The sequence below is a fragment of the Ovis canadensis genome, chromosome 12 (genome assembly GCF_042477335.2).
Source record: "Ovis canadensis isolate MfBH-ARS-UI-01 breed Bighorn chromosome 12, ARS-UI_OviCan_v2, whole genome shotgun sequence".
Classification (NCBI taxonomy): Eukaryota; Metazoa; Chordata; class Mammalia; order Artiodactyla; family Bovidae; genus Ovis; species Ovis canadensis.
This window is the reverse complement of record NC_091256.1, coordinates 13,358,969-13,501,404: the sequence shown is the minus strand read 5'-3', so window position 1 is coordinate 13,501,404 and position 142,436 is coordinate 13,358,969. Positions and strand designations below refer to the sequence as shown.

General features: G+C 50.3%; 2 protein-coding genes, 1 long non-coding RNA gene and 1 other non-coding gene across 4 annotated transcripts; 1 reads left to right on the top strand and 3 right to left on the bottom strand.

Moving 5' to 3' along the window:
• Window positions 1-45,582: 45,582 nt before the first annotated feature.
• On the bottom strand, window positions 45,583-48,982 carry LOC138415805 (uncharacterized). The gene is made up of 2 exons (XR_011247425.1): window positions 48,718-48,982; window positions 45,583-46,167 (listed from the first exon to the last, which is right to left on the bottom strand). It is a non-coding gene; the product is annotated as an uncharacterized lncRNA (long non-coding RNA).
• Window positions 48,983-57,876: 8,894 nt separating this feature from the next.
• LOC138416710 (small nucleolar RNA U13) lies at window positions 57,877-57,981 on the bottom strand. The gene has a single exon (XR_011247830.1). It is a non-coding gene; the product is annotated as a small nucleolar RNA U13 (small nucleolar RNA).
• A 16,453-nt stretch (window positions 57,982-74,434) lies between these two features.
• On the bottom strand, window positions 74,435-95,461 carry LOC138416276 (basic proline-rich protein-like). The gene is made up of 2 exons (XM_069545099.1): window positions 95,284-95,461; window positions 74,435-75,456 (listed from the first exon to the last, which is right to left on the bottom strand). The coding sequence occupies exons 1-2, from the start codon at window positions 95,459-95,461 to the stop codon at window positions 74,435-74,437; spliced, it is 1,200 nt and encodes a 399-aa protein (XP_069401200.1).
• LRRN2 (leucine rich repeat neuronal 2) lies at window positions 74,518-138,533 on the top strand. The gene is made up of 2 exons (XM_069545217.1): window positions 74,518-74,856; window positions 135,544-138,533. The coding sequence occupies exon 2, from the start codon at window positions 135,753-135,755 to the stop codon at window positions 137,889-137,891; it is 2,139 nt and encodes a 712-aa protein (XP_069401318.1). The 5' UTR covers window positions 74,518-74,856; window positions 135,544-135,752; the 3' UTR covers window positions 137,892-138,533.
• Window positions 138,534-142,436: the final 3,903 nt, after the last annotated feature.

Here is a 142,436-nt window from a genome sequence, read left to right as displayed (position 1 = left end):
ATTTGAACCAGTCTGTTATTCCATGGCCGGTTCTAACTGTTGCCTCTTGATCTGCATACAGATTTCTCAGGAGGCAGATAAGGTGGTCTGGTATTCCCATCTCTGGTAGTTTTTTGTGATCTACACAGTCAGAAACTTTGGCTTAGTCAATAAAGCGGAAATAGATGTTTTTCTGGTATTCTCTTGCTTTTTCTATGATCCAACAGATGTTGGCAATTTGATCTCTGGTTCCTCTGCCTCTTCTAAATCCAGCCTGAACATCTGCATGTTCACGCTTCACATACTGTTTGAAGCCTGGCTTGGAGAATTTTGAGTATTACTTTGCTAGCATGTGAGATGAGTGCAACTGTGCGGTAGTTTGAACATTCTTTGGCATTGCCTTTCTTTGGGATTGGAATGAAACTAAACTTTTCCAGCCCTGTGGCCACTGTTGAGTTTTCCAAATTTGCTGGCCTATTGAGTACAGCACTTCCACAGCATCGTCTTTTAGGATTTGAAATAGTTCTGTCCAGTTCAGTTCAGTCACTCAGTCGTGTCCGACTCTTTGTGACCCCATGAATCGCAGCACGCCAGGCCTCCCTGTCCATCACAAACTCCCGTAGTTCACTCAGACTCACGTCCATTGAGTCAGTGATGCCATCCAGCCATCTCATCCTCTGTCGCCCCCTTCTCCTCCTGCCCTCAATCCCTCCCAGCATCAGAGTCTTTTCCAATGAGTCAACTCTTCGCATGAGGTGGCCAAAGTACTGGAGCTTCAGCTTTAGCATCATTCCTTCCAAAGAACACCCAGGGCTGATCTCCTTCAGAATGGACTGGTTGGGTCTCCTTGCAGTCTAAGGGACTCTCAAGAGTCTTCTCCAACACCACAGTTCAAAAGCATCAATTCTTCAGCGCTCAGCCTTCTTCACAGTCCAACTCTCACATCCATACATGACTACTGGAAAAATCATAGCCTTGACTAGACGGACCTTAGTCGGCAAAGTAATGTCTCTGCTTTTGAATATGCTATCTAGGTTGGTCATAACTTTTCTTCCAAGGAGTAAGCGTCTTTTAATCTCCTGGCTGCAGTCACCATCTGCAGTGAGCTCAACTGGAATTCCATCACCTGCACTAGCTTTGTTCATAGTGATGCTTCCTAAGGCCCACTTGACTTTGCATTCTAAGATGTCTGGCTCTAAGTAAGTGATCACACCATCATGGTTATCTGGGTCATGAAGATGTTTTTTGTATAGTTCTTCTGTGTATTCTTGCCACCTCTTCTTAGTATCTTCTGCTTCTGTTAGGTCCAGACCATTTCTGTCCTTTATTGTGCCATCTTTGCATGAAATGTTCCCTTGGTATCTAATTTTCTTGAAGGGATTTCTAGTCTTTCCCATTCTGTTGTTTTCCTCTATTTCAGACCCAGTTATAACAGACCCAGTTATAGTGACAATCAAAACCCTTCCAGGCATTTCTCTTTTTTTAAAGGGTGAACAAGACCTCTTATCTTTTACTTATTTATTTGGCCATGATAGCCTACCATGAATGGTATAGGATTCGTGATTGCCAAAAAGGAAGATTTAGCCTCAGGACCAGGGCCCAGGCTTGATCACTCAAGAGCTTTCGTGTAGCAGTTTTATTAAAGTATAAAAAGGGACAGAGAAAGCTTCTGACATGGACACGGGCGGGGGGGGGGCGGGGGTGGAGTGCGCCCCACTGCTAGTCTTGTCAATGTCTCATATACTTTTACAAGACCCCACTCCCGCAACAGACATCTTAAATTAACAAGATTAGAACTAACAGCAGAAAGGTCTTCCCAGACCCACTCCCACAACATAAGAGGACATATCTTAAGATAACAAGATTAGTCTAGGTTCTTGCTAGGAAGGAGAAACATGTCCTCAAGCAAGATACATTGTCACGTTATAACCCATTTTCTCCTGTATATGTCACCTGGATATCACCTGATATCTCCTGTATATCACCCTTTTCTCCTCCTTGAGAGCCTCGGACCCCTTCTTCCTTGAGGCCCCTGGACTCCTTACCAACCTCCCTAGCAATTAGCTCAGCCACATCACAGGCTTGTGGGATCCTAGTTCCCCCACCAGGAACCAAACCTGCCCTGTCTGCTCTGGAAGCTCAGAGTCCCACCTGCTGGATCTCCAGGGAAGTCCCCTGCAGACATTTCTAAGCAGCCCTATGTGGGAGCAGCATCCTGACTCCCAGGTTGGGAACCTCTGAATGAAAGGAAAACCAGGAGAACGTAAAAGAGCTCACAATCTGAGAGAGATTTATGAGAGATCCCTGAAATCACCCTTGCTTTCCTCACAGCAGATTCTCCTCTGCTGCTGCTGCTGCTGCTAAGTCGCTTCAGTAGTGTCCGACAATGTGCGACCCCATAGATGGCAGCCCACCAGGCTCCCCCATCCCTGGGATTCTCCAGGCAAGAACACTAGAGTGGGTTGCCATTTCCTTCTCCAGTGCATGAAAGTGAAAAGTGAAAGTGAAGTCGCTCAGTCGTGTCCAACTCTTAGCGACCCTATGGACTGCAGCCCACCAGGCTCCTCTATCCATTGGTTTTTCCAGGCAAGAGTACTGGAGTAGGTCGCCATTGATTCTTCTTTAGCATCTTTGAAAAGACTCTCTAACTCATAAGTCTTTTTCTTGACTCTTCTCCCTAGACCATTCCAGTGCCCTTTTTATTCAGCCTCTAGCTAATTCCTCCCCTCTCCAGTGTGGATCACAATTTTCTGATTTCCATTTTCTCAAAGATTTTTTTTGCTACCACTCCCCATCTGAGGCCTCAGACCTTCCAGGTGTCCTGCTGGCTTGTTATTAGAGCCACCTCATTCCAATGTGTGTCTAAAGTCCACCTTTTCTCCACTTCAAAATAATAGACTGGAATTTTGACCATGGGTCTCAAAGGCTCTGCCAGATTAGGAGAACAGCCTTAGCGAAAGCTGGTCAAGAGGAAGCTTGGCCTGCTGGAGGGATTAGCAGACAGTCTGGCTATAGGCTACATGGTGGGAGAGAAGGTGGGAGGGGCAGGAAAGGGGCAAATGATAATCAGCTCACCTGGGTGGGAGGGGAGATCTGGGTCCCTGGGAACTGAAGGGAGGAACTGAGCTCAGAGCCAGAGTCAGATGAAAGTAGATGAGGGCACCTTCCTGCCTTCAATTCTGGGAGTCACTTGGTTAGAGTCGGATACCTGACATGACGGGAGGAGGTGCTCTTAGGGAAGGGGCCCCCAAGAACAGGCAAGGAGTAGGGCACAGCCATTGAACTCAAGCTGGTTGAGTCATTGGCCAGTGTGTCCATCAACAACCATCAAAACCTCTCACCTAAAAAGGTTCTCTCTCACAGAGCAGGTCAATAAATCATGCTGATTGCATTTACTGATGAATTCAATTAGGCCATTGGTTTGACTATCTCCTGATTACCATTTCCTCTTCATCATGATATGCATCCCTCTTTTTCCCCTACACGTTTTAACATTTCTGAAATAAGGATATGTCTTAAAATAGATGTGTAAAGTTTCTTTCTTTCTTTTTTCTTTTTTTGAAGTAGCTATTAAATCAATGGTGCATCTTATAATCAATGACAAATTAGAATCAAGGAAATAGGCTAATTACCAGAATTGATTTCTCATTTTGATGTAACATAGACAAGAGTATTTGCCAGGCACTAAGAAACACCTGTGCTTACTCGTGCATGCAAAACTGTTTGTGGACAGCCTCAGCAGACGTTACACATACACACACACACCACACACACACGTGAATGCTCACCACCCACCCCACCTTTGAGGTACTGATGGTTGTGGGTTTGATGCCATCAGACCCCCAGGGAGCCCAGGGAAATGCATAATGTGCAAAATCTCACCCTCTCTTAGAAACATCATGATGAAATTGCTTTTGGTCCACTCTGCTGCTGACCACGTTGCAACTGGTTAGTGAGAGGCAGAGGAGCTCTTCCCGCAGGAGACCAGGTCTGGCCAGTGAGATTCTGGCAGATAGATCTGATGGTTGCTGCTGACACAGAAGCATCCTGGGAGCTGAGGTTCTCCCCACTTGGCACACCAGCCCTGGTTCCCTCTGGGGTCTCAGCCCCTCCACAGTAGCCCCCACTGCTTAACTGTCCACTCTCACTTCCCAACCTGGCTTGGTTAACTTCCCCATCCCTCAATGTAGGAGAAAGAAGGGATGTGTTGAATGAGGTGACCAAGATTTTTCATGAGAAACAGAGGATGGTGGGTCACCATTAAACCCTATTGGCTAGGCCAAGGCAGTTGAGAATATAAACAAGTCGGCCTGATGAAGCAGCAGGGCCTCTGCTGGAGATTCCAAAAGCTTCCATCAGGAGAAGTCAATGAGCCGTGGTGGACCACGTGCTGGAAGAGATGGGAAACAGCTCACCAAATTTCTAAGTCTCTAGAAATTTCTAGCCCAAATGGGCTCCTGGGCATGTTCCCTGCCCCAAAGCCTGACCATGGAAGGAGATGTGGTCCCAGAGGAGGAGGGCCTCCTCTTGTCAATCTGAGGCTGCTCAGATTCTCAAGGAACCTAGGTTCAGGCTCTGCTGAAAACAGGGAAGTCCCTCCTGGCACCATTCCACAAGGGCCCTGCCCAGGACACCACTCCAGCCTAAATTTTGTGGCCTTGAAGATTCCTGACACAAAGCAGCTTGCCTCAACTGACTCCTTTCTGAGGGTGACTTTGTGCTACAGGGTGGGGTGGGGTGGGACAGGGTGGCGCGGGCCGGGGTGGTGTGGGATGCGGTGGTGTGGGACAGGGTGGCGTGGGATGGGGTGGAATGGGATGCAGATTTGATCATGATTTAGGCCTGCTTGCTTGGCTCCTTCCCTCCTGACCAGGGGCTGGGGAAGCTGACCGAACAAACCACACGCCACAGCTGCTGGCAGAGAAGTACTGGCCGCCCCGCTGAAGATCTGCCCACCCCCACTATGCTACATATGCACAGAAACCCCAAGGAGATTGACCAGCCAACGTCTCTGATTTCTAATTTCACTTAATGCTATTAAGAGGGCAATTTGGGCTATTTGCTGGAGAGGGCTGGCAAGGTTCCAGCATCCTTGGCTAATCCCATTAGTCTTCTCCTGTCTGCCACTTTTGACCAGGTCCCTCCCTCAAGCTCCTCCCAGACCTCAGACCTCTCTTCCCCTGCAGGAAGCTCATGGCACGCTGCCACTGGGGTGGCCTTGCTCAGGGCGAGTTTCACCAGAAACTGAAAGAGCGGAGGCAGTGACTAGGGCAGTGCCTCCAGGAGAGCCAGAGTCTCCGTCTGAGGAGCTCTAAGAGGTCACGGAAACTGCCCCCCTTTCTCTCGGTAGCAGGGATTAACAATCTTTAGGCGGCACACACAATGACATAGTTAACATTCTTATCCAAGTAGAGACCCTGTTTGATAACATCTCTGATGGATGGTTTCTGCTCTCTGGATAGCTTTGTTTTCTGAATTCATGAGAAATAAATAGGAAAAAGGAGTCTTAGTTGTAGACTCATGCGAATGTGAGATTACGTTCCAGTTCCATAGGCAACTGCCGTGTGATTTGGGGTACACAACACGCTGTGGACGGTGGGAGCCCTCAGTGATGGCTCCTATAGGTTCTGGGCACCCTGCTTTCTAGCAGAAGTTCCATGGTCATTAGTCTATATCCTGCTTAGACTCTTGTGATTTAGGAAAAATATAAATGAATCTTTCTTCATTTATGAAACAGAAAAAAATAATGCACTGGGGACTTCTTTTTCCCATTTCCTCCTGTTAAGTACATCAAAAATCCTTGGATATTATATTCAACACAAATGTAACAAGACTGAAAGGTGGAGAGTCAAAGGCAGACAGGCTTCAAGACCTGAGGAATTACAAGGCTCAGAGGTCTTCTTTTGGCTTCATATATCCCAGACTTAGAGCTGAAGGTGCCAGTGACCCAGAAAAACTAACAGGCACACCCAAAAAGAAAAATCTCCAGCAGAAACCCAGTTGAGTTAGAGGACCTGGGAAGGGGCAGCCTAGCAAGATAGAAAATGTTTAGACAATTACTGCTGTACTCTAACCAAACGCCACAGAAAAAAATGTCACCCTACCTCTACCCATGCCAGCAAAGTTTGAATGGAAAGCTTAGGTTTCTTTCCTTACTAGACTGCAATGAGGTGCCCCAACACACCTGTCAGGATGCTGTTAGAGAAGGCCAAGCAAGAAGCAGGGACTTTGATGACTGATAGCAAGATATCTCCCAAACACAGTGTCAATGGAGGTCACATGGAAAGCCTGGACTTACACCTCCACCTAGCAATAATGACGCTCCCCTCCCCTTATCCACTGGCATGGTGTCAGATCTAGAGCAAAGTCAGGAATTTTACCATCAGTAAGTGGTAACTAAATGTGCCACAGGAGATCAAGCTGGAATTCACATCCTTGACCAGAAGTCAATACATGACAACATCAAGATGACAAAGATATTATAATTACCTGATAAGTGAAATAGCATGATAAAATACTCAGCAAGCAATTATCAGCACACTTGAAGCAGTGGCAAAAAGTCTCAGCAGAGAAGTAGAAAAGAGAAAAGAGGATGAAGCAGAAAATTTCTGACTTAACAATACAATATTCAAGATAAAAACCTCGACAGATGGGCTCAACAGCAGAATGAAGGAGACATTTTTACAAACCAGTGAACTTGAAGATACAACAATAGATATTCAGTTCAGTTCAGATCAGTCGCTCAGTCGTGTCCGACTCTGTGACTCCATGGACTGCAGCACGCCAGGCCTCCCTGTCCATCACCAACTCCCAGAGTCCACCCAAACCCATGTCCATCGAGTCAGTGATGCCACCCAACCATCTCATCCTCTGTCGTCCCTTCTCCTCCTGCCTTCAATCTTTCCCAACATCAGGGCCTTTTCAAATGAGTCAGTTCTTTGTATTGTGTGGCCAAAGTATTGGCATTTCAGCTTCAGCATCAGTCCTTTCAATGAACACTCAGGGCTGATTTCCTTTAGGATTGACTAGTTGGATCTTCTTGCAGTCCAAGGGACTCTCAAGAGTCTTCTCCAACACCACAGTTCAAAAGCATCAATTCTTTGGCACTCAGCTTTCTTTATGGTCCAGTCTCACATCCACACATGATGACTGAAAAAGACATAGTCTTGACTAGACGGACCTTTGTTGGCAAAGTAATGTCTCTGCTTTTTAATATGCTGTCCAGGTTGGTCATAACTTTCCTGCCAAGGAGTAATTATCAAGTCTTAAATTGCTGAGGGGAAATAGGCAAAAAAAAAAAAAAAGAAAGAAAGAAAGAAAGAGTCTTAGGGATATGTGGGATTATAGCAAGGATTTAATATCCATGTGGTCAGAGTCCCAGGAGGAGGAGAGAAAAAGGGTGGGGATGAAAAGGTACTCAAAGAAATAATGGCTAGAAACTCCCCAAATGCTGAGTCGCTCTGCCATGCACCTGAAACTATCACCACATTTTAAATCAACTAGACTCCAATATAAAATAAAAAGTAAAAAAAAAAAATTCCCCTAATTTGATGAGACATAAATTTATAGATTGCTATGCTGCTGCTGCTAAATCACTTCAGTCGTGTTCAACTCTGTGCGACCCTATAGACGGCAGCCCACCAGGCTCCTCTGTCCGTGGGATATTCCAAGCAAGAATACTGGAGTGGGTTGCCATTTCTTTCTCCAATGCATGCATGCATGCATGCTAAGTCACTTCAGTCATGTCCGACTCTGTGCAATGCTATGGACAGCAGCCCACCAGGCTCCTCTGTCCACAGGATTCTCTAGGCAAGAATACTGGGTTGCCATTTCCTTCTGACACCACCTTCATGGCAGAAAGTGAAGAACTAAAGAGCCTCTTGATGAAAGTGAAAGAGGAGAGTGAAAAAGTTGGCTCAAAACTCAACATTCAGAAAACGAAGATCATGGCATCTGGTCCCATCACTTCCTGGCAAATAGATGGGGAAACAGTGGAAAGAGAGACAGACTTTATCTTTTCAGCCTCCAAAATCACTGCAGGTGGCAGCTGCAACCATGAAATTAAAAGACAGTTGCTCCTTGGAAGAAAAGTTATGACCAACCTGAACAGCATAGTAAAAAGCAGAGACATTACTTTGCCAACAAAGGTCCATCTAGTCAAAGCTAAGGTTTTTCTGTAGTCATGTATGGATGTGAAAGTTGGACTATAAAGAAAGCTGAGCACCAAAGAACTGATGCTTTTGAATTATGGTGATGGAGAAGACTCTTGAGAGTCCCTTGGAGATCCAACCAGTCCATCCTAAAGGAAATCAGTCCTGAATATTCATTGAAAGGACTGATGCTGGAACTGAAACTCCAATACTCTGGCCACCTGATGCGAAGAGCTGACTCATCTGAAAAGACCCTGATGCTGGGAAAGATTGAAGGTGGGAGGAGAAGGAGATAACAGAGGATTAGATGGCTGAATGGCATTACTGACTCAATGGACATGAGTTTGGGTAAGCTCCGGGAGTTGGTGATGGACAGGGAGGCCTGGCCTGCTACTGTCCATGGGGTCGCAAAGAGTTGGACTGATCTGAACTGAAATGTATAGATTCAAGAATCAAAGTGAACCTCAAACAAGATAAGTCAAAAGAAAATCATACCAAAATGCATCATATTTAAGCTTCTGAAATCTAAAGACAAGCAATTTTGATACAATTCAAGAAAAATGGCACTACCTAGAGGAAAAAATAATCTGAATGACAGCAATTTTTCATCAGAAGCTATGGAGGCCAGAGAGAAGTGGCAAAATATTTTTTTTAAGTACTAAAAGAATTGTGAACCTAGAATGCTATACCTTCTGAAAATATCCATCAAAAATGAAAAGAAGTTAAAACAACAAAGGAAAAGAAATTGTCCCTAGCCAATCTATCCTAAAAAAATGGCTGAAGGAACATTTTGAAACAGAAAGGAAATGATAAAGGAAGAAATCTTGGAATAGCAGAAAGGAAAAAGAATAATAGAAAGAGTACAAGTATGGGTAAATGTAATAAACTGTACTTCTTGAATTTTTAAATATTTGACAGCTGAAGGAAAAATTATGACATAGTCTAACGTGGTTCTAAATGTTCATAGAGGAAATACAGCAGAAAATTATGTTGCAAATAAGGAGGATAAAGGGACATGAAGAATATTCTTTCCTCTAACTACATTCAAACTGATAACATGATGACATCAGGAGATGATGAAAAGTCACTATATATAATGTAATGCCTAGACCAACCACTGTAAATGTTACTCAAAGGGATACACTTAAGAACACTACTGATAAATTAAAATGACACTCTAAAAAGTGGTTGAGTAGTCCACCTGAAGTAAAAAAGAAAATAGAGAAATGAATTACAGAGGGACCAAGCAGAAAACAAATGGCAGGCTCTAGCCCTAACATGTTAGTAGAGTCTAAATAGACTCTGAGAGTCCCTTGGACTGCAAGGAGATCCAACCAGCCCATTCTGAAGGAGATCAGCCCTGGGATTTCTTTGGAAGGAATGATGCTAAAGCTGAAACTCCAGTCCTCTGGCCACCTCATGCGAAGAGTTGACTCACTGGAAAAGACTCTGATGCTGGGAGGGATTGGGGGCAGGAGGAGAAGGGGACAACCGAGGATGAGATGGCTGGATGGCATCACGGACTCGATGGACGTGAGTCTGAGTGAACTCCGGGAGATGGTGATGGACAGGGAGGCCTGGCGTGCTGCGATTCATGGGGTCGCAAAGAGTCAGACACAACTGAGCAACTGAACTGAACTGAACTGAACTGATACCATTTAAAAGACAGTTTGCAGCATGGGTTAAAAAACATGACCAGCTATGTGCTGTCCATAAGAAACTCATTTCAACTATAACAGTATAGTCAGGTTGAAGGTAAAAAGACGGGAAACGATATATCAGGCAGAAATTACTCAAAAGAAAGCCAATGTGGCTATATTAATATCAAATAAATTACCAGAGAAAAAGAGGGATGTAATGTAATGATATGCAATGATAAAAAGGTTTGCTATCAAGATGACTAGCAAGTCTAAATGTGTACATACCAAAGAACACTACTGCGTAATATGCAAAGCAAGCCTGGTAAAGATAGAGTAGCCATAGCTGCCGTGGGAAATGTCAGTATTGCTCTCTCAACAACTGATAGAGCAAATAGACTGAAAAATCAGCAAGGGTGTAGATATGGGGGAAATTTTTCAACTATTAATTTATTAATTCAATTTTTTCACTAGCTATAGAGCTACTCAAATGATCTATTTCATATTGGGTCAGTCATGGTAGGTCCATTCAATTGAAGTTGTCAAATACATTTGTATGGAGTCATTTGTAGTATTTCCTTTTTATCCTTTTGATATCTGCAGAGTTTTCAGTGTTATTCCCTGCTTCATTCCTAATTCTGTATTGATAATTTATATCCTCTCTCTTTTTTTTCTTGCTAGGGGGTTTGCCAATTTTATTGATCTTTTCAAAGGAACCGGCTTGTTGATTTTCTCTACTGGTTTACTGTTTTCAATTTCAATAATTTCTACCGGTGTCTCTATTATTTTCTTCTTTCTGCTTGCTTTGTGTTTATTTGGTTCATTTTTCTAGGTTTATTGACTTGAGAATTCTTCTGCAGGTAGTTCAGAACCTATAAGGACCAGCAGAGAGGGGTCCCAACTCTCCACAAGATGTGACGGCAGTCACATTCTTACACCTCAGTAAGAATACAGCCAAAAGTTGTAGAATCATCTTCTTTTAAAAGGAAGTAATAATTTCCTTAAAAACATGACAGATTAATCTCACATACTTATCTGAACTTCTTTACAATATCTCACTAAAGTTAGAGTAAAATAAAGTCCATAAACCCTCAAGTTCAAACAGGATTAAGAGGCAAAGATAGAAAAGAAATGTTTTTTAAAACTTAGAACCTGAAATGTTGGTTTCAACTGACTTAGCAGATCAGGAAAATGGAACCCTAGGGAAGCTAATAAAAAGAAGCCAGTTGTTACCCCCCAAAGCTTTGTAAAGGTTTAGGAATTGGAGGCACCTGGTATCCCTGATGTGGGAGTTATCAGGTGGTGCTAAGATGAGATGATTGGCTGAAAATCTTTAAAAGAAGCATTTAGACTCCATAGATCCGATCTGGAACTATGCACCTGTCTCAGTCCCACTCTAACAAAAGAGTAGAGGCTTATTCTCTTAAGAGACTGAACTAGAGGGGCTTGGTACCTGGAAATGGGCTTCCCAGGTGGCTCAGTGGTAAAGAACCTGCTGGTCAACGCAGGAGACACAGGAGACGCAGGTCAACCCCTGGGTTGAGAAGATCCCCTGGAGGAGGAAATGGCAACCCAGTCCCGTATTCTTGCCTGGAAAACCCCAAGGACAGAAGAGCCTGACAGGCTACACTCCATGCAGCTGCAAAATGTCAGACATGACTGAGCAACTGAGCATGTACCTGGGAATACCAACACAAGAGTGAGTTAAAGGGGATTAAATCAGAGCCTATATCCTGAAATATGAGTGCCCTGCTACGCTCGTCTTCCTTTTCCGCTGTTGTCTCCCAGATCATTGGCAGCCTGTCCTATACCCGCCTCCCACCTCGAGGCAGGAGATTATAAAACTCTTGGAGGAAAAGAGGGAAGAATAAAGAAATAATAATTGTAATAATAATAATAATAATACTTGTTCCACTTCTCCTCAAAAGACAGTATCCTTGCTCGATCATTAGTGAAGCCCTCTAGTTGACAAGCCTAGCTGAACTTCTAGTCAGGTTTTAAGTCCTCACTCTTAAACTTGAAGGGGTAATCAGGTATCCCCAAACAGGAGGAAAACATCTAGACAAGTCTTCCCCAAAGGAAAACAGCAGGGAAGAAAGAATAATGAGGAAGCACGTAATGAAAAAAAGAGAAAACTTGAAAATGTTTAAGTATCTTTAGAGCTATCGGAGAATAAACAACACCCATGAAACAAAAACAGGATTCTACGAAAAGAACAGTCAGAGAGTAAGAAAAAGTTCTCAGAAATTGTATATTGTGTGATATACATGCGATATACACAATAGATTATATTGGGTTTATATAAATTACATATGAAATTCCAAAGGTCAAAACAGTTTGAAAAATTATGTGAAGTAAATCTCCCAGGAGTTGGAATAAAAAGACTAGGAGGTAAAAAAGAGAAGAGTGAAGAAAACTAAATGATTAATTTATGAATAGTAGGAGTTTGGGAAGGAGAGAGCAAAATAGGGGAGGAATTAACAAATAAATAATGTTTAAAAATAAACTTTCCCAGAACTAAAGGCGTATTTATTTCCAAGTCGACAGTTTCCATATTGATACATTTCCTAGTGAGAAGAATAAAAAAGACCTACACCAGAATATACTCTTGAGAAATTTCCAGATGCCAGAGATAAATAGAAGAATATATATGCTTTCAGAGAAAAAACAAAGCTAAACAACAAAGATTACGTAGAAAGTTTGAGTAAAGAATCCAAAAGAGAATGGATCAATGCCTTTGAAATTTTAAAGCAGGGATTGGCCAGCTATGGCCTGTGGACCAAATCTAGGTCACCAAAGCTAGCCTGCTTTTCTATGGCCCCTGAACTAAGAATGATATTTAAATTTTTAGGGTTTTAGAAAGAAAAGCAAAGAAGAATATGTAACAGAGACCAAGTGTGGCCCCTAAAAGCTAAATATTTACTATCTGCTTCTCTAGAGAAGTTCTATGAAACTTGTTCTAAAGAAATTTTTTTCAATCCAATTAAATAATTTAAAATGTTTAAGAATATATAAAACTCACTTCCCATCTTATTCTATGAGATAAGTATTGTTCTGATACCAAAACTAAAATCATCACAGGAATACTGCAGACCAATATCTGTTATGAACAGAAGTGGGAAAATACTCAGCAAAAATTAGCAAACAAAATTTGGCAACATAAAAAAGGATACGTGCACTGTGACCAAATGAAATTTGTCCCCGGAATGCAAGGCTGATTTAACCTACTAAAATTAATTAGTGCAATACATATTATGAATAAATTAAAGGATAAAAATCACATGATCATGTCACTAGACAATGATAAAAGCATTTGACAAATTAAACATTCTTTCAGGATATAAACACTTACCTTCTATGTATGGCTGAGTCCCTTCATTGTTCACCTGAAACTTATCAAAATATTGTTAATTGGCTATACCCCAATCAGTTCAGTTCAGTTCAGTCGCTCAGTCATGTCCGACTCTTTGCACCATGACCTGTAACACGCCAGGCCTCCCTGTCCATCACCAACTCCCGGAATCCACCCAAACCCATGTCCATTGAGTCCGTGATGCCATCCAACCATCTCATCCTCTGTTGTCCCCTTCTCCTGCCCTCAGTCTTTCCCAGCATCAGGGTCTTTTCCAATGAGTCGATACTTTGCATCAGGTGGCCAAAGTATTGGAGTTTCAGCTTCAACATCAGTCCTTCCGATTAACACCCAGGACTGATCTCCTATAGGATGGACTGGTTGGATCTCGTTGCAGTCCAAGGGACTCTCAAGAGTCTTCTCCAACACCACAGTTCAAAAGCATCAATTCTTTGGTGCTCAGCTTTTTACATAGTCCAACTCTCACATCCATATTTGACCACTGGAAAAACCATAGCCTTGACTAGACGGACCTTTGTTGGCAAAGTAATGTCTCTGCTTTTTAATATGCTGTCTAGGTTGGTCATAACTTTCCTTCTAAGGAGTAAGCATCTTTTAATTTCATGGCTGCAATCACCATCTGCAGTGATTTTGGAGCCCCCCAAAATAAAGTCTGACACTGTTTCCACTGTTTCCCCAGCTATTTGCCATGAAGTGATGGGACCGGATGCCATGATCTTCATTTTCTAAATGTTGAGCTTTAAGCCAACTTTTTCACTCTCCTCTTCCACTTTCATCGAGAGGCTCTTTAGCTCTTCTTCACTTTCTGCCACAAGGGTGGTGTCATCTGCATATCTGAGGTTATTGATATTTCTCCCGGCAATCTTAATTCCAGCTTGTGCTTCTTCCAGCCCAGCATTTCTCATGAAGTACTCTGCACAGAAGTTAAGTAAGTAGGGTGACAATATACAGCCTTGACGTACTCCTTTTCCTATTTGGAACCAGTCTGTTGTTCCATGTCCAGTTCTAACTGTTGCTTCCTGACCTGCATACAGGTTTCTCAAGAGGCAGGTTAGGAAGAAATAAAATGACTAGCAGATGACATCACACTGTTTATAAAAAATCCTAAGGAATCCACTAACAAGAAGTAGATACAATAAATGAAATCATCAATGTGCGAAGATGCAAAATCAATGTATTAAAAAGTTAATTACATTTCCAGACACTAACAGCGGACAATCTAAAAATTAATTAAGGCATTAAGGGAACAATCCCATTAATTATCACAGTAAAAATAAGAAAACGCCTAGGAATAAATTTAACAAAAGAAATGCACCGCTTGTATACCAAAAACTACAAGACATTTAAATGTAAGTTAAAGAGCCAAATAAACGGAAAAGGAAAATGTTTATAGATTGGAAGAGTTAATAGTGTGGTGATGGCAGCAGTCCCCAAATCGATCTACAGATTCAGTGCAATAACTATCAAAATTTTAGATTCTCTTTTGCAAAAATTAATAAGCTGGTTGTAAATTCATATGGAAATGCAAGAGATCCAGAAATTAAGACAATGTCGTAGTAGCATACGGAGAAGGCAATGGCACCCCATCCAGGACTCTTGCCTGGAGAATCCTGTGGATGGAGGATTCTGATGGGCTGCAGACCCTGCTAAGGGTCAGACACTACGGAGTGACTTCCCTTTCACTCTTCACTTTCATGCATTGGAGAAGGAAATGGCCACCCACTCCAGTGCTCTTGCCTGGAGAATCCCAGGGACGGAGGAGCCTGGCGGGCTGCCGTCTATGGGGTCGCACAGAGTCGGACACGACTGAAGCGACTTAGCAGCAGCACTAGCATAAGAATTGACACATAGATCAATAGAATAGAATTGAGAATCCAGTAACAAACCCTCACATATATAGCCAACTTATTTTCAACAAGGGTGTCAAGACAACTCAACAAGGGAAAGAAAAGCTTTCTTCAACAAATGATCAGAGGAAACTAGACATCCATATGCAAAAAACCGAAGTTGGGCACCCTGCTTCATACCGTGCGCAAAACTAACTCAACATGGATCCCAAGGCCAAATGTAAGAGCTACAGCTGTAAATCTCCTAGAAGAAAACACGGCAGTGAATTTTGTGGCCTCTGATCATGCAGTGGTTTCTTAGATGCAACACTGAAATGAATGACAAAAGGAAGAATAGACGGTTAGATTTCATCAAATGTAAACCCTTTGTATATCAAAGGACAGTAGCAAGAGAGTGAAAAGATAACCCACAGAGCAACGCATATTTGCAAGTCACATATATACAGGATATATAAAGAACTCTTCAGTTCAGTTCAGTTCAGCCGCTCAGTCGTGTCCGACTCTTTGTGACCCCATGAATCGCAGCACGCCAGGCCTCCCTGTCCATCACCAACTCCCGAAGTTCACTCAAACTCACGTCCATCGAGTCGGTGATGCCATCCAGCCATCTCGTCCTCAGTCGTCCCCTTCTCCTCTTGCCCCCAATCCCTCCCAGCATCAGAGTCTTTTCCAATGAGTCAGTTCTTCGCATGAGGTGGCCAAAGTACTGGAGTTTCAGCTTTAGCATCATTCCTTCCAAAGAAATCCCAGGGCTGATCTCCTATGTCAATAAAAACACAAATAAAATGTTTTAAAATTTCACAAAGGATTTGAACAGACATTTCTCCACAGAAGATATACCAGTAGTAAATAAAATACATGGAACGAAACTCAGCATCATTAGTAGAAAAATGTAAAGCCAATCATAATGAGATACCACTTCGAATGCACTTAGATGGCTAAAATAAAAAAGATAATTTAACAAGTATTGGTGAGGATATGGAGAAACTGGAACATTCATACGCTGCTGGAGGGAGTGTAAAATGGTTCAGTGACTTTGGAAAACTGTTTGACAGTTGCTCACAATGCTAAATATAGAGTCATCACAGAACCTAGCTTTTCACGCCTAGGTATATACCCAGAAATTAAATATGTCCACACACACGAAAAAACTTACACATTAATGTTCACAGTAGCGTTATTCAAAATAGCCAAAAATTGCTACATTTTTTAGCAACCTACAAGCAACTGATGAATGAACAATCAAAACATGGAGTAGTCACATACCAGAATTATTATGTAGCAATGAGAAAGAATGCAGTCCATGCCAAATATGGGTGCGTCTTGAAAAAGTAAGTTAAAGGAAAGCAGTTAGACACACAAGACCACATATTACACGGTGGAATGTCAAGAGCTAGCAAATTCATAAAGAAAACATAAATTAGTGGCTACCAGGGGTTGAGGCAGGAAGTTTAGGGAAGTGTGGTGAGCAGAAACAGCGAATGGTTGTTAATGTAGATAAAGTTTCTTTTGGGAGGTGTTAAAAATATTCTACCATCAAGTTGTGAGGTTTGTACAACTTTGAATATACTACAAATCATTGAACTGTACACTTTAAGTGGGTGAGTTTTATAGTATGTGAAATATATCTCAATAAAGCTGTAAAAAATACATAAAGACATTTTCAGATATGCAAGTCTTCAAAAATTAACCTCCCGCTTATCTTTCACAAGAAGCTACTTGCAGATGTATTCTGCCAAAAAGAGCAAACAAACTGAGAAAGAGGAAAATACGGAATTCAGAAAGCAAGAGGTTTAACACAAGAGAGGCAAAAAATATTCTCCTGTTAATGATGGAGGGATTCTCATGACGACAGCTGTGCAGCAACCTTAGACAACTGCAAGTCAGATATGACAGAAAGAAGAAGCGTAGGGGAGAGAAATCTTTGAGGGGGAAAAAAGAAAATAAAGAGACTATTAATAAGTTTGTACATATTAAAATAATTTTTATTGTTCAGTCAGATAATTTGAAAAGAATCTGTGATAAGTACATGGAAAACTGAGCAAGCAAGCAAACAGTGATTATTAATGCCAGCAAAATATAAAGTGGTCCAGAAAGTAAAATAGTATTATCATATTGTCCAGATAAGCAGTGAATTACATTTCCATAACCATTACATGTATGGATGTGAGAGTTGGACCATAAAGAAAGTTGAGCATCAAAGAACTGATGTTTTTGAGCTGTGGTGTTGGAAAAGACTGTTGAGAGTCCCTTGGACTGCAAGAAGATCCAACCAGTCCATCCTAAAGGAAATCAGTGCTGAATATTCATTGGAAGGACTGACGCTGAAGCTGAAGCTCCAATAATTTGGCCATCTGACGCGAAGAACTGACTCATTGGAAAAGACCCTGATGCTGGGAAAAATTGAAGGCAGGAGGAGAAGGGGATGACAGAGGATGAGATGGTTGGATGGCATCACCGGCTGGATAGACATGAGTTTGAGTAAACTCTGGGAGTTGGTGATGAACAGGGAGGCCTGGTGTGCTGCAATCCATGGGTTTGCAAAGAGTCGGACACGACTGAGCAGCTGAACTGAGCTGAACCATAACATCAACAACACTGAACACTGATTTCACCCATAAGGAGACAGTACTGTAATGGGAGGATGGGAGGAAGTGATTGTGTGAGTGGCCAGAGTGCAGGAGAGGTTGACAGGAGCCAAAAACCTAAAACTGAAATACCAAGCGATAGTCGTATAATCCTGCCATTTAGAAATAAGGGGCTGAAGGGAAACAGAAGAAATAGAGAAGAGAATTGAAAGCAGTCTTTCCTAGGAAGCAGGAATGCAAAAAAGTAGAGGGAAAGGGTTGCAGTTTTCTCATTGTAGGCTTCGTGGTACTATTTTTTTAAAAAAGGAAAACTGTACCAATACATTACTTTGACTTAAAAAGAAAAAAAAAAAGGATAAGTGGTTTTTAAAATAAGGAAGATAGTGGTACTGGAGTTTCCTCAAAGCAATCACCTTTTCCAGAGGAGCTGCTGGGCTGCAGCACTCCACCGGGCTCTTCCTTCTCTGAAGGGCCGCAGCCCACATCAGCTTCCCTCCTCAGTGACCGACAGCCCCTAACCAGCTGCTCCTTTTTACTTTTGTACAGTTCGCTCACGCTTCTCCCAGTCCTCCCACAGTCAGCCAGGTCCGTTCTCTGTCTCCCTCGACTTTCTGTTCTGCTTTGGCATACGGGCTATGAGCTCCCGCCAGCTTTACTCTAAACTCGTCAGTCTCAGCGATCAGTCTGCTCCAGCCTAATTCTTCCGGCTGCTCCGCTAGCCTTGGAGGTGCTCCGCCTGTGCAGCAGCAGCAGCGGTGAGCCTGGCCTCTCCCTGAGACCAGAGTGGGCAGCGCAAATCACAGTTGTCCGGGAGTGGGCTGGCAAGACGGGCACAAGGTCCCCTCCCGCAATCTGGATCAAGCCACAGACCACATGGACACTTCACTTATTCATTCTGAGCCCACTAAACTCATTGATTTCTCTCAAGGTATGATGCCAACTTTCCACCACATTCATGGATTTATGTAATTGATTTTTTTAGCCTACAGGGAGCATATTTATCTATATAACATTTTATCTTTTTAAAAAAATCTTGTTTCAACTCATTTGTGGAGTAGGAGGCAAGGATAAACACTGTATAAATGACCTACAATATAGACTCAAAGTAGAGTTTCTCAGGCATATGGCTGGCAGAATGGACACAGTCCCCTGAGACCCTGGCCATCCCAAAGAGAGGCATGCTAAGGCTGACCATGTCTTGGAGGGCCGTGTGTGTGTGTGTGTGTGTGTGTGTGTGTGTGTGTGTGTAAGCACATGTGCATGTGTGCACATGTGTGATCCAAGAGGGGGAACCTGGTGCCCCATTGACTTCCGCAGTGATGATGAAGGTGGGAGGGGATAGAGCCGGAGCTTCGCAACCTGGGTTACAACCTTGTTGGCAAGAGGAATAGCCTATCCCCAATGACTTGTGTGAGAAGGTCACCTTTCAGCATTGGTTCCGACCTGAGTTCCTGAAGCCCTACCGCAGAGCCTGCATTCTGCTAGGCTGCCAAGTAGTCTGGAGACTGCTATGAGTCTCCAGAGTCATCCAGCAGACAGTCTGGTTTGTCTCTCATCTGGTTTGTCTCTCAAGAGCCCATCTTGCTCTTTACATTTCTGAGCTTGCTGACTTTTCTATTATCTGTTCCTCTAAACTTTACGCTACGTAATCTTCATCCAAGCCACTGATTAAAATATTGAAGAAGTGAAAACCAGTGAAAAAGCCTTGTTGTTTACATCTTTGGCAGTAACAATCAACACTTTTTGGCTGCTGCTGCTGCTGAGTCGCTTCAGTCGTGTCCAACTCTGTGCAACCCCAGAGACGGCAGCCCATCGGGCTCCTCCGTCCCTGGGATTCTCCAGGCAAGAACACTGGAGTGGGTTGCCATTTCCTTCTCCGATGCATGCAAGTGAAAAGTGAAAGTGAAGTCGCTCAGTCGCGTCCGACTCTTCGTGACCCCATGGACTGCAGCCCACCAGGCCCCTCCGTCCATTGGATTTTCCAGGCAAGAGTACTGGAGCGGGGTGCCATTGCCTATTAAACCAAAAAGATCTCTATCTAATATACTATCATCCAACTTAATTCCTCTAGTTTGTCCACAAAGAATAGTTAGAGGAGCCTTTTGTCCAACTAGCTAAAATTAAGAAACCCCATGTTCGTCAGGCCCTGTCCACAACATGGACAGTAAGGACTGGCCTCAGAAACAGGAGGGAAGGGGTGCAGGAAGCCTTATCTGGCTCTATGGAGATGCACCTTTTAATTGCCCCAGTGGTTGCAGCAAGGGAGAGAAGAAAGCATAGCTGTGAGGAGACCCTGGATCATGAGCCTATTAAAGTAAGTGTAGTAATTAATGTGTTTATCAAATCTTTCCCTCTAGGAGAAGGAAATGGCAACCCAATCCAGTATTCTTGCCTGGAGAATCCCAGGGACAGAGGGGCCTAGTGGGCTGCCGTCTATGGGGTCGCACAGAGTCGGACACGACTGAAGCGACTTAGCAGCAGCAGCAGCAGGATTGGAAAAGAAAAACCCAGACAGCCTGAAAGACGTGGCACCTAAAAACAGAGAGCACTGGAAGTGGCAAGGGGACAGAGAGCGGGAGGAGAAGCGCCCCTCACCCCCTCCTTCCTCTCCATCGACCCGCTCGCCTGGCACCTGGTGTCCTCACATGTCCTGTGTTCGTTACCCTCAGGATTAGTCATCATGTCCCGTCCAACAGCGGAGCACAATACTTAACCCATACGAGTAAATCCCTTTGCCCGGGCTCAGCAGGAAAAGGACTGGGCCAGGGGTGGGGGTTGCTTTCAAGCCAGATCTCAAGGTGACGCCACACTCACCTTCACTTCCTTCTCCGTATACGTGGTCACGGTGCTGACTCCTATGGGAGAGCTGTTGGCACGTCTCTCCATCTGCTAGGCTGTCAGCAGCTTGGTTAATGTAGAGACTGTGCCCATCTCTGCATCCCCAGGGCCTGGCATGCGCCGGGCATACCCCACCCATCTGCACAGTGAAGGCTGCCCTAGGGGTCCTGCTAAGGGCTAGGGTGGCACCATTCCACTTGCTCCTCCCTTCTTCTCCCCCCAACCAGTCAGTAAGCTCTGTGTTTGGTGTAGAGTAGCTGCCCAACAAATATTTGGTGAATAAATGAAAGCAAAATATTTGCCTGCCTGCAAGGAATGTCTCAGGACAACGTTCACAGGGGACTCTGCCTGCCCTGCTCTAACCTGTCCTCACCCGACCGAGGCCAGTCAAAGAGCCCAGTGGGGCACTGCTGTGGGCTTCCCCTCGGGATGATGAGAGTCAACACGGCTCAGAAAGTTCCCTGCAGTCCAGGGAATGAAGAACTGCTTCCCCAAGGCTCGTCAGCAGCCTGCAGGGCAGAAGGCATCCTGTCTTCATCACACTCAGGAGCACTTCTGACATTTGGCTCATGCTGATGAAGCCCCTACTGGGAACCAAACCCTGGGGACAGAGCAGAACACACAGGTACAGTTTCTGCCTTCATGGAACTCGTATCCTCTCTCAGGGAGGCTGGCAGTGCAAACAAATGCATAAGCTGTCCTGATGGTGGGGGTAATAAAGATCACAAAGCGGGGGAAAGGGAGAGCGCTGGGCCTGGGTGCTGCTTTGCGTAGAGGTCAAGGAGGACCGGGAGGAAGGCACTATTCGATCTGGGGCCTGAATTCAGTGGTCCACCCCAGTAGAAGTCCACGTGTCTTCCCCCCGCACCTCCCCACTTTCTGCAGCAAGTCAAGCCCTCCCGCCTCAGGGCCTTTGCTCCCCCTGTTTCCACTGCCTGTGATTCTCCTTCACCTCTTCAAGTCTTTGCCTCAGTGTCACCTTCCCGGTGAGCCCTGGCTTGACTACCCAGTTTGAAAGGTCAGTGCCTTCCCTCTCCTCAGCCCCTTGAACGGAGCTCTGCGTTCGCCGTAACGCGTGTCACCTTCTAAGGTAGACTTTCTGCTGTTGCCCTTCTCCCCTCCCTAGCATGGAAGCCTGACCGGTGTGGGAGTTCTCTCGCTTCCGCTCACTCACCCAACCCAAGTGCCTGGAGAAATGCACAGAGCAAGTGCCCATAAGTGCTTCAAACACCCACTGTTCATTTGACGTGTCTGCCCTGCACCAGGCGCTGCCCTGGGGTGGCAAGAAGCCCCTCCGTGTTGGGAGAGGGGCCGTGGAATGCCACCCCTGCCTCCCTGTAAGCTGTACTGGGCCAACGCTGGGGGAAGGTGGTATGCTTGGCTTGGGAGCCCCTGGGCTCCCCTTCCAGGCCCCCTCAGCTCCAAAGAGCACAAGGCCAGGACATTTCTTAGATCAGCAAGCTGGAGGGGGCCTGCAGAGAGTGGGCATGGCCAGAGCCCTGGGGCCGAGTTGAGGAGGGCTGGGAGCCGGGGTGTGCCCGGTGTGCCAGGGTGGGTCAGGGTTGAGGTGAGAGGCACAGGGCCTCCTGGAGAAGCTGACGGAGGGGGAACCCCTGTCCCCATGTACTCCCGCAGGGACTCAGTAACGAGCCCCTGGACACCACCCCCACTTCCACTGTGCAAGGCTTCTGGCTCTGCCAGCGGGGTATCTGGGAGAATTAAGTGCCTGAATGCCTGATGACAGACGTGCGAGCAGAGCACAGGAGTGTGCGTGCGTGTACGAGTGAGTGATGGTGGGGAAGAGGCAGTGCCTTCTCTTGTCACAATTGCTTGTGACTGAATTTCAGATTTCCATCTTCAGAGCCGATGTCTGCCATGAACTCAGCCACCCCTCCTCACCCCACCCCTGCTATCACTGTTCCTGAGTTTCTGGCCAGGGCACTGACCTCTCTGCCTTCCCAAGCAGGGATGTTCAGATGCCTTTTCCTCAAACTCAGCACTGATGCCCGCTGTGCCAGGATGCCCTCCCTGCTGTGACCACTCCAGGCTGACAGGTTCCCCAGCCTCACAGTCTCTTAATGGCCAACAAGCGTTCCCTGGGGCTGCTCAGAGTTCAGTCCAGAGCAGTGAATTTCTTCCTTGCTTCCTCTACTTCTGAGCTATGAAATTATCTATTGAGCAAATCAATAATGCATCAGATTATCCCCATTTAGTCTAAATTAGATCTCCTCACCTCCGGCTAGACTTTGAAGTCTCGCTTCACCTGACTCCACTACCCAGCCAGCCACCCCACAGAGTCCAGCCAGCTTGTGGTGCTGGATCTCTTCTCCCCACCACGCAGTCCCCCCACCACAGTCCCCCGCTGCCCGAGAATAGCCCAGTCTGGTCCCCTGGCCAGAAGCCCATCCTCCCTCTTCATTGTAATCCAGCTTGCTTGTCAAGGTCTCGTCTTAAATTCTAGCCTTCACTGTGAGCCTTCCAGGGTTTCTGCTGCAGACTGAAGTATTTTACGATCAGAAGCACACAACTTTGCCTTGACTTACACTCCATCCATTTCACAGTTGCAAACTTAACACAAGGGCTGGACTCTAACAGACCCCGGACATCCATGCATCACACCCAGCACAGAACGCATAACAGATGCTGCTGAACAGCACCTCTTTGCTTCCACCCTCCTCTCCAGTGCACCCCCTCTCTCTTCACTGAAACTACCCGTAGCCCCAAGACCTCAGTCCCCCTTTCCCTTCAGTCCTTGGGGACTAGGCAGCCCCAGCTGTGCGGTCAGACTTTGGATTGTAGTGAATCAAGCTGGCTACAAGCCTACTGAAGAGATCAGATATGGAGCTAGAACGGATTACGGGCCAGTTGGTAGGGGAACCGCAGCACATCAGAGGAGAGATGGTGGGAGTCTGTCCAAGGAGCCACTGTCACCTAGTGGAGACAAGTGGACGGATTCAAGAAATCATCTGAGGCACTTCTGCATCTGCTCATCCTTCCAGATGCATCTCCCCCGACAAGCCATGGCAGAGACCGCGTAGTGCGCGGAATTCGGTTCTCCGTGTAGGCGATGAAACCGAGGAGAGGGGGGTGGCGTGGGTTGTCCAGGTTCACACAGCTGGTCCGGATGGCCTTGGGACTCACATCCAGACCCTCAGACATCCAGTCCTCATTCTGGTCTCATGTCCTGGAACTCACACTAGAGTTGCCTTGGGAAGACTGGGTGCTAAGCTCAAGAACCCTGACTCGGCTACCTGCCTGTGGCTATTTACACAGTTCCAACTGATTTGTGGTAACTGGCAATTATTTTTGCTGAAGTTTTTCAAGCTCTGTTTGTTTTTTACTCTCCGGCAGACAAGCTACAGGAAAGAGCAGCTTGAGAGAGAAGTGGGCGGAGAGAGCCTGTCTGGCCCTGGGACCTGGGATAGAAGTTCCGGGAGCCCAGAGGCCAGTCTCTGCCTGGCTCCCCTTGGCTCCCCTGCCCCTCCTCAGGCTCTCTCCACAGATGGGGGGCGGGCCTCCTGAGCCAGCTCTCTCTCCTCAGTGTCTCTCTGGACAAGTCTCTGCCAGGGGGCAAGAGAGTCGCCAGTGTTCCTCTCACTTTCTGCCATGCAACCATTTCCCATTGGCACTTTCTCAAGGTACTGACTGTTGGGGGAAGGGAGAAGCAAGGAACACTGCAAGGGTGGATTGTTCATTTTCTGAAGCATGACTCTGAGATGCTGCTTAGCTAGTTGGCGGATTCCACTCTGCTTGGGTAACCCCTTCCTCTTTCTAAGGTTGTCTGAGTGTTCAGTGTGTTTTCAATTTGGAGACTAGGGTCTAGTCCCTCTATGTCTACTTGGCCATAGTGCCCCAGGCTGTGTGTCCTGGGTCGCTGTGTGGGTGTGATGGGCAGGCCTCCTCCGCTCACTGAACCTGCTCCTGCCTCACTCCTCATTCTCCCCTGGGGTCCAAACCACGCCCCCCAGCTCCACTTCAAGCAACAGCCACCCTCTCCTCCCACGGAGCCAACTCTTTCCAGGCAGGCCTTTGGTAAGGTGGATTTTCTTTTGTTTTATCTTTTAGAGTGGAGACACAGGAAGCTGTCAGCTCCACCCAAAGTGATCAAAAGAGCCTAAATATTAGTATTCAAAGCATGGATGATCTTCCTGGAGTAGAATTTGGGTGAAGCTGGAAATTGCTCTCACTGTTTTGTGACATGCCTCTAGGCAGGAAAATAAAGACAATAATTTCTTAACCTGGCTGTCTTACCACACTACCATTTACCAGGTAATTCATAAGCACAATTTATGGGCCTCACTATTATTATCTCAAGGTAGTTATTATTAACTACATTTTACATGTGAAGAGATTTGGAGAGATTAATTTTTTTTTTCTCCCCGTACAAGAACACTCACCTATTAAGTGATGGAGTGGGGATTCAAAACCCAGGCTGGCCAAAGGCTGTTTCCACTACCCCAGCCCTGGCTGGGTAGAGCTGAGTTCTCTTCACCAAAGGCATTTGCATTATCAAAGCCCTGGAAAAGCCAAAAAAACAAATGCCCAAGTAAAGTCTTTAGGAGTAAATGTAGTGTAGTGGGGAGTTAGTTTCTGGAGACTGTTTCCAGAGCCTCTCCAATGTATACCAGACCAAACATAAATAGATACATGATTAAATAAGCATTTAATAAGATGCTAAAATGTTTAGAATTTAAATGTGCTGACGTCTGCCACTTACACTGAAATGTGTCAAGCATAAGAATGGACTGATGGATGGATAGATGGACAGATATGTGATAAAACAAATACACCAAAATGCTTGTTATCCCATCTAAGTGGTGGGAGTTCATCATGCAATTCTTTAAACTCTTACGGGTGTTTAAAATTTTATAATAATATATTTGAGGGAGAATAAATCATACAGCTGACTCACACCCACCTCTTGTCACAACACCTTGGCTTGAGGGAGCTTGGTCATTAGTGACTGAGCTCTTCCTACAAGAAGAGTCCTACTATACACTTGAGACTACAGAATAATGAATAGAAAGGTAGTGCCTGCTTTGTGAAAATTTAAGATACCTGGGAGAAAATAGGACAGTCATAAAATCAGCAGTTGGAACAATAGTAGCTCTTTATTTTTGCAAGGTTACAAATTGCTTGTGACTCTACACTGTCCCTAAGACCCCTTCTGATTGACTCTGATGCATAGGACTGCTCACTACAGGTAAACGGGCAGTAAGGGAAGATGACTCACGTTCTCCAGGGGATTACAGAGTGTCCCACAGCGGAAAACTCACCTGCAGGTCCTGAAGATGTATTCAAGAATACGAGTGGCTTCTTTGGGTGGCAGATTGGTTTAGTGGAAAGTTCAGCCAGTCCCAGCTCTGACCATTTACATCAACTTGAATGAGTCATGTTCTCTTAAAGCTTAATTTCCTCTTCTATTAGGGATGCTAAAATATTGCCTGCAGGTCAAATTCTGTCTGTGACTTGTTTTTATATGGCCTGGGAGTTAAGAATGATCTTTATATTTTTAAATGGCTAATAAAATCAAAAGAATAGTTTGTGACAGGTGGAAATTATATGAGATTCAGGTTTCACTGTGGTAAGTCGACGTTTATTGGAACAGAACTCCTCTTGGTTTCTGACACGTTGTCTACGGCCGCTTCCAACCTACAGGAACCAGGTCAGTTGCGGTAGATGCCGTATGGCTTACGCTGCCGAAGCTATTTACTCTCTACTCTCTGCAGAAAACGTCTGCTGATCTGGTGTGAAATGGGCCATCCGCTAACTTCACTTCTCCACCTGCCTCGCTTCACAGAACTGGTACAAGAACCAGCACAAGCTTTGGGCCAACCACAAGGTTCCATCAGATACACGGTGTTACAGCTGCTGGAACTCATTTTCCTCAATACCATCCTAACAAAGGGAGGAGAATCTGAGAGGAAGGTTATTTATTTATTCATTTTAACTGGAGGATGATTACTTTACAATTTTGTGATGGTTTTTGCCATACATCAGCCTGAGTCGGCCACAGGCATCCACGTGTCACCTCCATCTTGCACCCCCATCCCACCTCCCTACCCACCCTGTCCTTCCAGGTTGTTACAGAGCGCTGGCTTTGGGTTCCCCGTGTCAGACATCAAGCTTGCACTGCTCATCTATTTCACATATGGTAATGTATATGTTTCAATGCTATTCTCTCAAATCATCCCATCCTCTCCTTCTCCCACTGAGTCCAAAAGTCTGTTCTTTATGTCTGTGTCTCCTTTGCCGCCCTACACATAAGATCATCGGTACTAGCTTTCTAGATTCCACATACATGCATTAATATATGGTATTTGTCTGTCTCTTTCTGACTTACTTCACTCTGTATAATAGACTCTAAGGTCATATACCTCACCAGAACTGACTCAAATGTTTTCCTGTTTATAGTGGAGTAAAATTCCTTTATGTATATATATCACAACTTCTTTTATTTTTAATTAATTAATTTATTTTAATTGGAAGCTAATTACTTTACAATATTGTAGTGGTTTTTGCCAAACATCGACATGAATCAGCAACATCATCAGTGCACATGTGTTCCCCGTTCAGAATCCCCCTCCCACCTCCTTCCCCATCCCATCACCCAGGGTCATCCCAGTGCACCAGCCCTGAGTACCCTGTCTCATGCATCGAACCTGGACTGGTGATCCACTTCACATATGATAATATACACATTTCAATGCTACCCTCTCAAATCATCCCACGCTCGCCTTCTCCCATAGAGTCCAAAAGACTGTTCTTTACATCTGTGTCTCTTTTGCTGTCTGGCATGTAGGGGCATCATTACCATCTTTCTAAATTCCATATATATATGTTAGGATACTGTATTGGTGTTTTTCTTTCTGGCTTACTTCACTCTGTTTAGTAGGCTACAGCTTCATCCACCTCATTAGAACTGATGCAAATGCATTCTTTTTAATGGCTGAGTAATATTCCATTGTGTATATGTACCACAGCTTTCTTATTGTATCACAGCTTCTTATCCATTCATCTGCTGACAGACATCTAGGTTGCTCCCATGTCCTAGCTACTGTAAATAGTGCTGCGATGAACATTGGGGTACATGTGTCTTTTTCAATTTTGATTTCCTCAGGGTATATGCCCAATAGTAGGCCTCCTGGGTCATATGGTAATTTTATTCCTACTTTTTAAAGGAATATCCATACTATTCTCCATAGTGGTTGTATCAGTTTACATCCCCAGCAACAGTATAAGAGGGTTCCCTTTTCTCCACATTTTTTGTCTGTAGACTTTTTGATGGCCATTCTGACTCATGAATGATGATACCTCACTGTAGTTTTGGTTTGCATTTCTCTGATAATAAGTGATGTTGAGCATCTTTTCATGTGTTTGTTAGCCTTCTGCATGTCTTCTTTGGAGAAATATCTGTTTAGGTCTTTTGCCCACTTTTTGATTGGGTTGTTCATTTTTCTGGTATTGAGCTTGATGAGCTGTGTGTATATTTTGGAGATTAATTCTTTGTCAGTTGTTTCATTTGCTATTATTTTTTCCATTCTGAAGGCTGTCTTTTCACCTTGCTTACAGTTTCCTTCATTGTGCAAAAGCCTTTAAGTTTAATTAGGTTCCATTTGTTTATTTTTGTTTTTATTTCCGTTACTCTGGGAGGCGGGTCATAGAGGATCCTGCTGTGATTTATGTCCGAGAGTGTTCTGCCTATGCTTTCCTCTAAGAGCTTTATAGTTTCTGGTTTTACATTTAAATATTTGATCGATTTTGAGTTTATTTTTGTGTATGATATTAGAAAATGTTCTAATTTCATTCCTTTACATGTAGTTGACCAGTTTTTCCAAATGGTCAACAAATGGTTGACCAGCACCATTTGTTGAAGAGACTGTCTTTTTTCCATTGTACATTTTTGTGTCCTTGGTCAAAAATAAGGTGTCCATAAGTGCGTGGATTTACCTCCAAGCTTTCTATTTTGTTCCATTGATCTATATTTCTGGTTTTACAGTACCATACTATCTTGATGCCTGTAGATCTGTAGTATAGTCTGAGGTTGGGAAGGTTGATTCATCCAGTTCCATTCTTTTTTCTCTAGAATGCCTAGTTTAGCTGGGTCTTTTGTATTTCCATACAAATGTGAAATTATTTGTTCTAGTTCTGTGAAAAATACTGTTGGTAGTTTGATAGGAATTGCATTCAATCTATAGATTGCTTTGGGTAGTATAGTCATTTTTACTATATTGATTCTTCCAATCCAAGAATATGGTATAACTCTCCATCTATTTTTGTCATCTTTGATTTCTTTCATCAGTGTCTTATAGTTTTCTGTATACAGGTCTTTTGTCTCTTTAGGTAAATTTGATCCTAAAAGTATTTTTTGTTGTCGTTGCGATCATGAATGGGATTGTTTCTTTAATTTCTCTTTTTGACTTTTCATTGTTACTGTATAGGAATGCAAGGGATTCTGTGTGTTGGTTTTATATCCTGCAACTTTACTACATTCATTGATTAGCTCTAGTAATTTTCTGGTGGAGTCTTTAGGGTTTTCTATGTGGAGAATCATGTCATCTGCAAACATGAGAGTTTTACTTCTTTTCCAATCTGGATTACTTTTATTTCTTTTTCTTCTCCAATTGCTGTGGCTAGGATTTCCAAAACTATGTTGAATAGTAGTGGTGAGAGTGGGCACTCTTGTCTTGTTCCTGATTTTAGAGGAAATGCTTTTAGTGTTTTGCCATTGAAGACAATATTTGCTGTGGGTTTTTCATTTATGGCTTTTATTATGTTGAGGTACATTCCTTCTATGCCTACTTTCTGGAGAATTTTTATCATAAGTGGGTATTGATTTTGTCAAAGGCTTTCTCTGTCTCTATTGAAATAATCATGTGGCTTTTGGTCTTTCAATTTGTTAATGTGGTGTATCACATGGGAGGAAGATTTTACAGGCCAGATAAGGGAAACTGAAGTTGAAGAAGGGAGACAAAATGGGCATGCAGAAATCAATGCCCCTATTTCACTCACAAGGCTCCCGCAGCAAGGACCTCCACTCCGTACTTCTGCAAATCTCTAAGTACTTCTGAGAAGGACAGAATGGGGAGGACTATGCATTTTTCAGAAATTTTATGAGAAAGTTGTTAAAGCACACCATTAAAAGCAAATTACATAAAGTTACAATCAAATAAATTATAAAAGAAAAGATAATAAATACTCAAAATTCATCACTTCCCAATTATTTTCCTACATTTTATTACTATCTCTGCTTTTGAGGTTATTTTTGCCTCTGAAAATACTGAATGGTGTACTTCTGCACAGCTCTTCCTGATTTTACATTCAATGATGTCACTTTTGATATCTTGAAATTAGCTTTGGTGGGTGTGTTTACACCTTGATAATTAGTAAACCCTACAAATCAGGCATTCTCCTCACCTCAGAGCTGAGCTGAAACCTGTACAATACTGGGACCACAGCTTCCAGTGACAGAAGGTTTAAGAGAGAGAGTGGGCAAGAGAATGAAGCATGAAGAATAATGGAGAACAGAGAATGGATGTCATGGAAACAGAAGAGGAAGAGGGTCACAGCCACTTTTTTCTGGCCCAAGATGTCTTTGAACTAGAAGAGGAATATCTGGGGACTTTCCCCAGGGAACCCTAGAGCCTTATTGTCTGCAGCCATTACTGTGGCTCACGTTCTTTGGTTACAGCTCCAGAGTGGTGAGGCCTGAAAGACTCAGATTCCTTAATCTGATTATTACGTGTGCCAACAGGTAGGTGTCTGGGGCCTTTTCACACAGCAGAGTCTGACCAACCGCGTCTTCAGCTCATGTGTCCCTCTGCTGCCCTCTCTCTCACAGCTCTTAAGTCATCTCTCTGGACCATTCTCTTAACACAGGCTCATAAGGGCACTGGGGGTGGTGAGCAAATGCAGTGCTACGCTCACGGGCAGAGTGATTAACTGCAGCTTTGGGAAGCTTCTGGAAGCTGTCATGTAGACAGAATGTCGAAGGGCATGTTTGATCTGGACTCCAGCAGGAGCCGACCAACCGAGAGGGTACACTGGATGGGTCAGAAGATGGTGTTCAGGAAGGGATCTGCTCTTCAAGCGCATAAAATGAGCTTGATTGTCACTTGCACTCTGCATTGTGTGACACAATAGGCCCTTGGAAAATCATGTTTGGAAAGAACCCAGGAGATCACCACATCTAGTACCTCATTTTACAGAGGAGGAACCTGAGGTCAGAGAGAGGAAATGATAAGAGCAAAGACATTTCTAGGAAGGGACGGTGTTGCAGTCAAACCTAGGTCTCCCTGAAGTTTGTTCTTTTCTAAAATCAGGTAGAATTTGATCTCTTCACTCCAGAAACAATTTGAAATTCACAGACCATAACTTTTTAAAAGTGTAATCTAATATATATGTCTGGAAGTATGCTGAGCGCTGTGAAATGAATTCAATAAACACCATTTCTGCCATTTTCGATTAGGCTTATAGTTTACGACTGAGAAATGAACATAGATGGAAATGGAGGTTTAGACTTAGACAATAGATGTATGAGCAAAATTTACATTCTACAGCTGATTATAGATGTAAGCTTGGTGCAGATGGGAAGGCATGGGTTAGAGAAACAACCGTCTGAGTTCAAATCCTCTCTCTGCCGTTTATTATCTATGTGATCTTGGACAAGCTATTCAGCTTCTCAAAACCTCTGATTCCTCACTATAAAATGGGGATAGTGATATTTATTTAACAAGGATGTTGTGAGGCTTAAATGAGATGTTTGTAAGGTAGTATAGTACCTGGATCTTAGATGTTCAAATAATGGTGACAGATAGCGGCATCCTAAAGGAGACCAGTCCTGGGTGTTCATTGGAAGGACTGATGTTGAAGCTGAAACTCCAATACTTTGGCCACCTGATGTGAAGAGCTGACTCATTTGAAAAGACCCTGATGCTGGGAAAGATTGAGGGCAGGAAGAGAAGGGGACGACAGAGGATGAGATGGTTGGATGGCATCACCGACTCAATGGACATGGGTTTGGGAGGACTCCAGGAGTTGGTGATGGACAGGGAGGCCCTGTATGCTGCAGTTCATAGGGTCGCAAAGAGTCAGACATGACTGAGCCACTGAACTGAACTGATAGTGGCAGGTGCAGGGAGTGGGTTGGACCAGAAACAGGTGAACTGGAGAAGAAAATGACTTACTTACCTGGTGCTGGTCAAGATAATGGCAAAAAAAAAAAAAAACCACCATATTTGCACGTCTCTTTTTAACTTGCAGGCTCCCCAGAGAGACAAAGCAGTGTTGGTCCTGTTTCCCAGGGTGACATACGTTCATGTTCTTCAGTCGAAATCCATTGTCGCAGGCATGTTCTGGGTCGTGGGGCTTTTTGATGCAGAAGCAGAGGCTAACGGACAAGGTAGCTGCCCAGACTCCCTTGGGTTCCCTAAGCTGCTATCTCTTTTAGCCCCACTCATTCTTCCAGTTTGGGAAAGGCCTGGAATCCCACAAATGTCCAGGATTCTGAGGAGGAGAAAAGGGGGCTGGGAAGAGCCAGACTCACTCCGTGGTGCTCCTGAGCACTGTGTGTGGGGGGTCACCTTGGGGGCTGCTTTCCTGATGGCACACACCCCTCCCAGGCTCAGGGAGCCTCACTCTCACCGGACAGCTGCTTCTGGACTGCGGCTCTGGGCTCTGTGCCAGGCAGACTCTGGCATTCAACCCAGCCAAAGCCGGAGAGAGAGGACAGGTGCTGCATGTCAATGACAGGAGGGAGGTGGAGACCACCCCTGCTCTGCTGGTCTGTGTGAACGCTGGCCCAACTGCAAGAGCCTGAGGGGAGAAGGAAGACACGTGTGTTCACACGTGGAGGCGTATGAGTGGCTGGGCGTGGTGGGGAGCTTTCCCGCACAGAGACGATGGGAGAGGCGCACGTGTTTGTGGGTGCATGAATACGTTTGTGACTTGGGTGTTCGAGTGCGTGCTGTGTGTTGTGAGAATGGTGGGTGGGTGTTAACATGCATGTGAGCTGTATGCAAGATGTAAATAGATGGCAAAAAGGCTGATGCCATAAGCCACAGACAGAAACTTTGCAGACGAAAGTTTCAAGCATAAACCTGTATGTGTCGTGTGGCTTGGGCATGAATATCTGGTCTAGTGTGTTCAAAATTGTGTACAAGTAGATGAGTGAGTGCTGTGTGCATTTGTACAAGAGGCTCTATATGTGTGTGCTGGGTGTGTTATGTGTGTATCTAAGTCGGTGCGTGCTTCTGGCCGGGGGAAGGTGGGGACAGAATACTAGCGTGGGACAACGACAGATTCCTATTTTCCTGTAGGTCCAGGTCTCTCTCTCCCATAGCCTGTTACAATTTATCCATCCGGAGTGAAATCCTAAAGGTTTGGATAAATCAGTTGAGGTTTGGACCCCCAAAACTCTACCTACCTACCGCTCACAACTAGGCACCCAGAGACATCTCCCAGATAGGTCCTACCACCAGGAGGAGCCTCAGACCCAACGGCTGGACAACACAGCTTCTCTTAGTCTCCCCTCTTTGCATCCCACAGTGAGCAGGGCCTGTGGCAAAACCCAGAACAGTCCACCCTGGCACCCCGCAGCAGTGCCTCATTGAAAGTGTCCCAGTGCCCTACCCAGGACCTGGAGGGGCCAGTTGGAAGGCCCAGATAATTTCTTCACTACCTGTCATCTCTGAAAGCTGCTCACTCTAACAGGCCCCCTCTGCTCTGGGGCTGACATTCCTTCTTTGACCATTTCTCTCTTCTTTTGTCTAATGAGGTACAGGAGGCTGCTGAAACTGACATAGAATTACCTGGGATGCTAGATCCCGTCAATCTCCATTAGGAGCCCAGGGAGAGAGCAGTCAAAGCACCGAGACACACTGGTGCTGTTATTGCAACGGGCTCGCTGTGAGAGCAAGCAAAACAACCTTTGCCCTAGCCCCAGGAGTCAGCCTGACTCCAGCCAGAGTGTAGCACCCCCCTCACCAGCCGTGCCAAGAGCCAGAACCTGGGAAAGAAATGTACCTCACTGCGGAAGGTACTAAGATGTCAGCTAGGTTCATTCTCCCCAGAAGATCTGCCTGAGGTTGACTCAGCAAACTTTCCCCACTAATGACTTATGCAAAATATGAAACCTTGGTACAATTTCCTGGGTGACTCATTTTCTTTTAATCACCTCTGGTTTTGAGCTGCTGATAGATTGTTTGATATAAGAACCATCTCTCTGATCCCTCCTCCATCCTCTCCTAGTTCTCATGTGTGATTGTGACTTAGCAGTTCAGTTCAGTTCAGTTCAGTCACTCAGCCGTATCTGACTCTTTGCAACCCCATGAATTGCAGCAAGCCGGGCCTCCATGTCCATCACCAACTCCCGCAGTTCACTCAGACTCATGCCCATCGAGTCGGTGATGCCATCCAGCCATCTCATCCTCTGTCGTCCCCTTCTCCTCTTGCCCCAATCCCTCCCAGCATCAGGGTCTTTTCCAATGAGTCAACTCTTCGCATGAGGTGGCCAAAGTATTGGAGTTTCAGCTTTAGCATCAGTCCTTCCAAAGAAATCCCAGGGCTGATCTCCTTCAGAATGGACTGGTTGGACCTCCTTGCAGTCCAAGGGACTCTCAAGAGTCTTCTCCAACACCACAGTTCAAAAGTATCAATTTTTCGGTGCTCAGCTTTCTTCACAGTACAACTCTCACATCCATACATGACCACAGAAAAAACCATAGCCTTGACTAGATGGACCTTAGTTGGCAAAGTAATGTCTGTGCTTTTGAATATGCTATCTAGGTTGGTCATAACTTTCCTTGCAAGGAGTAAGCGTCTTTTAATTTCATGGCTGCAGTCACCATCTGCAGTGATTTTGGAGCCCAAAAAATAAAGTCTGACACTGTTTCCACTGTTTCCCCATCTATTTCCCATGAAGTGATGGGACCAGATGCCATGATCTTAGTTTTCTAAATGTTGAGCTTTAAGCCAACTTTTTCCTCTTTCACTTTCATCAAGTGGTTCTTTAGTTCCTCTTCACTTTCTGCCATAAGGATGGTGTCATCTGCATGTCTGAGGTTATTGATATTTCTCCCGGCAATCTTGATTCCAGCTTGTGCTTCTTCCAGTCCAGCGTTTCTCATGATGTACTCTGCATATAATTTAAATAAGCAGGGTGACAATATACTGTCTTGATGTACTCCTTTTCCTATTTGGAACCAGTCTGTTGTTCCATGTCCAGTTCTAACTGTTGCTTCCTGACCTGCATATAGGTTTCTCAAGAGACAGGTTAGGTGGTCTGATATTCCCATCTCTTTCAGAATTTTCCAGTTGATTGTGATCCACACAGTCAAAGGCTTTGGCATAGTCAATAAAGCAGAAATAGATGTTCTTCTGGAACTCTCTTGCTTTTTTGATGACCCATTGGATGTTGGCAATTTGATCTCTGGTTCCTCTTCCTTTTCTAAAACCAGCTTGAACATCAGGGAGTTCAAGGTTCACGTATTGCTGAAGCCTGGCTTGGAGAATTTTGAGCATTACTTTACTAGCATGTGAGATGAGTGCAATTGTGCGGTAGTTTGAGCATTCTTTGGCATTGCCTTTCTTTGGGATTGGAATGACAACTGACCTTTTCCAGTCCTGTGGCCACTGCTGAGTTTTTCAAATTTTCTGGCATATTGAGTGCAGCACTTTCACAGCATTATCTTTCAGGATTTGAAATAGCTCAACTGGAATTCCATCACCTCCACTAGCTTTGTTTGTAGTGACGTTTTCTAAGACCCACTTGACTTCACATTCCAGGATGTCTGGCCCTAGGTGAGTGATCACACCATCATGATTATCTGGGTCGTGAAGATTTTTTTTGTACAGTTCTGTATATTCTTGCCACCTCTTCTTAATATCTTCTGCTTCTGTTAGGTCCAGACCATTCCTGTCCTTTATTGTGCCATCTTTGCATGAAATGTTCCCTTGGTATCTCTAATTTTCTTGAAGAGATCTCTAGTCTTTCCCATTCTGTTGTTTTCCTCTATTTCTTTGCATTGATCACTGAGGAAGGCTTTCTTATCTCTCCTTCTATTCTTTGGAACTCTGCATTCAGATGCATATATCTTTCCTTTTCTCCTTTGCTTTTCTCTTCTTTTCACAGCTATTAATAAGCCCTCCCCAGATGGCCATTTTGCTTTTTTGCATTTCTTTTTCTTGGGAATTGACAGGTCTTGATCCCTGTCTCCTGTACAATGTCACGAACCTCAGTCCATCGTTCATCAGGCACTCTGTCTATCAGATCTAGTCCCTTAAATCTATTTCTCACTTCCACTGTATAATCATAACAGATTTGATTTAGGTCATACCTGAATGGCCTAGTGGTTTTCCCTACTTCCTTCAATTTCAGTCTAAATTTGGTAATAAGGAGTTCATGATCTGAGCCACAGGCAGCTCCTGGTCTTGTTTTTGTTGACTGCATAGAGTTTTTCCATCTTTGGCTGAAAAGAATATAATCAATCTGATTTCGGTGTTGACCATCTGGTGATGTCCGTGTGTAGAGTCTTCTCTTGTGTTGTTGGAAGAGGGTGTTTGCTATGACCAGTGTGTTCTCTTGGCAAAACTCTATTAGCCTTTGCCCTGCTTCATTCCATACTCCAAGGCCAAATTTGCCTGTTACTCCAGGTGTTTCTTGACATCCTACTTTTGCATTCCAGTCCCCTATAATGAAAAGGACATCTTTTCTCGGTGTTAGTTCTAAAAGGTCTTGTAGGTCTTCATAGAACCATTCAACTTCAGCTTCTTCAGCATTACTGGTTGGGGCATAGACTTGGATTACCGTGATATTAAATGATTTGCCTTGGAAACAAACAGAGATCATTCTGTCATTTTTGAGATTGCATCCAAGTTTTGCATTTCGGACTCTTTTGTTGACCACGATGGCTACTCCATTTCTTCTAAGGGATTCCTGCCCGCAGTAGTAGATATAATGGTCATCTGAGTTAAATTCACCCATTCCAGTCCATTTTAGTTTGCTGATTCCTAGAATGTTGATGATCACTCTTGCCATCTCCTGTTTGACCACTTCTAATTTGCCTTGATTCATGGACTTAACATTCCAGGTTCCTATGCAATATTGCTCTTTACAGCATCGGACCTTGCTTCTATCACCAGTCACATCCACAACTGGGTATTGTTTTTGCTTTGGCTCCATCCCTTCATTCTTTCTGGCGTTACTTCTCCACTGATCTCCAGTAACATTTTTGGCACCTACTGACCTGGGGAGCTCCTCTTTCAGTATCCTATCATTTGGCCTTTTCATACTGTTCATGGGGTTCTCAAGGCAAGAATACTGAAGTTGTTTGCCATTCCCTTCTCCAGTGGACCACATTTCTGTCAGACCTCTCCACCATGACCTGCCCGTTTTGGGTGGCCCCACACAGCATGGCTTAGTTTCATCAAGTTAGACAAGGCTGTAGTCCTAGTGTGATCAGATTGACTAGTTTTCTGTGATTATGGTTTCAGTGTGTCTGCCCTCTGATGCCCTCTTGCAACACCCACCGTCTTACTTGGGTTTCTCTTACCTTGGACGTGGGGTATCTCTTCATGGCTGCTCCAGCCTAGCGCAGCCACTGCTCCTTACCTTGGAGGAGGGGTATCTCCTCAGGGCTGCCCCTCCTGACCTTGAATGTGGAGTAGCTCCTCTCGGCCCTCTCGCAGCCACCGCTTCTTGGACGTGGTGTAGCTCCTCTCAGTCGCCGCTCCTGACCTTGGGCGAGGGATAGCTCCTCTTGGCCATGCTTCTGCACGGTCCAGAACGTTTGCTAATAAGAAAAAACTATATATATATATAGATGTGTATATGTATATATATATATATATATTTGATCTTTATTTCTGGCACAGAGCCCCTAAAACCCTTGGAATTTTCTAAGCAGTAAGAGCAATAATGTCTTGATAGTTACAACAAGTTCCTTTCAGTCACACTTGAGTTAATGTTAATGAGGTGACTTTTGGAAAGCAACCAAAGATGGAGGCTGGTTGCAGGGGAAACTAACCATGTGATTGGAGGGCTGGAACTTTCATTCCTGCACTCCTGACCTTGAGGCGAGTGAGACTGGAGACTGAATCAGGTGTTAATAGCAGTGATCTAATCAATCATGTTTATGTAATAAAGCCTCAGTCGAAAACCCAAGAGAATGGGGTTCAGAGAACTTTGAGGTTGGTGAAAATGTCGAGGTACTGGGACAGTGTGAGCCATGGAAACTCCGTGTCCATCCCGCACACTTGCCCTGCTCATCTCTTCCCTCTGGGTGTTCAGCTGGATCCTTTATCACATCCGTTTATGATAAACTGAATAACAATATGTAAACTGTTTCTCAGAGTTCTGCGAGCCTCTTTAGCAAATTATTTGAACTGAGTAGGGGGTGGTGGTGATTTATAGCCAGTGTATCAGAAGCCTCTTGATGAAGGTGAAAGAGAGTGACAAGGCTGGCTTAAAACTCAACATTCAAAAAGCTAAGATCATGGCATCCGGTCCCATCACATCATGGCGAATAGATGGGGAAACAGTGACAGAATTCATTTTCTTGGGCTCAAAAATCAATGCAGACAGTGACTGTAGCCATGAAATTAAGAGATGCTCGTTCCTTGGGAGAAAACTATGGCAAACCTAGACAGCATATTAAAAAGCAGAGACATTACTTTACCGAGAAATGTTTGTCTAGTCAAAGCTAAGGTTTTTCCAGTAGTCATGTATGGATATGAGAGTCGGACTGTAAAGAAGGCTCAGCGCCAAAGAACTGATGCTTTTGAACTGTGGTGTTGGAGAAAACCCTTGAGAGTCCCTTGGATTGCAGGGAGATTAAACCAGTCAATCCTAAAAGAAATCAACCCTGAATATTCATCAGAGGGACTGATGCTAAAGCTGAAGCTCCAATACTTTAGCCACCTGATTAGAAAAGATCTTGATGCTGGGAAAGATTGAGGGCAGGAGGAGAAGGGGATGACAGAGGATGAGATGACCGGATGGTATCACCCACACTATGGACATGAGTTTGAGCATGTTCCAGGAGATGGCAAAGGACAGGGAAGTCTGGTGTGCTGCAGCCCATGGGGCTGCAAAGAGTTGGACACAACCAAGCCACTGAACACAGCAAATCAGAAACAGAGGCAACTGGACTTCTGATTGGCATCTGGGGTGGGGAGGTGCACTCTTATGAGACCGAGCCCTGGAATTGTGGGATATGATACTGGCCCTAGGTAGATACTGTCAGAATTGAATTAATTTCTTGGTAGCGTTGGAAAAAAAACATATTGGAATCAGTGCCATAATTGGACTACCATCTCAATCCAGTTTTCCTCAACTGACTTAAAAAGACTGCTCGAGTCTTAGTCTTTTCAACAATGCTGTTGAAACAACTGGATACACATATGCACAAAAAGGAGTCTCAATCTATATCTCACACTTTATATAAACTAACTCAAAATTAGTTAAAAATGGATCATGTGGACCACTTTACGTATGGATCATACGTAACACATAAAATGATAAAACTTCTAGAAGAAAGCATAAGAAAAATCTGTGACCTTAATTAGGTAAGGAGTTTTTCAGATATAATACCAGAGCATGATTCATAAAAGAAAAAATGATAAATTAGATATTATCAAAATTTAAAACTTTTCTTCTACAAATTACACTGTTAGTAGAATACAAGCCACAGATTGGGGAAAAATATTTGCAAATCACATTTTTTACAAAGGAATATCTATCCAGAATATATAGAGAACCCTTAAAACTCAACAATAAGGCAACAAACACCAACTAAAATATGGACATAAGATTACAATAGACATTTCTCCAAAGGAGATATAGGGATGGCAAATAAGCATATGAAAATGTGTTCACTATCATTACTCTTTAGGGAAATGTTAAAACCACAGTGGAATACTACTACAAACTTGTTAGAATGGATAGAAAAATATTTTTATATATGGCAATATTATCAAGTGGTGATGAGCTTGTAGAACAACAGAAATATTGCCAGCAATACAGCCACTTTGGAAAACAGTTGGGCGATTGCATATAAAGGTAAACATATACCTACCATACAACCCAACAATCCCACTTTCCTTGGCTTAAGAAAAATGGAAACATATTCATGCTAAAATGTGTACACGAGTGTTTACAGCAACTTTATTCAAAATCACCAAAAACTGGAGCAACCCAAATGTTCTTTAACCGGTAAATGGATAAACAAACTCTGGTATCTCCATGAGGGGGTCCCAGGTGGCTCAATGGTAAAGAATCCACCTGCCAATGCAGGAGACGCAGGAAAGTGGGGTTCAATCCCTCTGTTGGGAAGGTCCCCTGGAGAAGGAAATGGCAACCCACTCCAGTATTCTTGCCAGGAAAATCCCTTGGAAAGAGAAGCCGGGATGGCTGCAGTCTACGGGGTCGCAGAGTGGGACACAGCTGAGCATGCGCGCACGCACAGTACCTCTGCGGAGTGGAGTACTAGTTGACAACAGAAAGGAACAAAGTCCTCGTTGCTGTACAATGCGGATCAGTCTTAACTGAATTTTGCTAAGTGCAAGAAGTCAGATTCAAAAGGTTACATACTACATGATTCCATTAAATGACATTCTGGAAAATGTTTATAACTTTAGGGACAAAAAACAGATCAGTGATTGCCAGGGTTAGTGCTGGGGAGAGAGACTGACCGTGAAGGGGGCAGGACAAAGGAGATTTTGGAGTAATGCAGTTATTCTGTATCATGTCTGCAGTGATGGATACACAACTCTGTGCCTTTGTTGAGACCTATTGCAGTGCACACCAAGAAAAGTGAATGTTACTGTATGCACATTAAAAAAAAAAATAGCCAGAGTATTGGAGGAACTCAAAACGGAATACTCTGATATATAAAATTGTATGTAAATGTACCATACACCTATGCTAAAGGGGATGGGAAAGAAAAGAACCAAAGTTAAGTAATGTTAGAAAGCAATTTTGACTGGATACAACAAGAGAACGGACAAAAAAGACCATACAGGCGTTGTACTCTAGTCAGGAAATCTGCTTCTCACAGGGCTATGCCTTAGCGCTTCTGCAGCTGCCTCGGGGGTGGCTCGCCCTGGAGTCTAACACTCGTTATCCACAGCAGTCAGGATCTGCAAGTGACTGAGGACACTGCCTTAGCAAACCCTGAGCCGCTGCGCCTCCAGAAATACAGGGTTAGCTTCCTGAGAGGACCTAGTCACCACATCTTCGTCAACCAGTCAACATGTGACTTTGTTTTATATGTGTTTTTGATTAAAGAAACCTTATTAAATTATATCGTTGATTCAATACCAATGAGCTCATGATCAGCAACGCCACAACGCGTGCCTGAGGGAAGCTCATCTAACACCCATGTTTTCCGCATAAGGTGCGGCACGGCTTCGCCTGCTCATCAGCACCAGACGGCACCTCAGCACTGTGCCTGGGGACCACGGTAAACAGCAATACCATCGACGAAGGGCGCAAAGACGAGGAGCGTGCGGCACTAAATGGACCATGAAAAGGGCCCTTGTTTACAGGAGAAGAGTAGATGCAACCAGGCAGAGAGGCGCCTCATTTCACCTCAGAACACATGCCTCTGGCAACTCAACTTGCTCCCCACTCTGCGCACAATTGACAAAACACCCTGATCATTGATTTGCGGGTGAGGAATAAATTTTAGCGAGAACGAGAATTTGCAATATAGAATCCACAGTTGTTGCTGTTCTTGTTCAGTTGCTCAGTCGTGTCTGACTCTGTGATGCCATGGACTGCAGCACACCAGGCTTCCCTGTCCTTCACCATATCCCGGAGTTTGTTCAAACTCGTGTCCATTGAGTCGATGAGATCATCCAACCATCTCATCGTCTGTCATCCCCTTCTCCTGCTTTCAGTCTTTCCCAGCACCAGGGTCTTTTCCAATGAGTCTGCTCTTTGCATCAGGTGGCCAAAGTACTGGAGCTTCAGCTTTAGCATCAGTCCTTCCATTGAACACCCAGGACTGATCTCCTTTTAAGATGGACTGGTTGGATCTCCTTGCAGTCCAAGGGACTTTCAAGAGTCTTCTCCAACACCACAGTTCAAAAGCATCAATTCTTCGGGGCTCAGCTTTCTTTATGGTCCAACTCTCATATCCATACGTGACCACTGGGAAAATTATAGTTTGACTGGATGGACATTTGTCCACCAAGTAATGTCTCTGCTTTATAATATACTGTCTAGGTTGGTTATAACTTTCCTTCCAATGAGTAAGCATCTTTCAATTTCATGGCTACAGTCATTTCCTGCAGTGATTTTGGAGCCCAAGAAAAGAAAGTCTGTCACTGTTTCCATTGTTTTCCAATCTATTCACCATGAAGTGATGGGACCGGATGCCATGATTTTCATTTTTCAAATGCTGAGTTTTAAGCCGGGTTTTTCACTCTCCTCTTTCACTTTCATCAAGAGACTCTTCAGTTCTTTTTCACTTTCTGCCATAAGGGAGGTGTCGTCTGCGTATCTGAGGTTATTGATATTTTCCCCAGCAATCTTGATTCCAGCTTGAGCTTCATCCAGCCCAGCATTTCACCTGATGTACTCTGCATAGAAGTTAAGTAAGCAAGGTGACAATATACAGCCTTGATGTACTCCTTTCTCAATTGGGAACCAGTCCATTGTTCCATGTCTAGTTCTTACTGTTGCCTTGTGACCTGCATACAGATTTCTCTGGAGACTGATAAGGTGGTCTGGTATTCCCATCTCTTGAAGAATTTTCCACGGTTTGTTGTGATCCACACAGTCAAAGGCTTTGGCATAGTCAATGAAACAGATGTTTTTCTGGAATTCTCTTGCTTTTTCTATGATCCAACAGATGTTGGCAATTTGATCTCTGATTCCTCTGCCTTTTCTAAACCCAACTTGAACATCTGCAAGTTCTCGGTTCACGTACTGTTGAAGCCTGGCTTGGAGAATTTTGAGCATTACTTTGGCTAGCATGTGAGATGAGTGCAATTGTGCGATAGTGTTGCAGGAAGGAGGACACCTTCCAGGGCCCGAAACTGGGCTCTTGTCTAACACTCGGAAATGAATTGTCTGAGAAGACACACGTGCTGACAAAGCTAGAGATTTTATTGGGAAAGGGCACCTGGGTGGAGAGCAGTAGGGTAAGGGAACCCAGGAGAACTGCTCTGCCGTGTGGCTCGCAATGTCGGGTTTTATGGTGATGGGGTTAGTTTCCGGGTGGTCTTTGGCCAATCATTCTAATTCAGAGTCTTTCCTGGTGGCGCATGCATCGCTCAGCCAAGATGGATGCTAACGAGAGGGATTCTGGGAAGTGGACGGACACACGGTGTCTCCTTTCGACCTTTCCCGGACTCCTCCTGTTGGTGGTGGCTTTGGTGGCTTATTAGTTCCATATTCCTTATCAGAATCTCCTGTCATAAAACAACTCATGCAAATGGTTACTATGGTGCCCGGCCAGGGTGGGCGGTTTCAATCAGTATGCTTCCCCTAACAGTAGTTTGAACATTCTCTGGCATTGCTTTTCTTTTGGGATTGGTATGAAAATTGACTTTTTCTAGTCCTGCGGCCACTGCTGAGTATCCCAAACTTGCTGGCCTATTGAGTACAGCACTTTCACAGCATTATCTTTTAGGACTTGAAATAGCTCAACTGAACTTCCATCACCTCCATTAGCTTTGTTCGTGGTGATGCTTCCTAAGGCCCACTTGACTTTGCATTCTAGGTTGTCTGGCTCTAGGTGAGAGATCACACCATCATAGTTATCTGGGTCATGAAGATGTTTTTCGTATAGTTCTTCAGTGTATTCTTGCCACCTTTTCTTAATATCTTCTGCTTCTGTTAGGTCCATGCTGCTGCTGCTGCTAAGTTGCTTCAGTCGTGTCCAACTCTGTGCGACCCCAGAGATGGCAGCCCACCAGGCTCCCCCGTCCTTGGGATTCTCCAGGCAAGAACACTGGAGTGGGTTGCCATTTCCTTCTCCAATGCATGAAAGTGAAAAGTGAAAGTGAAGTCGCTCAGTCGTGTCTGACTCTTAGCGACCCCATGGACTGCAGCCCACCAGGCTCCTCCATCCATGGGATTTTCCAGGCAAGAGTACTGGAATGGAGTGCCATTGCCTTCTCCTTGTTAGGTCCATACTGTTTCTGTATTTTATTGTGCCCATTTCTGCATGAAATGTTCCCTTGGTATCTCTAATTTTCTTGAAGAGATCTCTAGTCTTTCCCATTGTATTGTTTTCCTGTGTCTTGTTTTTGCTGCCTGTATAGAGCTTCTCCATCTTTGGCTGCAAAGAATATAATCAATTTGATTTCGGTATTGACCATCTGGTGATGTCCATGTGTAAAGTCGTCTCTTGTGTTGTTGAAAGAGGGTGCTTTTGCTGTGACTAGTGTGTTTTCTTGGCAAAACTTTGTTAGCCTTTGCCCTGCTTCATTCTGTACTCCAAGGCCAAACTTGCCTGTTACTCCAGGTATCTCTTGACTTCTTGCTTTTGCATTCCAGTCCCCTATGATGAAAAGGACATCTTTTTTTGGTGTTAGTTCTAGAAGGTCTTGTAGGTCTTCACAGAACTGTTCAATTTCAGCTTCTTTGGCATTTGTGGTTGGGGCATAGACTTGGATTACTGTGATATTGAATGGTTTGCCTTGGAAACGAACAGAGATCATTCTGTCATTTTTGAGACTGCACCCAGCTACTGCATTTCAGACTCTTTTGTTGACTATGATGGCTACTCCATTTCTTCTAAGGGATTCTTGCCCATAGTAGTAGACATAATGGTCATCTGAATTAAATTCGCCCATTCCAGTCCATTTTAGTTCACTGATTCCTAGAATGTTGATGTTCACTTTTGCCATCTTCTGTTGCTTGAGATCTAGGCCTCAGTTTACTCAGACTGATATGACCAAAATGCCAGAAAGAACTTCTCAATAGCTAGAGCCTTGGGTTCAGCCTTGGACCTCCCTCCCTTCCCTCCTAACTCCCTAGGTGATCTCATCCACTCTCATTACGATCTATACGGTACCATCTCTCATCATCTATATGGTACCATCTCTCTATCTATATGCAGGTTTATACCTCCAGCCCGGACCTCTTTCCCTGAACTCCAGACTCCAATTTCCGACTGCCTTCACCACATCTCCACCTGGATATTTAACAGGCATATCAAAAGTAGTATCTACAAAACAGAACTTTTATTCCCTCCCTAATCTTTCCCAACCCAATAAACCGCAGCCCCAGTTGCCCAGGCTAAGATCTTGGGCATCATCCTTAAATCCTTTTTCTCATTCTACATTCCATCCAGCAGCCGATTCTGTGGGTTCCTAGCACTTTCTAGCCATGGGCACGGCCCTCAGACTACCGCATTCACCTCCTGACCTGGGTGCCCTGCTTCTAGCCTGGCGTATACAGTCTGTCAAACAGCAACTGGAATGGTCTTTGCGGAAAACCTTGTCACATCATTGCTGTTCCCCCAGGCCCTCCAGTGGCCCCTCCTTTGCTCAGAGTAAAAGCCAGGGCCCACAGTGGATGTCCAGGGCCTGGTTGAGCTCCACTTCCTCTCTACCCCCTACAGGGCTCAGCCTGGCTCTTGCCGCTAGGCCCCTGCTGTTCACGAGTGCCCAGGTGTGTTTCAGCGGGCCTGTGCCCTTCACCAGGAAATTGCCCCAGAGCGCAGGTTTGCAGACCTTCAACACCATCCTATTGGATCTGGACAAGCAGATCTGGGTTGCAAACCTTCTCTTGCTGGCAGGTCACCCTCCTCCTCTCCCACCACCCACTAGCGATTCTCAGTTCTTTACAGCTTTTTCCACTTCAAGGCTGGGTTTCATCTCCTCTTCCCTGGGTTGGAATGTGTCCCTAATCACTGGAGAATCTAATTACCACTCCTCCTAAGTGAGTTCTCTGTCTCTGTTATGCAAATGTGGTTGTAATTGTGTCAGGCAGGTTTTGTTGCCATTTTATCTTTCCTCCACTGTGTCTCCCCACCCCCATCCCCTACCCCTTTCAAAGTGGAGTTGTGGTTCCATTTACTTTTTACTGTGAAGACCCCTGAGGTCCCCAGCTCCCCAACCACAGAAATCATCTTGATTACCCACTCTGGATCCCAGGAGCCATAACAGGTCTGCCTCAGGGCAAACAGAAGGAAAAATAAACAGCGTTTAGTGGAATTTATTTTATTTCTTTGGAGATGCAAATCAGAAGGTTCCAGAGGAGCTCTGGAAGCCTCAGTGAGGGGCGGGAGGAAGTCGGCTGTGCAATGGGGAGCAGACTGGGAAAACTGGCCTCTCTGCAGCCGCTGGGGCTGTGCTGATTCTAATGATGCTAAGCAGTGAGGGAAGAGGGGTGTGTGTGTGTGTGTGTGTGTGTGTGTGTGTGTGTGTGTAGAAGTGGGAAACAACGCCAAAGTCCAAACTGTTACATTTGCTATTTTGTCTTATTAAATGTTTCTGAGCCCTCTCTGAGCAGAGGCTCTTGGGAAGCTCTGGCCCATTTCAGCCTTGAAATTGTCCATTGGCAGCCCTGGCTGGGCTTCTGGGGTCCCTAGGAAGAGTGAGTTCTGTCCCTGGGACGGTCTGGGACCACTTCCTCAGCTGCCACATTCTGTTGACCTTTGGCTTCCTCAAAGTGGGCAGAGCAGAAGGCAGGGAGATTGTTTGAGGTTCCGTTTATCCGTTCATTCACTCATCCACAAACACAGTGAGTGCCCACTACGTGCCAGGCAATATCCCAGGTGCAGGGAATGAGTTTCCAACCTAATGAAGGGAGACAGACAATACAGAAATGGGTGAATATATATTATAGCAAATAGCAATGAGTATGAAGAAGAAAATGCAGGCTGGAGAGAGGAGAGTAGCCCACCAGACTCCTCTGTCTATGGGATTCTCCAGGCAAGAATCCTGGAGTGGATGCCATTTCCTTCTCCAGGGGATCTTCCTGACCTGGGGATCTAACCCAGGTCTCCCACATTGCAGGTGGATTCTTTACCACTGTGCCGCCTGGGAAGCCCATGTGAGGAGCAACACAACTTGGAAAAGGCGGTCAGGGAAGAACTCTGATAAAGAGACATTTGAACAGAGCGTTTTGCAAACTGTGGGGCTGGAAATCCAGGCCTGACTCCGCTGGCCACTCAGATCTCTTGTCTGGACTCGGATGAACGTGTTCAAGATCCGCAGACCTGCCTGGGGGAGCCTGAGCTGGATCCCAACATTTGTGCGACCTCGTGCTTGACTGGCTCCCAGTAACCCACCTGTTAAATGGGACCTAAAGGGTTGTTGTTTGGTGATTAAATGATATTCTGTGTACGTGTGTGTGGACTTTAAACCTGTGGGCAGTGTGCTAATTTAAAAGCACCTTCTCAGTGTGAGTCTTGCAGAAACTGTGTGGCTTCCAGTGGGGTAAGCTGGACCCCCTTCAGGAGGAGGTAGCTTTGAGTTGAGAAGGCAGCTAACCCGGGGAGGGAGGGGGTTGGAGCCGTGCAGCGGGGCAGGCGACTGCAGAAGCAGAGTGACTGGAGGGGCTGAGGGTGGTAGCGAATGCCATCTCGCCCTTCCTCTCCCAAGCCCCAGCTCTCTTTCTCTCCCCAGGGAAGCACAACGACAGCAGCGTCACCTTGAATGCAGTATTCGTGCATGTATAAAAGTCATTAGCAAATGTGATCCTTTGTTATTAGTAACAGATAATTTCTGTTATACCACATACTGCCCGGACTGTGATGCTCCTTGAGGACAGGGGCCAGGTTTTATTTACTAATTGTATTATCACTTTTAATTTCTGGCATGTTGGTGCATTGTAAGTTATCAGGAAATGTTTAATAAACGACTAACCAGTTTGGACACTCCCTTCTTCTCCACTACTGAGGCGTCGGCCAAGGGAAGAGGACTCCTTGAAACCAGGCGGCTTAGGACTATAACCAGCATGACTCAGCAAAGGATTTAGGGACTTTGGGGATGCTGTCTCCCATATGTGACTTCTGGGCAATGCTAGGATTTTGGAGCCTATGTCCCAAGTTTCCAAGAAAAGAGTGGATGGCAAGGAGCTTACCTAAAAGAGAAGGGACTCATCTCATCCTCACCTCTTATCTGGACTTGGACATTGGAGCCTAATTCCTGAGATTAGAGGAGAGTGAGTCAACTGTTACTCTTTTACAGGTGTGTGTGAGTGTGTGTGTGCATATATGTGTGCGTGCGCATGTGTACATTGTGTGTGTGTGTTCATGTAAGTAATGGTTGTGGAAGTATTTCTGCAAGTCAGCTACTAGCTGAAGCTGAGTTTGTGCTGAGCTGGTTTCCGTGGTAACGCATCAGCTTCCTTTGCTTCCCTCTCTTCTTCTCCTCTATTATGGGGATATTTCTTTTCTAAACAGGAGGGCCTAGATTAGTGAAAGAGAGAAGGGACCCTCATCCAATGCCTCAACTGCCCACTGACACCACAGCTAAGGAGGTGTTGCTGGAAATCTGAGGGGTCTGCTCCCCCAACGGGGCTCAGGGCTGGTGGAGGAACAGACAGACTCCCTGTTCCAAGGCCACTGCCCCCCAGATTCCTGCTCCAGCCTCACCTCACCCTGACAGCTAGGCTGGTAGTGCAGACACAGCCGTGCCCAGGGACTTAATTACATGCTTGAGATTCTGTTCTCTCCCAGAGCAGGTATTCGTTTATAAAATAAAAGGACAGCAAAGGATTTGGAGGGAAAATGACAGATGGACAGGGTCAGAAAGAAGAGCACAGTAACCTTTTGACCTTTTGCTATTCTGAATAAAAAGAGTCCCCAGAGATTACTGGTGAAGGAATAGTTAGAAGACGAGGTCTCGGGCTCAGAACAAACACAGCCTGAGCCCACACATTTTCCAACTTGCAGGCTACTTATTTTATAATACAAGGTGCATGAACCATGAAACCTTCCCCTCCCCCTGCCAAATGCATATAAAGAGGGGATCACCCTTTTCTGATATTTTCTGATGCAGTTAACTTCTTAGAGCAAGGAGACACATTCAAATAATCTAGACTTGAGGTTTTATTTAGGCTAGATGACCGCGCACCAGGCACCACTCTCATGCCCTCACAAGATATTAATCAGCTCATTTCATCCCTGCAAAAAGCCTTTGATATACATGCTATTAAGAGCCATCATTCTACAGAGAGGGAAAGGGAGGCACAGAGACGTTAAGTAAATTGTCCAAGGTCACACAGCCAACAAGTGACAGAGCCAGAGTTCAGAATCCAGAATCTGTGTTTATAATCTCTCTACTAATGTGGCTAGAAAAGAATTTAGAGAACACTCATCGTTTTCAACCCTCTCACTTTACCTGGTACAAGGCAGTGACCTAACCAAGGTCATACAGCCCCTGAGCAGCAGACACCAAGGGCAAGTGCTTGGATGATTCAGCTCTAACTGCACTCTCCCCTCTGAAAAAGCTCAGCTGGGGTAAAGATGTCCCCCAGGTCCACGCCAGTCGCCTGCCATCCCGAGGTTCGGAGTCCTGGCTCCCTCCCCTTTGAAGCTCCTGGGGTCTCAGCCCCTGGGTGAAGGGGACCAGGCTCTGCCCGGCAGTGCCGCTGAGTGACAGCGCCGCCCACCACCCTGTCATCTCTGCCTCATCCCGTCAGCCGCCTCCCAGCTCCCAGCTGTCTGTCAGCAGCTGCTGGGATATAAATAGCCACGGGTTGGCAGAGGCACCCTGGCAGAGAGGGGCGGGAGGGGGAGGAGATGGAGTTGGGGTGGTGACAGGCAGGAAAGAAACCCGGGGGTCTCCTTTGGGCTCTCGCTCGAGAGCGGGGCTGGCAGAGGCCTGGCAGAGGAGCGGAACCGGGGTTTAGCAGGAAGCGACCAGGCAGACGCCTGGAGCAGGCCAGCTCGGTCACATATCCCTGGGTGCCAGAGAAACCTGCATGCCCCAGCTCCTCCCTCTACCACCTGATTCTTGAGGACGTGCAAGGGGAGCTCCTCTCCCCACCAAATCTGTGGGGTGTGAGGATGCTGGTTCTATAAAGACACTTCTAGAGAGGAGAGGGCTCCTGCGGCCTGCAGAATGCCCAGAGTAAGGGCAGAAATAAGAATTAAAGGGAGATTGTGGCAAACTTGGAAGGAGAAGGAAGTAATTTAAAATTCAACGAACATCTATCAAGCCTCTACCATATGCTGGGTCCTTCCGCACACATCACCTCACAGCATCGTCTCTATAATCCCGGGGGCGGGCTTTATCTCCGTTTTACAGATAAGGACACTGGAGGGCAATAAGGAGAAGCAAGGAGACTCAGGCCTGGGAGATCAGGGGCGCAGTCGTCACCTCTGCCGAGGAGACACGAGGAGGCTGGTGACAAGCCCAGAGACACAGAGCCAGGCAGGGGCTCACTGGAAAGAGCTCCACAGCCCCTCACCCTGTGCCGCCTCCCAGCCGCATGGTGCAGCTGCGGGGTCGCAGGAGCTCAGGTGAAGCCAGGGAAGGCACACCCCAAGAGGAGATGGTGACCAGGACTGCTTAGTGCCTTGACAAAGGCGGCCCCTCTAGGATCTCTCGATGTAGGAGTAGGACGGTCTCACACCTCACCGTGCATCACCTGCAGGGGTTGAACTCAGGGGCTGAGCCCCACCCCCTGAGTTTCTAGATCAGTCAGGGTATGTTTATACTTTTTATTTTTTGTATCGTCAGGCACTTTGTAATCTTGAAAACCTTTCTGGCTGGGAAGAAGGACTGCTTCTTGGGCTAATCAGGTAGCGAAGTGTCCAGCTGGGAGCACATCTTTCTTTGATATGTAAATTAACCAATCTGGAGCCAAACCTCTTCTAATATTTGGCCAGGACACCCCAGGAGGCAATGCTTCTGCCTTAATCATCCCAAGGCTGGGTACCAGGCAACTAGCGACACCTTATCGCTCAGAGCCCTCCAGAATTGTGCAAACCTGCCAATTCGGTTCAGTTCAGTCACTCAGTCGTGTCTGACTCTTTGTGACCCCATGGACTGCAGCATGCCAGGCGTCCCTGTCTGTCACCAACTCCTGGAGTTTGCCCAAACTCATGGCCATTGAGTCGGTGATGCCATCCAGCCATCTCGTCCTCTGTCGTCCCATTCTCCCGACTTCAATTTTTCCCAGCAGCAAGGTCTTTTCCCAGGAGTCAGTTCTTCGCATCAGGTGGCCAAAGTATTGGAGCTTCAGCTTCAGCATCAGTCCTTCCAATAAATGTTCAGGACTGATCTCTTTTAGGATGGACTCGTTGGATCTCCTTGCAGTCCAAGGGACTCTCAAGAGTCTTCTCCAACACCACAGTTCAAAAGCATCACTCCAGCACTCAGCCTTCTTTACGGTCCAACTCTCATACCCACACATGAGCAGTGAGAACACCATAGCTAGCAGCTTTCCCCACAGAAGCCCCAGTAAAGGCTGTGCTGCCCCCTCCCTCCTGCGCCTCCTACCTCCTGACTGCGCTTTCTCTGTGACCCTCCCTGTGAGGCAAGCTTCCGGTTTCTAGAAGCTGCGAGTATAATAAGCGTGTTTCCCTGAGTGTCTCCGGTGCCTCTTCCTATGGCCACACCTGACTGACAACCACATAAAAGAGCACAGCACAAGAGCTCTAGGGTGAGCCCTGAGAATTCGAATTTCCAACAAGTTCCCAGCTGATGCTGCTCATCCAGGGACCCCACCTTGGGAAGCTGGACTCAAAGATAACTGCGGAAGGACTAGACAAACTTGCATAGGGCTCAAGAAGTTTCGTGAAAAGAACACGACCAAGTCACTGATCTTAATTTCAGTAAGCAGTGGTGACTGTAGACACCACTGGGGAGAATGGACACCAAGATCTCCGAGGGAGAACTCATCCTGAGGAAAGAAGCCTCTAGACCAGGCTCTGCAGGGGGCCCGGTACTGGCCCCGGCATCGTGTGGGATGAAATGAAACAGTTACGCCCCATCCAAGGCCCACTCGGTCAGAATCTCTGAGGTCTGTGTTTGAACAGGCTCTGCAGGAATTCTAATACAATGCACAATACACCTGGGGAAGCCCTAGTCTAGACTGGCTGTCTGGCTGTAACGCCGGAGCCCAGGTTATCTTGGTAGCAGAGCGGCTGGTTCCGGCACAGAGGATGGCCGTAGCCAGCAACGCTCCCCAGTCGGGCTGCGAAGGCGGCCTTTGGGGACCGTGGCTGAGCACGCAAGCACGCATTCATGCGCAGTGATTCTGAGGCCCGGGAGTGGAGCATCCCTGCGCTGGTCTGTGTGAGAACCTGAGCAGCAAGGACGTCAAGGCAGCCGTGGAAAAGCGTCGCTGGACCTGAGAGACTGCTGTCAGAGCCTCACTTCAGGAGGAGTGAAGCAACGTGGACTGGTGAGGCCTTCCAGTTGTCTGCTCACCCATCTCTTCCCACTTCACAAGGCCTAGGACTGTCCTTACAATTACAAAGGCCAGGAGTTCCGGCAGAAGAGAGGGGCATCAAGAAAGAGGTATGGGACTTCCTGCTAAACTGGGCAAGTGGATGCTCAGAGGATTTAACTTAAATACTAAAAAACATCTGTGACCTGACTTGTGTCCTAAGCCAATGAAGCAGATCACATTGGTTATCTTTTGATACATTTCAGAATTTATTTGTGTCTCTAACAGAGACAGGTTACTGGTACTTGCCACTGAGGGTTCTGCCTAATGGTAACCTGAAGGTGAGGTAAGGTGTGGCCCAGCGTCCTCACCCTGCCCTCAAAGACTGCAGAGTTCACACAACTGCAGATGATTCCATGAAGGTTTGCTGCAAGAGAGGGTTCCGGCCAGGAGAAGGAACGAGGCCCCTGAGCACTAGGGTGCCCTGGCCTCACCCTCATTTCTCACAGTCACCTATGCCTTCTAATCCCCGGGTGACTTTCCACCTCTGCTAAGGACGCTCCCTCCTGCTGGAAGGTCATGCTCCACCGTACCCAGATGACAAGTGTCTATGCCTCCTTCAGGACTTGGTTTGAGGACCTTCTCTCAGATTTTCCAGACCTGCTCTCTGATGGTATGGCCATTGCTTTGCCCCCGCTGGACACTATCTGTCAGAGCACAGAAAAGGCTTTTTGCCGGACTGTAAATCCCCAAAGGGCAAAGATTACCTGCCTTTCTCTTTAGGCTCAGCTTCTTGCTGGGCAAGCAAGATAGTTACTACTCAGGTGGAGTATATAATCAGGTGTGATTATTACAAAGTGATCCAGATAAAGAATTCAACCTTGAATGAGGAGCCTTAAATGCCTGATATTTTACCAAGTAAACTACCAAGACCTAATCTGCTTAAGAAACAGGCCTACCTGGGGAGCTCCCATTTGATTGGGGAACCCAGCCCCTGCCCGGGGAACACCAGTCTGGTACGGGTGATACATCTCCGGTCCTCAAGAAGGTTCCAGCATGATGGGTAAATATATTCATCAAGACAGTGTTACCTGCCATTGATGGGGAAGGTGGCCCCTAGAAGCCCAAAGTTAAATTGCCCTACAGCTCACAGTCCAGAGGAAGAGACCCAGGTCCTGATATCATGTCCTGATGTCAGAGAAGGCCCTGTGCGGCCTGGCAGGGGAGGCAGGGTGAAGAGGGTAGGGGACTGCTCACGCTGCCCAGGCACACAGATGGCTCTGCCGTAGGAGAGGGCTCTGGTGCAGGGCTGAGAGGGTGGACAGAAGAAAGGCCGCTCCGGCTGCAGGAGGCAGCCCCCCACACCCCGCCGGGGATGCAGGCGTGGGCGCAGACGGCAGGCGCAAGAGCAGGTTTACTCCGAGGGCGCTTGAGCGCTGAGGGAGCCTGGTGGTCCGGGTCAGCGGGGTTAAACAGCAGATGCTGACGGGGAGGCAAACCTTGACCGAGAACTGGGAGAGGCCCACAGGTGTTTGGGTCAGAGGGCGCGGAGGGGGTCCTGTCAGATGCCGGGGTGCTGGGAAGGGGTCGGGGGCACTCTGAGGACGGAGAAGACAGTTTCTCAGAGCGTGCTGGAGGCCTGCGGCCCACATTCCCACAAACCTCACTCGGGTCCTCTGCCCCTTGCTCCCGGCTCTAGCACAGGACACGTGCCCCTCAGGGCTTGGCACCAGCTCCTGGAAATCTACAGCTCTTAGGAGGACTCAGAGGAAAGCGTGTAGCTCTACTCCTTCCAGAGGGAGAGACGGGGCAGGCAGGGATTTGAGTCCCACGGAAGTTAGGAATGGCGGTGGGGGAGGGGGTGCTGAGTTGGAGAAACTGAGACGGAGAGAGGTTTTTAGCTTGTGCAACGAGCCGAGTGTGGGGTGGGAGCGAACCGAGGCAAGCCACACTGTTGTCATGGCAACACAGGCAAACCCAACCGTGCCGTAAACACCGCGGTCTGCGAGTCTCTTCCTAAACCCGGAGCCCCGAGGCCCTCCCTGGACAGACAGGAGTGAGGACAGCAGAGCCCGGGGTGTGCGATCCCCCCGAAGAGCCTGCCCCCGGGGGTGCTGAACGCTCCCGGGGCCAGGGCAGTGCTGGACTGGGCCCTCCTTTCGGAGGAGGCCGCCTCTCCCCTCGGAGCAGACAGAGGGCAGCCGCTCATGCAGGGCGCCTCCCGCGACAGACAGGAGCTGAGGGGTGCAGCTTGGGCACCGGGAGTGCTGGAGCTGTGGGGGGCAGAAGAGATGCCTTGCCCACGCATAGTCCCAGGGAAGCCGGGACTCATCACCAGCACCGGTGGTCTGGCGAGGCACGGCCCTGCTCCATCCTCCCTGGGAGGGGGCAGGGGGTGGCAGGAGACAGATCCCTTCGGCTGGCTGGAGGTGGGTGGCCGCGGGAATCCCTGCCACCCCGGTCGTCTGCCTCCTCCTTTATTCTCCGCTCCGTCCCCTGCCTCTCCCAGCTCTCAGCTTTCCTGCCCCCCGCCGGCCCGTCTCCCCGCCCACCGCGCGCTGTTCCCCTTCCTCTTCCCCTCGCTGCTTTCCTCCCCCTCGTGTTCCCTCGGTCGCACTCTTCGCCCGCCCCACCTGCCTTCTCTCTATTTAAATCGATACTAAGCCAGAGGAGTGGGTGGGAAAATACGGCGCTGGGGACAGCAGGGAGGAATGCTTTAGAGTCAGGCCTTTTCCTTCCTGCCACAGTGGAAGTGGCAGAGAGCCCAGGGGGCACTATCCCGGGCACGCGGGTCACCACGCACCCCACCCCACACCGCCCTTGGGAGGCTGGGCGGTGGGAGCCCAAAACTCAGGGGAGGAGAGGGCGGTCGCACCCAGCCCCCTCTTCTGTGTGGACACCCTGCAGCTACCTGCGATCTCAGACTCAGGAAAACTGGACCATTCCTGAGGGTTGTTCACCTCGGGACCAGCCCCAGGGAAATCCTAGCTGTTCTGCACTGTGGCTGGCGGAAGCTGACAGAGAGCCCTGTGCGCAGAGTCGTGTGCGGACCACGGGAGGAGAGCTGGGGCTCTGCAGGAACCCCCGGCCAGTCCTCTGTGCTGGAAAACCCCCAGCTGAGGCCGAGAGAGAGGGCAGGTTGGCCTGAACGCCTGATGCGGACTGGTTGGTGGGGAAGACTTTCTCCAGAATCGAAACTAAAAGTTCATTAATGAGAAAGGCCCTTTGAGTCCCATTCTGCTAAAACAGTGATACTTCTTAAGTTGTAAACCCACCGTTGAGACTGCGGCTATTCCTAATGGCCTGTAAACACATTTCCTGGATCTTACCCGTCCTGGTTTTTTGGGGGTGAATCTGCCCATCTCGGAGCCCACCCTCAATTCTGGAAGGCTACACTAGATATTGGAGAGCCAAGGGGTGTCTGAGGATGTCACCCTGCCCCCATAGAAACTGTTGGCCCTATAGCAGAGTCACCTTTAAGTCTCCAGGGTCCTAGAGTACGGCTAAGGGTGGTGAGGAGCAAGGCTGCACGCAAAGCACCTTCGGCCCTGGTCCACCGGCCCACCCTGTGCAGACATCTGGGATCCTGGGCACTGTGGGCAGCACAGCTGGTCAAGCATCAATCAGCAGCATCTAAGGTGTGTGTGTGCATAAAATGGCTAGATCACATGCACCACATGGGGAAGAAAGAGATCAGGTTAGCCAGCACAGGGGGTAAGAGCGGGGGCTCAGCAGGGTCTCCCGGAGCACTCAGCTTCCTTCTGGTACTCACCACAGTCTCCACCTGCGGATCATAACACTTGCTGTGACTGCTCTAGAATCTAGACATTCTAGAGCACTCTGACTTTTCAGAGCTCTTTCTCATCCATTATCTCATTTGATCCTCAAAGCAGTTTCACGGGGATCACTTTCCCAAATTCCAAGACAAAGGTTGAATTCAGAGAGGTTAACTGAATTGCCTAAAGTCACACAGCTTATTGGATTTGATAACCCCCCAGATGTTTCCACTGGGTTAGAAATGTGTTATTTCTCAAAAAGATATGGCATATTATTTGGTAGCTCACTGGTCTAAAACGTGTCAAGTCTAACATTGGCCTAATACAGCCCAGGAATTTGCCCCTCAGACCTCCTGAGCTTGGACCAGGGTGGAATGTGTGGGCAAGTGCCCTGAAAGACCAGGAATAAATAAAAAATCTAGGATGCCTGAGGAAAAGCAGCCCCTGTAAGACCTGTGAACTGCCCCGCAGTGCTAGTTGCTTTCTGTGTGAAGGCACACACACACACACGCACACAAGTCACCTGGGCGCCCTCTCCCTGGGTCTCCTGCGTGTCCTGTCCTTGCTACTGTTGTCCTGTGGCCAGGCCTACTTGAGAGCAGAATCCTGGATCTAGGAAAGGGAGCAGCCCTGTTCCCACGCCTGAGGCTCTCCTCACGTGTGCTGCCTGTAAACACAGCGATGCGACCCTGGCAAAGAAAACAGAACCAAATGCAGAGGAACAGCCCAGCTGCAGCAGCTCTGCACAGCTATGCTGGGGGCGCAGGGCAGGGGCAGAGTGCGGACCCGGGGGTGCTGGGTTCAGGCGGCTGTGTCTGCGGTTCAGAAACTAAGGGTGAGCTCTAATTCATACAGAAGTCCCAGGGCCCCTCCGCAGACAGTCTGCGGTGAGCACGACTGGGTGGAAGCTTAGACAGCCCCTTGGGCTCTGACCCAGGCCTGAGGCTCCTGTTGGAGCTGGGGCAGGAAGATAAAGCTGCAAGAGATAGATATTGCCTCTGCCAAGGGGTAGAGAGAAGGCACTTCCTTAGAGGGCTGGGCTAGTGACTTTCTGTGGCCAGAGAAACAGTCTGCTGTCTGAGTGCAGAAAGCCTGTCCTCAGTTCCATTGGGGGGTAGCAGGGGGTCCCTCCCACTACAGTAACTGGCCCCGTGAACAAGCTGAGAGAGGGACCAGCTTGCAAAGGAGGACACGTCAGGGCAGAGGAGGGCACTCTGAACTCCTGGATGCCAGGCCTCCTGCCTTCTTCCTGCAGCTCTTCTCAATAAATATTTTTTACTGAACTATAATTTATTTCCACAGCTGTGTTAATTTCTTCTCTACAGCAAAGTGATTGAGTACATACACACAGATTCTTTTTTATATTCGTTTCATTGTGACCTATCAGAGGATATCGAATATAGTTCAATATACACAGTGTGTCTGTGCTCACTCAGTTGTGTCCAACTCTTTGTGACCCCTTGAACTGTAGCCTGCGAGCCTCCCCTGTGCGTGGGATTTTCCAGGCAAGAATAATGGAGTGGGATCGAACCCACGTCTCCTCCTGTGTCTCCCGCACTGGCAGGTGGCTTCTTCACCACCGAGCCACCTGGGAAGCCTGTGCTATATACAGTAGGACCTTGTTCATCCATTCTATTTATACCAGTTTGCATCTGTTAATCCCGAACTCCCAATCCTTCCCTCGCTCCCTGCCTTCTCCGCTGGTAACCACAAGTCTGTTTCCGATGTCTGTGAGTCTTCTTCTGTTTCATAGACAAGCTCATTTGTGTTGTGTGCTCATGGGTGAGATGTTGCATGTAAGCGATACATGCGGTATTTGTCTTCCTCTCTCTGACTTACTGTCTCTAGTTCCATCCATGTTGCTGCAAATGGCATTGTTGAATTCTGGTTTTTTTTGGTTGCACTGTGAGGCATGCAGGATCTTGACTCCCTGACCAGGGATCACACCAGTGAATGAGCTTCCCCTGCAGTGACAGCACAGACTCTTCACCCCTGGACTGCTGGGGCAGCCTCTGTTTCATTGTTTCAACGGCCGAGTCATATTCTGTTGAGACTCAACATGCAAAAAACTAAGATCATGGCATCCGTCCCTTCGCTTCATGGCAGACAGAAGGGGAAAAGTGGAAGTAGTGACAAATTTTCTTTTCTTGGGTTCCAAAATCACTGTGGATGGTGACTGCAGCCATGAAATGAAAAGATGTCTGGTCCTTGGAAGCAAAGTTATGACAAACCTAGACAGCATATTAAAAGCAGAGACATCACGTTGCAGACATAGGACTGTATAACCAAAGCTATGGTTTTCTCCAGTAGTCACGTCTGGATGTGAGAGCTGGACCATAAAGTTGAGCACCAGAGAATTCATGCTTTCTTTTTTTTTTTTTTTTAAGTCAGACGGGTAATGTCCCGGTGTCGTAACAAGGTTTGCGGGGAGGCACATGTCACGCAGCAGCGTGAACACCCAATCATCATGCTCATGAACTACAAAAGGATCGAATTCATGCTTTCGAACTGTGCTGCTGGAGAAGACTATTGACAGTTCCTTGGACTGCAAGGAGATCCAACCAGTCAAAGTCCTAAAGGAAGTCAACCCTGAATATTCACTGGAAGGACGGATACTTTGGCCACCTGATGCAAAGAGCCAACTCACTGGAATAGACTCTGATACTGGGAAAGACTGAAGGCAAAAGGAGAAAGGAGATGCAAGGGATGAGATAGTTAGATAGCATCACCAACTCAATGGACATGAATTTGAGCAAATTCTGGGAGATAGTGGAGGACAGAGGAGCCTGGAGTGCTGCAGTCCATGAGGGTGAAAGAGTCGGACACGACTTAGTGCCTGAACAACAATATACGAACCCCATCTTCTTTATCCAATTCATCTGTTGACGGACATTTCGGTGGTTTCCACGTCTTGGCTATTGTAAATAGTGCTGTTATGACATGTTTGTTTTGGATTGCAGTTTTGTCCAGATATACGCCCGGGGTGGGATAGTTTTTTGAGGAACTTCCATACTGTTTTGCATAGTGACTGCACCAGCTTCCATTCCCACTAACAGCATAGAAGTGTTCCCTTTTCTGCACACCATCTCCACCACAACAAATATTTCTTGAGCACCTGCTCTTTGTCAGGCATTGTGCTAAACCTTGAGGATAGAGAAATGAACTACGGATGCTGTTCTCAAATAACTCAGTCTAGTTGGCAAGATCAGTGATACGTGTGAAGATAGTAAGGCACACAAGTTTGCGTGCTAAGGGACCCAGAGGAGGGGCCCTCCATCCCTGCTTGTAGACTTGGGCGAGATTTCTCGAGGAAGTAGTTTTTAAGCTGAAACATGAGGGGCACAAATATAGAACGATTTTAAAAACATCCACAGCCAGTATCATCATAATCAGCGTCGTCAAAACAACTGACATTTATTGAGCCTTCACCGAGTGCCAGAGACTAATCTGAGCGCTTCACGTATCTTCTCTTCCAATACTCATGCTATCCCTGTAAGACAGATGCTATTCATTAGCCCTATTTAGGGATGAAGAAACACAGGCTAAGAGTGCTCACAAGACTTGTGCAAAGTGACATGGCCAGGAAGCGACAGCGTCAAGATTCAAACTAGGCCGGATGGAGCTTAACCTTCCTGTCCCTCTGTGCCACACTAGAGGTCAGGAAGAAGCACGCTTAAACCCCATGACATTCATGTTCGCACACACGTGCGTGTGTGGGCGGGTGTTGGTTCGGGAGGACACTTGTTTAGCCAGTCTGCCCACAGCACCCCCAGCATCACCACGACTGCCCGCACCCTCAAGCTCGGCCCTCCTGGCCCTGGCCTGGGCCGATCCTTCAGTGTGAAACCGCTGCTCCGAAGAGCCAGAGCACCAGAAAGCAAAGGAACCTCCAGAAGAGCCAGAGGCACCGTCTCCCTTTTCCTAAGCTTGCCCCGCGCCTCCAGCCCCTTCTGAGGCACCTGCTGCAGGAAAGTAGGGGCGTGGCACAGACCCACACAGCTGACTCTGAGCTGTTTGCCAGGGTAGTTCAGGTGGAGTCCCACATCTGCCATCACCAAGCCTCCCAGTTAACAGACCAGAACAGTTAGCCAGAAATAAATGTATGTAATTCACTCTGCAAAAGAGGCAGCATGGAGTCCCATGGTGGGCTGCAGACCAGCTCTGCCATTAACTGCTGCAAGGTCTCAGGGTCTTCATCCACAGAATGAAGATAGTCTTGTCCACACGAGCCTGGACACAAGACAAGAAAAGGGGGACATGCGCTCCTGGATGATTGCCTACCTTCCTGGGAGCCCCACAGGATCAGGATGGGAAAGATGAGGGTGGGCCTAGAGGAGCAGTAAGGAGACGGCATGGGATCGAAGCAGGACAGGCCTGGCTTTCCCTCCCAGAGCCTTCAGGCAGGGACAGAGAGCAGAGCTCCTGGGGCCGTTCACAAGGGGAAGGGGTGCGTGTGGTTAAAGCAAGTCTTAGGATGACTCTTTCAGGCCCCTACCCTGGACTCCCCTAGGGCAAGCTGCTCTCTGTAACCCATGCCAACAGCAGGGTGGGGCCTCGGATCTCCAGGTACACACCACGGGTTCAGAGAATGCAGACATGGCCCCCAAAATAAAGCAGCAACAGAAGCAAGTCTTCTGGTAATTGAACTCAGGATCTTCCTTAAACTTGAAGGTGAAGCTGATTAGACTTAGAATAATCCAAAAAAAAAAAAAAAAAGTTTATACTCCTACTTCACAGGGAAGATAATCCACTTAGAAAACAATACCCCAAGAGGAGGCCCAGGATGGAAGTATGCAGAGCTCCCAAACCAGATTATAATGATTCTGGGGGAAATGGATTCATTGTAGGTTAGAAGAAGAACTGAAGTATTTTAGCTATTGTCCTAATATTTAAGAATGCCAGCAGAATCTGGTCCTTCCAAACCTATCTTGAACATCAAGCCACAGTGAAAGGCAGCCCAGGGACGGACAAACAGTAGTAACGAAGGGTGGAGAGGTTCCTTGTTAAAAACGAAATAGGAATCAAATGCTGGTGCAACACACAGGCCTCACTGAGATTTCACCAGTTTTTCACGCACTCATGAGTGTGGTGTGTACACTTCTGTGCAGTGGTATCACACGTGAGTGTGCACGCTAAGTTGCTTCAGTCGTGTCTCTTTGCGGCCCTATGGACTGTTGCCCACCAGGCTCCTCTGTCCATGGCATTCTCCAGGCAAGAACACTGGAGTAGGTTGCCATGTCCTCCCCCAGGGGATCTTCCCGACCCAGGGATTGAACCCGTGTCTCTTATGCCTCCTGCATTGGCAGGTGGGTTCTTGATCACTAGCCACCTGGGAAGCCCAGTATCACGCGTGTAGATTCATGTATCTCGTGCCACAGTCAAGAGGAAGAATTGCTCCCGTCACACCTCCTCATTACTACCTTTTTATGATCACATCACACCTCTTCTCTTAAACCACCCCTCCTCCTCATAGCCTGGTAACCTCTAACCAGTTCTCTGTACCATGTGTACAATTTTGTCATTTTGAGAACGTCATATAAACAAAATCATGCAGAAGTGACTTTTGAAATTGGCTTTTTTCACTCAACACCATGCTCTGAGAGCCATCCAAGTTGTCGCGTGCATTGCTAGCTCACTCCTTTTTGTTGTTGAATTGTATGCTGTGGGGTGGAGGGACCAGATTGTCCAACCATCTACCCTCTGAATGACGTTTTGGTTGTTTCCACTCTGGGGCTATTACAAAGAAAATTGGTCATTCATGTACAGGATTTTATGTGAACATCAGTTCTCATTTCTTCAGGGTACATGTCTAGAAAGATGACTGCAGGATCATATGGTAAGTACACGTTTATTTTTTAAGAAACAGCAACTGGGATAAATAAATAGGCACATCTGGGGAGTGCAGGCACCTCCAGCGCATGATCAGAGGCGGCCACTAAGTCTGGTTGGGTCCAACTGGGAAAGCCACTGATACTTATCACGCTACAGAGACCGAGATGTCAGCTGACACAGCGGGAAACGGGCAAAAACAACTGGACGGAAGAGCTATCTGAACCGCAGAGCTATTTCAAGCAATCTAGAGAGAACTTAGAAACAAATTTTAAACAGCAAAGTAATACTAGCCTCCAATAAACCCCTAAACATGCTAGAAAGATGGGTTGCCCAGATGATTTTCAAAACTTAACCACGTTATGATAAATCAGAGCCCTGCGCATAAGGAACACAATCAGAGGAACTCACTTCTTCACTAAAGAGCTTCATCACGATCCAGCCCCAACCTGCCCTGGCTCAGCCTCCCTGGACCAGAGGGGTAGCCAAGCGGAAGGCACCAGATCACTCGGTCACTCTCTCAGCAGGCATCAGTGGAGGCTCACACGCACAGCAATGTGCCAGGCGTCTGATTCAACCAAAAGGAACCAGTAGATGGTCAACATCCGGGGGGGAAACAAGAGAATGTTGAGGGCTGTCCGAGGTACCTTAAGAAAGTTAGCGTCTTCACCAGAGAGCATTTCTTAAGAGAGGGCAGCCACCAGGCCGTGTGCGAAGGCAAGGTGTCGGGGGCTTTAGAGAGAGTGGCCACCTCTTACTGAGCACTTTGTCACCACTGACACCAGCAGCATGCCGAGCATTTGACAAGACAAATGGTCCCTGACTTCATGATGGTTTAACAATGATTTTTTGACTTTATGATGGTGCAAAAGAAACCCTTCGGTAGACACCCTTCTTCAGATTCAGATTTTGATCTTTTCCCTGGCTGGTGACATGCAGTCTGATACCGTCTCACTTCTTAACATGCAAACATTTTATATGTCACTTTCAGTACAGTTACAATCAACTACATGAGATATTCAACACTTTATTATAAAACGGGCTCTGTGTTATATGATTTTTCCCAACAAAGGCAGATGTTCAGTGTTCTGAGCACATTTAAGATAGGCTGGGCTAAGCGATGTTATTCAGTAGGTTATGTTAAATGCATTTTTGACTTCAGATATTTTCAGCTTATGATGGGTTTATTGGGATGTGAGCCCATTGTAAATTGATGAAGACTTGAAATTTAATAATGTAAGTTTCATGCAGTATATACTTAATGAGTTTCCTCCTGTGTGCCTGGATGGCTGAAGAAGACACTGATTTCTCAAGATGAGGGGAGCGACTTGGACAAGAGACTAAAGTGTCCCTGGATAGTCCCAACCTGGCACGGCTGGTGCTTTTCTGCTCATCCTGTGCTGGATATTATGGCAGTGATTCAGTGATTCTCCATGGAGAGGGGTGGGGAAATTTGATCTCCAATATGGGGCTTATAGAGAGATTGAAAGAGCATATTCAAATGATATTATAATTCTGTTTGGAAAATTAAAATTTTTATTTTTATAATAAAAATTACATTAAGTTGGGCTTGATGAAATGTTCTCAGCTAGTACAGATATGCAGAACAATCATTCTCAAAGAGGGTAAAGTTCTGGGGTGAGATGCTGCTGAATCTCTGAAAGGGTGTGTACTATTTTTATGGTCATCACAAAGAAAATCTGAATGAAAAGAAAAAAAAAACCACATTATATTATAGGGTTACTATAATCACCCTGCCCTGCCCACTTTCTCAAATAGACTCTTCCAACCACAGGTCGAAAGCACAAGCTCTGGAGCACCAGTCAGGGGCCCTTCGAGGCCGCCCATCCCATCTTTCTTTCTGACACTGTCCCCTCCTCCAATAAGCCCTTGGTGGATGTCCAACTGTTTCCCTTTTCTCCGAAGGTTCTGCAAGAAAAATGCACCACGTATTGGGGAAACTATCTGGAGCTGGCCCTGGCTGAAAACGCCCTTCTTTTGGTGACCTTGTCAGAAGGTCGGTCTGGCAGTGAGGGTCCTGCCACATCACGCAATCCCTTCGGCAAATCTGGTAGCAATAGGACAGGAAGGCTGGGCAGTGGGAGGCTGTCGGGCCTCCATCCTGTCGCACCCACTAAAGGCATCTGGCAGCCCCTAGAATGTTCTAAACCTCAATCAGAGGAAAAGGAGCAGATCAGCTTCTCTTTGTCCTTAAGAAAAAAAAGATACATTCCAGATAATTTCACTGTGATGAAAGAGGAAGAACCGCTGAAGTAGCAAAGGAAACAAATTAACGCCATCTCAGCTAAAACCACACACAATTAAAACCTGGATCTGCGTGTGCTTTGCTTTGCAGAGAGAGCATCTTGAAAATGACATGCATTAGTCATCCCCTCCAGCCACCCTCCTCCGTGTGGGGAGGTCATCTCCGACTCTGTGCATGGGGGGCGTGGGGGTAGGGAAGGCGAGGGGCTGGGTGCCGGACCTGGGGCCTCAGCTTCCCGTTCTCCCGTCTGGAGTCTGAAAGTCCCACTCCTCTGGGATGGGAGTGTCCTAGTGAGCAAGGGGCAACTTGTTCCAGAGGCTGTTTCACCCATCTTCGCTTCCAGGGTGGGACCCATCTAGCAGAAACAGGAGCCTGGTGTCTGTGAATGGATGTGCCCCACTAGCCAGTCGTGCAGAAGCAGACAGAAGTGACCCAAGATGCCCAGCTCTCTGCCAGGGTCCTTGTCTGCAAGGAGCACGGCACTTGTAGCGGGGATCACCTGCTCAGGTCCTGCCTTCAGGAAGACCAGCCTCCCTCAGCTCGGGAAGAGGTGGACTACTTTACAGCTGCAGCTCTCTTCTTTCTCCTGCTTTTCTCCTCTCTCCTCTCAAACTTTTTCTTCTCCCAGAAAAGAAAAGGAAGCCCCCCACCCCGACCACCAGCAAAGGAGATGAGTTTACAGTGCCTGCAGAAAAGACTTCACAAAGCCAAAGGCTAAGGGGTTCCCACATACAGAAACTGGTGACCGGTGACAGGCCGTTCTTCATTCCGCCCCCCACCCCCACCCCGAGGTTAAAGCAGGAAGAAATGTGGTTTGTGGCAGGAGAAGCAATAAGGATAAAACCTAAGGATGCGTTTTCTGACAGTGAAGATTTTAATCCCTTTGACACGTGGCTCTCAGGAATAGTGGGATGGGGAGGCAGGGGAATCGCACCGGGGGAGGAAAACAACAAAAAGACACAGCAGACTTTGACCAGAGGACCTGGGCCTGAGTTGGTGGAACCCATAAGGACCAAGGGAGGCCACTCCCTGCACAGAACCAGGAGCTTAGAGTCAGTCTTATCCAAGTTGCTTATCATGCAAGACAATGCCTTGGGACAGGAGAATGGACCAAGCTGACCTCTGCCTGAAGAAGCATTTAACCCAGGAACAGGATAGTGTTCATGCCTTCCTCTGTCTGTCCATTTTAAGTGTCAAAACTTAGGGCCCAGGCTGCTTGCTTTAGGCTGCTCAGCAGCGCTGGGAGTAGGGTGAGGAAAGCTGCCTAGAGCCGAAAGTTAAGGAGGTGCCCCCTCTCAAGGACCTGCACGTGCAAGGTCAGCATCTGAGAGTGGTGGTGGTGCTGCTGGTTTAGTCACTAAGTCGTGTCTGCCTCTTCGACCCCATGGACTGTAGCCCATAGGACTTTCCAGGCAAGAATACTGCAGTGAGTTGCCATTTCCGTCTCCAGGGGATCTTCCCAGCCCAGGGGTCAAACCCAGGTCTCCTGCATTGAAGGCAGATTCTTTACCAACTGAGCCACCAGGGAAGACATCTGAGAGTGGACACTGCCTTAAATTTTGCTCCGTAGGCAGCTAGCTTGCCTCATTCTAGAACTAGCCTTGCTGCTCAGACCCCTGCCTTCGCTCTTCAACGTGTTTCTGAATGGGGAGCACATAATAGCCTTTGATGAAGCTACAGTCCCAGCAGGGTCATCTAGACTCATCAGTTTTTACCGATTCACTTCTCCCTAATGCTATGCAGGTGAGATGGAAAGGACAAAGTCAGACACAGCTGAAATCACCCCATCAATAAGGCTGTTGGACCCAGGGAACAACACAAACACTTACCCCTGCCCTGAGCACTCGGGGTACAGACTACCACCTAAGCAGACAGGGGCTGCAAGGGGCGGGGGGGATATACGGGAGGATTCTGTATTATGCACAGAGAGCATATGAGAAGTCTGCCATGAGCAAGGTCCTTTGCTGGGCACTCTGGGGAAATAGTAATGAATTATACATTTCCTTGAGGGAGCTAATAATTAAAGTAGGAAGGTGGGATACCCAGATAAAATAAGTTTTCAAAGTGCAAATGATTGCAAATAAAAATAAAGTGGCAAAAGCAAGACTATTCCTGCAGAAGAGAAACAGGAGTGATCAGAATCAGAAGGGAATCGGAAAGCTTCCTGCAGGGAGGTGCATTTCTCCACGGTTCATAAATACACAGTGTTTCTCAAAGTGTGGTCCTCAGAATCACTCAAAGAACTGCTCAGAATTGCAGTTCAGGAGCCCCACTTCAGATCGATGTGGAATCCAGGAAAGCGCGTTTTAATCAGTTGCCCAGGGGTTCTTCTGTATGCACAGTTTCAGAAGCGTGAGTTTAGAAAGCAAAATTAGACCCAGGCACTGGCTGCTGGGACAGACCTTAGGAGTGATCGCTGGAGAGCCCTGTGAGCTCTAAGATCTCTGTTGGAATTAATTCAAATATTGGAAGTAAGACCATAAAGATTTCCTTTTCTGAAAGAAAATAATAAAGAAAATATAGGTGTTATGAATAGCCAAAGCAGTCTTGAGAAAGAAGTATGGAGCTGGAGGAATCAACCTTCCTGACTTCAGATGACTACAAAGCTACAGTCATCAAGACAGTATGGTACTGGCACGAAAACAGAAATATAGACCAATGGGACAAGATAGAAACCCCAGTAATAAACCCATGCACCTACGGGCATCTTATTTTTGACAAAGGAGGCAAGAATATACAATGGAGCAAAGACAGCCTCTTCAATAAATGGTGCTGGGAAGACTGGACAGCTACATGTAAAAGAATGAAATTAGAACACTTCCTAACATCATACACAAAGATAAACTTAGACTGGATTAAAGACCTAAACATAAGACCAGAAACTATAAAGCTCTTAAAGGAAAACATAGGCAGAATACTCTTTGACATAAATTACAGCAAGATCCTCTGTGATCCACCACCCAGAGTAATGGAAATAAAAACAAAGTAAACAAGTGGGACCTGATTAAACTTAAAAGCTTTCGCACAGCAAAGGAAACTACAAGCAAGGTGAAAAGACAACCTTCAGAATGGGAGAAAATAATAGCAAATGAAACAACTGACAAAGGATTAATTTCCAAAATATACAAGCAGCTCATACAACTCAATAAAAGAAAAACAACCAACCTAATCAAAAAGTGGGAAAAAGACCTAAACAGACATTTCTCCAAAGATGTACAGATGGCTAACAAACACATGAAAAGATGCTAAACATTGCTCATTATTAGACAAATGCAAATCAAAATTACAATGAGATATCACTGCACACCAGTCAGAATGGCCATCATCAAAAAGTCTACAAACAGTAAATGCTGGAGAGGGTGTGGAGAAAAGGGAATGCTCTCGCATTGTTGGTGGGAATGTAAATTGATACGGCCACTATGGAAGATTCCTTAAAAAACTAGGAATAAAACCACCATATGACCCAGCAATCTCAGTTCTAGGCATATACCCTGAGGAAACCAAAATTGAAAAAGACACATGTATCCCATTGTTCATTGCAGCACTATTTACAATAGCTAGATGTCCATGAATGGATAAAGAAGTTGTGGTACATATACACAATGGAATATTCCTCAGCCGTAAAAAGGGACGCATATGAGTCAGTTCTGATGAGGTGGATGAACCTGGAACCTATTATACACAGTGAAGTAAGTCAGAAAGAGAAAGATAAGTATCGTATACTAACCCATATATATGGAATCTAGAAAAATGGTACTGAAGAATTTATTTACAGGGCAGCAATGGAGAAACAGACAGAGACATGAGGAGAGGGGAGGAGAGGGTGAGATGTATGGAGAGAGTAACACGGAAACTTACATCACCATATGTAAAATAGAGAGCCAACGGGAATTTGCTGTATGGCTCAGGAAACTCAAACAGGGGCTCTGTATCAACCTGGAGGGGTGGGATGGGAAGGGAGATGGGAGGGAGGTTCAAAAGGGAGAGGGTATATGTATACCTATGGCTGATTCATGTTGAGGTTTGACAGAAAACAGCAAAATTCTGTAAAGCAAGTATCCTTCAGTAAAAAAAATTAATTAATCAAAAAAAAAAAAAAAAAGAAAGAAAGAAAATATCCGGGTTAAAGACAGTGCGGAGAGCCAAGGACAGGATGTAGGATCCAGGGAGTCCTGGTTTTTTCGCCCTGCCAACCAGTTCTGAAATAAAATGCTCAGAAATGAACAGAGTCTGATTGGAAAAGAAAAAAAATCAGAGAAGTCATGCCATGGAAAAAAGCTGGATTTGGGTAAACACTTTATTTTTAAAATGTGAGATTGAGTCAACTCCTAGGCAGGTTGATAAGAAGTCTGGGGTCCCCAAAGAGGAGATAGGGGTCTGGAATTCTCGAGGAGGAGATAGGGGTCTGGAATTCTCGAGGAGGAAAGGACAAACATCTTTTTTTCCTCTACATTCCTTAGTCTTAGTTACATAAAAATAATTAATTTTTATTAATTTTTTATTAATACTTTTGCTCCAGTTTCATGAAATCTTATGTGTGTACTATGTCGTGGTGTTCAATGAATATCTTACCATGGGTCTCTACCAAACTACGGTTATTTATTCCAAACAGTCTGCAAATAAGATACTTATGAGGATCTCGATAGCTTCCTTGGAGAAGGAAATGGCAACCCACTCCAGTATTCTTGCCTGGAGAATCCCATGGATGGAGGAGCCTGGTGGGCTACAGTCCACGGGGTCGCAAAGAGTCAGACAGGACTGAGCGACTTCACTTTCACTTTCACTTTGATAGCTTAAGGTGAAAGGTGTTAAGCTCAGAACTGATGATTACACAGCAAACAACTCAGTTTAAACTCTTTACTCAGGATTATATAACAACAATACACCTTGCTTGAGGACAGTTTTTCCTTCCTGAAAACCTTCTGACTAATCCTGATATCTTAGACTGTATATTATGGGAATGGATCTGGTAAAATCTTTCTATTGTTAAGTTCTAATCTTGTTAGAACTTATTTGCTTATTTAACTTATACGCAGAGTACATCATGAGAAACATCCAGCTGGGCTGGAGGAAGCACAAGCTGGAATCAAGATTGCCAGGAGAAACATCAATAGCCTCAGATATGCAGATGACACCACCCTTATGGGAGAAAGCAAAGAAGAACTAAAGAGCCTCTCGATGAAAGTGAAAGAGGAGAGGGAAAAAGCTGGCTTAAAACTCAACATTCAAAAAATGAAGATGGCATTTGGTCCCATCACTTCATGACAAATAGATGGGGAAACAGTGGAAACTGTGACAGACTTTATTTTGGGGGGCTCCAAAATCACTGCAGATGGTGACTGCAGTCATGAAATTAAAAGATGCTTGTTCCTTGGAAGAAAAGTTATGACCAGCCTAGAGAGCATATTAAAAAAGCAGAGACATTACGTTGCCAACAAAGGTCTGCTTAGTCAAAGCTATGGTTTTTCCAGTAGTCATGTATGGATGTGCAAGTTGGACCATAAAGAAAACTGAGCCCCGAAGAATTGATGCTTTTGAACTGTGGTGTTGGAGAAGACTCTTGAGAGTCCCTTGGATTGCAAGGCGATTCAACCAGTCCATCCTAAAGGAAATCAGTCCTAAATATTCATTGGAAGGACTGATGCTGAAGCTGAAACTCCAATACTCTGGCCACCTGATGACTCATTGGAAAAGACCCTGATGCTGGGAAAGATTGAAGGCGGGAGGAGAAGGGGACGACAGAGGATGAGATGGTTGGATGGCATCACTGACTCAATGGACATGAGTTCGAGCAAGCTCTGGGAGATGGTGGAGGACAGAAAAGCCTGGCATGCTGCAGCCCGTGGGGTCTCAAATGGTTGGAAATGAGTGAGCAACTGAACAACAATGCAGGGAAGGAGTAGACTCTGCAGCCCGCTCTGTGGCTCCCTCCTTTCTCCCAAAAGAGCCTTTCTCCCAGGAATCTTCTGACTACATTAAATTAAACTGAATGGGATTTGGTTATCATATTGCCCAGTTTAGATGTTTTATATTATAGTATATACTCAAAGTCAATTTAATAAATAGAGTGCAGGCATATCATTTAGAGTTCATTAAATATGATGCTTATGGTGTTTATACTTATTTCTTTAAAAAGCTGGGCACCAGGATTTCGGTGAGGATTGTAATTTCCATCATCACATTGTTTATGGGCAAAAACAGATTCAACCTACATCACTCTACCTGCAATGTCTTTTCCAGAAATATAACCCAAGATAAATTTGTGGACTCCCCGCAGTTCCACTCAGCTCGGCCATCTGCAGTGCCCTCTTGCATTTCTGGTGCTCTGCGCTCCAAGGGGGTCTATGGATCTTGGGAGCTCCCTGAAGGCAGGGGCCAGGGGAAGATCCAGTTTTTGTGGAGCCCTCTTAAGAAAAAGAACAAATACAAAATTAGGCCCAATGGTTTTATTTCTTTAGAACTAGAATGATCACAACAATTTATGTAAACCTTGGAAATTCAGATCCCTTTCTTCTGATACCTCTTCATGAACTGAAGTTCACCGGAAATGCTTGCATAAAAATGCCTGCTGTTTGTAAACCGACCTCCCCTCCCCTCATCCCCTCAAGTGAACAACCATAAAGCTTAAACTTCATCAGCTTCATCATGAATCTGCCTCTGGTAGGGACCCTGTGTTCTCCTTTCACTGTTGTTCCCCAACAGCCGGAACACAGGGCTCTGTACTTGACGTGCCCAGGCAGAGAGAGGCCAGAGAGTGATGGACGCTCCAGGCCAGCGTCTCAAAGCAGAGTTCATCCGCCACTTGAATCAGAATCACCTAGAGCGTTTACCAAACTGTAGATTCCAAGAACTAGAGGATCTAACTCTGGGGGAGGACCTGTGAGGCTGCATTTGTACACACGCTCTAGCTGATGCTCAAGCCTGAGGACCACCGCTCTGGGGCCACAGTCTCTACTGAGTCGAGTCACTGGTGGGACAACAGTCCTCAGCAACTCCAAGGGCCTCGTTCAGGGCTTCCTGAGATGCGGGCCGAGCAGAGGCTACAGCCAACAGTGCGGGTTCCATTGAAAGAGGTGGCACCACCCTCCAGCCTCCTTTCTCTAGCTTGGCTCACCGCCAGGCTCCAGGAGGACCCCTCCTCTCCTCACTGCCCCCCACCACATAAATAGCATGCTTCCAGCTCAGTCTGTGACCCCTACATTAAAGAGCCAAGTGGAGTTGAGCTGAGAATCATTTGTAGTGGTGTGTAATCCCAGCATCCTTCTCCCAAGACACTCTGGGGTCACAGAGTTCCAGGCTTCTGGCAGTAGTGATGCACAGCTAAGCCTAGAGATTAAATCTGGAGGGCAAAAGGCCACTAACCAGGCCATTAAATCTCCTGCGAAATTACCTAAGAGCTTCCAAAGGACTGAGCTGAGTGCCCATCTTTCCCCAGGAAAGTGTCTGGGTCGGAATGGAAACCATGGAAGACGAGTTGAGAGAGAGAGACGACCATTTACTGAGATGCGCTATATGCCGGGTACCATGCTCACTGCCAGACACACGTACCCCGTTACATCTCCCTGCAGTCCTATGAGTCTGAGTGAATGTCCTACCCTCGTCTTCAAGAGGTGGTACAGGCTAGTGGTTCAGTGTTGGAACTCTATCATCAGATACCCTGAGTTCAGATCTCAGCTCTATTATGTACTGGTTACATAACTTTAAACCTCTTTTGTCTTCCTATCTCCAGAGTCCTAGGGTTGATGGAATTTTCAATGAGCTGAGGCATAAATATGCCTTACATGTACTAGGTGTTCAAGAAGTATTTACTGCTATTACTTGAATTTTTTTTTACATAGAAAAGAACCGGAACCCAGAGAAGTTAAAGCACTTTTCCTGAAGAAAGAGAAAGTGATGAGAAGAGTTTCAAACCTCAGGCTCTGAAACCAACGCTCATCTCCATTGGATTGTAAGGAATCTGGAGTCAGCTCAAGAAGTCTCCCCTATTCTCTGCCCAGAGACAATATAATTCCCTATCCCTTACCCAGCACATGTCTTACAGGTCTGCCACTTAGAAACAGCCCATTGGCAATGTTACTTGCTTTCACTCCACTTATTCTTTAATTATCAGTTATTGAACATCTGCTATAAGGCACTGCTTCCCTGGTAGCTCAGAACTAAAGAATCTGCCTGCTAATGCAGGCAACTCAGGTTCGCTCCCCAGTGAAACGGCAACCCACTCCAATATTCTCGCCTAGGAAATCCCATGGACAGAGGAGCCTGGCGGGCTATAGTCCAAGTGAAGAAGGGATTCATAGGGCCTGGACTCCATCTTAGGGCTGTTCATGCTGACCATGCTCGGCCACCTTTCCAATGGGCTCTGAACTCTGTGTTTAGTGCCTATGGAAACAACAACAGAAGGATAAGACCCCCTCCAGACCGGGGAACCTTGAAGATCGTATCTAGGTTACTCACTGCCTAAGAAAAAACATACACTAATCACCCCTTCCTCCAGACAGGCCATAAATTTTTCTGTATCAATCGGAGTGTAACCTCGGTTTTATTGATTACTGGCTAATTGTTTGACTGTTTGAGCACATGAGCACAGAGCACGTGAATGATGGGGTTATTGGGATTGTATTTTCCTTGCTCTATGTAAGTCTCAAGGAATTTGGAGTGGTGGGTTCAGACACGTACACATGGGGTATAAAAGATTTTCACAAATGCTAGTCGGGGTCCTTGGCTAAGAGGAGACTCTGCCTTGGGCCCGCCGGTGTAATAAACTGCACTCCACTATCTGCATTGTCCTTCCGAGTGAGTTTGTTTCCCGGAACGCGTGGCTACAACACATGGGGTCACAAAAGAGTCGGACTTGACTTAGCGACTAAACAGCGATAAGGCACTAGTCCTGACCCAGTGCTGCGTGGGAAGTCTCAGCCTCCAGAAGTTCCCCAGCGGGGCTGGGAGCTGAGACACCATGCAGCATGGATAGGTGTTGAGGGGCTGGGGCCCTGGAGCGTCGCTCAGCTGGTAAAGGGATGGTGACATTCCCTCCTATTTAGGAGTAGCCTGAATACACTGACATTGTCCCTCAGGATGGTGAACTGACAAGGGACTCCAACACTCCTGCTCAAAAGCTTAGAGTCAAGTTGCGACCCCTTTCACTCAATCAGTCAGTGTCAAACTTCTAGCAAATCTTCTTACAGAGGCCTCTTGCATTTACTCTCCAGTCTCACTGCTCCCCTCCCTTTTGTTCCACCAACAGCCATCTCTCTGGCCTCCCATCTTCCGGCTTCTTTTGTCCCAAATCATTTGTGTACTGGGCCAAGGCTAAACTGTTCAGCCTGGAAATTCATGCTCTTTGCTCTGCAGACCCAGTATGGTGTTACCGCAAGGGCACTGCGGTTCCAAGAAGAGGTTCAAACTCTGCCCATAGAACTTAAGCTCTCTGAGCCTCTATTCTGCTGTCTGTTAAAGGGAGGTGTAAGAGTCAACTCAGAGGATAAAACGAGAGGGGTGTGTGAAAACGCTAACTCCCTCCTTTGCCCCGCCCTCCAAGCAGCCCGCTCTGCTCTGACGCCTCCACTTGCCTGCATGTGCTGGCCCCTGTCTTCTGTCAGTTCCCCTACCTGGGCTCAGCCTGAAGCTCACTGCCTCCATAAAAGCTTTCCTGAATAAACTTAACCTACAACAGCCTTTTCTTTCTGTATTTCTGTGGCACTTCCTTTGCCTTGAAATGTTTAAAATTGTTTCTTGTAGTTCCAACTTGTCCCTCTAAGCTCCTAGAGGCCATCATGCCCCACAGCAGGGGTGGAGAGCGCGGCATGGGAGTGGTTTAGGAGGTACAATGGGAACTTATTACGTGCTTACTGAATACAAGAAGGTGAGAACCCCTCTGTGCGTACAGGACACACAGACCTTCAGGCTGATTTGATAAAAGCCTCCAGGCATGGAGTTAGCACTGGCTGTGCCCTTGGAGGAGACAGAGCGGGAAAAGCTCTCCGAAGCTCACAAGAGGCACTGAGCTCAAGCCCTGGATGGAGGAAGGGAGACCGGCTGCCAGTCCTGGCAGGACTCCCCATCCCTTGGGCTCCAGCCCACCTGCTTCTCTATGGTTGCTTCTGCAGGCTCTGGTCATGGATCTGAGCTTGTTTTGAGCGGTCCAGGTGGAAGGCCCCACCGAGGCCTGGGACTCAAGCAGTTGGCCCCAGCGGGAGACGCACTCCTAAGCTCTGACAGGGTTGGTGACCCAGCCTTTGTAAGCCACCACGTAGCAGCCGAACACCACCTTCAGCGCCCTGCTCTCCTTTCCTAGTGTTCACAACGCTCGGCCCGCAGGGGGCATCCGCCCAAGCCAAGCCCCTGAGTGGGCTTGCCAGTTCCTAACACCTATGGAGATGGACACTTTGCTAAAGGCCAGGGTGGAAACTTCCAGAAGGTCAGAGCTGCCGAGCTCAGAGGCCATGCTAGAAGGGTATGGAACTGGCGGGGGTGCAGCGTGTATTCCACACTGTTCTTTAGGATAAGAGACGCCTGTGCCCGTCGACAAATTCTAACCCACTCTTTGCGTTCCTTAGTCCGCTGTTAACTTGGGGAAAATGGGGGAACAGCACCGCGCAAGGCAAAAATGCTGTGCCTGTGAGCTGCACCTGTCCTCTAAAAGCTGCTGAATTTCTCCTCAGTCTTCCTTTGCAGGGGAGTAAGAGGCAATATGAGCACGGCCCCTTTCCCCTCCCGGCTCTCCTTTCTTCCTTCGGACCAGCGCCGCGTCTGAAGGCGCAAGGGCGCCGCGGCCCCGGAGGCCCAGCCGTAGCATCCGGCCCCGGCCCCGCCTCCCGCGGGCTGTGTCGGGAGCGGGCCGCCGGCCACTCAGGAGTTAAACCGGCAGCGGGCCTGGAGGGAGGGGGCGGCGCGGCAGGCAGACGGCGAGGAGGCGCCCGGCGCGGGCTGGGGAGGCCGGGGCGCGGCGCGGCGGCGAGGAGAGGCCGGGCGGAGGGCGCGCGGAGGGGCGCGGGCGCCGCGGGGGCCTGCCGGCCGCACCCGCGAGCGCGCGGCGGGCGGAGGAAGCGCCGCTCTCGGCCGCCGCCCTCCAGCGGGGCGCGCGGGCCCGGCGCGGGCGGGGAGCGCGTGCGTCCACCGGCGCCGTCCCCCCGCGCTGCCCCGGGACCACTCCCAGGAAAACTCCGCGGCGGGGAGGCGCCCGCGACCCCGCCCCGGCCTGTGCGCGCGGCCTCCCTGAGCCCGGCCCGGGCGGCAGCCGAGCGGCGCGCGGGCAGCAGACGGCGCCCGGGGTGAGTGTGCGGCTCGCGGGCGGACCCCGGGGGCCGGGGGGCCCGCTGGGGAGCGGGGGGCTCGGGCGGGGGGCGGCCGCGCGGGGGCAGGGAAGGAGGACCGGAGACCGGCAAGGTTGCGGGTCGCGCGGGCTGGACCCGAGGAAGGGGCGTCCGAGCCTGAACGCACCCGGAGAGGTCTGAGCATCCCCAAACTGTGGCTGGCAGAGCGGGGGCCCCGAGATGTCTTGGGGCCGCGAGGTTGGGGGGGCGTGACTGGGGGCCGACTCGCCAGGGAGGGCTCCGGAGCCTGCGGACTTGCCCTCCCCTGGAGCTTGGGCGTCCAAGGTGGCCTTCGTGTGGGTCCGAAGTCTCTGGAGCCCGGCTCCTCCCGGGCGGCCGGAGTCTGTGCGCGGCCTCTGCGCGGGGACCTGCGGCGTGGAGGAGGGGCCGGCCCGGGCCGCCGCGGCCGCCGGCCGACCGAGGGTGGGCCAGCCACAGGTGGCGCGTCCGTCCTGCGGGCGGAGGGCGGCGCGGGCTCCTGCTGCCCCGCCAGCGGGGCGCCGCCGGGCGGGGGGAAACTGAGCTCCGAGAATCCCCGGAGGTGCGGGAGACTGGGACCTGGAGGGGGGGCCCGGCGGTGTCGCTGTGCCCCCTTCTGGCCCTGCCCTTCCTCCCCCACCAAAGGAACAGGAAGGAAAATGTCAGCTGGGCTTTGTGCCCTGTTCTTCAGCCTGCCGCAGCTCCCATCTGTTGGAGCCAACGCAGCTTCTAATTGGGCAGCCGGCAGGGTCGGGAGGGGGTGAGCTGGGCGCAGCGCTCGGTTGATAGAGATGGGCCGATTGGGCCCTCTTCTTGAAGACCCCAGAAGGTGGGTGGTAGAGAAAACAAACCCCCCTCCCCCAGGTCGGGGGGTAGCGGTGGCTCCCCGCCAGCTTGGCCATCATCATGGGGCGAGCTGGGTCTTTCCATGCGCCCTGATAGCCGCAGGCTCCCCCTTTCCTGACAGCTTGGGATGGGCTCTGGCCCATGTCCTCTTCCTGAATGGGAAGGCACGGATCCCCTCCCACTGCCCACTGCTCATTAAAGCTCTCTCCAGCAAGAGCACTGGGCATGGGGTGGGCAGGGCCGTGTACAGGGCGCCGAGGCCCCCTTGCCTGTTGTTGTTAGAAGAAAGTCACATGTGAGCGGCCTGACCCACTTTCCTGGCTGGCCAGGTGCCCTTGTGGGGAGGAGATGGAAAGAGACCAGCGAGGGGTCTGAGCCTTCTGGATGCCTTTCCTTCCCCTGGGCTGGCTCACACTGAGTCTCCTTCCCGCGGTGGCTGGGGAGGGGCCGCCCTCTAGACCCAGGGTGAAACCTCATTGTTTGGAAAGGATGGAGCAAAACGCCTCAGGCTTCAGGATTGGGACCTGCCCAGGGTCTGGCAGATACCTGGCATCTAGGGGCACCCCCAAATCTACAGCCTCCCCCCTGCACAGCCCAACCCAGAGGAGACGCTGAGTGGCAGGGGGAACTCAGAAGTCTCGCTAAGATGAATTCCGCCCAGGCTGAGACAGCAGATTTCCTCTGGAACTCTGCACAGTTCCTACCCACTCCCCATCCTTATTTCCGGTGCCTCTCCCCGACCGTTCTCCTCCTGTCTTCAGGAGTCTCTTCCTCTCACCGCCCCCCCCCCCCAACAGTGCTCCCCTTCCTCTCTCACCCTCCTCCTCTCCCCAGATTTCTCCCTCCCTCCCAGGCCTGTCTGCACCTTTTCCCCTTCTCTTCTGTAACCTGCAGCTTCAGCCACAAGCCTGGCCGTGCGTGGGCTCCTGGCTTCTGAGCCTCCTAATGGGAACACCTGCGCTGGTAGCTTTGTTGCGTCCCCTTTGCAGGGGCGGAGCCTGGGTGGCTGGCCTGGCAGCTGCGTTCCCCTGGTATCACTCCTGTACCAGGGCATTTGCCCCTCCTACCCTCTCTCTCTTTGTAATTTGAAATGGGAAGGAAAATCCATTGTTTAAAAAAAGCATTCATTCAGCAATTTATTGAGCACCTACTGTGCTCAGCACTATCTTAGGAGCTGAGGATACAGCCTTTAAACCTTTATATCTCAAGGCCGAATTTGTATCTGGACCTCCCAGGTGATCAGGTCTCTGCCCACCGGGCTTTTTACCCATTACTTGTGGTGTTGCTGGGGGAGGGGTGTGAACAGTCCTAGTAAATTGTCACCTTTATCATACTAAGTTACCTCTAATGTGACAGGCGCATCTCCTTACAATAAACCAGGTACTGCAAAGCTTACAGACCCGAGGTCATCCTGTCCTTAAGACATTTTTGACCTTCAAGGATGGATCAGTTATGTCTCATCGTTTATCTGGGATGGCTGAATAGAAAGCCGGTGCCTTAGATGGAGAAGGGAGAAAGAAGCATTTATTATTGAGTACCTACTAAGCATCAGTCTGTCAGGAACTTTACAAAAATTATCTGATTCGATCCTCCTAATAACCTTCTAAATTTTGGATTATCATCTGCTTTATAACTGAGGATGTTGAGGACTGTAGAGGATAAGCCACTTGTCCCAGGTCACAAAGGTCTCCATTTTAAAATCACTGCATCTTTGCAGTTCATTTGGCACCTGTGTGTGTGACATCTGGTAACTTATGCAGTTCTCTGAAGGTCACATTTTAACCAAACTTTTCAGAAGCATGCCTTGTCGCCTCAGAATACTAAGATGTATAAAGATTTGCTGAATGGTTGCATGAATAAGCTTTCTCAAGGGATCAGGGAAGGCTTCCTGGAGGAGCTGGGACTCTGGGAGAAGAGACAGGGAGGGCAGTGGATCTTCCTGATCCAACACAGGTCTGTGACAAGCTACAGGCAGGCGCGCGCACACACACACAGCACGTACGCAGAGACCGCTGTTTTCATTCAGGGTCCATGTGTAGGAGCTTGGTCCATGGCCAGTCTAATGAATCCATGCTGCTGGTGTTCTCAGCTTCCTCGGGGAAGTCTGGATTCTAGAAAAGCTCTAAGGCAGAGAAAGAGGGTGGAAGGCTTTCAAGCCTGCAAGAGCTTTACGGAAGGACAGGGCCGATGCGTGGAGGCTGAATGGGACAGGAAAGGGGAAGGGTGACCAAGGAACAGACAAAGGCAGGCGACGTGCAGGAAAAGACACAGCGGGCAGGACAGACTGCAGTATACTGTGCACTTGCTAAGAGAGGGTGAGTAAGAAGGATGCCTTTATCTGATACTTTCCAGAGGGCCTTGGTCTCTCTGTCCTGCAGCTCAGAGGCTGGAACATTCGCCACGTTAGCCATGTGCAGGCACATGCTTAGCCCATCTTTTCTAAGTGCCTGCTCTGCGTTCAGCCCAGTGCTAGGTGCGAGGGATAGAAACACATCAGGTGTTGCCCCTGACTTCTCAGAGTTCTAAAGCCACATCACTGGGGCTTGATCCAGCCCCGTCACTTCTGGCTGAGTGACTTTGGGCAGGTTATCTAACGTCTCTGTGCCTCGGTTTCCTCGTGTATGAATGGGATAATAACAGGACCTACTTCATAGAATTGTGATGATTGAATGAGTTAATACATGTCCTGAGTTTAGAACAGTGCCTGGCATAGTAAGCGCCAGATAAATATTATTCTTAGTATTATTAAGTGGAGTAGTTATGTACTTACAGTAATGAAACAAGTGTATAACACAGGGCTTTCCTGGTGATCCAGATGGTAAAAGTGAAAGTCGCTGAAGCAGTGTCCGACTCTTTGCGACCCCATGGACTATACAGTCCGTGGAATTCTCCACACCAGAATACTGGAGTAGGTAGCCATTCCCTTTTCCAGGGGATCTTCCCCACCCAGGGTAAAGAATCCACCTAAAATGTAGGAGATCTGGGTTCGATTCCTGGGTGGGGAAGATGCCCTGGAGAAGGGAATGGCTACCCACACCAGTATTCTGGCCTGGGGAATCCCATGGGCAGAGGAGCCTGGTGGGTACAGTCCATAGAGTCACAAAGAGTCGGATACGACTGCGCAATTGAGCACATACGACAGCTAGTCTTACGTAGGGAAACCAGTGCTGTAATACAGGGATCACAGATAAAGAGGTGACTGTGTCTGTCTCCAGTTTACGCGATGGACCTTGGAGGCCATGATACTGGGGCATGGTTTGCAAAGGAGTCCGCCAGGCAGAGGCTGTGGGCCTCAAGGCCCAGGCGCTCGAGACTGTGTGTGGAGGGGGCCGTGTTGCGTGCGTGCAGGAGGGCTATGGAGGGCTATGGAGGGCAGGAGCCCCTTGGACACATCGCGCTGCAGCCTCTGCTTCCAGTGCTCAGAGCTGGGCTTCCAGTGGGGCTGGCAGGTCACCCGGAGCACCCTGACATGCGCCAGCCTCGTTGGGCTTTGGGCCGGGAGCCTGATGCACCCCTAGGATTGCTAGGATTGGTCTCGTCACCATGGCATCTTAACTGTTCTAAGCCTTCGTCAAGCAGTCTCTGCTCCAAACCCGAACAGTCCTTGTTCTCTGGCTTCTTGCTCTTCCTGGGGACCCAAGAGATGCCTTGGCCTGAGGGCCTGTCTTAGAAGGTGAGTTGAACCAGGCTTGGCTTAGACTTCGGTTTCTGTCTGTACATTTCTTCCACCCACAGCTTCCCTGCTGCTCAGCGTTTGATGGGCTTGAAGTTCCCGGATGAAGAGCAGGCGGAGGGTTCGTGGGGCGCTGACTGGTATTCAGCCTCCACCTCACACGTTGTGATGGCATTAATTATAGCGGCTGGCATTTATTGGGCACTAACTATGTGCCAGGTACTGTGCCGCATGCTCTACCTACATTTTTCCATTAAGCCCTCAAAAAGTGCCCCATTATCCTATTATCCCTAGTTTAAACACCAGGAAACTGAGACTCAGGTTCGGTAACTTGCTCAAGGACATGTCGCTAGAAAAAACTGAGGGAGGCCTCAACATTCTTTCTGACTGCAGGGCTCCTGCTCCTTGCGCCCCCAGAACCCAGTGCTCCCCGGGCCTAGAGGTGCCCTGGTGGCATCCTGCCCGTTCTCCCCACTCCTTCCGACAGTAAGCTGCTCCCCAGAAGAGGGAGATGGAGGGAGGGGATCTGGGTGTACCTATGGCTGATTCTTACTGATGTATGACAGAAAACCACAAAATTATGCAAAGCAATTAGCCTTCAATTTAAAAAAATTAAAAAAAAAAAAGATGCCCCCCAAGTCCTGTCCAGGCCAGGGGCTGCCTGCCCCCCTTTGGGGACCCTTAAGGAGGGGGTCTCCCTTTTTTTTCCTCAGATGACAGCTCCTGGAGAACCAACATTTTTTCCTTCTGCTTCAGCTAAGTGCCTCAAGGGGCCACATGGAGCCAGTGACCTCAGAGGAGCTGCACCTTAAGAGTCAGTCCCTGGGGACCGACACAGTAGTGGGGCTGGCACAGAGGTGACTTCTGGGAGAGGTCTGCTCCCAGTGGCTCCGGGGAACCAGAGTGCAGAGGCCAGACACGGCGGTGGGAGGGGGAAAGCGTGTGATTAGTGTTGCCAGTGGGGTGTCTCTACAAGGGAGACTCCTGTGTGTTGGGAAAAAAAAGAACAAGCAAACATCCTTTTTGCAAACATCTTGCAAGGCAGAGCCTCCAGGAGCAAACGTGCGGAAGAAGGGGCAGTGGGTTGTTAGGCAGCCAGCATGGGTCCCCCAGGAAAAGTAGGTCTGTCTTCCCTCATCCCTACCAGAGTGGGAAGAAAAGGGGTGAAGAGAGAGGAAAGGTAGGGAAGGTCATGTTCCTCACAATGAGCATCGGAGGCAGGTGACGAAAATGTCTGGCCTGGGAGGACAGGGGTGGTGATGCCCAAGAGATGGAGCAACCACAGGGGCAGCTGATGGGCAGGCTGCAAGTGTAAGCACTGTGTGTGCAGACGGGAGGGGCTTGATGCTTGACTCTGCCTAGTCCTCACCCTTCACCTTCTCCTTCTCCTTGGACAGCCCTCCCAATGAGATGAAGGTCACTGGGGCTCACACAGCTCCAGGCCTCCAAACAGAAGGTGCTTGCCCAGAGTTGGCCTGGGGTTGGAACTGTGGAAACCATGGGCTTCCCTGATAGTTGGTAAAGAATCTGCCTGCAATGCAGGAGACCCTTGTTTGATTCCTGGGTCGGGAAGATCTGCTGGAGAAGGGATAGGCTACCCATTCCAGTGTTCTTCGGCTTCCCTTGTGGCTCAGCTGGTAGCAAACCCAGGGAGACCTGGGTTTGATCCCTGGGTTGGGAAGATCCCCTGGAGAAGGGAAAGGCTACCCACTCCAGTATTCTGGCCTGGAGAATTCCATGGACTGTACAGTCCATGGGGTCGCAAAGAGTCAGACACGACTGAGCGCCTTTCACTTCACTTTCATCTACGGGGACCCACAGGATTTCCCGTCCATTGTCCTGCTCTGAGCACAGCTGTGCCTCGGCCATCTCAGACCAGGGTGGCGCTGGGTGTCTTCATTCGGCATTTATGAAGCACCCGTGTCAGACACTGGGTACAATAACTGAGCAACCGGAGATCGTCACCCTTACAGAGTTTGTACTTTATTGTCTGAAGTGGAAATAAAGTGAAGTCGCTCAGTCGTGTCCGACTCCTAGCGACCCCATGGACTGTAGCCCACCAGGCTCCTCCCTCCATGGGATTCTCCAGGCAAGAGTGCTGGAGTGGGGTGCCATTGCCTTCTCCAGGGGATCTTCCCGACCCAGGGATCGAACCCGGGTCTCCCGCATTCCAGGTGGATGCTTTAACCTCTAAGCCACCAGGGAAGCCCTTATTGTCTGAGGATACAGTAAATAAATAGTACATTGACCCTGAACCACACAGGTTTTAACTGCATTTTTTTTTTTTTTCCCCAATAGTAAATACTGAAGCACTACATTACTCCTAACATGCTTGGCTGAATCTGTAGATACAGAACTGTAAAATAGAGGGCTGATTATAAATTAAACTCAGATTTTCAGCTGTGCAGAGAGAGGGTCCGTGCCCCCACCCCACATCGTTCAGTAGTCAGCTGTGTATTATTAGGTTGGTGCAAAAGTAATTGCAACTTTACATTGTCAAACTTTGCCTATTGATATTGGAATATATTCTTAAATAAATGTGGTTATGTTATACTTCATTTTAACGTGCATTTCTCACTTTATGGTCTTTTGCTAATGACTTATTACTTGCTGTTTGTTTTATATTTATTTTAGACTAGGGAAATGATGTTAGACACAAAGCAAATATGAGTGATTTTCTTGAGTTCAAAATGGGTCATAAAGCAGTGGAGACAACTCACAGTATTAACAGTGCGTTTGGCCCAGGAACTGCGAATGGACCTACAGTGCAGTGGTGGTTCAGAAAGATCTACAAAGGAGATGGGTCCTTGAAGATGAGGAGCACAGTGGCCGGCTGTTGGAAGTTGGCAAGAACCAACTGAGAGGATCATCAAAGCTGGTCCTCTTCAAACTGCACGAGAAGTTGCCGAAGAATTCAGTGTCGACCATTCTGTGGCTATTCGACATCTGAATCAAATTGGAAAGGTGAAAACACTCCATAAGTGGGTGCCTCATGAGCTGACCTCGAATCAAAAAAATTGTCATTTTGAAGTGTCATCTCATTCTACACAATGACAGCAAACGAGTTCTCAGTTGTATTGTGACATATGACAAAAAGTGGGTTTTATATGGCAACCGGCAACAACCAGCTCAGTGGTTGGAATAAGAAGCTCCAAAGCACTTCCCAAAGCCAAACTTGCCCCCCACAAAGGTCATGGCCATCGTTTGGTAGTCAGCTGCCAGGCCAGTGCAGCTTTCTGAATCCCAGTGGACATCTGAGAAGTATGCTCTGCTAATCCATGAGATTCTCCATAAACTGCAACGCCTACAGCTGGCACTGGTCACCAGAAAGGGCCCAGTTTGTCTCCACAACTCCCGATCCCACGTCACAAAATCAGCGCTTCAAAAGTTGAACGAATTGGGGTACGAAGTTCTGCCTCATCTGCCATATTCACCTGACCTTTCCCCAGCCCACTTCTTCAAGCACCTTGACAGCTTTTTGCAGGGAAAACACTTACACAACCAGCAGGAGGCAGAAAAAGCTTTCTAAGAGTTGGTTGAATCCCAAAGTATGAATTTTTATGCCATAGGAATAAGCAAACATTTCTCATTGGCAAAACTGTGTTGATTATAATGGTTCCTACATTGATTAATAAAGATATGTTTGACCCTGTTGTTGTTCAGTCACTAAGTTGTGTCCGACTCTTTGCAACCCCAGGGACTGCAGCACACCAGGCTTCCCTGTCCTTCACTACCTCCCAGAGTTTGCTCAAACTCAAGTCCATTGAGTTGGTGATGCCATCCAACCACCCCATCCTCTGTCACGCTTTTCTCCTCTTACCTTCAGTCTTTCCCAGCATCAGGGCCTTTTCCAGTGAGTCAGCTCTCCACATCAGGTGGCCAAAGTATTGGAGCTTCAGCTTTAGCATCAGTCCTTCCAATGAATATTCAGGTTTGATTTCCTTTACAATTGACTGGTTTGATCTCCTTGCAGTCCAAGGGACTCTCAAGAGTCTTCTCCAAAACCACAATTTGAAAGCATCGGTTCTTTGCTCCCAGCCTTCTTTATGGTCCAACTCTCACATCCATACACGACAACTGGAAAAACCAGCTTTGACCAGATGGACGTTTGTCAGCAAAGCGCTGCTCTGCTTCTCAATACGCTGTCTAGGCTTCTCATAGCTTCTCTTCCAAGGAGCAAGCATCTTTTAATTCCATGGCTGCAGGCATTGGCCACAGTGATTTTGGAGCCCAAGAAAATAAAGTCTGTCACTGTTCCCACTTATTCCTCACCTATTTGTCATGAAGTGATGGGACCAGATGCCATGATCGTAGTTTTCTGAATGTTGAGTTTTAAACCAGCTTTTATACTCTCTTCTCTCACCTTCATCAAGAGGTTCTTTAGTTCCTCTTTCCTTTCTGCCATTAGAGTGGTATCATCTGCATGTCTGAGGTTGTTGATATTTCTCCCGGCAATCTTTATTCCAGCTTGTGATTCATCCAGCCCAGCATTTCACATGATGTACTCTGCATATAAGTTAAATAAGCAGAGTACAGCCTTGACATACTCCTTTCTAATTTGGAACCAGTCTGTTGTTCCATGTCCAGTTCTAACTGTTGCTTTTTGACCTACATACAGGTTTCGCAGGAGGTAGTCTGGTATTCCCATCTCTAAGAATTTTCCACAGTTTGTTGTGATCTACACAGTCCAAGGCTTTAGGATAGTCAGTGAAGCAGAAGTAGATGTTTTTCTGGAATTCCCTTGCTTTTTCTCTGAGCCAGCAACAAGACCTGGAGCTGACTGTGTCTCAGACCATGAACTCCTTATTGCAAAATTCAGACTTAAATTGAAGAAAGTAGAGAAAACCACTAGACCATTCAGGTATGACCTAAATCAAATCCCTTTATGATTTTGCAGTGGAGGTGAGGAATATAATCAAGGGATTAGATCTAGTAGGCAGAGTGCCTGAAGAACTATGGACAGAGGTTAATAACACTGTACAAGAGGTGGTGGCCAAAACCATCCCCAAGAAAATGAAATGCAAGGAGGCAAAGTGGTTGTCTGAGGAGGTCTTACAAATACCTGAGAAAAGAAGAGAAGTGAAAGGCAAATGAGAAAGGGAAAGATATACCCAACTGAATGCAGAGTACCTGAGAACAGCAGAGATAAGAAAGCCTGAAGTGAACAATGCAAATAAATAGAGGAAAACAATAGAATGGGAAAGACTAGAGATCTCTTCAAGAAGATCAGGGGTACCAAGGGAACATTTCATGCAAAGATGGGCTCAATAAAGGACAGAAACAGCAAGGACCTAACAGAAGCAGAAGATACTAAGAAGAGGTGGCAAGAATACACAGAAGAACTGTACAAAAAAGATCTTAATGACCCAGATAACCACGATGGTGTGATCATCACCTAGAGCCAGACATCCTGGAGTGTGAAGTCAAGTGGGCCTTAGGAAACGTCACTACGAACAAAGCTAGTGGAGGTGATGGCATGCCAGCTGAGCTATTTAAAATCCTAAACAATGATGATTGACTTTCCTGTAGCTCAAATGGTAAAGAATCTGTCTGCGATGCAGGAGACCAGGGTTAGATCCCTGGGTCAGGAAGATCCTCTGGGGAAGGGAATGGCAATCCACTCCAGTATTCTTTCCTGGAGAATTCCATGGACAGAGAAGCCTGGCAGGCTACAGTTTGTGGGATTGCAAAGAGTCAGACACAAGTGACCGACTAACACACAAACAATGATGCTGTTAAAGTGCTGCACTCAATATGCCAGCAAATTTGGAAAACTCAGCAGTGGCCACAAGAGTGGATAAAGTCAGTTTCATTCCAATCCCAGAGAGTATTTGAGCTTAGTTATAGTGATTTAAAAGTCAGTCCAAAACTGCAATTATGTTTGCACCAACCTAATAGAAAGTTGGCAAGTGCTAAAAAGAAAAATAAAGCCAGGGAGGGGGATAGAAGAGTCTTGGAGGAGGAGGCTGTAGCTCTGTACAGGCTGACCTTGCTGAGAAGGTGACACTAGGAAAGAGGAAGGTGCAGGTACCGGGTCTTGGAGGCAGGGCTGTGCCTAGCAGGACTGAGGAGGCCAGATCTTGGCGAGCTGTGGAGCTGAGCTGGGAGGTTTGTTTTTTTCTCAGAGCGAGGGGAGCTTTTGCAGCATTTAGGGCAGGAGGTGGTATGGTCTGATCCTTTGAAACCCCAAGGTTGGGGCCATCCATTTCAGTGTTGTACTAGGTGGGAAGGAAGTTCTCCAGGCCTTGAAGCTGGTCTAGTCGATCTGCACTGTCCCAAAAAGTCGTCTCATGAAGGGCACGGCCTCCCAGGCAAGAGCAGGGGGAGAGGAGGGAAGATAAGGAAACAGTAGACAGGGCCTTTACTGGTAAGGAAACCTCCCGGTCATTGGAAAGGCAAACTTACAGTCGCAAGAAATAAAGAGGGAATAATACCAGACCGTATTTAAAAGCAAGTGCCAAACAGTGTGATTTAGACTATAAATGTTACAAGAACTGTGAGCTCTGTGTGGGAGTATATACTTCCCTGAGGAGGTACAGCTGATTTGGGCCTGGAAAACAGGGTAGGGTTTGGATCTGCAGAGAGGAGGACTCTCTGGAGGGGAGCTTGTAGGGTGGGAGGGGGGACGGTGGCCGGGCCAGGGGAGGGTGCATGGCTGTGGGTAAGGTGGCGGGTGTAGAAGCTGCAAGGGCAGGCGTTTGTCTCTGGAGTGGCCCTTCCCAATCACCTGGGTTTCTGGGTCCCCTTTATGCTCTCGGGGAACAGGAGGGCAGCCATTTAGTGTTCTTGGCCTCTCCTTTGCAGAGCCAGTTGCTCTCTGTCCCTTGGAACCTCTTGCTCTTCTCAGCCCTAGCCCCAGCTCTCTGGTCATTTTCATGGACCCGCCGTCTCGCAGTCTGGGGCCATCCATGAGCCCCTGGCCTCCTCGCATTCGGGACTCGGTTCTCTGCAATTCCCTTGAGCTCCGTTTTTCTGCCCCGTCCACAGCCAACTTCTCTTCTTCATTTCTCACTGCCTAGGCTCTCTTTGGTGGGTTACTCCTAGAACATTACAGTAGTTTGATGTGCAGTGAAATGGGGTCTTCCCTGGTGTCTCAGACAGTGAAGAATCCGCCTGCAGTGCAGGAAACCCGGGTTCGATCCCTGGGTCGGGAAGATCCCCTGGAGAAGAGAGTGGCTACCCATTCCAGTATTGCCTGGAGGATCCCATGGACAGAGGATCCTGGTGGGCTACAGTCCATGGGGTTACAAAGAATGGGACATGACTGAGCGATTAGAGAGAGCGTGAAATGGAAATGAAATTCTGCCCAGATGTGCCCTCATCCTTCTCTTTGTCCTGGAGAGAGGCTGCCTGGGTCCTGGGGGTCGGGCTTCCTTCTGGAGTGTGAAGAGAGACAGCCCTGGGGTGGGGTGGGATCATGGGTGGTGCCCTCCCCTGCCCAGGATGCTGGCCGAGGAGCCCAGGAGCCAAGGAGCCAAGCGTCACTTGGGCGAAGCCTTCTGCCCAGTGGTCCGCTCTCCCTCCTTGGGGCCCCTGGCAGCCCGAGCAAGAAGGACCTAGCACCGTCACCTCCAGGATGCAGGCCTGAGCCTGGGGCCCGCCTGCTGTCCAGAGGAGCTGTAACCAGAGCTGCTTCCCTTCCCTGACCCCATGCCCTTGGGCGTTTCACCTCTGAGCCTCAGTCTCCTCATATCTCCATCTGGATTAATAGCACCCACTCCATAGGCTTGTTAACGATCACAGCTGAACTGTTGAGTGCTTGTGATGTGCCAGAAGCTTTGCTGCATTCGTCTCACTTAATCCACATAATGCTGTGAAGTAGATGTTATTTTCTCCCATTTTGCTGTTGAGGAAACTAAAGCTGGGAAACATGAAGGAACTTGCCTGAGGCCACACGCAGCCAGCATATGGCAGCACCGGAATTCAGCCCCCAGTCTCTGACTCCAGAGCCCTGGTCTCAACCAAGTGAGCTGATGAGCTCATCTGTGTCGAGTGCCTGCGTGGCAGAAGCTCAATAAATGCCAGTTCCTCTTCTCAGTCTCTGCAGGGCCACACCTCCAAAGAGCAACTTCCCCCTCCTGTGTCACGTTTCTGCTCCAGGGGTCCCTGGGGCGCATGATGAAAGCAGGAATGGGGATGAGCCGTCGGCTGATACAAGGGGGAAGAAAAGCTGAGAGAGGGTGAATAAGTTTCATAAAATAAAAAAACACCTGGGCTGTGACTAATACCCAGAGTACCTTTCTCAGAAGAATTTGACTCAGCTCCACTGGGTCCCAGGCAGTTTGGCAGAGACTGTCTTGCAGAGGTGAGAACAGAGGTTATGCTGTATGGGAGGGCCACCGTCTCCCCCAGGGCAAGTGTTGATCCAAAGGGGCCTAGAGACGCGCTAGCCAGGAGATTCTAAGACCTTTGCTTTCTGAACTTGGGTGCTGTTTCTTGAGTTTATTACAAATCATTTGGGGGCTCCTCTGGATGGATTTAGGAGGGGGACAGTGTTGAGGTCACAGTGAGGGAAGAAGAGGTGTTATCTCTTCATTTTGACGATCAGATCAGGACACCTTTTGCTCAGTATGCAGTGCCAAGGGATAGGAATGGGTAATGGGGTGCAAAGGAGCAAGGACATGGCCTCTAGGGTCACCTGGTCTGATGGGGGAGGTCATTCACTTGCATGCCTGGATACACGGCACACACAAGTCCATCCAACCTGACCAGGAGAAAAAACAACAGATGACTGCGGGGTAATGTGGTAATATGTGGATACAGAGGGGTGGGAGAGGAAAGAGCTGAGACTGGTGGATTCCCCAAAACAGGGCTCTTTTGGTGGACACAGACCTACCTCTCTGCATGCCCTGCTGGGACAGCCAAAGCTGCCAACATTCGCTCTCAATGGGCAGGCCCTAGAGTTCCTCTGAATTTCTCCCCCAGGGAGAAAAAGAGGTGTCCAGGTCACGGCATTTAAAACTGATGGCAACTGAGAGTCTTCTGGTCATGTGGCTTTCAAACATTGCTAGAAATTGATCCGTTTTTCAAAACAAAGCTATATGTGTGGTAGGTAGAATAATGTGGAAATGAGAAATAGATTTAAGGGCCTAGATCTGATAGATAGAGTGCCTGATGAACTATGGACAGAGGTTCGTGACTTTGTACAGGAGACAGGGATCAAGACCATCCCCATGGAAAAGAAATGCAAAAAAGCAAAATGGCTGTCTGGGGAGGCCTTACAAATAGCTGTGAAAAGAAGAGAGGCGAAAAGCAAAGGAGAAAAGGAAAGATATAAGCATCTGAATGCGGAGTTCCAAAGAATAGCAAGAAGAGATAAGAAAGGCTTCTTCAGTGATCAATGCAAAGAAATAGAGGAAAACAACAGAATGGGAAAGACTAGAGATCTCTTCAAGAAAATTAGAGATACCAAGGGAACATTTCATGCAAAGATGGGCTCGATAAAGGACAGAAATGGTCTGGACCTAACAGAAGCAGAAGATATTAAGAAGAGGTAGCAAGAATACACGGAAGAACTGTACAAAAAAGATCTTCATGACCCAGATAATCATGATGATGTGATCACTAATCTAGAGCCAGACATCTTGGAACGTGAAGTCAAGTGGGCCTTAGAAAGCATCACTATGAACAAAGCTAGTGGAGGTGATGGAATTCCAGTTGAGCTATTTCAAATCCTGAAAGATGATGCTGTGAAAGTGCTGCACTCAATATGCCAGCAAATTTGGAAAACTCAGCAGTGGCCACAGGACTGGAAAGGTCAGTTTTCATTCCAATTCCAAAGAAAGGCAATGCCAAAGAATGCTCAAACTACCGCACAATTGCACTCATCTCACATGCTAGTAAAGTAATGCTCAAAATTCTCCAAGCCAGGCTTCAGCAATATGTGAACCGTGAACTCCCTGATGTTCAAGCTGGTTTTAGAAAAGGCAGAGGCTGGATCATGGAAAAAGCAAGAGAGTTCCAGAAAAACATCTATTTCTGCTTTATTGACTATGCCAAAGCCTTTGACTGTGTGGATCACAATAAACTGTGGAAAATTCTGAAGGAGATGGGAATACCAGACCACCTAACCTGCCTCTTGAGAAATCTGTATGCAGGTCAGGAAGCAACAGTTAGAACTGGACATGGAACAACAGACTGGTTCCAAATAGGAAAAGGAGTACGTCAAGGCTGTATATTGTCACCCTGCTTATTTAACTTCTATGCAGAGTACATCATGAGAAACGCTGGACTGGAAGAAGCACAAGCTGGAATCAAGATTGCCAGGAGAAATATCAATAACCTCAGATATGCAGATGACACCACCCTTATGGCAGAAAGTGAAGAGGAGCTAAAAAGCCTCTTGATGAGAGTGAAAGAGGAGAGCGAAAAAGTTGGCTTAAAGCTCAACATTCAGAAAACGAAGATCATGGCGTCTGGTCCCATCACTTCGTGGGAAATAGATGGGGAAACAGTGTCAGACTTTATTTTGGGGGGCTCCAAAATCACTGCAGATGGTGATTGCAGCCATGAAATTAAAAGACGCTTAATCCTTGGAAGAAAAGTTATGACCAACCTAGATTGCATATTCAAAAGCAGAGACATTACTTTGCCAACTAAGGTCCGTCTAGTCAAGGCTATGGTTTTTCCTGTGGTCATGTATGGATGTGAGACTTGGACTGTGAAGAAGGCTGAGCGCCGAAGAATTGATACTTTTGAACTGTGGTGTTGGAGAAGACTCTTGAGAGTCCCTTGGACTGCAGGGAGATCCAACCAGTCCATTCTAAAGGAGATCAACCCTGGGATTTCTTTGGAAGGAATGATGCTAAAGCTGAAGCTCCAGTACTTTGTCCACCTCATGGGAAGAGTTAACTCATTGGAAAAGACTCTGATGCTGGGAGGGATTGGGGGCAGGAGGAGAAGGGGACGACAGAGGATGAGATGGCTGGATGGCATCACTGACTCGGTGGATGTGAGTCTGAGTGAACTCTGGGAGTTGGTGATGGACAGGGAGGCCTGGCGTGCTGCGATTCATGGGGTCACAAAGAGTCGGACACGACTGAGCTACTGAACTGAGCTGAACTGAAAGATGCTCACCTCCTGATCTGCAGAACTCTAAATCTGTTATGTTACGGGGCAAAGGGAATGAAGGCTGTGAATCAGCTGACCTTAAAATGAAAAGATTATCCAGGATTATCCAGGTGGGCCCCGTGTTATTATCACAAGTCCTTTGAATGGGGAGGAGTGGGCAGAAGTCAGTGTCAGAGTGACGAGATGTGAGGAAGACTGGCCGTTGCTGGCTTGGAAGGTGGAAGGGGCCATCAGCCATGGAATGCTGCAGCCTCAAGAAGCTGGAGAAAGTGTGGAAACAGGCTCTCCCTGAGACTCCAGGAAGAGACCTGCTGACATCTTGATTTTTGCCCAGTGAGACCCATTTGGACTTCCCAGATGGTGCTGGTGGTAAAGAGCTTGCCTGCCAATGAGAAGTAAGAGACGTGGGTTTGATTCCTGGGTTGGGTAGACCCCCTGGACAAGGGCATGGCAACCCACTCCAGGATTCTTGCTTGGAGAATCCCATGGACAGAGGAGCCTGATGGGCTACAGTCCATGGGGTTGCAGAGTCAGACATGACTAGAGCAACTTGGCACACACGCACGAGACCCATTTTGGACTTCTGGCATTTCAAATTGTAGACAATTATGTTACTTTAAACCACTAACTGTGTGGTAGTATGTTACCGCAGCAACAGGAAATTAATGCGGGCTGCTGTAGCTAGAGCAATGCTGAACCGCAGCCCCACTGTTCAGCCTCCTCCTGATCCGCACCTGGAGGAGTCACTCCAGAACTAGAGGCTCAGCAGAGCAGCCTTTTTGGGGTATACTGTGTCTGGAACACAGTCTGGTTATTTTCCCAATGATGACGTCGAGGCCCGGAGAGAAGTGGCTTTGTCAGAGGTCCCCTAGACTGGTGTTCAGTCCAGGGCCTGCTCCTGTCCTGCCAGAGATCTCGGGTGCTGACCACGTTCATTCCCATCTACTCATCTGTCTGTGGCCAGTGGGTGTGTGTGCTAAGCCCTGGGCCGAAGCGCATGTGAGTTCCTTCTTCAGGAAGGTGGGAGCGGGTGGTTGAGCATAGTCCTGCCCTCAGCCCTCAGGGGCTTCTTCCTCCAGACTCAGGCCAGCCGCTGACTCAGGTGTCAGCCTTCCTCCCTGGGGCTGGTCCCCGAGCTTTGTCACCTCCTCCTCCGGGCAGAGCGGCAGCTCTCTGAAGGGAGGGGCTGCCTGATGGCCTGGCTGCTCCTGCCCTCTGGCAGCATGCAGGGCCTGGGGGAGGGCGGGGGGCTTGGCCTGCTGCCCCCGCAGCCCGCGCCCGCGCCCTCTGGGGCCGCCTCTCCCTTCTGCTGGGCGGTTCGGCCTTGCCAGCCCTGCGCGCAACACACCGGGCCACAGGCCGGTCCCCGGGGCTGCCAGCTCCTGGTGCCGGTCTCCATGGCAACCCCACATTTGCTGTTCTGGTTCCTAATGACTTATTGGCATGTGTGGTAATTTGCAGAGCTTGGCAGGCAGAGCTAGGGGCGTTTGTGGGGGAGCGGAAGGGGGTTTGGCAGTGGGGAGCGGGTTCAGGTTTGGGATGGTAATGGAGGCATGCTTTCCTTCCCAGCCCACCCTTCCTGTTCTCTGCTAATTACCACCTGCAGCAGAGGAGGTCCTTCAGGTCCAGGGCCCCCCTCTCTGAGGAGCATCAGCTCTCTGCAGGCCCCTGAGATGCAGATGGACAGACAGATGTGGAGCACAGCTGCTCACCTGTCAGGCAGTGGCGGGCAGGCTTGGGCTGACAGCCGTGTCCATCCATGCAGGTCAGACCACTTCTGTTTCCTGACGTCTCTGGCGTGCTCCCTGGACCCTGAGAACAAGGTCCGTCTTGGACAGAGAGTCTCTCCACCTTGTGGGGAGAGGACAGGGTTGGTTTATCCACAGGACAGCTCTTTGCTGCGTCTTGGCCTCACACACTCAAGAGAACCAAGCCAGGCCGTGCTAAGTGGGATGCCAGCTCGCATAGGCAGTGGGCGATGCAGCCGAGCAGTCCTGACCCTCTGTGCCTCTCTTCAGCAAAGCTTACCCAGCCTCAAAACCACTCCCCCGGGCAAGGCAGCGGGGAGCCTCGCCTGTGGGCCGCACAGTCTTCGCCCTTCTCTGCCACCATCTGGCTTCTGTCTTCATTCTGGTCTGTTTAGGTGAGAGGTAGCTTGGTGTGTTGAAAAGAACACCATCTTTAAAGTTGGATGCATCTGGGTTAGTGTCCCAGAGCCACTGTCTACCACTTCTATGACTTTGGACATATAACCTCTCTTTGAGCCTCAGTTTGCTTATCTGTAAAATGTGGTTAACAAACCCATTTCACAGGGTTCTGGAAATGAAGCCAGCTCACACGTCAACAATTGGCATATAGTAGTGTGCTGTGCTAAGTCGGACTTTGTGACCCCATGGACTGTAGCCTGCCAGGCTCCTCTGTCCATTGGGATTCTCCAGGCAAGAATACTGGAGGGGATTGCCATGCCCTCCCCCAGAGGATCTTCCCAACCCAGGGATCAAACCCAGGTCTCCCGCATTGGAGGCAGGTTCTTTACTGTCTGAGCCACCAGGGAAGCCCAAGAATACTGGAGTGAGTAGCCTCTCCCTTCTCCAGGGGATCTTCCTGACCCAGGAATCGAACCAGGGTCTCCTGCATTGCAGGCAGATTCTTTACCAGCTAAGCTACCAGGGAAGCCCCTGGCACCAATAAATATCAAAGAATTTAAGAAATAATCTTTGATCTATGCCAGTAAATAGGAGCAATGTGATCAATAATTAAAACAATTCTGGTGGGCTTGGTAAAGTTTTCTTTTTTAAGTATTTGAAAAAGAGTCTTCATTTATTCAGTAAATATTTACTGAGTACCTACTGTGTACAAAGACCTGGGCCAGATGCCGGTCTTTCCTAATATTATGATTAGGGCGTAGCTAGGTTGTCTGTGCAGTCCCTAAGCATTAGTGTCAGACAGGAGGTGGGGGGCTGCTGAGGAGGGCTGGTGCAGAGAGAGGGGAGCCCAGGGTCAGCCTTGTAGTGCTCTTCTGTGGGTCTCCGAGGAGAGGCTGGCCCCAGGAGAACGGTCTGCACTGTGAAGGCTCTTTCTGGGTCAGGTGCCCTGAGACATTGTGCCTGACTCTTTGGAAATGGGGAGCCTGTTTTTAGAACTGGGAAGTCTGTGCAGGAGCCAGGAGGAGGTTGCACCTCCACTTCCAGAAGCTGCTGCGGAGGCTTGAGGGGGCCACCCACGACCCCCAGGCCTGGGACGGAAGAGGAGCAGACAGCTGCGGCTCACCTGGGCAGCTGGGTAGATCCCAGCCCTGCAGCTGTTGCTGGGAGGGGGGCGAGGGGGGCAGGAGGGAGCTGGGGACTTGGCTTCCATCTCTGCCAGCAGATGGGCTCCTGCCTGCAGCCAGAGTCTGTCTGTTCTCCCGTGGGCCTCCCCACAGCCCCTTCCGAGACGGAGCGCCGAGACGGCGGGGCCTGGAGAGTCTGGCCCACGCCTCCCCACCGTCTCGTGCACGGAGCAGCACACAGGCGTGATGATGGCGGCTCAGGAGCTCTGGCTCGGGGCTGAGGGCATCCGTGTCTGAGCACACCTGCAGCCCATCTGGGGCTCCCTACCGTGGACTGGGGAGCGCTAGCTTAGCCAGTTCCCCAGCCTGTTTTTACTAAAGTGAAATCTGAGGCCTGGGGAGGGGGGAGGACCCGCCCAAGGCCACAGAGCGTGTAAGCGCCATTAGGACTGGTGTTCATTTGACCTCTGGCCCTGTGCTCTCCGTTGCCTCTTCTCAAGACTCTTTCTGCTTTCCTTTCTGACCTTCCACTCTGGAGAAAGTACTTAAGGTGCAAGGGAATGTAATTCCCTTAAGAGACCATTCTTCCCCAAATCTCATAAAATTAGGCTTCAGCTCCACCTCCCCCTGCCATCACCAAGCGCCCTCTTGTTCGTAGAAGCCTTTGGTATCTGCCCCTAGGCATCCTCCCCTGGAACAATGCTGTCCGTGGTTCAGAGTGAGCTCAGTGACTCGATGGGCAGTGAGTTCTACCCCAAGGCCCGTCAGCCTCTTTACGGGCCTCCCCCTCAGCCGGCCACTCCCAAGGTCACACACCGGATCTTGCCCTTGCCTGGAGGTCACCTGATGGAGTCCCCGGCCTTCTGGCCACCACCTCCTAGCCCCCCAGCTTGTTATCTCAGACTCCCACGCAGCCATTTTTAACCTCGTTGAGACCTTTGGTTCATATGGATGCAGGTCCTTTGGGACCTGTGTTCTGGAGTCTTCGGGCCACTGGCACCTCTACTGTCTTGCCATCCGTGACCTTCATCTGCCTACTCTTCTTCGAATCCAGAGAGATTGCATGTTCCATCACTTTGAGAACTCTCCTGCCAATATCCTGAACCCTCCTAACTGTCTGTCTTCTTACTGTCCCAGTCTGGCAAAGTCCCAGTTCTGGATTAACCACTCTATCTGCTGCTTTCTGCCTGCATCCCGTCAACAAACCTGCTAGAAAAAGACTCAAAACGAGGCAGATTGGGACCTGTGAAAATTCACCATCGCCAACCCAACTTACTCTGCAGAACTGCCCGGTGTTCCTACCACATTCCTCTGGTTATCTGCCTCTCAGCTCTCCATGATGACTAGTTCACACCTTCGTTCCCCAAACTCTACCTACGCCCTCACTCTCAGCTCAAGATCTCGCTTCCTGCTTCCTAGAGACACACAAGTGTCAGGAGAACACCCTCAACTCTTTGATCAAGCCCGGAAGCCCACCTGCCTCTGCCCAGCCCTGCTCCTCCCTCCTGCCTGAGCCGAGGCCGTGTCACCGCCCCCGAGGCCCAGCCTTGCTCCTCCCGCCTGTCTGAGCCGAGGCGGGAGGCCGTGTCGCCCCCGCGGCCCCGCTCCTGCTCCTGCCGCCTGCCTGAGCCGAGGCGGGAGGCCGTGTCGCCCCCGCGGCCCCGCTCCTGCTCCGACTGTGAGGCACACCCTGTCCTCTGGTCTCGGAACGTCCCCCCAGCCATCCTCACGCCTCTCCCGTCCCCGGCTTCGCTGGGGACCAGCTCGAGCCCCCGTGCTCCTTAGGGGCCGCGCGGCTTGAGAGGGCTGGCTGCGCTGGCTCTCCGTTTCTGCCCTCCCGCCCCTCCCTTGCCCTGCCCTGCCTGGCCGCCGCCGCCTCAGTGAAACAGCTCTCCATGGCACTAAGCTCAGGCAACAGTTCTTAGTTCACAGAACTGTTTTTCACTCCTTTCCGACACTTCTTTTCCCTCCGCTCCTCTTACCCCCTGTTCCTGGCTTTCCTGGTTATTCCAGGTCTTCTTTGCTGACTCATCCTTCCCTTGTCTGCCTCTCAACGTTGGCATTGCTTATAGTCTGGCTCAAGGCATTCTTTTCTGCCCGGCACAAGCTGCTGCGATCAGCCCTGTGCAGGCGGGTGTCGCCTGCGTGTTTTCCTCTGAGTTCCATATCTGTGCCCACCTGCCTGGTTGACTGAGCGGGATGTCTCGAGAACCCTCAGATGCCGCATATCTAAAGACAGCGTCACAGTCCTCCTAAATCCCCACTGCCTTTCCTCTCCCCTCCCTGGTCCCCCTGCAGTGTGGCCTGGTTTTTGAATGGCACCACCTCAAGCCAGTTCTGTACTGGGAGCTCTTCCCTTTACCCCTTTATGGATGGACTTGCTAAGTCCACCCGCAGGTCCTGTCCAGTCTCTGGAGCAGCGCCCATGTCCCCCCACTCCCCATCCTTACACTCTCCTTCATGCTGCCTTCACCTCTCGCCTAGGACGCTGGGATCCGCTTCTGATTCTAGTGCCTACACCTGCCCTTGCCAGTCCCGTCTCCAAATAGCTGCTAGAATGGTCTTTGATGGACGAATGTCTGATGTGATCCCAGTCTCTCCCTACTCTCGGAACCCCTCAGTGATTCCCGGTGCCCGTATCAGGAACCCCTCGGTGATTCCCGGTGCCCGTATCAGGCTCCACTCTCGGAACCCCTCGGTGATTCCCGGTGCCCGTGTCAGGCTCCACGCTGCACGCTGCCTTCTTTCCATTCCTTGCTAGATGCTTTGACTCGTGGTTTTCACGCATGCTGTACCCTGGCCTTGCGTCACTCTTCCCATTCCGTACTTCTCCCTCGATTCTAGTTCGCCTCCAGATCTCAGCTCAAATAACCCTTCTTTAAAAAAAACTTCCCCAGGGTACCTCTAGAATTTCATCAGGCCTGTTGAACACAGTGCCCTGTATGCTTGAGTGCTTGTGGGACAAATGTCTGTCTCTGCCACTAGACTGTGACCCCGTGAGAGACACTGGCCGTTAAGTTCACTTTTGTGACAGAGATTAGGTATACAGAAATTATTTGGGGAGTTTAGTGAAAGATCTTGAAATACAAAAAGGATCCCGTGAGAAAAGGTGATGGGAAAAGCCAACCCCAAATGCAGCATTGGTAGACCAGATGACCACTGCCTTACCTGTGTTCCACTGCAAAAAGAAGCAGTGTTGATATTCCTGTCTCCTTTCCCTTCACTCTCCTACCCCAGCTAAAGACCTTGCCTAGCTGCAGAGAAGATTTACTCTGATTTTCCAGCCAGAGGGCTAGACTCCTCTTCACCATAGTTCTTTCAGGAACAATAGCAATAATCTTCCCCATCTGGACAGTTGTTTGCAACCTACAAAGCTCTTTCACATATGTCGTCATGGTGTGTTTTAAAGGCCTTTGAGCCACCCCATGAGGAAGCTGCGGTGTGTGTTATGATCACATGTTTCACAGCAGAGGAAACGACTGCTCAGAAAGGTTTAGGGGCTTACTTGCAGCCATGGGGCTGGTCAGTGAAGAGTCAAGTTCAAACCTAGTGTGTGTGGTCCCACTTCTGTGCTCTCTGCCCTGCTTCATTCATGCTTGTATTCTAAAAAGAGACAAGTTCTGGGTTATCGATAGGCGTGGAAGGAGTGGTACCAAGGAAAAACAGACAGACCTACATGGGTAGGGAAGGAGGAGGTGGGTTGGAATGTGACGTGCAATCTGGTTTGCGTAGATTTACCTGCTGAGCGGCTCAGGGCGATCCCAGTGGGCTCTGTGGAGCCTGCACAGGCCTCTCACCTTTCCCAGGCACTTAGGGTCCCTTGTTCAGCACAGGACAGCAGGACCGGTCAGGCCCTGGAGCGGGGTGCCTGGGGAATCTGGAGGAAAGGACAAGGTGGCTGAGGCGGGTGCGGGACAGCGGCTCCCACGCCCACCTCCAGAGGGAGGGTTCCGGGCTCCCGGGGCGCCTGTGCCTCCCTTCCTGGCTCCTGCCTGCTTTGCAGTCTCCCCCTACCGCTCTCTGCCGCTCCACACCTTAAGCTTTGCTCTGCTCTTGCTCCTGCCTGGGTGCCTTTCATGCGCACTCACCTGGTTGGCGCTCTCTGTGCTTCAGCACTCAGCTCTGGTGTCTTTCCCAGGAAAGCTTCCCCGAAGCCTGGAGACCTCTTCCCTTGTACAAGCGCACTCAGCATGCCACATGAAAACTCTCTTTCCCGTGTCTCCCTCTCTCGTTGGATTGGAAGCTCCTTGAGAACAGAGGTCTCTGTGACTTATTGATGTGGTTCCCCCAGCAACTGGCAGGAAGAAGTCACAACAGGTAATGAAGGCTTGCCATGTTCTAGATGCTAGGTGAAGTGCTTTGTATTAATTCATTGAACTTTAAGATAACCTTATCCTGTAGGTGCTATATACCCTATTTTCAGAAAAACATTTTGTCTTGAAATAAGTAAGGATTCACTGGAAGTGCAAAGAAGTGTACCAGGAATTCCTGAGTATGCTTCATCCAGCCTCCCCCAACATTAACATCTTATGTAGCTTTAGTTCCATTATCAAAACCAGGAGACCGACACTGATGAAATTCACAGCGTTTATCCAAATTTCATTTGTGCATGTAGCTTTGTGTAACCACCACCACAATCAAGATCCTTAACTGGACGGTCACAGGGCTCCCTGCTGCTACCTTCATAGCTACACACCCCCATCCCTAACGTCCGGCAACCTCTAACATGTCCCCCATCTCTATGGCGGTGTTATTTCACAGACGTGACATCAGTGGGATCATACAGTCTCTACCCTTTGCTATTAGCTTCTTTCCCATCAGCCCAGTTTCCTTGAGGTTCAGGCAGGTTGTTCCCTGTATCAGCAGCTGGCTCCGCTTTGTTGCTGAATGGTGTTCCCTGATAGGGATGTGCTACAGTTTAACTCCTCACCCTCTGAAGTGCATTTGCATTACTCCATTTTCGGGTGAGAAAACTCACTTGCCTAGGGTCACATAACTAGTAGCCAGCATTTAATAAGGGCTTAGTAATAGGCACCAAATAGATGTCTCTTGTACTAAGCTCAGCTGAGGGCGCTTTGTGCTCTTCTGTTAGTTCCCAGCCTGGTGTCCCACACACAGTAGGTGTTCAGTGCTGTTTGCCGTGAGGATGTGGATGCAATTGCATCTGTGTGTACATAGGTAGCAGTAATGTCTAACTTATCCCTGTGCCTAGACATTTGCAAGAGAGACATTTGATAGCTTACATAACTGCACTTTCAGTTTCACTTGGAATATCAGAAAAGGAAAATTGGGGCAGTAAATATGATCACATACAGGGCTGGCATTTTATTGCCTAAAATGCCCAAAGCTGTTGGTTCCAAATTAATTTATGCCATATTTGCGTGGTATTTTGCGTCTAGTTTGCAGGTGGCTCCTTTTAGCACAATGGAGAGAGGCCCTTCCAGCTCCTGCTTGTCACCCCCGCCCTCTCAGCTGCTCCAGGCAGGCTGGCTGGTGCAGGCTGCACAGACCATGGTTGGGTCCTAAAAGTACGCACCCGGAGCCAAGAAGGCCACCAGGGCATTTTTGCCCATCGAAGAGGACCGGAGTTATTGTCCCTCAGCAGGGGCATCTGGAGGTTTAATTAAGGAGGATTTGTGGAGCAGTTGGAAACCTCAGGTGTGGAGCCAAATGCGATTAAGTGACTGGCAGGGCCCCCACAAAGTGGACTTGTCTCCAGCTGGGCACGGCACCCAAGGGATGGGCTTGCTCGAGCCCCTGTGCCATCCCTCCTCCAGGAGTCCAGTCAAGGCCTCACCAAGGGTGCGTGTTGAAGGGTCCAACAAAAAAGGTGAGCCCTGTCCTCAAGGAGCTGCTAATGGTGTTGACCCAGCCTCAAAGCAATGACTTAAACACCAAACTAAATGGTACAGGCCCCCACACCAGTGACAGTTGGTGGAAAAGAGAGACAGTGTCCTGGAAGAGGTCGACCCGGTGGGTGTGCCTCTCGGGGGTAGCTCCTCCTTGACTCAGAGGCTCAGGGAGGAAACGCTAGAGAAAAGCAAGTGTGGGTCCGCCGTGAAGTTCACAGAGAGTCCGACCAAGACTGCAGAGCCACTGGGACCTTTCTGCAGGCCCCTTGGGACGGTGTCCTCAGACCCCTGGGAAAGCGTGACCACTCTCTGTGGTCAGGGCCGCTGCGAAGGAGCAGTTGGCTTGCCTCCCTCAAGAGCGTGGAGTGGTGGGTGGAGAGGCAGCGTGGGTCTTGGGAGGATGGCTCCCTGGGGGCTCGGCCGACGCCGGGGAAAGGGTGTGGCGTGTCTGATTTGGCCAGTGTTCGAAGGACTGAGGTTGGAGTTTGGTAGCTTAGGGACTGAGTGGAGAGAACAGATCACAGCGCTTGGTGGTCATCGGAGTGGTGCTGCCAGTGTGACAAGCGGGGAGACCGGGGAGGGGCCCAGGAGGGCGGGGAAGAGCCTGCAGGAGGCCGGTCCTAGATGGGGTGGGAACTGGGAGCGCGGAAGACGGGGAGAGGGGTCCCCAGAGAAAGGGCTCCATGCCGAGTGGCTGATTCCGTCAAGGGCTCCCGGAGGCTGAGAGCGAAGAAAATGCTGCCAGGTTGAGAAGAATGCTGAGACTGGAAAGCAGCTCACAGGGCACTTTTCTAAGCCTCTATTTAGGAGGAAGAGCAGGCCAAAATGGCATTTTTGTTGTTGGTTTTAAAGGTGGAGAGAGGGCTAGTGAAGGACTGAGTTTGCCGGAGGTGGGAAGGGATGAGGTTGGTGTTTAAAGAGAGAAAACCTCTCTCCTTAAGATGGAGCTAAGGAAGAGAAGACGGGCCTCTGGGCAAGGTGGAGACGGAGGCCCAGCGCCCGGGGGCACAGGAGGTCGCGCCTGCCCAGCCCGTCAGCCCTGTCAGAGGACATGGAGCGGACGGGGAGAAGCAGGTCCGGGAAAGGGCGCTCAGAGTGTGCCAGGCGGCAGGGAGCGGGCCGGGCAGGCTGCTACGCGGCTGGTCTGCTGGCTTCTCTTCTTCCTCAGTGCTTTGGGAGGAAAGGAACAAAGCAGGGTAGGGAAAATCGCTAATCTTTTCATTAAGACGGGGTGGCATTGACACCAGTAATCTTGGCCTTACTTCCTGGGGCCTGGGCTCCTAGACTTCTCCAGAGACTTTCACAGCCTGGCCTCCTCCTGCGAACAGCCCAGCCAGGTGGTGCATCCATCTGGCCTTGCCATCTGAGGAGTCTTCCACCTCTCAAAGGCTGAGGTCATTTCTTCTTGGCCTGACTTATCAGTGGATCCGGTTCTAAAAGAGCCCCACTTGCCCTCACTGCTCTCTGGGCCCTGCTTTCATTTTTCTCCCCTCCTTGGTCTTGCAACAACAGCTAAATAGCCTGCGAGAGGGTCAGGCGGGGAAGATGAATGCCAGCCTGCGGGGGCTGCATCCTGCCTCTCCATTAGGGCGTCGATGGAAGGCGGGAAGCAGAGAGTGGATAATCCAAGGAAACACCAACAGACACAACATGCACCTTGCAGGCTAATCCAAACAGCATTTCCACTTGTGCTCGGAGAGTGCGGTGATGACTCGAGTGCGCTGATTTGCTGGGCTAATTAGCTCTGATTTGGAGAGCACTGGTTGCGTTGCCTAGAGGAGAGGCAGCAACAAGCAAAGCATTGCTGGGGAGAAGCCATCCAGTGAATAATCCCCAAGTGCACGCAGAAGCAGGATGGAGGGTCCGTGAAGGCTGCCTCCCGGCCGGCCATCAGAACACTCCAGATCCTTCAGAGCACCCTGGGACACAGTACTCCACACGTGTTGTGTGTTGACCTCCAAAGGCCAGGTTAACCAGGGAGAATGCCTGCACTTGACTCTCTCCCTCCAGATAGGAACAAAGAAAAAAGGGGGAAAAAAACCACCGGATTTTTTCTGAGCTTAACCCTAACCCCGCCTCATTGCACTTTCCTCCCTGTCCCCCACCCCAGGCCTTGGAGGTGTCATGTTTGGTCGCCATCCTTCAAGCTCTGGCGTTTCTGGAGGCCCAGGACCCAGCGCTGTGCCGCCAGAGGACCCAGGCCTGTTCCCCTGCCGTCTCGCTGTCACAGCTCCTAGGGACACGCATTTGCTGTGTGCAGATTGCCAGAATCCAGGCCCACTCCAGATGAAATTGGCCAATTTTAGCTACAAATGAAAAGACAAATGAGATGGAAATTGCACAGAACAAGCCTGGTCCTCATCAGTAGGCATCAGTCCTGACACACAGAGCTGTGTAGCCTATCCTGGCCCTTCCCTCCCGCCGAGGTCCACAGGGCTCTCCCGTGCTGAGAAGACTGGCTCCTTCGCTCCCAGCCCAGCGGAGGGGCGTTCTGAGAGGTTTCGAGAGGAAGCCAGGCGGGGTGTGAGATGGTGGTGGGGCGGGGGTACAGGGAGGGGACACACAGCAGATGCCGAATAGCACCATGCAGAAAGAAGAGCTCATGCTTCCAAAAAGGAAGGAAAAAATATTTTTGATCATCTGTGTGCCCTGCCCCGTGCTAAGTGTTCACACCGTGAAGGTAGAGAGCCCTGTGGGGCTCCCAGCCCAGGGGACATGAAGAGAGAAAGCGAGATGATGGGGTCAGAGACAGCAAGTGCAAGAGGACATGCCTGGCAGAGCTAGGAGACGCTGGGAGGAAGAAGCGGGATGGGCAGGGGAGCGGGGGTCAGCTCGCACAGCGGGGACGGGGTAGTCCTAGCGCCACAGCCACCTGGGACGTCCTGGAGCCTGAGGTACAAAGCAGGCCGAGGCCTGGGAGTCCCCCGGCCCGGAAGGGGCCGCCAGGAGAACTCACCGGTGCTTTACCGGCAGCTGATTGGTTCCAGGCGAGGTGTCAAGGAGTAGGGGTGGCGGAGTCCGCGCACCAATCTAGTGGAGGAGGAGCGCCAGCAAGCAAAATGTGAAGCATCGTTTGCTTGCTGTTTGTGAAGAGGAGTCAAAGACCCAGGAGTTCTCAATCCCTGGGTCGAGGGACCTTACACATTTTCAGAGCTGAGGGAGTTGCAGAGAGGCGGGTAATGCAGATTTGTTTTCTTATGGATGCAAGCTAAATACAGCTTTTATCATAAGAATAACAGTAGCAGACACTTGTGAAGCACTTACCAGGAGCCAGGCTGTTGTAAGCACTTAACCCTATTAGTTCATTCACATAGTAAATATGCTGGGGTCTGCGGTTCAAAGTCAAACAACATGTAGCTTAAAAGCCATCCATTTCCTTCCCTCTTCCTCACTCTGAAAGTGGATTAAGAACTGGTGGCCACAGAAAGAACTCTGAGCCAACTCTCCCTTGCTTGGGTTAGCATGAAGCAGAAGCGCTGGGGGGCTGGATTTGGGAGCAGTTCCAGGAGGCCTTGGATCATCCGACCTTGGTGGGTCAGACAGCCGCCCCCTCTGCCTCCGCATTCTCTGAGCTGAAGTGCTTCAAGCCAGGCCCCTCGCTAGGGCGGGACGAGGTGCTCGTGGAGAGGGGAGATCTAGGAGACACCCTGAAGGGTGAAACCGGCCATGAGGGTGAGTATGGCCGGTTCTCCAGGGACTGCCCGTTACCAGAGCCTGAATCAATATGCATCCCGCCACTGTGAATGTCTTTAAGCCTGACTGTCCCCAGGGAACAAGTTTCTATAGTGACAGAGATACACTAGACCCTTGACATTCTCAAGGGAGACATCATAGCCCATCATGAACCAATGGATTAAAAACTACCCTATAATTTTCCCTGTAAAACATAGTAACGTATGGCTGAGAAATGTAACAAGGATAGCTAGTGAGGGCAAAGTTACCTAACTCCCAGCTTGCCAGGAGGTTTCCCTGAATCAAGACTCGACAGCCTGCAAGTCAGCGCCATGCACTATTTCATGTCAGATGTCAGCTGCTGGTTGCAATGTAAGCCACTTTATGATAAACTTGAGCATGCCAAGTGTCTGCTGCTTGTCAAACAGCAGATAGCACAGAGGGGCTGTGACGGAACGGGGTAGACTGAACTCATCCATGTTTCTCTCTGCTGCCGCATGTAAACAAGAGTGGAGAAGGGGTGCAAGCCCACAGGGCGAGGGACAGGAGACCAAAGTGAGTCGGTGATGTCTGTGCAGCTTTGGAAGTCGAGAGCTAACTGACTTGGCTTGATGGAGCAAGTAGAAGCTAAAGATCCCCGATGGAGAGGCCAGTGAGAAATGGACAGATTCCTGCCATTGAACCACAGAGAGGCTCAGAAATCAGTGACATCTGACAATAGGGTAAGGGGTAGGGCCAGAAGCAGAAGAGTGATTCCTCAGCCTTTCACCACCAGGTAGCATCCTGGAGAGCATTGTTCTGCAGAGAGCCTGAACCCAAGAAGTGCTCGCTTGGGAACGTGGGTACAAGCATGGGTGGAGATGAAGCAGTTTATTGAAAAATGGGCATCTGCTGAATGTTCGCAAGCTGAACGGGGGGACCCCCTTGCCCTGTTCTCTCTGTTGGCTCTAGGAATGCCAGTGACTGGGCAAACAGTGACATCTGGGGGGCTCCACTGACACCTCCCTTGGTGAAATCCACACACGCACGCAGAGCTCCCAGTCAGCTTCCAGATGCCTCACTTGTAGATACGAGCCATCGGCCAAGCACCACTAGATTTTTAAGGAAGGCATCCAAAGTAAAAAGCATTAGCCAACATAAACATAAATTGAAGACAGTAAACATATGCAGGGAGCAAAAGAAAGTGTAAACACCACCACCATCACGACTGAAATCCTCAGAGAAATAAGGGAGGATTTTTTGTGCCCAAAGAACAAGCATCCTTTAAAAAAAAAAAAATTGAGAGAGAATTCACATACCATAAAATTGGTCCTTTAAAAATGAAGTTTCATGCATCTTGGTGGCACCCGCAAGGTCAGATCACCACTATGTAATTATGGAATGTTTCATCATCCCCAGGAAGCCCCACATCCGAAAGCAATCACTCCTCAGTCTTTCTTCCCCCTGCCCCTGGCAACCACTAATCGACTCTGTCCATTTACCTATTCTGGACATTTCATAAGTGGAATCAGGCAACATGCAGCTTTTGTGTCTGGCTTCTTTCACTTGGCGTAATGTTTTCAAGATTCATCCATATTGGGCATTATCAGAATGTCACTCCTTTTTATGGCTGGGTAATATTGCATGTGTGGAAATTTCACATTTTATTTATCCATGTATATCGGTTGATGGACATGCGGGTGATTTGCAGACAGTGAAAATGTAAAGAACAAGAATGAACTCATAAACTTAAAATATATTTCATATTTCTTTATTTTTTTATTTCATATTTCTTAAAGGAAAATGATTACTTTCCAGATCACAAGAATCCATTAGGTGGCCAGCATAATTAGTGACAAAAGGCCCTCACAAAAACACATTTTAAAATTTCAAAATATCGGTGATGAAGTGAAGATGCTACGGGCTTTAGGATACCAGCAGACTTCTCAACAGAACCCTGGCAGCCAGCAGATAGTGGAAAGATTCCTCCAAACACAGGAGGGAAGGTTTTTAAAATCTGAAATTACATTTTCAGTCAATCCGTCAGTTAATTATGGAGATTAAGACATTTTCAAGCATGCCAGTTGTCAAGAAACTCACTTCTTGTTCAAAAAAGTAACTTGCCGGTGTGCTCCACCAGAAGAAGAAAGATGACGGGAAACCCAGGCGGAGGGACAGGCAGTGAGAAGGATTGGGAGGTGGAAAAGGAGATTATTCAAACCTTCTCCATGTGTTTTCCTCACTTTTCAATAACAATGCTATATCGCACCTACGTGCCTACATACGTGCACCTCCATACGTGTCGTCTCGTGCTGAGAGATGAAGGCAGGAGCGAGTCGCAGAGGGCAGAGGAGTCCCTCTGGTGGCTCTCCCCTCCGTTACTCCCACCGCAGTGCCCCGTGACACGGTGCAGCCTCTGGGGCTGTATCAGACCGGCGTCTGTCTATCTGTCTGCTCTGCTAGGCCTAGAACTTACCCAGGGAAGGGCTGGCTCTTGTCCATCGTGTATACACCTAGTGCCCACGGAGAGCAGGCGCAGAACCAGAGCTTGGATGGATCTATGGAGTGAGCAAGGGAGGAGGAAAACAGAGAAATAGGAAAGAACAGAATTCCTACCAAACGTAGACCGGACAGTGAGTGAGACCTGGGAGTAGGGACGCCGTCAGAGTTTACAGATCTGCTGGCCTGGAAGTGAGAGAAGTGGGCTAGAGGTCAAGGAAGGTAGTCGGCCCTGGCTTCCTCCACCTGGGGCCAGTGGAGGCGACTCCTGGAGTAGTAATTCCCCAAACACAGAACTGCACCGCTGAGAGGGACCGGTGGTCACCTGGCTTTGATCTTACAGCTCAGATTCAGTAAGCCAGGCTCCGGTGAGGGCCCTGCTCAGTCTCCTCCTGCTCTGGGCCTCGGTTTCTTCCACTGAAAAGCCAGGAAGCAGAATGAGGTGCCTGAGGTGAACTCTGACCACCCGAGGCTCTCAGCACACACGTCCCAGGAGGCTGAGCACCGACTCACCTTACTTAGGTGTGGAGGCTGCCCAGGCAGACGCCTCTGCCTGAGGGTAGGGGTGGGTAAAGGCTCCGCCCCCCAGCCAGCTCCTTCCCTCTGTGGAGGCAACTTCTGAGATAGGTGTGGTGCTGGACCACGTGGGCCAGCTCTTTTCCCCAGGAGGCAGACGCTAGCCTGGGATAGCAAGTGTGCACCCGGCTGCCTGCACCAGAATCACCTGCTTAGAAGTGAGTTCAGTCTGCAGGTTTCTGGGCTCCACCCCCGGGCTTGCACGATCAGGGACTTAATAGTCGCATGTTCGGAGAAGGCAATGGCACCCCACTCCAGTACTCTTGCCTGGAAAATCCCATGGACAGAGGAGCCCGGTGGGCTGCAGTCCATGAGTTCGCTAAGAGTCGGACACGACTGAGCGACTTCACTCTCACTTTTCACTTTTATGCATTGGAGAAGGAAATGGCAACCCACTCCAGTGTTCTTGCCTGAAGAATCCCAGGGACGGGGGAGCCTGGTGGGCTGCCGTCTGTGGGGTCACACAGAGTCAGACACGACTGAAGTCACTTAGCAGCAGCAGCAGCAGTTGCATGTTAACAAGCACTCCAGCTGATTCTTGGGTGCACTCTGATTTGAGAAATGGATTCAGGGGGCTGGGATTAGGGTTGGGAGGTTCAGTGCTCATAATCGAAATAGCTCCCATTTAGCCGGTACCTACTCCACGTGGGGCACTTTCTGACATCTCTCATCTTTACAACCACCAGCCGGCAAAGTAGGTATTACTCTTAATTGTACAGAAGAGAAAAGTGAGACCCAGAACAATTAACTTGCCAGACATCGCACAGCTAATGCGACAAAGAGCTGGAATTATAGCTGAGGTCCTTTGCTGTCCTACTACGCAGCTCTGGCTCTCCCCGTGCCTCCAGTGTTTGGAGGGGACCCGCTGCACCGGCGGAGGATGGGGTCGTGTAAAGGCGGGGCTGCCGCCTCCGCGAGTCCTCTTTTCTCAGGCTTCCTTCAGGCCCCCAGGCGCGTTTTGACAGGGCGTGAAGCCATCCGAGACCTCTGTCTTCTCCCAGCCTCTCATTGTCTTGCTAATTAAAGATGCCTCAAAGAATTGCCCTGCTGTGAGCCTCTGGCCGCGTGCCGTACCCTCTGGGGAAGCAGCGGTAGACTCCTGGGACCCTGGTACAAGAAGACCCTTGGGCCCTGGCCGGGGCCAGCTGGGAAGGCGGCAGAGCAGGGGCGAGGGCAGCTGCCCAGGAGAGGACTGGGCTGGCCCGCCGCCTGGAGGACGGGGTTCCGGGAGGAGCCCGCCAGCGCCCCGGGCGGTCCCGCCCTGAATGGGAGGCCCGGCAGCTCCGTCCCCTGCTCTGGTATTTGCCGTGACTACCCCTGGGACGCGTTCAGGGCCGGGTCACCGGAAAGCTCCACCCTAGAGCCTTCGCCTGCTCTCCCCTCTGCCTCCCAGTGACCAACCGTTTGGTTTGCTCGGGACTGGGAGCTTTGGGGATTCTGGACTCTGAAGCTGGGAACCGAGGACAGATAGGTCATCGTGCTCTGCTTGCCCCTCCTCATTCGGGTCTGGGTCCACTAGTCCCTCCCCAGAGAGGTCTTCCCAGACCCCAGCATACAGAACCACCACGTCACGATCCTGTCACTCTGTTTTGTTCCTGGGTGGGTTTTCTATTGCTCCTGGAACAAACCACCCCAAATTTAGTAGCTTAAAGCAACGTGCATGTGTTGACTCACAGCGTGTAGGGCAGCAGTCCATCTGGGTTGGTTCTCATGGTTTCTCTGCTTCAGGCTTTAAAAGGTCGAAATCAAGCTGTCAGCCAGGCTGGATGCCTCATCTGGAGGCTCTTGGGAGAACCCACCTGTGAATTTAGGCGGGTGGCAGGTGGAGCCCAGCTCCTTGCAGGCGTGGGGCTGACGTCCCTTTTTCCGTGCTGGCTGTCAGCGTCCAGAGGCCTCTCTTCAGCCCTGGGTGTAGCCCCTGTGCCTCCGAACTAGCAACAGGACCCTAAGTCCCTGCGTTCCTGGACTCCCCCTCCGCTTCAGCTGTTCGAAGCTCCTGCATTTAGGGATTCATGTGATCACGTGAGCCTCACGTAGTAATCCAGGGCACTGCCCCTTAGAGTTCACAACCGTAGTCACATCCGCACTGTCCCTTTTGCTGTGCAGATTTCCGGGGTGTTAGAGGGCATCCCGATCCCCACCTTCCTTCAGAGCCCTTGCCACTAGCAGGCGTCTTACTTGCGTAGGCATTTAGTCTCCGCTTATCGTGTGTCCCCTCCTCCCCATGCAAGTGCCACACGAGCAGACGGCGTCTGCATTGCCTGCCCTGCAGTGCCCCCGGCCCCTTCCAGTGCTCGGCATGCGGTAGGCGTGGCACGCAGTTTGTTCGATGAGTGTTATAGTGATTGCTGGCCGCCCGGTGGAAAGGGCAAGTTCTGCACCTCGCGCCAGGCTTCTCAGAGCCTGCCCCGCCACGGAGCAGATGGCAGGAGGTCGGGCAGGGAGATGCCCACGGCTCCAGTGCCCTTGGCACTGACTTCTGACCAGCCCAGCCTCTCTGCCAGTGTCCCCCTCCTCCTCCCGCAGCCCCCAGATGCTCAGTGTCTCCCTGCCCGAGGACCCCAGAGGGCAGAATCCTCAAGCTAGCTGGCGGCCCGAGGGGTGGTGAAGACTGCAGGCCGGCCTGGGAGGAGGCAGGGACTGCTGCGGTAGCTGGGTTCAAAGCCAATCCACCTGGGACTCCCAACAATTAATTTCCCCCATCTGCACAACGATCAGCTTCTGAGGGAAAACAATTAGCCCACTGCAAATTGTAATTGTCATCTCACTCCTGACTTTAATTTGGACTAATGAGGCTAAGTGATTCCCGCTCCCTCCTCCTCCCGCTGTCCGGAACCTGGGCCCTCACCTGGGTGGGCAGTTAACCCTTGGCTGTCTGCCTTGCGCCAGAGACTTAGGGCCGTTTGGTGGCTGGCCCAGGCCGGGGCTGGGCCGAGCAGAGGCTGGCTGAAGGAGCAAGGAAGAGGGTGCCTCGGGCCCGCAGGGAAGCCGCCTGTTTACGCAGCTCCTAGACGAACAGAGCTTTATTGAACAGAATTGACTGCTAGCTCGCTCCTCTGTCACAGCCACTTACCTCTGGCGCCCGGTCTCTGGGGACCCAGCGTCCGGGAGCCTCTCCCTCCCGCAGGCCAGGTGCCCCTGCCCACCCTCTCCACTCTCCTGTGCTGAAGCTGTGCTTCTCCGCAGCCGGGAGAGTCACGGGGTTGGTGTGAGCGACTTGGCATCATTCAGTTCAGCCCTGCTCCTGCTGCGCACACCAAGGCTGGAGCAGACAGGGATTTGCTCAAGGTCGCACAGGGGTCTGGCCTCAGAAGGAGCACGCACCGCCGTGCTGCTTATTGCTTACCCGTCTCTCGTCTCCTCGGGCGCTTCCTTGCCCTCTTGCCCCTGGCTTGCCCCCAGCCCGATGGCTGGCACCCTCACAGATGCAGGAAACGAGGCACGTGCGCCGTCCTGAGCCCGCCGAGCCCTCACCCCTCTTGGCCGGGTCGATTCATTCACTCACACCCGTCCGTTCATCCCAGTGTGTGCTGGGAGCCACGCTAGGCGCGAGCACAGAAACCAGCAAGGCCCTTCCCTGCCCTCCCGGACCTCCCAGCCTCCTGGTTCTTGTGTGTGGAGCAGTTCGGCCCTGGGTCCCCAGCCTCCGATGGGTCAGTCTTCAGTGAGAACCGACTCTGACCCTGACCGGCCGCAGGTGAGGGAGCGGACCCTGGTTCCTGGCCCCACCTCTGCTGCGGAGCCACCCTGAGCTCTCCTGTCCCTGCTGCCTGGGGAGTTAGGTGTGGAACCAGGAGTGTGGATTCCTCATCCTGGCTTTGCCATTGGCTTTCTCTGTGGCCTTCCGCAAACCCTCTCCTCCCTCCTGAAGCAAGAGTGCTGGGCTCTGGTGTCTGTACAGCGGCCTCTCGAGACTCGGCAGGGCCCCCCGCCACCATGGGGGCTGGTGGGGCTGGTGGGGCTGGTGGGGGCCCTGGGTGACCTGAGCCCAGGAGGCCTGCAGGTGAAGTCTGTGCTGCAGCAGGCAGCCGTGCAGCCCCTTAGTTGACTGCTGGCACCACAGGAGAGGAAGAGGCATTGCTGGTGTTCCCTGGTGGGAGCCCCACATCTGAGTGCCATCCTTCAGTTTGGTGGGAGCACTGACTCGTGGGGAGGTGGAAACTGGGAGTCGGGAGAGAGAGGGATCTCTCAGAGCGTCCTCTCCCAGGCTTCCATGGTGCCAGGCACATTGGCAGCTGAGCTTTATCCCCCGTGATATCCCCGTGAGGGCAGCCTTGAGGGAGGCCCTGGCCCCTCCGTCGCCCCCTCCTGAGGGAGACACAGGCGACCACCCCTCTGCTGCCTTCTTTGCGTGCTCCCCGTGGTCTGCCCACACTTGGACCAGCCCGCCCCAGCCCTGGGTCACTTCCTGCTCCTGCCCCTCTTGGCTGGGCTGGGCCACGGCCCGGTCCCTCCCCTCCCGCCCCGACCCGTGCCTGAGGGAAAGGCATGGGAAGGTCAGGACCGCTTCTGCTCTGAGGCTGCTTAGAGCTCATCGCCATCGGCCTGTTTGTTGTCCCTGAGGAGGACGTCCCCACTGCGGCCCTGCTGCCGCGGCATGGCCCACTCCCCGGTGACATGCACGGCTGCGACAAGAGGGTGCAGCGACCCTCCCCTTGCGATGCACACCTGGTCCTTCACCTATGCCTGAACCTCCCCCACTCGCCTGCTGATGGGGTCGATGCAGCCTGCTCCAGGCTGGGGGTAGGGAGGGCACTGCCCAACCCGAAAGTCTTAGGCTGACCCTGACTGGGATCTCCATCAGTGCTTGTCAAAGACCACCTCCAGAGTAGGTTCAGCATGCAGGTTCCTGGGTCTCACCTCCAGAGAATGTGGTTCGTGAAGTCTGGGTGTGTATAGGAATCTGCAGGAGTAGTAAGTACCCTGAGCCTGATTCTGGTGTAAGAGGACCGTGGCCCACCCTCCATGAAGAATTCTCCCCTGCTCCTTAAGGCCTTGGATTCAGGGTCAAAGAGAGAAAGCATCGACCCCTGCACAGACTTGGTCAGGGCTCTGGAGTTTTGGCTCACCCAGGCCTTCAGGTTGCTGTCAGCGCCCTCCTCCTGCCTTGGTGCCCCTGGTAATCCTGGTCTTCATCCTGATTCCTGCACTGGCCTGGGAGGTGGGCGCCTCAGCAGAGAAGAGGGGCTGGCTGTGGGCAGCATCTGGGAGCTGGCCCAGCTCTGTAGGAAGGGACTAGGCGACGCTCTGATGCTCCCCCACCTTCTTGAGATGCACTTTGAATTCCCCACTTGGGCTCACGAGGCTGGTCACAGCCCAGGCTTCGCACGCTGGTGATGTGGGGGCTTGCTTCAGCACCGTGCCCCACGTCCGGACCCCAGCCCAGAGCTGCCACAAGGCGCAAGCACATCAGGCCACCCTAGGAGGTCAGGAGCATCACCACTGCACCTCCCTCCCGCTACTGCTGCTTGCCCTTCTCAAAGACAGGTGAGGGAACAGGCGCCCGGAAGTTAGGTTGTTCACATTACAGGTCACAGAGCTTTGGGGCACACTCAGAAGTCATCGGCCCACCCTTCATTTTACACTGAGGAAACCAAGGTCCCAGGGGATAGCAGTTTCCCAGACTCTCACAGAGGGCCAATGAAAAAGTTAAGCCTGCAGCTAGTTAGTGATGAAACTTGGGGAGTGTTCAGTCTTGGCTCCTACCTAGGACTAGGAAGGGGAAGCCTTGAGTGAGTGGTGGAGGTAGGATTTGGACCTGCATCTTTCTAAACCGCAGTCTGTGCTATTGCTCCTCAATAGAAATATAATACAAACTACGTTTTATATATGGAGTAGCCACATGAGTCGGACACGGCTGAGCGACTTCACTCTCACTTTTCACTTTCATGCACTGGAGAAGGAAATGGCAACCCACTCCAGTGTTCTTGCCTGGAGAATCCCAGGGACAAGGGAGCCTGGTGGGCTGCCGTCTGTGGGGTCGCACAGAGTCGGACACGACTGAAGCGACTTAGCAGCAGCAGGAAGGGCTTCCCAGGTGACTCAGTGGTCAAGAACCCGCCTGCCGATGCAGGAGACACAGGTTTGATCCCTGGGTCAGGAAGATCCCCTGGAGAAGGAAATGGCAACCCACTCCAGTATTCTTGCCTGGGAAATCCCATGGACAGAGGAGCCTGGAGGGCCAGTCCATGGGGTTGCAAAAGAGCTGGACACGACTTAGTGATTGAACAGCAACAGCCACATTAAAAATGTGGAACGAAACAGGTGATGCTAATGCCGTGTAACCCAGTGTATCACCCCAGATTATCATTTCAACATGTAGTGGGCATAAGATTCACTAGCACTTTGGTTCTTTCTGCTCAGTGAACCTGTCTAAGCTGGCTAGACGATAGCGTGCTGCACTTCTCAGTCTGGACTGGCCACATTTCACGTGTTGGGTGGTCATGGGGGCTGCCATGTTGGGTGCAGGCCGAGGTTTTCGCAGCTACTCGTTTCTGCTGCATCGCCCAGTGACTCAGCATGAAGGTCAGAGCCGTCTCCTGGCCTCTGTGCCCTGACTTCCTGCTGATCCTGGGGGTGGCCCTCCTCTTCCTTTGGGCTCTTACAGGATTGTGGTCTTCCTTCCCTCTCACCTGCCCATCTCCTGTCCACCTCTCTCATACCACCCTCTCCTGAGCTCTGTCCTGGAGGACTTGTTGTCAGACAAGAAACCTTTAAATGGGTGAGACAGAGGTGACAAGTGTCCCTCATTTACATTCAGGTTCTATCTGGCTTTTTTGGGCCTGTTGAATGGCACTTCTATCAAAACATCTCATTTGGAAATGTCAGTGTGGTGTTTGATAAGTCATCAGTCACCGTGATGGCGACCGACAGACGGGAAGGCGTGTGGTGGCATCCAATGCACTGTGGGGCCGCTCTTCTGCAGTTGCGTAGCATTTTATTTATTCAGCGTGGCATGAAATCTCTCTTGAAGGAAAGAAGCGATTAACCCTGCCACACCAGGCCCCTCAAGGTCTTCTTTTCTCCTGAACTTGCCAGCCTCGCTTTTGCCTCCTTGCGCCTTCTCCACCTGGAGTCAGGATCCTGAGGTCGCCACAGGCTCCGTGGCACCTCCACTTGAGCGGGAGGCAGGCCAGCCGCCCTCCTGGCACCCGAACAGGAGCTGTGAAAACTGCCCAGCCGCTGCAGGGCCCTGGCTCTGAATCCAGGCGCCGGGGCTGCCTATGAAGTTCGCCTGGGCCTGAAACAGATCCCGTGTGCAAGGGAGGCTGGCATCCTCCAGTCGCTCTTCACTCTGGTGCTGGCCCTCCTCCGTCTCCCCCTCTCCGCGTCCCACCCTTCCTCAACTCCTGCAGAGCCCCCGCAGGACTGCTCACCCAACCATGCACTAACGAGGTGCTTACAGTCCTGATTTCCTGTAATTTCAACAGGAACAAGAGTAGATTTTTGAAAAGGAGCATTAAACATTAAAAAAAAAAAGTGCACATGCCAAAAAAAAAAAAAAAAAAGCACAGGAGTCTCAAGATTTTCCAGATCACATGTTTCTGATAGAAAATAAAGGTTCTGAAATCTGAGGTGGGCTGGTTCCGTCCAAGCAGCTGACCCCCGGCTCCTTCCTTCATTTCACTCCTGTGTCTGGAGTCCCCTCTCCTCTCACCCTGAAGGGATCCCTCCCCCCTCCCCACACTTCCTCCCCATCCTTTTGGGGCTGAGATTTTGGCCAGGTAGTGCAAGTAACCAAACATGAGATAGAAACAAGCGTGGCTGAAGCCTCTGGGTTGTTCGTCGCTGTGCTGAGAGAGCCATTCCCCACCAGTGCTTGGAGATGGTGACAGCTGCTCAGAGGCTCTCCTTGTAACCCCGAACCCCGTGTGAAATCCCCTGACCCGCATCCAGACGTGGGAGGAGAGGTGGTCCGGACCTTCCTACATCTATTCTCTCTTCATGGGTGATGAAGGGGAAATAGCACACAGGCACACACGTGCACGCACAGTCTTTCAGTGTGAGCCTTTCCCCATTCCTCTCCCTCTGGTTCTGTTATGATTTCTGCAGAAGACAGCATCTTGGGAAGGAAAGAGCTCTGGCTCTAGAGCAGGACCATCTTGGCTCTGGTTTCAGCTCTGTGCAGCTTCTTGCCTGGCTCTGGGCCAGGGAGTCGCCTCTGAGCCTCTGTCCTCGCTGTGAAGTGAGCAGAGGATGCCAGCCTCTCAGAGCTTGCCCTAACACTGCCAGTGTTCCTGATGGTTAATGCCCCTCCCCTCCCCCTCACATCCGCTTCCTCCTGATGCAGGTGCAAGGTAGAGAAGGCTCTGCAGTGATTGGCAGAAACCCTGTGCCCTGGCCCCATGGCTTGAAATAGGCACGTGCAGCTCCGCCTTCTGATTGTCACCCACTGCTCGAGTAGTCTAGACACAAGGTTAGACCTCCCCCGTCAGGTCACCTTGTAATGGGGGGCTATGCCTTTTCAGGAAGCCTCCTGTTAAGGGCAGCCCCACTGCCAGGCATGGGCAGTCACACCACTTGTTCTTTTACCCCCAACCCACATTTGCTGCTGCTGCTGCTAAGTCGCTTCAGTCGTGTCCGACTCTGTGTGGTCCCATAGAGGGCAGCCCACCAGGCTCCCCCGCCCCTGGGATTCTCCAGGCAAGAACACTGGAGTGGGCTGCCATTTCCTTCTCCAGTGCGTGAAAGTGAAGTTGCTCAGTTGTATCCGACCCTCAGTGACCCCATGGACTGCAGCCTTCCAGGCTCCTCCGTCCGTGGGATTTTCCAGGCAAGAGCACTGGAGTGGGTTGCCATTGCCTTCTCTGCAGCCCACATTTATTGAGCACCAATCATGTGCCAACCCCCGTGTGAGGTGAAGGGGAAGCCGGGAGGAGCAGGCCCAGCCCCTGCCCTGGAGAAACTCAGGCCCAGGAGGCAGCCACCCCATGGCTGCTGCTCAGCTGGGGTTGGTGCTGGGGGAGGGAGAGGATGGAGGGCAGGGATATCACAAAGGAGGTGACGATTGAGCTGACGGTGGACGGTAATTAAGAGTTTCCCAGCAGAAATTGGAAGGGCATTCCAGAGCAAGTGAAAAGACCTGCAGGCACGGAAGGGAACATCCAGTTCCTATTCCGCTCAGGAAGTGAGAGGAGGGGAGGCCCTGCAGAGGGGGTAGGGACGGATGGGGCTGGGGCTGCTGCTCAAGCAGCTGGGGGTCTGCATTTGGTCAAGGAGAGCTGGTGGCCTCCCTCATCACAAGGGGAGAGCTGAGGCGCAGGGAGTGAGTGACAGATGGAGCGCCCAGAGGAGAAGGGGACCCCAGGGACGCATGAGGGATCGGGAGCTTCGGCAGTGTGGGCAGCAGTAGCTTCTGGCCCATTCGCATGTTAGCAAAAAGCCATTCTCCCCTGGGGCGCCTTCTCTCTGCTGCTGCGCTAGTGAAGCAGGAGGGTGTAGGTGTGCATGTCGTGGCCACGTCTGCTGGGATGTAGAGCTCATTTGTTGAACTCCTGCTGTGCGCCCCCACTGTGCCAGATTTTTTGTAAGTATTACTTCATTCAGTTCAGTTCGATTGCTCAGTAGTGTCCGACTCTTTATGAGCTCATGGACTGCAGCATGCCAGGCCTCCCTGTCCATCACCAACTGCTGGAGCTTACTCAAACGCATGTCCATCAAGTCAGTGATGCCATCCAACCGTCTCATCCTCTGTCGTCCCCTGCTCCTCCCGCCTTCAATCTTTCCCAGTATCAGCGTCTTTTCCAAGGAGTCAGCTCTTCGCATCAGGTGGCCAAAGTATTGGAGCTTCAGCTTCAGCATCAGTCCTTCCAATGGATATTCAGGATGTGCTTGATTTCCTTTAGGATGGACTGGTAGGATCTCCTTGCAGTCCAAGGGACTCTCAAGAGCCTTCTCAAACCGCAGTCCAAAAGCATCAGTTCGTTTGCACTCAGCCTTATGGTCCGACTCACATCTATGCATGACTACTGGAGAAACCATGACTTTGACTAGATGGTTGGAGGGCAACACTGACTCAATGGACATGAGTTTGAGCAAGTTCTAGGAGGTGGTGAAGGACAGGAAAGCCTGGCGTGCTGCAGTCCACGGGGTCGCAAAGAGTCAGACATGACTAAGCGGCTGAACAACAATCTCTCCGAATCCTCAGTACCCCTGTGAGACATTATTCCCATTTTACAGATACAGGAATTGACACTCAGAGAGGATAAGTAATTCGTTCAAGGTCACGCAGCTAGGAAGAAGCAGAAGTAGGATTTGAGCTCAAGTCTTCCCTATTCTGAAGGCTGTGTTCTCTCCACACTGCTGTGTAACACGTTTGGTCCCCAGCTTCCTGAGCCTGTTCTCCATCTGGCCCCTGGGGTTCTGGAGGGATTTATGTGACTTTGATGCTGCCTTTGTCATTAGAAGGCTGTCACTGGGGTGACAGAGAACAGCAGATACAGAGCTGTCACAGCGGGAAAAAGGTGATGAGGAAGGCACCCCATCCCCGCTGCTCGATTGGAGGCGGCCACAGCGCTGCCTGGGCAAAGCGTCCCTGTCGTGGCGGTTCTGCTGTGTCCCCAGAGTTGTCCTAGGCCCTTTCTTCAAGCTGGTGGAATCCAGGCCTCAAAATCCACTGCTGGTTTCTGAAGGATGAAGAGAATTTTATGGACAGAGGCCAGTCCATCCTCTTCAGAACTCAACCAGGAATAGAGCAGTGGCCCTTAGCATTTGGGGCCATGGACCCCACTCAGGGATTTCTGGACCTTCTCTCCAGAGAAACATACCCGTATGCCCACACTCACGCGCGCACACACACAATTTCAGGTATTTGCCAGGCTCTTCAGTCCAGCTGTGGACTCAAGATTAAGCAGGCTTTCTCTCTGGAGATGGGGGACGTGTTCATGATAATCGCAGTTGCTGACTGTGTTTACCCTTCTGACCCTTTCCTCGTCCTATGGCTCCTGGAGGAAGCAAAGGAAGTGTTGCTCAAATCTAGCCATTGCTTTTCAAGAGTGTCTTTGGGGAGGCGAAGCCACAGGCTGCTTGAGAGTTCTGGCTTTTCTGTATTTAAATTGCTGAGGCCTTCGTGTCTGTGAGGGCTGGGTGGGCTGCCTGGGCAGTTGGGAATGGGCTCTGTGTCTAAAAGTCTGTCAGGATGCCAGCTCTCGGAACTGCGCGAACTCTCCTTGCCCTGAATTCCCTGAAGACTGCTCTGGAGGAGACAGCCATTGCCGCAAGGCTCTGAGGACCTGCTCCTCCCCCTCGGCCACCTCGGGAAGTTCCTGTCCCTCCCTGGCGGGAAGCACGTGCGCTTGTAATAGAGCTGCCTAATCACTTGTTTAAACTAGACATTTGGTGTGTAATGACTCCTGGCTGGGACCAGAAAAAGCCATCAGCCTTTCTCTGCAGGGATCAGACCTGCCGGCCGTGGCTCCATTGGCTGGAGGAGCGGGGGCCATCCCCCCGAAGGCAGCGCCCCTGTGTTAGGAGCCCGGAGAGGGGGTCCCCTTTCCAGGCTGGGCAAAGACGGCTGATACCCCACTTCCTTCCTCACCTGCTCACCTGGGCACAGGGTGAGCCCAGAATGGGAAGGAGTGAGAAGGCAGGGCACCAGGGGTCATTTCCCAGCTCCGCTAGCAACCTGAGGGGGCAGCTTCTGGAACAGACAGTCTCCTGTGCGCCTGCCTTGCCACCCGGCTGGAGGAGACAGGATATCTGGCAGGGCCCGAGGCTTCCCAGGCTCGCAGGTACGACTAGAAAGCCAGCAGATTTGCTGTTTGCCCAGAGTTTTGAGATCTGGGGAGAGAGACGCTGGAGAAATATTAGCCACAGCTGTGTTAATTATTATTATTTTTATCATTATTACAGAAAAGAACGTTCCCTTGTTAATTCCCTGGGAAAATGAGCTGGCACCACTCAGGCCTTGAGCCCAGGAGAGCAAGCAGTGGTAAAAACCCACAAAATAGCCTCTGTATGTGCTCCCTTCCGAGCTGGCTCACCTGGCCAGCTGTGCACCTCGCCCCCACACGTATGCACACACACACACCCCCACGTGTGCAGCCCGAGCTCCTCCAGCAGAAGGGAGGGGGCATAGCCCCTGGAGCGCTCGTCCTTACGTCAGTGGGAGAAAGCTGGCCAGGCCAGAGCAGAGCCGTGTGAGAGCCGGGGGGAAGACCCCTGCTTCTGTCATTCTGGAGGTTTCGGTCGAGGGGCACTGGACATAGCCGCCATCCACAGGTGGGCTCCCTTGCAGCCCGGCACATGGTGTGAGGAGTCAGGGCCCAGCATCACACGGGCTGGGCACGGTCGTGGCTTCTGCACGCGCCAGCTGTGGGGCCTGGGCGGTGGCCTCACTTCTCTGAGCCCCCATTTCCCCTGCGGTGCCTATACCTGCCGCTCTCAGAGGGCTATTCATGTGGGTCAGAGAAGAGAGAAACCTTGGGAAAGGCCCAGGACAGAGTAAGTGTCCAATAGATTGTACCTGCTAAAACTCAGAGCAGATGATCTTATCCCATTTTACAAGTGATCTGGGGTTCAGGGAGGAGGTCCCCTAGTTGGTAAGTGGTGGGGCTGCTGTTTCTTTGGGAGATTTCCGTGGGGGCAGAGTGGACCTGGGCCTCCCACTGCGGCCAGCTCCGTCATCCCTGGACTGCACACACACGGCCACCCCTCTGGGGACTTCTCCAAGGGCTGACCTGGACTGCAGCTGCACCCAGTCTCTGCCAGGTGGGGGCAAGGGTGTGGAGACAGAGGAGACCCCCAGCCAGAGCATCCGGAGCTGGTGGGGGCAGGGAGAGGAGTGATGGATGACCTGCCAGGCAGGAGAGGGGCAAGGAGAGAGGGCAGCGGTGAGGAAAGGCGGTGGCTGGGAGAAGGCGGGCCCCACTGACTCCGGGGGAGCCCATGGCCGGCCTGCAGCTCCGGCTCCATTTGCTCAGACAGCTGGATGCCCCTTCCAAGAGGAGCTTCCTGTTGGTAATAATAAAACATCCTTGAACTTGGTGGCAAATCTGGCCACTAAATTTACCTCTCAGATATAATGTGATTGTGAATTTGTGGCACATGAATTATATCTGAAAACCATTATGTATATGTAACTATGTACTAATTCCATATCCTGCATATACATATATACACAGGCATACGCATATCCTGGCATACATGTGTGTCTGTAATCACACAGTCATGTCCAGCTCTTTGCAACCCTTTGGACTGTAGCCCTCCAGGCTCCTTTGTACGTGGGGTTCTCCAGGCAAGAATACTGGAGTGGGTTGCCACGCACTTCTCCAGGGGATCTTCCCAACCCAGGGATCGAACCCATGTCTCCTGTGTGTCCTGCATCGCGGGTGGATTCTTAGCCCACTGAGCCACTGGGGAAGCTCTACGTGCATATATCTCAGGTTATAAATATACAGAATGGGGCTGTTGAGACCACTGGGCCTTGCCCCTTCCTAGTTGTCTGATCTCGGGCAAGAAGCTTAAGTTCATTTAGCCTCAGTTCTCTCATCTGCACAACAGGGATAATATAATGGTTGTTCTGAGGACTTAAAGAGGTAATGAGGGGCAAGTGCCTGGCAGAGAAAAAGTCCTCAGTGAAATTGGTTTGCATCTGCTTTAGTTGAACAAGGGGTATGCCGCTGCCCCTCGTTTAGGATTGAGGAAAGTGAGCCCAAGAGGACTGTCTACGGGCCTGGGGGGCAGGCGCCGGCGGAGTGCTGATTGCAGAGAGTGACAGGTGTTTCGCCCCTTCCTGGGAGGGGCACAGCTCTGGGAGGCCGAGGAGGGCAGCCCTGTGGCCCCAGAGCCGACTGGACCCCCAGTGGACTGAGGCCCCCCCCCAGAGCTGCCGGGGCCCGGCTTCTCACACTGGAGGGACCCTCACAAGTGAGGAGCTGAGGGAGCTGCCGGCGGGGGGAGGGTGGCCACAAGGTGGGGTCCTTGGTGGGCATGCGAGCCCCAAGCACCCTCCTCCAGCTGGGGCCAGGGGCCTGGGTGGGCTCCCACTTGGGGCAGATGAGCTGAGATGCAGTTTATTGGCAAGTCATGCCTTTTTAACCCCAACCGCTCTCATCAGGAGGTTCTAACCCCGCATCCAGCCTCAGCATCCTGTAGCCTTTCCCCTGCTTTCCTGACCTTTGGTTCCTAACAGAGATGGGCTTGGCCTCGGGCGCCACCGGCCAGCTTCCCGGAGGCAGCCAGGAAGGCAGGCTGAACCCCCGAATGTGTGCGCCTGGGTGTGACCTTGCGTGAGGCACACCCGCGTATTCCTGGCGTGGCGGGGCAGAAGGCCAGGCTCCTGGAGGATCCCCGTTCCCACCCGGCTTCAGCCCGGAATTACTTTCCTAGCTGGGCGCCGGCAGTGGAACCCGTTCTGGAGGCTGAAACAGGAACTCACCACCAGCCTCAGGAGCTAACCGGGAGCCTCTGCAGGCAGCCTGTCTGGGCTTGCTTCTCTGCTGCATACTACTTACCAGATCCTGAGCAAGCTCTGCAACCTTTTAAAGCCCCGGTTTCCTTATCTATAGCGTGGGAATGCCAGCAGTTCCTACTCCGAGGGTTTGGGGCGATTCTGTGAGATCCTGTGTGGGGAGCCCTGCGCTGGGTGCCATGTAGGTGCCGAGGCTGGGGTTGGAGGCCTGGCCCTGTGGTACCGCCACCCAGACTGCAGCTGGCAGGCTCTCTGCTGGGGCCTGGTGCTGGGGCCCGGGGGAACAGGCAGTCACGGCCAGGGGCCCCTACGCTCGGTGAATGCATTCATGAAGCAGAAGGGGGGCCAGAAAAAAGCAAAGAAGAGGAAAGAAACGCCAGCAAATTCTCCTCTGTCCTCCCCCAGCTCTGCAGCTCCTGGGGGAACTGAGCTGCATAATACAATGGGATTTAATAAAATGCCTTTAACTCACAAAGTTTGTCTGCCGCCAGCTCCTTAATTAAATTGCCTAATGCTGCTTTGCGATGGCAGCACAGACTCCTGTGTTTAAAGAGCGTGGTGTTGCCATGGCGCTCTCCCGGCAGGGCCAGCCGGCCTGGAGGAGCATACAGATGAGGCCTGGCCCTTGCCCGCAGCGTCCACCACACCACACACACACACCAGACACACACACACCAGACACACACAGTCACACACCAGACACACACACAGTCACACACACACACGACATACACACACGACATACACACACACACACCACAGGCCTGGCCCCTGCCCACAGTGTCTGCCCCACCACACTCACACTCACTCACACACACACACACACACACACACACACTACAGTATACGCTGGTGTTCCTGGGAAAGGGTTTAACCCCTGCCAAGAACGCTAGCCGAGGCTTTAGAAAGGGGAGACCTGGGGACACTGAGCAGAACAGAGCTGGCCTGCCAGCGTGGCAGTGGTCCTGGGCCCCGCCCTGGCACTCGCGGCAGCCCCTCGAGGCCTGGGCACCCGGCATCTCCCCAGCCAGCCGCTCCTACAGGCAGCCGCTCCATCTCCCCTGGTGCCCACCCAAATACCCTTGTCTGTGTGTGCCGAGACCCAGGGAGGGCCAGGAAACGCTGGTAGGGAGTCCGTGAGTCTGAAGAGAAAAGGGTAGGATGTTTTTTCACACATGGAGGGTGGAGGAAAGAGACGCTCACTTGCTGATGGAATTTTCCTTTAGATGCAGTGTTTCTCAGTAAAACCATACTTTATTATGAAAAATGTTAAATATTGTATCACAGCAAAGTTGATGGAATTTAGCAGTGAGCAGTCATATACCCACTGCCGAGATTCTACCATTACCCTTGGACGAGACTGCTTTATCATCTCCTCCCATCCATCAATCCATCTTATTTTTCCTGCATTTTTAAGTAAATTGCTGGTATTAGTACATTTTCCCTAAGTGCTTCAACAACCATGGAGTTCAACTTTATTTTACGGATTAGTTTTTTATGTAAAATTTACATGCAAATAAATTCTGAGGAGTTTTCCTTCCATGCCTGCACTGTACCCCCAGAGATTGGTTTAATTGGTCTGGAGTGAGATGCAGATATGAGTACATTTTAAAAGATCCTCATATGAATCTCTGGTGCAGCCGGAGTTGAAAAACAGAGATAACAGGAGGCAAAGAGTTATCATTTTTATTTCCCCCAAGGAGAATGCGAAGCTCTGGTTGCCTGTCGCCTGTTTGTACTCCCAGCCCCGCTTCCCTTCCCCCGCTACTCTGCGTGTGTGTCACACGTCCACAGTCACGCTGCTTTTAGGGTGTGCATGTGAATCCACTCACGTTAGCCTTATAGGCTCTCATCTGTACTTCCCAATGGCGAAATCCATACCTCTTTCAGATGGTGTGCAAGTCGCAGAGATGAACCTGAACAGATCTTAGGCTGATCAGGGTGCTTAACTGAGGCAGCGGATGCAGGGATGATAATGCTAGTGAAAGGTGCTCACAGTGAAGCGTGGTGATGACAGTGAGTGAGGGGGTCCTGGAATCACAGCCGAGGACAAGGACGACAACAGGGGGCGATATTGATGGAGACGGTGTGCTGCAGGTGGGGTGACAGCCAGCGTGGCGTCAATCCCAGGTGACTGCCTCCTAGTGGCGAGTCTCATGTGGCACTGCTAATGTTTCCCTTCCCGTGAGAGCGTGCAAACAGATGCTCACTCACCACACTGATGCCCATCTGGGAAGAATATTGGTCGTCATATGGCAGGAAGGTTGGTCCCGCCATTTGAGAACCCCACCGCTGCAAATCGCAGCTCCTTCCAAAATGCTGAGAGGACACCTGAGAGCTGTACCCTCTGGAGCCCTGGACGAGGCCCCGACAGAGCAGCCCTGCGGTCAGCCCCCCATTTCATTGTGCTTTAACAAGACACAGCTCTAGCGTTAAGTACGAGCGGATCATTAGGAACGTTTATTTAAGTTGACCAGCTCTGAGCCAGCTGGGCTTGGGATGCCAGCCATCTCATGATCGATAGAGATTTTATTTGCTGCCTGCGTGGTTTCATGTTCCTTTGATGCCTGGTAAGCTTGAGTGAGGACAGAGGAAAAGGGCTTGGGTTCCTCCCTGAGGCAGTAGGGGCCAAAAGGGTGCAAAGCCCAGTACTCCTGTCTCTCACCACAGCACTTAGCTGGCCCCCCTCTGCATTGTCCTGTGCTGCTGGGATAAGAACGAAGTTAGGATGCTAAGGTGTAGTACTTTAAATATATTCATATATGTCAGATATATATCAACATATATATGTATAAGGAATTGATTTAGAAAAAATATCTTAATGTTGTCCAACCCTTTCATTTTACAGATAAGAAAGCTAGGGCCAAGTGGGCAACAAATAGAATCCCTGTTGAGAACAACAATAAAAATCCCTTTCATGTATACAATACTTCTAATGAGGCAAAGACACCTCACACCTGTGATCCGATTGGATTTTTAAACCAGCCCTGTGAGCTGGCAAGGACCTTCCTGCCCATTTGACAGAGGACTCCTGAGTCATTCCCAGATTTTTTCCACTAGCAGTTAAGCCTAGGTGGTATAGCACAGCCCATGGCATATTTCACACTCGTGTCTTCATTAGATCTGAACCAGATCTCTGGACAAATGACAGAAGGCACTAGTCTTATCCCCATTTTTCAGAAATGAAAACTGAGGCTCATGGAGATTAAGCATTTTGCCAAGCGTGTACAGTTAGTAAGTGGTAGAGTGACAGCCAGATTCTAGGATCCCAGCATCAGTTTGCTGCTGCTGCTGCTGCTAGGTCGCTTCAGTCGTGTCCAACTCTGTGCGACCCCATAGACGGCAGCCCACCAGGCTCTCCCGTCCCTGGGATTCTCCAGGCAAGAACACTGGAGTGGGTTGCCATTTCCTTCTCCAATGCATGAAAGTGAAAAGTGAAAGTGAAGTCACTCAGTCGTGTCCGACTCTTAGTGACCTCATGGACTGCAGCCCACCAGGCTCCTCCGTTCATGGGATTTTCCAGGCAAGAGTACTGGAGTGGGGTGCCATTGCCTTCTCCGTCAGTTTGCTGGGGCTGCCATATCAAAGTACTACAAAGTAGTCTGGATAGCTTAACCAAAAGTAACTTAACCGCCTCGAGTTCTGGAGGCTGGAAATCTGAAATCGGTAGGTTGGCAGGGCTGCAGGGCGTAGTCTTTCTGCAGCCTGGAGGGAGGTTCCTTCCCAGCCCCTGGTGCTGTCTTCGGCGGCTCAGAGCTGCAGAGCTTCAGCTGCATTCTTCATCACCTCATTGAATTCTCCCTGTGTCTCCGTGTCTGAGTCCAAGTTTACCTCTTCTTACAAGGACACCAGTATTGGAGTAGGGCCCACCCTAACCTAATATAACCTCATCTTTACTTGCTTACCTCTGCAAAGACCCTGTTTCCAAATTAAGGTCATAGCCCCGGGATCCAGGAGTAGGTCTGCGTTGTGTCTTTTGTGGGGGCACAGTTCAATCCATAAGGGTCCAGTGGCTTCTGCAATGCTGCTTGCGTCCTGTGCTTCCCACCCATACTCTCCTCCGTGGCTTCCTCCACCAAGGAAGAGTCGCTCCCCTCTCCTGCAATGCAGAAAGCGGGGCTGGCTCGGATCGCTTTTCACCTTCCGCTCTTCCCAAACGATTACAGGCTACTAAGGTGGAATCATGAAACAGAGGCAGGCTTTTTGTCTTTTTTACTCCCAGACAGTAAAAATCATTAAGGCTTGCTCTTAATTAGTTTCATTTCGAAGCTTCTAAATATTGATTTAACCTACACTCCTTGGTACTTGCTGCAGTCACTGAATTATGCCTGATATTGATCATGGGATGGAAGCGTTTCCCTCCACCAGGCCCTGGGCCCTAGAAGGCCGTGGTCCCCCAGCAGGTCTGTGGGGCTCAGAAGGCACTGATGGGCTTGGAGGCAAGAAGGCCCTGCCAGGTTGGATAGGGCCTCCCTCTCCCAGAAGGGCTATTCAGCTTAGGTCAGGGGCCAGTTTCTCTCTCGGGCTGGCCCACACTCGGGGGAATTGGATCGGCTGGAAACCTCCCATTCTTTCCTGGGCCTAAAGAGGGCTGGGCAGGGGCAGCTGCAGGAGGGTGCTGTAGGATCAGGGTTTAGAGCGAGGGCATTGGCAGCCGCCAGACCTTGTTTGACTCCCAGCTTTACCAGGTGGATGTTCTTGGGCGAGGGACATATCCTCTCACATCTATGAAATGGGGCTAGTAATCCCCTTATCTTGCTGTGGTTTTGAGCATTGAGTGTGAGCACTCATGTCAGAGCCCATCCCAAGAGTCCTCCATCAATGGCTGAGAGAGTCCTCCGTCAATGGCTACCATTATCAACATTGCTGTCCCTCTGGGATGATAAATCTGGATTTGGAAGCACACAGTGTCTTTTAGCTAAAAGCCGTGCCTTTTACTTGCTTGCAATATGATCTTGGGCAAGTCACTTAATATCCTTTCCATTAAAGTGGGAGTGATGACATCTATGACCTTGCCAGCCTATTGTGAGACTCACAGGATCATGGAGGTGGAAGAATTTAAACTGCGAGGTGTGAGTGTCATAAGGAGTATTGTTGCTGATGGCTGCGGGAGGCACGGCCTTCCATGCCCTCTGTCTGCGAACCGTGTCCCTTCTGGCTCCAGCCTGCTGTTCCGGTCTCTTCACACCACCTGCGCTCTTGGAAACTAAGGGGGACCACTCAGTTCTTGAAGTTCTCTTCATCAGTTTTGTCCCAGGACCTTTGTTCCTGGTGTCCCCAGTATGTAAAGAATATCTTTCCTCATCTGTGCATCTGTTAACCTGTTGATTTAGACATTTCCTTGAGAGGTTTGTTTTTTAAAAAAAAAACAAAAACAACTTTATACATTTCATACCTTCAGATCTACCCATTTTTTGTGCATAATTGAATGACTTTGGGAAATTTCCTCTGAATTTTTGCCCGTGTCCCCCATGAGGCAGAATTGTGTTTTCTCCTCTGGACCATGTCCCTGTTGCCCTTGGTAGGTACTTCTGTGACAACTCTTATCATGCTTTAGTAGAGTGGGGTATTTTCTAATCTGTGATCACACCTGCCCTCCCCATGACCTTGTACCCCTAGCTGCCCATGGTGCTATCATACAGTCGCGACTCTATTAATGCCCATTGGGTAGAGAGTTTCCTTGTGGCCAGAACAGAGGTGCAAGGGGTCTGGAATACTCAACCCTTACCTGTCAGCATGATACCCGTCAGCTCATCATACCCGGAGTTTTAATTAAGCATTCCCAGCTGGCACTGTTCTTGTTTACAGAATTCTAGGCTCAGCTGGGGGCGGGGGCTTAGAGATTATCCAGCCCAGCAGTTCTCCCACATGGAGCCCATTGGAGGCACCTGGAGGGTTTGCTCAAACCCAGGTGAAACTAGGCCCCACCCTCCAATCCTGGAGGTCTGTGGTGGGCTTGAGAATCTGCACGGCTAACAACTTTCCAGGTGATGCCGATGGTGCCGGTCCAGGGACCCCAGCTTTAGAAGCACTCTGTAACCCAGCCCCCAGTTCACAGGTGAGGGGCCCGAGGTCTGGAGCAGTAAGAGGACGCATCCCTAGGTCGGTCCAGGCCAGGCTGCGAACCCAGTCTTGTCCCGCCCCGGGCTCTGACCTCTGCTCCCGCCCTGACTGCAGAGAAGTGGACGCAGGCACAGGTCACACGGGGCCTCTGACAAAGGCTCTCTGCGGGCCGACTCCAGTCGGGGCTGGACGAGGGGGTGCTGACTGAGCGGGGAAGCAGGGGACGGGGAGGGCCCCGGGAGGGGGCAGGCCCAGGCTGGGCAGGGCGGGCCTGGAGGAGGCCACGCGGACAGGCTGCGCTCACTGCAGTCGGCTGCAGGGGGCCCACCGAGGGGCTCAGCTGCAGCCATCTGTCTCGCAGGCCCGTCCGAGACAGCTGACAGGGAGGGGAGGCGGTGAGTCCCACCGGGGCCGAGGCTCCTTCCGACACGCCATTTATCTCGGAGCTTCATCTGGCAAACCTGCTGATGGAACGAGTCTCCTTTTCTCTCCGCCTCATCAATTTCCATTCTGGTTTCATTTTCTTTTTCCGTTAGAAGAGCTTTGGCCTTTCTCCTTGTGTAGCTGGTCCGTTCCCCATTGGCTCTGCATCTTTCCCCGCAGCCCCGAGCCCGCCCCCCAGGCACCCCTCACGGTGCACCCCCACTGTGCCCACCTTCTCTCCCCCTTAGTTCTTGGCACACGAGCCACAGAGTTGCCCTCGAGAGGCTCGCAGTCTGACACAGGAGCTGAGCACCGTACTGGATGTGGGTTCCTCGACGAGAAAAAGAGCAAGGGATTAATTAGCTGGGGGTGGAGGTGGTAATGGAAGACTTCAGAGAAGGACAGTGTGAACTGAGACCCCAGAGAATTCCCAAGGCACACGAGCGGCGAGAGGGACTTCTGGGCGAGGCCCCTGCATGTGCAGAACAGGGGGCAGGAAAGAGCATTGCTTGCCTCTCTCTGAAGCCTCCCCTCCTTCCGCCTGCACCTGGCTCCCAGGGACCCACTGCTGAAATGCTGCCCAGGGGCAATTACAGGGAGGGAGCGGGAGAGGCTGAAGGTCGGTGCTTGGCCTTGGCTGCCCCTTGGGCTGGGGGCCAGTGCAGAATGTCTGTGAGCTGCAGTCACGCTGAGACATCTGCAGCGCGGCTAGCAAGGGCTTCTCGACCCTTCCAAGGAGCACCTGGGCAATGGAGGAGCTGCTCACCCCAGCCAAGAAGAGTGAGCTGTTTGTTGGGTGAGGGTGTCAGACATTGGTGATCTATAAGTGGACTGAGTTCCAGAGCCTTCTAGAGTCCTGAAGACTAGAAATAGAACCCTGATTGGAAGCCGCAGGGAGTGCTTAGAGTTGACCAAGGAGAGGGCAGCTCCACCAAGAAGGAGTGTCAGCCTGAGATGGAAGGGCTGCCTGCACTAGGGAGCACACAACCATGGGCAAGCCGTCTGGGGCGGGCCTGGTACGTGGGGGGCCTGGAAGCTGGAGACTGTGGCCCAGACAAACCCAGGGAGATGGAAGTGGAAGAGGGCTCCACTGAATGCCAGGCGCTTGGCAGGCATCATCTCTTTCAAATTTGCCCCATGAGGGAGGTCTCTCCCCAGTTACCGAGGAGGAGCCTGGGGAGGGACCCTTAAGGTCACCAGGATTCAGGTGCTGACTGACTCCAAAGCCCTCTTTTGAATGGCTGACCTAATCTAAGGTCCCTGAGAGTCCAAGGCCAGTCCAGAGACCTGGAGATGCAGATATTTCTTTCTGGAAACAAATCCCTTCCCTCCCAAGTCAGGAAAAGGTTTTTACTGGAACAGTGACTCCTCTCACTGCAAAGTGGAAAAGAGGGCAAGGGTGGACAGGAGGACCTCGTCCTTTTCCCAAGAGATGCCCCCCGTTTTCATCCCTGCTCTCCTCCAGTCTCCCCAGCATCTTCCACTCTTGGAACAGCTTCTGGCACCAGGATCATGGAAGCAGAAAGGGCTGGTGTGTGAGGTGCCACCGGGTTCCACTCGGGCTCTTCCACATCCGAGCTGTGGGACATGGGTCTGATCCCTGGACTCCACTGAGCTGAGGTTTCTCTTCTAAGAAGTACCCACTTACAGGGCTGTTGGAAGGGTGGGATGAGGCATCTAATGGGCCAACAAGTAGCAATCCGGCACACACAAAGCACTCAGGAATGTTGTATCTTCCCTCTGACACTGATTTATATCATCCTTCCTGTGGTGTCAACGAGAGTTGAAGGGACTCACCTCAGTCAGAGAGGCCCTGCAGACTCATCATTTCCAAGCTTTTATAGCTGCGACTCAAGGGCAAAAATGTATGATTTTGCATACAAATGTATGATTTCTGACTGTGTGCAAGTGTGTGTGTGTGTGAAACAGAAAGAAAAATGTTTCTTAAAACATTGCTTCCTCTAGCTGCGTACCACGCACTCTATTGGCTACTTCATTTTTTTAATGCACATTGTTATCCACTTTAGACTGTTTTCAGGACCCACTAATGGGTTGCCGCTCATAGTTGATGGCTGTAAACACCTCCCACCCTCTACACTGCCCTAGGTTCTGAGAAGACAAAAATCAGTACCAAACCATCCCTTCCTTCCTCCAGGAACTGGCATCCTGGTTGAGAAAACAGGCTACTGAATGGCGGTAAGACAGATGCTGTTACAGTGGAGGTTTGTTCCGGGCTCCAGGGGCTGCGGTGGGCATGACCACCTTCCTCGGAGGGACTCTGGCAACATGTCACAAGGAAGTGGCATTTGGGATGGGTTTTTATGACTGGAGAGGAGTTTGTCAGTTGAAGCTGGGGAGAGGTTTTGCCAGTTGAGTGCGAGGCCTGAGGAAGGGAAGGAAATAGCAGGTCTAGTTTGGGGGGAGCATGAGGTGTTTGGAAACAAGAGGGTCACTCAGGGCTGAGAAGGAGACGCCGAAAGAGTCAAGACAGGTGATGAGAAGGGAATGTGAGCATGTCCACTGTGGCGGGCACGTGTGAGGCAGGAGCGGGTCGAGGTGGCGGAGATTTCCAGTCCCGGAGACTGGTGGGTGCCTGAGCAGGTTTGGTGGGAGATGTTGGGCTTGGGGCCCATTGAGTGTGGGCAGCCTCTGAAATGGGTAGATGGAGGGGCCCGGGGCAGCGACAGGGAGTCTGGCCTGGGTCTCTCCTCTCTGGCCGCTCCCCCGCTTGTCCCCTTGCCTGGTGCCGCAGACTCTGTCATCAGAATATCTATAGGTCTGGCAGCAGAAGGGGGCTAGCAGTGCTGCCCCAAGAGCAGGCCCAGACCCAGCAGGGCTTTGGGGAAGGGCTGCCAGGGATGTGTGGGGCCAGGAGCTCATCTTGCCTTTGCCTCGAGGCAGCATAGCACTCATGGGTTCAGGCCATAGGGTTCCAACCCGAGAGGGGACTCTAAGATGTAAACTGTAGATCAAGAAAGAGAAATAGAGGAATCTCCCTTCAGATCACTGATTAAGAATGAGACCCTGAGAAGCTATAGTCCCTGTGAAGCAGGAGGGTGAATTAAGTGAATTTCACGTCTGAGGTTCTGGAGTTCCCTAGAGCCAGAGTCAACTATTTCCAGAGCCGTGGTTTTGAGTTGTGATGGGGAAGGAAGGGAAATTCTGTGCTTAAAAGATGAAGTTGACTGATGGTGACAAAGTCAGGTGGGACAACGGCTATTCCAGGTGGGAGCTGGACATTGACTGGGAAGCGTCACACAGGAACCTCAGGAGGGCTTCGAAGTATTTGTTTCTTGTTCGGGGGTGGTTATATTGGTATCTACTAATGTAGAAATTCATCAAGCTGCACACTTGGGATTTGTGCCATTTATGTGCTCTCTTATTATACCTGGATAAGAGAAAGGAAAAGTTTACTACAAAAGGTGAGAGTTGAGAAGTAGGAGCTGAGATGGGAGGAGGGGGCCGTGAGGGCCGCAAACAGGCATTTCCCAGACCTTGATCCGGGCGCCTCACAGCATCTCTGTGAGAGGGTCTCATCCTCACCTCCCTGCTCGGGTCACTGACTTTGCCCAAGGTTGCACAGTGAGTGACAGAGCCAGACTCAAACCTGAGCGCAGAGCCCGGCTTCCTTCTGCTTCACCGCTCCTCCTTTGCATAAGTTATTTATGGAGTTCAGACTCTGGAAGACTAGATAAACGCTGAGGCCTCCTGCAGCCCTGAGGTCCTGGTTGTCTGTGATTAAATGGGGGGCGGGAGCGAGGGCCATGCTCCCCTCCCAGGGGGAGCTCTCAGGGGCCAGGTGTACAGATGGAGCACTGCCCCCCCGCCCCTCATGTCCCCCCACCCAGAGCTTATCTGCTGGTGAGGAGGCCAGAGTTTATCAACGCTACACTCAATTATGCTGCCCATCTGTCTCCGCAGCTCAGGGGGCCCCGGCACTGAAGCTGCAGTGAAGGCCAGGCCATCAATCACTGCCTGCTGCTCCTCCCTCCTGAGAGCTCCCAGCCCAGGGGGGCTGGGCTGCAAGGAGGGGGGCGGGGAGTGGGGGACAGAGCCGCTCTGCACCCACGGCCATCTGGAGGAGCGGCGCTGTCTGCTGGCAGGAGCCCCTGGCTGTGCTGAGCCAGAGAAACAGGAGAATGTCCGCTCTGCCTCTGACGCCAGCTTTTCCAGAATTCTTCATTCGGTGCTTTGCCAAGGATCGGGGTTCAGTGGGAAGTGTGTGGAGTCCATTCCATACTTTCTGCTAGGTCCAGAGCAGCTGCCTGGAAGAGGGGGTCCGTCAGGGCTCACAGAGCCAGCTTTTCCAAAAGAAGCTTTGCTCCTCTCTTCTCTTGGGCTTGACCCCCCCATGTCCCCCCTCACTGAAGGCCCAGGCTGCAGCAGTCTGCACACGGCAGCCCCCAGCCCCTGGTCCAGAGGCAGCCTGAGGTCTGTGCCACCACACAGAGGAGCAGGGGCTTCTCTGTGTGTCCCTAGGGGAGTCCCTGTAGCTAGGAAGCAAGGCATAGTGCCCGAGGATCCCCTCAGGTCGCCGTTAGGGAGGATGGGCAGAGGGTCAGGTCATCCCTGAGGGGCTGGCCACTGAGGCAGGCTTGCTGGACCACCAGGGCTGCGTTCTGCTCCTGTCCAGCTGGCATCGTTCTGCCAGGCAGTGAGCCGTGGGCCAGGGAGGCAGGTTATGGAGCCAGACACCTGGGTTTAAATTCTGACCCCACCACGTCAGAAGCCATGTAACCTCCGACATGTCACTTAACCTCTAGGTGCCTCAGTTGCTCCTGCTGCAAAGACTAAATAATCTCTTCCTTCTCTGCCTCCACACAGGATTGATAGAATTACATACTTCACTCTTTGTGTCCACTCACCAGTACCCTCTGCACACTCAGTCCTACACTTGGCACCATGGGGACACAAAAACATGCATGACACGGCCCCTGCCACCGAGAGCTTGAAATCCAGCTCCTGGGAAAAGCATACACGTGATAATCTGAACTCTTGCTCACCCGGGGAGATTATAGATAAAAGACAATTAGCTTTCTCTGCAGCTCCCAGCAGAAACTGCTAATCAAGCCTGCATGAGTGGGCCATGTGCAAGACAGCCTTAAGTGGTGATGGCAGGTGAGTGGGCAGCTCTGAGTTCTATCCTGGAAGGGGCTGTGAGCTCAGCAGCGATGGGGAGGACTTGTCTTTGCCAAGCACTGGGGCCAGAGGTGCATGTGAACGTAAGGCATCTGGCCGCTGCCCCTCTCTAGATGCCGGCTCACCCCCCAGCCCAGCCACAGGGGCAAGGAAGAGGGTGAGCCTGGGGTGGAGGGAAAGGCATGTTTCTGAACATTTTAAATGAGCTTTTAAGTGGCTTCACACCATTGTGCATCAGCAGAAAGAGGCGCCAGGACAGGGGTGCTGGAGGAGGAGCCTGGGACTCGGTCAGGGCCTCAGGGCCCTCTCCACCCACTGCAGCCCTCTCTTCCCTCAAGAGCTGTCTTGGGCTCTCCTAATCATTTTGCATTTTTGGTCCTGCCAGAGTGGCACTCTTAAAGGTGTGGCATTCAGTTCTGCCCCCAGCTCCCCATTCCACCTGGGGATGACACCGGGCCCACAATGGGCAAGCTTCGTAGGGACTGGTTAAGTCCTAGGACCCAACTTCTATCCCCTCTAAGAAGTCCTGGAGCTGGGATGCCTCCCCATCCTGGGGGATGCAGAGAACTAAGACTTACTGAGCTCTGTGTGCACTGCACCCAGCTCCTTCAATCCTAATGATGAGCTCATTCTACACTAAGGAACAGATGCTCAGAGAAGTCAACAGCTTTTCCCAAAGTGCTCTGGTAGGAAGTGGTAAGTAACAGTAAGATCTGTTTGCTGGTAGGTAGTGCTCTCTCGGAGAAGGCAATGGCACCCCACTCCAGTACTCTTGCCTGGAAAAATCCCATGGACAGAGAAGCCTGGTAGGCTGCAGTCCATGGGGGCGCTAGAGTTGGACATGACTGAGCAACTTCCCTTTCACTTTTCACTTTCATGCATTGGAGAAGGAAATGGCAACCCACTCCAGTGTTCTTGCCTGGAGAATCACAGGGACGGGGAAGCCTGGTGGGCTGCCGTCTGTGGGGTCGCACAGAGTCGGACACGACTGAAGCGACTTAGCAGCAGCAGCAGTGCTCTCTCAAGTCAGGCCTGGGCAAGAAGCAGAGGCCTCTGATGTGCCTGTGCGGCACGATCAGTCCTAGCCCCACGACAGGAACAGCCCCGCTTCCTCTGCACCCACGCAGCACACTGCAGAGTCCTCACCCCTCCTCCTGACCTCCGCTCGCCGGCCTGGGCTGCTGAGTTCCCCTGGCTCCCCTCTGCACGTGGATGGAGGGGTGCATGCTTTTGTGCACGTGTGTTTGTTTGCCCTGAGTTTTACGTGTCAGTGTACACACACACCCCCACGCAAAACCTCTGTGCATTTTAAGTCATGCTGTTTTCCCACCTTCAGAAATAGCTGCAGAGGAAGGTGGGAAGTAGTCAAATGTAAACAGGCATGCCGCGCCCCTGCTCGGAGGAGGCCTCCAACTGCTCCCCTCCCAGCTGCAGCATCCTGGAAGTGGGAGGAGGAAGGCAAAGAGCGCCTCTGGCCAACTGAGAGGCACCTGCCTGGAAGGTGATGGGAGACACAGCTCCCAGCTTCCCATAGCTCCCGGGCAAGTAGTCATCTCCTCGGGGGACACAAATGGGCACCCAGCCTGCTGCTGCAGCGGCCAGGGCAGCTCAGGGTGTCCAGGATTGGGTCGGGCCCGATGTGGGGCAGCGAAGGACAGTGTAAGAGGCACACCCTCTGGATTCCTGGCTCTTCCCACTTGGCAGCTGTGTGGCTTGAGCCAAACTCTTTAACCATCTCTGAACCTCAGTTTTTTCATCTGGAAACTGGAAGTATTAATGCATATCTTATAGACTCTTTATGATGGTTAAGTGAGATAAGGCATGCACAGTCTTGGGGTCTGGCAAATTGCAGGTGTTTAGTAACCGTGTGCTCCCCTGACGCCTGCAGCTAGAAAACTACCCAGTCAGACCTTCACTCGGGAGTTAGATGAGTCCTCTAGTTCCCCATCTTGGTTCTAGGCCAAGGCTGGACTTGCATCAAGGGTGATGCAGCCGGGCCCTGGGTTCCAGAGAATCTACACTGGATTGTCCATACCTGCAAAGGAGGAACAGCAGTGGCTGGGGTTCTAGATGGGGGTAGGGGTAAGGACCCAGCTTCCTGCGGAAAGGAGCCCTGGGGCTACAGAGACTGATTTATATAATAAACCCTCCCTGGGCCCCTGCTCTGGGCCGTAAGCATGATGATGAGTGAGACAGGTCCCCAGCTGGAGAGACATTTCCACACGGTGTGATCAGGGCTATGACGGAAGAAAGCAGAGGGCACTGGGAGGGCAGGAGCCAGGCCCTTAGCCTTCCAGGTGTGCAGAGGGTGAGAAGCAGCTTTCTGTAGGTGGTGACTGGCCTTAGGTTGAGTTTTCAAGACCAAGTGGAAGTTGTCTGGGAGACCGTGAGGAGGAGACAGGTGAATGTCGAGGGTGACTTTGGCCCAGAATATTGGCTGCAGTGAATCAGTATGGTGGCCATAGCTAGGAGAATGTGTGGAGGCCAGATCACCTAAGGCCTTACCTGCAGGACTGAAGAGTTCAGACCCAGGCTCAAACCCACCTCCTCCTCCTAGCAGCTTGGCCAGGCTGCTGGGGAAGGGAAAACCTCTACCTCCAGGTAGGGAAGTTGCGAAAAACAAAGCCGGCCTCCATCCCAGGACAGCCTAAGCAGAACCCAGACGACCACCCCACTGCCCTAGCTGGTCTGGGCACAGGGTTGGGGCCCACTGCCTTTCAACTTTCAAAGTCTTAGGAGCTTACCCTGGAATTGGCTCTGCGACCCTCTACCCACACTGTTCAGAGAGATGTCTGAAAACTATCACTTATTTCCATTTACTCAGTGAGCCGGGGAGGGAGTGAGGAGAGAAGAGAGGCAGGCTGGAAAATCGACTTCTCGTCTCTCTGGGCTCAGAAGGACTCTGAAGATGACAGCAATTCCAGCCACCCCCTCTCCTCCACACACACACACCTTCCCCAAGTTATCCCGGAAGCTTCCAAGGCTCAATCTCTTGCTCCTTCCCTGAAGACTCCCAGCCCCTCCCCCAGCAGATGGGAGAAAAGGACAACAAAGCTGAAGTGTTGTAAGATGGAACTCAGGAGCCCTGCTCGTCTTGTCCTTCGGCCTCTTGAGTCTAGCCGGGGAGACACAGGAGGAGGGGGTAGATTCGGATCCTTTGAACCCTCCTTAACTCTGTGTCCTCCCCTTCCAGGCTGCCCTGAAGAGTGAGCAGACCCGGCACCTGCAGACCAGGATGGAGCGCTGTTCCCAGGAGGGCAGGAAATGGTGCCCTCCGGTCCCTGCATAGAATGACTGCCCTGGGGGGGCGGTTCCCTGGGTCCTGGCCAGGCTGCTGAGCCGCCAAGAGCACTGGGACGCCAGACTCTTCTTGTGGATGGTCCCCTGCCCTGCAGCTCCACCATGAGGCTCCTCGTGGCCCCCCTTTTGCTAGCATGGGTGGCTGGTGCCACTGCCACTGTGCCCGTGGTAGCTTGGCACGTGCCCTGCCCCCCTGGGTGTGCCTGCCAGATCCGGCCCTGGTATACCCCCCGATCGTCCTACCGCGAGGCCACCACCGTGGACTGCAATGACCTATTCCTGACGGCTGTCCCCCCAGCCCTGCCTGCAGGCACGCAGACCCTGCTTCTGCAGAGCAACAGCATCGTCCGTGTGGACCAGGGTGAACTGGGCTACCTGGCCAATCTCACGGAGCTGGACCTGTCCCAGAACAGCTTTTCAGACCCCCGAGACTGTGATCTCCGTGCCCTGCCCCAGCTGCTGAGCCTGCACCTGGAGGAGAACCAGCTGACCCGGCTGGAGGACCACAGCTTCGCGGGGCTGGCCAGCCTGCAGGAACTCTATCTCAACCACAACCAGCTCTACCGCATCGCCCCCAGGGCCTTCGCAGGGCTCAGCAACCTCCTACGGCTACACCTCAACTCCAACCTGCTGCGGGCCGTGGACAGCCGTTGGTTCGAGATGCTGCCCAGCCTAGAGATCCTCATGATCGGCGGCAACAAGGTGGATGCCATCTTGGACATGAACTTCCGGCCCCTGGCCAACCTGCGCAGCCTGGTACTGGCGGGCATGAACCTGCAGGAGATCTCTGACTATGCCCTGGAGGGGCTGCAAAGCCTAGAGAGCCTCTCCTTCTATGACAACCGGCTGGCCCGTGTGCCCCGGCGGGCGCTGGAGCAGGTGCCGGGGCTCAAGTTCCTAGACCTGAACAAGAACCCACTCCAGCGGGTGGGGCCCGGGGACTTTGCCAACATGCTGCACCTCAAGGAGCTGGGGCTGAACAACATGGAGGAGCTAGTCTCTATCGACAAATTTGCCCTGGTCAACCTGCCCGAGCTGACCAAGCTGGACATCACCAACAACCCTCGGCTCTCCTTCATCCACCCCCGAGCCTTCCGCCACCTGCCCCAGATGGAGACCCTCATGCTCAACAACAATGCTCTCAGTGCCTTGCACCAGCAGACCGTGGAGTCCCTGCCCAACCTGCAGGAGGTGGGTCTCCATGGCAACCCCATCCGCTGCGACTGTGTCATCCGCTGGGCTAACGCCACCAGCACCCGCGTCCGCTTCATCGAGCCCCAGTCCACGCTGTGTGCCGAGCCCCCGGACCTTCAGCGCCTCCCAGTGCGGGAGGTGGCCTTCCGGGAGATGACGGACCACTGCCTGCCCCTCATCTCCCCCCGCAGCTTCCCCCCGCGCCTCCAGGTGGCCAGCGGAGACAGCCTGCTGCTGCACTGCCGGGCGCTGGCCGAGCCTGAGCCCGAGATCTACTGGGTGACTCCCGCGGGGGTTAGGCTGACGGCTGCCTGGGCGGGCCGCAAGTACCGGGTGTACCCCGAGGGGACGCTGGAGCTGCGGCGGGTGACAGCGCAAGAAGCAGGGCTGTACACCTGCGTGGCCCAGAACCTGGTCGGGGCCGACACGAAGACGATCAGTGTGGTGGTCGGCCGGGCCCCCCTGCAACACGGCAGAGACAAGGGGTGGGGGCTGGAGCTCCGGGTTCAGGAGACCCACCCCTACCACATCCTGCTGTCTTGGGTCTCCCCACCCAACACAGTCTCCACCAACCTCACCTGGGCCAGCGCCTCCACCCTCCAGGGCCGCAGGGCCACCGCGCTGGCCCGCCTGCCACGGGGCACCCACAGCTACAATATCACGCGCCTCCTTCAGGCCACGGAGTACTGGGCCTGTCTGCAGGTGGCCTTCGCGGACGCCCACACCCAGTTGGCCTGTGTGTGGGCCAGGACTACAGAGGCCGCCTCTTGCCGCAGAGGCTTAGGGGACCGGCCCGGGCTCATAGCCATCCTGGCTCTCGCTGTTCTCCTGCTGGCAGCTGGGCTGGCAGCCCACCTTGGCGCCGGCCAGCCCAGGCAGGGCGTGGGTGGGCGGCCTCTGCTCCCAGTCTGGGCTTTCTGGGGCTGGAGCACCCCTTCCGCCCGGGTGGTGTCGGCACCCCTCGTCCTACGCTGGAATCCAGGGAGGGAGTGGCCCAGGTCCTCCGAAGGGGAGACTTGGTCCCCGCCATCGTCACAGAATTCCTGAAGCTCAGCCTGTTCTCGGCAGTAGAGAAATAACTCGGACTACTTTTTACCAAAAGGGAAGCAATCTGGGCCAGACGCCCTGCCAGGAAATTGACCTGGACCCACGTGCTTGAGGCCTGGCAGCTGAAACGAGACAACCAGCTTCGAGCCCCAGGGGTTGCCCCTGCAGCCTCCAGAAACCACCCTTACCTTCTGGGGGCACCTCTGCTGCCGTTCTGAGGAGCAGCTCCAAGGAGCAAGAAGGACTCTGGCTGGAGCCGCCTACCTCCCCAGTCGGCTCTGTGCCCGGAGAGCCCTGGGCCTCTGCCTGGATGTCCCCTGCCTGCATCCCCAGGCCCACAGGAGGCACCCCCTCCTCTTCCCTGTCTCTGTGCAGTCTCAGTTGCTTGCTCCTTCCCCCACCCTGGGCAAAGGCTGAAGGCTTCTCCTCCCCACCTTGGGGGGGGAGCTGCGTGCCACGTGGGCCCCCCAGGCCTCTCTGGATTGAAAGGACGTGTGGAAGACGGATGCCCAGGAACAGCTCTGCCCGGCAGCTGGCTTGCACTGACAGTGACTTTCTGTAGGCAATTTTGTATCTTCGTGGAGAAACGTGTCACTTCCCCTCAACTCAGTTTTGCTCCTGTTTTGTAAAAAATAAAAATAAGAATAACAATAATGAGGGGGGGGGAAGGGAACAAAAGAGAAGCGATCATTCAAATACTGAGTGTAACTACAGAACTCTCAGTTCTGAATCCCTTTGGAGCCTGAGGGTGACAGGAGGGCTGGGGGGGATGAGGGAGTCCGGGGAGCTTGGAGCTAGGGGCGCGGTTTGCCCCGCAGGTTTGGAGTCTGACCTGCAGGTGCCTCCGGACTGCTCCCCAGAGAGCCCTGTACCTGAGCAGGAGATCTGGGGACGGTGCGCAAGAGAGGCTGACAGGAGAGGAAAGAAGAGGAGGCATGGAGTGAGAGGGAGAGAAAAATGGAGAAGAGTCTGGAGATGGCGACAGTGGAAATTTCCATCACCACACCCTGTCTCCCCTTCCTTTTCTGTGATAAGCAATTAACATGCCAGTACATAGGGAGCACTTCCCAGCCTATTTCTAATTAAACAAACCCAAGAGGCAGAGTCACGCAGAGAATTTCAAATCGTCAAGACAGCAAGGACTTTGGCTCACTGGGGCAGGAGGGGTCTGTGGGAGTGATGGAGGGTCTGAGCGGGGAGGGCTGTGGGAGACGGCAGCATCTATCTTTCCAGTCCATTTCAGTATAATTTGCAAGGAGCCAGGTTTGCTTTTGAAGTATTATTTTTTTTTAATGGATCAACTTCTTAGGACCAAATGTGAAGAGAAACATCTGTTGGAAAAGCAGAAGAGCCGAGGGGAGGGGGCTGCTGTGGCCAGCCAGTGGGGGTTCCAGAGCAAGAGGCTGCCGGGCAACAGCTCTTGTTTCTGAGACGGGTCTCTTGAGGCGGAAGAGAAGCCACATGTGAACCTGAGGACTCCAATGTTACAGACACAGTTAGCAGACATGAAGGAAGTGGGCTTTAAGTCCCCTTCAAGGTTGCAAATGTAGATGCAAGTGGAAGGCAGACCAGTAGCCAGAGCTTCTGACCCCATGGACACAAGAAAGAGCCCTCACCCAAGTCAGGGGGTGATGCCCTTCTCCCAATGAACACAAAGACAGTAGGGTTCTCTGAAGACCTTCAGCAAAAAGCCAGTTTAGAAGACTTCTTCCTGTTGGACAGAAGGGTTCTCACACACCAGCCTGCATCAGAGTCACCTGAGGGCCGGGTCAGCACGGAGGCTGGTCCCACCCCCAGAGTTTCTGATCCAGGTCTGGGCGGGACCTGAGAGTGGGCATGTTTAACAGGCTTTCAGGTGATACTGATACTGCTGGTCTAGGGACCACACTTGGAGAACCACGGAGCTCCAACCTGGCGTGGCTGCAATGTTTTGCTTCCTCTAGGTCCCGGGTTGTTTGTTTTTTTCCTAGACAGTGGTATAGGTTATGGCCCTGTGAGAGGGTTGCAGGGGTACGGGGTGCTGGTCCATTGGCTCTTCTCCCCTCTACTGCGGGGCTACTCAGCCTGGTTTCAAAAGGACAGCCCATTGCCCTGAGTCAGCAGGCTCCACCCACATGTGTTCTTACCCATGCACAACTTACATGTTCTTAGGGGAAAGTGAAAAGGAAAGTCGCTCAGTCGTGTCCGACTCTTTGCGACCCCGTGGACTATACAGTCCGTGGACTACTCCAGGCCAGAATACTGGAGTGGGTAGCCTTTCCCTTCTTCAGCAGATCTTCCCAACCCAGGGATCAAACCCAGGTTTCCTGTTTTGCAGGCAGATTCTTTACCAGCTGAGCCACAATGGAAGCCCTCTTTAGGAGAGGGAGCTGGAAAAGCTTCAGGACCATCATAGCCAAGTTCGGGGCAGCCTATTCATTGCTGGTTAGGGTTTATCTTCCATGATCCAGAATCTCTGTGGGGATGAGGCAGGGCAGGACCTGCATTGATCTCGGAAAACTGAAGTCAGGAGTCAACACCTCCTCTGTCTAGGATGAAGGGCAGGTGCTACCTTCCAGACGGGCCCATATGGCAAGGAGAATCCAGGTGCTGGTCCTTCATATAAGCACCCAGAGCCCTGTGAGCCCTGCAGCCCTTTCCCAGCAACACCTCCTTTGCCACCTCAGAACTCCCACCCAGAATGCCTCCAAGAGCTCAGGCTCAGTCATAGCAACCCCAAAAGTGACCCCAGCATACCTCAGATCCTGCAAGAGCAAATGCTTATAGACATGCCTGGGGTTGGAGGGTGGAAAGGCTGGAAGATAAAAAATATCTTTGCTACCTTCCTTTCCCAAAGACTCCTGAGTTACAGGCAGGGAGCCCTGAGGGAAAGGGGTGCTGCTCCAGCTCCATGCCCTCGGGAGTTCCCTGCACTGAGTCCTTGAAAGTGATTCCCTTCTCCTGGGGGGAAAGGCATTATGGTGATTTAACCCCAGTCTCAACTGAATTCCCTGGCCCTGAGCATGTGGCTGCCCCCAGAGAAGTTAGGTGAGCTGGGGAAGGATGGGGATGAGTGGCCTCTTTTCTCCTGGAAAGAGAGCTGATGCTGCCAGGCTGAAGCCAGCTGGGAAGGGGAGGGATAGACACTTTGGGGTTGCCGTGTCCTGGAATAGCTAGAAACTGGTCAAATGAGAGCCTCTACCCTGGTACAGAGCTGGGCACACGGCTCAGGTGTGTTGCGACCAAGAGGGAGGACAGTGGGACTCACGCCCTGTATGCCAATTAATGCAACCTGAGTGCCGTTCAAAGTCTTAGCTTTCCCACTAGACTGGGTGTGTGGGCAACTAAGCATGCTGGGTTAAGACAAACAAAGCGGCTGTTTAGCCTGGTCTCTTCTGGGTATTTAAGACTGCTTTTTAAAAAATGCTAAATAGAAAGCAGTATTTGTCACTGTTTGAATTTCAGGTTGTTACTTTGGGCCTATCATTTCCATCTATTGAGATGATTTCCAAGGCCAGCTCAGACTTGCTGACCGTGTGGGTTGTCCCTGGCTAGGACACGCCTCTGCAGGATCCGACCCTGTTTCTGTCCTCACCCGCGGCCCAGATGAAGATGCAGGCCAGGATATGGTTCTGTGGCTCACCACAGCGGCCTTCCCACAGCATGGACCCATCCACCAACACATCTGAGATGCTCAGCCAACTACAAACCACTTAAACACACCCTTTTGCAGCCCATGTCCCTGCATTCTCCCATGAGACCATGGGAGGCTCTGCCAACACAAGGAGAGAGTGAGTGTAAGGCAGGGCTGTGAGCTGTCAGACTAGTCTCCATGTTCAGGAGGCAGTGAGCTGGGCTGATCTAGCGTAGCATGGCTGACTGGGTCTTTCCTGGCCTCAGCACTGAAAGTCCCTTGTTTCAGAAACTCTCTGTCCTGGGAAAACTGGGATGGTTGGTCATGCTGGTCTAGTGACCTCTTTCCCAGCGTACCAGCCACCTTCTTTCCTGCTGTTCTCCTCTCTGCCTTCCCATCGACAAACATTTAATGAACATCACTATGCAGTTGACACGGTTCGAGCAACTGGGGATGCAGATAAACTTTTGGAGCCCATAAACCTTGCATTTCAGTGAGTGAAGGAAGTTAATGAACAAGATAGATAAGTAAGAATATGTATAGCCATGGAGAAAAGCTTGTGTCAGGGAAGAGGATGAATTGGGGTGGGGAGGTTACATTGGAGGGCTCAGGAAAGGCCTCGCTGAGAAGCTGACATTTGAGCAACGCCTTGGGGGAGGGAACCAACCAGTTATCTTGGAGGAAGAGTGGTCCCAACGGAGAAGGCAAGCAGGAAGCCCAGAGCAAGGAGGAGGGCGGAGGGAGAGGAACTGAGCCCGGAGGGGAGGGAATAGCCTGGCGGTGGGGCTGGGCCTCATAAGCTCCTGTGAGGACTCAAAGTTTTCCTTCCAGTGAGAGGGGAGACACAGGAGGGAGCTGAGCAGAAGTGGCTGGATTTGACTCATGGGATTCCTCAGATCACAGTCGTGTGGGGAGGCCAAGGGCAGCGCAGA

Coding starts and splice junctions, on each gene's coding strand:
- LOC138416276 (XM_069545099.1), bottom strand. CDS start 95,461: ATGGCTGGGGGGACGTTCCGAGACCAGAGGACAGGGTGTGCCTCACAG. Junction 75,457..95,283: donor AGACAGGCGGGAGGAGCAAG/GCTGGGCCTCGG, acceptor CCCCCCCTCCAG/GTCCCAGTCTCCCGCACCTC.
- LRRN2 (XM_069545217.1), top strand. CDS start 135,753: ATGAGGCTCCTCGTGGCCCCCCTTTTGCTAGCATGGGTGGCTGGTGCC.